This window comes from Neophocaena asiaeorientalis, unplaced genomic scaffold (genome assembly GCF_003031525.2).
Source record: "Neophocaena asiaeorientalis asiaeorientalis breed wild unplaced genomic scaffold, Neophocaena_asiaeorientalis_V1.1 scaffold64, whole genome shotgun sequence".
Taxonomy (NCBI): Eukaryota; Metazoa; Chordata; class Mammalia; order Artiodactyla; family Phocoenidae; genus Neophocaena; species Neophocaena asiaeorientalis.
The window spans coordinates 2,068,339-2,212,517 of NW_020185334.1; the positions used below are offsets into that span (position 1 = coordinate 2,068,339).

Genomic DNA, 144,179 nt, shown 5'->3' on the forward strand with positions numbered 1-144,179 from the left:
CGATGTCAGGTTAGTTAATTGTGTTTTCACATAATTGCAGCTTGCATCTCTGGAGGTACCATAAAAATAAGAATTTCCAGCAACTCTGAACAGAATTCAGAGAGCAACTCCTACCTATTTCAAGCCTACCACTTATCTCTTACCGGAGAAGAAAGAAACTAGATATGGTTCCTTCCCCACAGCCTGCTCTGTCCATCAGCTGCCTTCATTCCCCGTTGAAAGGAACTTCCTGGCCTGGCAGCTCATTGGCCCAAGAGTAAAGAAATTGTTGCTTAGCAACCAAGTCCTGACCCCTACAGACCTAAAAAGAGGAAGCTTGTGGACCAGCCACCTAGTTCTGCCTGTGTTACAGTAAGAAGGAGCTGCTTAGGAGAAAATGAAGCCCTTGTCCCTGCTAATAGAAATATTGATAATTCTTGGGGTCACAATTAAAAGTAAGTTTTTCTGTCCTTATGGTTCTCTATGAGCGGTTTTAGCACTAAGGGTGGAAGCTGATTAGAAAATCATATGTAACTTCACTATATTCCTAATTAACACTACTTTTGGATAACTACTTTAAAATATTCAATTAGGATAAATAGTAACGATACTCTCATTTAGGACAATACGTGGGAAGGATTGTGTGTGTGTGTGTGTGTGTGTGTGTGTGTGTGTGTGTGAGAGAGAGAGAGAGAGAGAGAAAGAAGGAGTGCAGTGGGAGAGATTGAGCAAATCTATGAGAAAAGGCTTACAGTAATTTTTATAGAGTAGGGATATTTGAGACAGGTTAAGTTTTGTTAAATCTAGAATATCATGAAGATCTAGTTCTAGAACTTTAAATGAAAAGTATAGAACTCAAAGAGTGGTTAAGTGCTTTAATTTATATTCTTATAGTCTCTTATAATCTTTCCACAATAGCAATTCTACTTTCAAAGTTTCCATGATTCCTAACTAATTACTATCTTAAAATGGAAATTATTTTCCAATCTTGTTTCTCTGGCCGTTTAACAAGTTAATTTTTACCCAATCCTCAGATACTTTGCTCACCATGAATTCAATTTAAGGAATATTTATTTGCATTTAACCCAGGAATGCAAGGTTGGTATAACATCTGAAAGTTAGTTAATGTAACACACCACATCAATAGATCAAATGACAAAGACCACATGGTCATCTCAATTGATGCAGGAAGAGCACTTGAGAAGTCAACTTCCCTTTTGTATAAAAACACTCAACAAACTAGGAATAGAAGGGAACTTGTCAACCTAATAAAGTGCATCCTCAAAAAACTGGCACCTAATATATTTAATGGTGAAAGACTGAATGCTTTCCTGGTATGGTCCGCCTAAGATCAGGAACAAGACAAGGATGTCTACTCTTGCCATTCCTATTCAACATTGTACTGGAGGTTCTAGCCAAGGCAATTAGATAAGAAAAAGAAATAAAGATTGGGAAGGGAGAAGTAAACCTATCTGTATTTACCAAAGACATGATCTTATACACAGAAAATCCTAAGGTATCCACTAAAAAACTATTAGAACTGATAAATGAGTTCAGCAGGGTTGCAGGATAAAAGACTAATAGACAAAAATTGATTCTATTTCTATACCATCACAGTAAACAAACCAAAAATGAAATTAACAATTTCATTTACAATAGCATTGAAATAGATAAAGTGCTTAGAAATAAATTTAACAAAAAAGTGCAGAGCTCATACTCTGAAACTGCAAAAATTGTTAAAAGAAATTAAAGAAAACTTCAATAAATGAAAATACTTCCCATGTTCATGGATTGGAAAATTTAATATTGTTAAGATGGTAGTACTCTCCAATTTGATCTACAGATTCAATATAATCCTATCAAAATCCCAGCTTCCTGGGATCTTTGCAGAAGATTAATTAATTAATTTATTTGCAGAAATTAATAAAACAATCTGAAAATTAATATGGAAATGAATGTTCTTCTTGAAAAAAAAGGATAAAGTTAGAGGACTCACACTTCTCAATTTCAAAACTTACTACAGAACTACAGTAATTAAGACAGTGTGGTACTGGCATAAGGATAGACATATAGATCAATAAAATGTCATTGAAAGTTCAGAAATAAATCCTCACATTTATTGTCAATATATTTTTGGCAAAGATGCCAAAACATTGAGTTAATGGGGAAGGGGAATAATAATTCTTCAACATATGGTGAGGGCATCTGGAAAGCCACCTATCTCATACTAGTTGGACATCTACTGCACACTGTATATAGAAACTAATTCAAAATGTGTCAAAGACCTAAATATAATAGGTAAATCTTTAAAACTCTTAGAAGAAAACATAGACATAAATCTTTGTGACCCTATATTAGGCAATGATTTCTTAGATATGCCACGAAAAGCACAAGCAAAAAAAAAACCAAACTGGATGTCATCAAAATTAAGCACTTTTATGCTTCAAAGGACATCATCAAGAAACTGAAAAGACAACCCACAGAATGGGAGAAAATGTTTGCAAATCATACATTCAATAAAGGTTTAGTATTCAGGATATATTAATAACTCTTAGAACTCATCAAAAAAAATGACAAAAAACCCAATTTTTAAATAGGCAAAGGAATTGCATAGATGCTCTTCCATAGAAGCTATACAAATGGCCATCAAATGCATGAAAACACATTCAACATCATTGGTCATTAAGAAAATGCAAATCAAAACCACAATGATATATTACATCATATCTATTAGGATGCCTATAATAAAAAACAAAAAAGGAAAATAACAAGATTTGACAATGATGCAGAGAAATAAGAACGTTCACACGTTGCTAGTAGGAATGTAAAATGGTACTGCCACTGTGGAAAACAGTTTGGCAGTTCCTCAAAAAGTTAAATTTAGAATTACCATATGACCCATCAATTCCACTACTAGGAACACACCCAAGAGAAATGAAAGCATATGTCCACACTGAAAATTTGTATACAAATGTTTATAAAAACATTATTTATTATATTTAAAAGGTGGAAGCAACCTAAATAATGGATGAGTCGATAAACAAGTTGTGGTGTATACATACTATGGAATTCAACCATGAAAAGGAATGAAGTACTGGAACATACTACAAGTTGGATAAACCTCAAAAACATTATGATATGTAAAAGAAGCCAGATACAAAAGGCCACATATTATATGATTTTTATTATATGAAATATATGTGAAATATCCAGAATAGGCAAATCCATAGAGACAGAAAACAGATTAGTGGTTGCCAGTGGATGGGGGAAGAGATAATGGGGAGTTATTTAATGAATATAGAGTGAATTTCTGGGTTAAAGAAAAAGGGTTTTTTTGTTGTTTTTTATTTATTTTTTTGGCTGCGTTGGGTCTTGATTGCTGCGTGTGGGCTTTCTCTAGTTGTGGTGAGCGAAGGCTACTCTTCGTTGCCATGCACGGGCTTCTCATTGCTATGGCTTCTCTTGTTGCAGAGCACGGGTTCTAGGTTCACATGGGCTTCAGTAGTTGTGGTGCTTGGGCTCAGTAGTTGTGGCTTGCAGTAGTTGCTCCACGGCATGTGGGATCTTCCCGGACCAGGGATCCAACTCATGTTCCCCTGCATTGGCAGGTGGATTCTTAACCACTGCGTCACCAAGGAAGACCCAAGAAAAAATTCTGAAACTAAAAAGAAATGGTGGTTGTGAATGCACTAGCAGTCACTTAATTGTACATTTTTAAATGGTTACTTATATATTATGAACTTCACCTCAATTTTTTAAATGGTACAATGCTTTGGAAAGCAGCCTTGAAGTTCCTCAAAAGATTAAACATAGAGTTACCATATGATCCAGAAATTACACCCTAGGTATGTATCCAAGGGAACTGAAAACATTCCCATGCAAAAACTTGTACACAAATGGCAGCATTATTCATAGTAGCCAAAAAGTGGGAAAAAACTAATGTTCACCAGCTGATGAATAATGAATATACTTTGTTATATCCATGCAATGGAATATTATTCAACAAAAAAGTAAATGAGGTACAATATGGATGATCACTGAAAATATTATGCTAAGCAAAAGAAACTAGACATAAAAGGCCACATATTGTGTGATTTCATAGATGAAATGTCCAGAATAGGCAAGTCCACAGAGACAGAAAGTAGTTTGCTAGTTACCTAGAGCTGGGAGGTGTAGGGGATTTGAGGAGATTATGGCTAAGAGATTACTTTTGGGGTAATGAAAATGTTTTAAAATTAAGGTGATGGTTGCACAAATCTCTGAATATCCTAAAAGCCTTTGACTTATAGGGAGAAAAAAAAATTTAATAAAAGTTACGTGCCAGGAGTATGGGAAGAATATCTAAGACACAGTCCTTGTCCTTAAGTAGCTTAGAGTCTAGAACAAAAAAACAAGTAAACAGGGAATAAATTGTAAAGTGTTGTAGGTATTAAAATAGAGGCATTTATAAGATACTGTAGGGCACAAATCGGGGAGGCCAATTCTACCAGTGTGCAGAGCAGTCAGAGGGCTTCATAAAGGAAAGGACATAAACTGAATCTTGAAAGATTAGTGAGTGTTCACTAAGCAGGCAAAAGAGAACGAGAACATTTCAGACCAGGTAAAGGGAACAAAGACACAGAGGAATAAAAGAGCATGGTCTATAAATATGTCAGTTTGCTATGGTTTGGGATATAAGATGGAACACAGCAATTGTTGGGGGGAGAGGTAGGCAAAGACTGTGTGATAGGCTTTGAAGTTTGGGCTTGATCCTGTGAGCAATGGGGAGTCATTTAAGGGTTTACTCATTGAAGAACATGAATAGACTTATGCTTTTTAAAAATGACTTTGGCAGTTGAGAGGTGGATGGATTCTAGCTGTACAATTCTAGTGACAATGTAAACAGTAGCAGACTATTGAATGGCCCAAACAAGGAACTATGAGGACTTAAACTATAGCGATAGCAGTGGGGACTGAGGAGTAGATGGAAAACAAGACTAAAGAGAATAGTGTCATAAGAGTCCAGAGTGAGAGCGTGCCATGAAGATGGGAACAGCCAATAGTGCCAAATGCCGGAGAGAGTAGGGAAAAGAGGTAAGAGCCAACAAGTGACCATTGGATTTAATAGCTGGAGAATCCACATTGCCAAGACAGTTTTATTAGAGAAGCAGGGACAAAATTTGATTTCAGTTGGTGGGAGTGAACAGGAGGAGAGAAAGTAGAGACAGTAATGATGAGTACAGAGCTCTTCCTGGATTATGACACGGTGCCAGGGTCAGATGCGTTTTCAACAGATCATTTACTGATTGCAGGTGTACAGAGACCCAAGGAAGTAGTTAATGGGGGAGAAGACATTTGCTTTACAAGCTAGTGCTAACACACCTAAGGTTCATACATAAAATCAGCCCTTAACCCCACTCTATTTTTTCTCTTCCTACCTCTCTACCCCTACTTCTCAAGGCAAAACAGGTCTGTCCTTTTTCACTCACATGTACCTTGCAAGCTTGCATGTTGCCTTTTTATGCATTTTTTGCTTGATGCTCAATATACTTTGATTTCACCTCTGTAAAAATATTGAAAGAGGGATGATGCCATAACTATGTGATTTTCCCTGACTCTGTATTCACCTCAGGAAAGTTCTAAAATAGTTACCAACATTTTTCCCTTTTAGTAAATCCTCAGGAAAAAAGTAGTTGATGCTTATGGAAAAAATGAGTAATCTATCCCAAAGTGTAGCTTACAAAATGGAAATAAAACTAATAGTGTGTTTTTTCTGTATCCACCCTATCCATCCAGATGCTGATTTAAGGTAGTATAAGGTATATAACTGAAGCAGGAAAAAGACATTGCCAGAAGTTCCAGCTCTAGATTCTCCAGGATTCAAGGTTTCTCTATCCTGTCTCTCTTTTCAGGAGTAATTTCTCACTGTCATACAAATTCTGCAATTAGAAAAAAATAAAGTAAAATTCAAATACAAGCTAAAATAGAAAGTTCATAACAACTCTGTCCCCTGATAGTCACCCACCCAGCAACCCTCTTCCTCAGTTGAAAAAGGCAAGTAGCTCATCGATCTCACACTAATCGGTGGTCAGAAAACAATTGCCTAGCAATCACATCTATATTCCTGAAGGGTCCAGAGAGAAACCACATAAAGGCCAAGTCCTAGACATGTTGCAGTTGATTCTGGGCCTAAGCAGTACAAGCAGGCAATGTCTTACTGCTTCAGAAATGTACTTCCATTACCAGTTCTATTTTGAATAACTTTTGAAATCCAAGAATTTTAAATTACCTTTGCTTCCTTTCAGTTTTGTTTGTTTTTTAATAGAGTAGTTCTTTCTTTTTCAGTTAATTTTATTTATTTATTTTTTGGCTGCATTGGGTCTTCATTGTTGCGTGGGGGCTTTCTCTAGTTGCAGCAAGCAGGGGCTACTCTTCGTTGCGGTGCGCGGGCTTCTCATTGCGGTGGCTTCTCTTGTTGCGGAACACAGGCTCTAACCGCGCAGGCTTCAGTAGTTGTGGCACACGGGCTCTACAGCATAGGCTCAATAGTTGTGGTGCACGGACTTTGTTGCTCCGCAGCATGTGGGATCTTCCCGGACCAGGGATCAAACCCATGTGCCCTGCATTGGCAGGCAGATTCTTAACTACTGCACTACCAGGGAAGTCCCTCAGTTCTTTATATTATGCCTCTAAACAGGGAAAGAATAAATTGTCAGTATCTGGAGCATCTTTCCTTGCAGAGAAGCAGGAGGGAGCAGGTGTGTCATGGTGGGGCCATTGACTACTAGAGAGAAGTTTGATTTCTGTGTTATGTTTAGGGATCAGTAAGGAAGCTCATTTCTCCTTTGTGAATTGTCCCGAAATATGTAAAACTTTTCCTTGTATTCATATCCTAGAGTCACCTGAAAGGTTTCTATATTAACCAATTACTGTTACTCTTTGGAACCATCCAGTAGGACAGCACTCAGTGGGGAGAGGGCAGCCCTCAACCTGGAGATCTCTGGGAGAATAGACGCCCCTGCTGAACCCATGAATGCCCTTGCATCAGCTTTACTTCTGGTTGCTCAGTTAGCTTTGAGGAACTAACCTCTTCTGCCATGTCCTTTTGTCATACCAGAAATCACTCTTCCCAATTCTACTCCATTTTCTCCATGCAGAGACTCATAATCCACTTCTACTCCATTTTCTCCATGCAAAGATTCTCATGTCTCTCTTATCACATAACTACTCCAAGAATTCTCTCTGCCAGTAATAGCCCTCTACTTGCTCCTAACTGATTCTACGATCTACTCCCCATCTATTGAGACTGCTTTCTCAAAGAACACCAATAGCCAATGATTACCAATCCAGTGGCTCCTACGGTTCTTACTACTTAACCTCTCAGCAGCATTTGACACTATATTCTTTCCCCTCTACCTCTGTAGAATCTTCTTAGGCTCTTTCACTGGCTTGTTTTCCTCAACCCTCCCTTTAAATGCTATGCCCAAAGTTCAGTGCTTAGCTCTCTTTCTCTTCATATTCTATGCTTCTGGTGCTCTCTCCCAAGCCCCACAGCTTCATTTACTTGTGTATTTACACCCTAGACCTTCCTCTGAATCTCCAGGCCTATGTGTCAGCTGCATGATGGTCATGAACAATGTATGGTCTGCGAACATCTTAAATTCAACATTTCTTCTCAGAGTTAGTTCTTCTCGGACTTCCCTGGTGGTCCAGTGGTTAAGACTTTGGGCTTCCACTGCAGGGGGCACAGGTTCGATCCCTAGTCAGGGAACTAAGATCCTGCATGCCTCAGAGCGCAGCCAAAAAAAAAAAAATTCCTCTCCTATGTTTCTTCTCTTCTTAATGACATCAACATCCCTCCCAGCTTCCTTGGTTCTCAAGTGTAAAACCTGCAAATTATATGATCATAGAGTTAATAATGCACTAATTATCATCTAATTCAATGTTTTTACAGATGATAGGAGTGGTGCCCAGAGTGGTGAAATTAATTCCCAAGGGTTATTTTGCAAGGCCAGTTCTGGAGCCAAAATCTCCTAATCCTTTATGATTATTCATTCCTTTATTCCTTCACCAAATCCTGTCAGTTCCACAGTGCTTCTCCCATCTATACATTTTCACCATCTCAATTTATAGTCTTTTTTTTTTTTTTTCCTGTACGCGGGCCTCTCACTGTTGTGGCCTCTCCCGTTGCGGAACACAGGCTCCGGACGCGCAGGCTCAGCGGTCATGGCTCATGGGCCCAGCCGCTCCGCGGCATGTCGCGGCATGTGGGATCTTCCTGGACCGGGGCACAAACCCGTGTCCCCTGCATCGGCAGGCGGACTCTCAACCACTGCGCCACCAGGGAAGCCCTATAGTCTTATTTTTGTATTTTTTATTTATATTACTGCACTTCTAACTTTCCCCTCTCTTATTCACAATACAGTACCGCGGGAAATAATATTCCTAAACCCCAGATTTGATCATGATTTTCCCTGTTTCAAGCACCTACTTTATACAGAATAAAGTTCCAACATCTTGTCCAGCAGTCAAAATCCTATGCAGTTAGATCTGAACTTCCTTTATTTCAACCAATTCAAACTATGAGCTACTCAGTATACCTAACTCTCTCACTTCCACATCTTTCTCAGTCTGTTCTACAGACTCTTCTTCCCCATCACCACCATAGATCCACAGCATAACATCCTACTAATCTTTTAAAGTCCATTTCAAGTTCTACTCCTCCAAAAAAAGCTTTCCCAAGCCCTTCCTCATAGCACATTGTGCCTTTACTTTCTTATGCATCACAGTTTCACAACTGAGTTAGTTTTTAACCCTTCTCACTATATTATCAAGTACCTGAATGCAGAGATTGTGTTTTACTTACCTTTAGTATTTCCTATAGCACATTGCAGAACTTGGCATATAATAGATGCTCAGTTAGCACTTGTAAAATAGAATAACTAACATCTGTGTAATACTTTGAAATTTGTAAAATACATTCCCAAAACCTGTGGAGTAAGTCATGTAAGTATTTTTATTATTCTAAATTTACACATTTTCAAAACTCTGAAATATAGAGTTTAGTAAAACCTGAATCCTCTAATAGGAACCAAGCTTTGTTTTTTGTTTTTTACTCCCTATCACCTGTTTGTTATGCTAAGTCTGTATTCTTCAAAGTAGACTTCTGAGAGTATTTGCCTTATTATCATATTTACTTGCCTCAGGCTATTTCTACATACTACCAAACAGCCAGATGAAAAATAAACATGCAATCAATCTTCCAAATATTTTAAAATGTAGTATACATATGTTTGTTTCTGTATAGAACAAACAGCTAGGTGATTGATTCGCATTATTCACTTTTCAACCAGTTGTTTCGGCAGTGTGCTGATTATATAAACTCCAACAGTGGCATTTTCTCAGTTTTTTGTTGATTTTGTAATTTTAATGTCATCTGCAATTTTTTTACAGTAGCCATCTAATTTTATTTATATAGTTTATTGCCAATGAGATATGGTAGGCAAGAAAAACTGGTTTCTTTTTTTTTTTTTTTAAACTGGTTTCTTTTAAGTCTTCTTTAAGCCTGCCCCACAGACTTGGAGCCAAGGTTACATGGGATTGAAGAAATATTCCCAAATTGGAAAAAGTACTGTAATGTACACCCTGCAGCTTCCCTCATAGAAGAGTTAAAAACAAAAAAACCCCAACTCATCAGCTCTGAAAAACAAGTGCCTTTGATGAAAACGGAATTAGGAATACCTAAAAGACAAGAGATAGAAATGGATTGAAAGAAGAAACTTTTGCCCAAAAATGTACAAAAGAGAATATGGCTAGAAAAAAATGTACAAGTGGGTTCAGGAAAAAGGGAAGGAGCCCCAGGGCAAAAAGAAAGGGCTGTTGGTTGAAAACAACATTAGGAGCAGCCTAGCAGTTCTGATCCCTACTCCCCTCATCACTACATGGCACTACCACCAGATACAAAGGAAAAGTCAGCACTTTGATTTCTGGTAACAAAAGGCTAGGTGACTAGGTTATTTGGACCAACCCTCCCACTGAAAACATATGACACAAAAATATACGAAAGTCTTAAATTTATCAGAGAGTTGAGAAGTTAGTAAAGGACTACCAACAAAAAAATCTACGGAATTGCTGGAATGCAGAGAAGTAAACACAGAGCACCTGAGCAGGGCCTGGACTTGCCTTACCCTGGTCCCAGCCCTGTACCTGAATATCAAAACAGCTTTTGCCCTGAACAAGATAAACTTCGGCTTTGGTTTTAGTGGCCTCGCAAAGCAAGAAGGCTGGAACTGTAGTCCTCAAGACCTGTTAAAGGTGAGGCATCTAATAAGAAACTTTTTCATCATTAACCAAAGTCCATAAAGTGCTATACTCATAGGATAAAGGCAGACCAGAAGTAAATACACCCCTTCCAAAGTCCAGGGATCTGCAGACAGCTTGACACTTAGCAGAGCGGGGAGAAAAGGAAAAGGATAAATTACATTTCTGAGAAGTTATGGTCTCAGGCCAGCCCTCCTGGAGATTTACAGCCTTGGTAATCCCAGGTATCCTGAGCCTAGAACTAGATCTAAGATGGTCCTGTACCGTAGTGCCCGAGGCACTTGGCAAAAGCAAACTCATGTTCTCCCCACAGGAAGGCAACTTCATTGTAGGTCTCAAAGAACCCACTCAGATAAGGTTTTCAGTACATAATAAAAATAACTAAGCACACAAGGAGACAAAGCACCATGAAGCAGGGGCATTTTTGGGGTGGGTATTTGGGCCAGAGATGTAGGATACAGCTGCAAGTGGCTAGTGATACTCAAGCAGCCTGTATTCCAGAAGACTAGCTCCTGTCACATCCTGATAGCATATCCTACAACACTCCGTTACTAGTGGCAAGCTGAGGTAATTGTTATAGCATTCACAGACAGGTTAGGAGGGAAAATCCAAGTCCAACATGAATACAATCAAGAATCACCAAACATTTGAGAAAAACTAACACCATGAGAGAAAAGCATCAGCCTACACACACGCACGCACACACACACACACACACACACACACACATACAGTATCTGACACCCTGATAACACCTGAGGAAATAGAACAAATGGTTGAAAACTAAAACATAAAATGATTGTCATAAGATGTATTTAGAGAGGTTGCTATATCCTTGAAACAAGAGCAGGTCTAAAAGATGAGCTATTTTGGAAATGAAATAAATAATGGTTAAAAAAAAAAAAGCCTCAAGGGTAAATAGCAAAATTGAAGAGCAACCTGGAGGCTCAAAGATCAAACTGAGAAATTCTCTTAGATCACACTGCAAATGGACAGAGAGATGACAGGTATAAAATAAAGGTTAAAGGCCTTGGAGGAGCCACCCAAAAGTTACAAATCCACATAATGGGATTTCCAGAAAGAGAAAATCAAAGCACTCAGAAAAAGAAATAAAGAAATCAGATAAAATTCCCCAGATCTGAAAAACAACTCAGATTTTTAGATTAAGTGCCACTGAGTGCCAAGCAAGAAGACTGAGAAAAGACCCACTCCTAGAAAATAATGGCAAAATCTTAATATTTCATGGCTAATCAGAAAATCCTAAAGGCTTCTAAAGAGAAAAAATACATTATTTATAAGGAAGAAAAGCACCATGTTGACTTCAAATTCATTAGCAACATTGGGTACAAAAAGATACTAGAGAAATATTTTCTTAGTATTGAGATAAAATGATTTTGAATCTAGAATTTTATAATCTGACAAACTATCAGACAAGTGTAATGGCCAAATAAGATATTTACAGACAAGAGAGGATTCAGAAAATTTACCATCCACAAATTTTTAGCTGAAATATTGACTTGAAGATATGCTTCAGCAAAATAAAACACAAATTCAGGAGGAACACCAAAAATCAATGGTAAGCAAAGAAATCTTTAAGACTTATGATTACTCTAAATAAATGTTCATTTTAATTTTAAAAAATATAACAATCACAAATTCATTAAAAAAATTCCTTTCACAATAGTGACAGAAATTATAAAATAGGTAGGAATCAATTTAATTAAAGTGAAACAAGACATACATGAGTAATAAAAATGAAATTTTTCTGAAGACCATTAAAGAGAACAATTGAAATAAATTAAGGCTATAAACCTGAATGGATCTCAATATTGTAAATATGGCAGGTCTTTGTAAATTAACACGTAAATCCAATGCAATTCCAGTGAAAAGATCAACACATTTTTAAATGAATCTGACACAAACTTATTCTAGAATTTATCTAGAAAAGAAATTATGCTAGAATCCCCAAGATAAGTTTTTAAAAGAGGAACGATGAGGGTGTGTTTTGTGTGTGTGTGTGTGTGTGTATCTGCACAGAGAGGTTCTTGCCCAACCAGATTGTAAAATACGCAATTATAAATCTGCATTAATTGTAGTATTGGCAGAAGAATAGATCAAGAAAACAGAACAGAGAGGTTTCAAACAGGATTTGAAAAATAGTTTTGAATGTGAAGTTAAACCTGATTATGGAGGAAACTGGAAGTCAAAATAGGAAGTTAGTCTTTGTACAATAAGACTTGTGGGTTTCTAAGCAGATGTATGCCTTGCTGGAAACAGTACTTGGGGAAAATTATTCTGAGGGTAGATGTAAGTTAGATTAAAATTAGAATAATCATGATTAAATCCATTAGGAAGCTGTTATAAGAATGCAGGCACGAAATGATGAGGGTCTGATTTATGCTGTGCTTTCCACAGGGAACCAAATACTCACCCCCACAAAAATCCCTTTGGCAGAATTTTCTCTGGACCTTTGTAGGTACCAGCCCTCACTCTTCTAACTCCTACATTTCCAGAGTTGTTTACTCATTTCTCGCTCATCTACACTTCTATTCCCACCCTGGCCTGCTCCCATGATTTTAGTCCCAGGTTTTGGAACTGTCCTTGTTGTCAGGTTGTCTCTCATCACTTGTCTCACCTCTGCCAGCCTGGATTCCTTCTCTGGATTCTCCTGTTACCTGTGTTTTTCTGCTTTCCAGCCATCATGGTTTGATTCCCAGGGTTTTACTTCTTAAGTGGCCGCCTGTCCCAGAATCAGTACCTTATTGTTTCCTAGCTCCTGAACGCCTGCACTCACCATCTGTCCACTTCAAAGTCTTTTCTGACCCCACTCAGCTCTTAGATCATGCCAGAGAGAAAAGGTGAGGATTGAGCATTAAGAAATACACAGTCATTAGTGGATATAAAACCAAAGAGGAACTCTAGAATAGGGGTTTGAAAGGAAGAACGATATCCAGGATAGTGTAAAGTTACAGAAACCAGTATACTACACAGAATCTAAAAGAAAGTTTGGAAAGGAACCAATGGTTAATATTTTTATACCAAATGAATCAGGTGAAGATCTAAGTGAGGCATAAAGCACCATTTTAGAGAACTAGGACAGGAGAATCAATAAAATACTTCTGTTTAGTTTCATTTGTCAGTGTTGTGTGAACAAAGAGTCAGATTTTATTTGGCTTTAGCCCCCAGGCAGATCCCCCATAAAATACAGAAGTGTTTTTTCATAACTTCAGTCAGTAAAAGAACAGTCACATTAACCGGTGTCCCAATGTTCATTTAAAGGAAGATAAACCGTGTCCTGGAAAGAAAGGAGGTGAGCAATGTTGGGGGAATTCATGGTAAAGCCAGGAGTTAATGTATATCAAGCCTTTCATGAGAAAGTGGATCTGAAAAGAACTGTGATCAAGGCAATATTGGGGGATATTATTTTTTTCTAATCCTTTTCTCAATGCTATGAATATATACGATTTATTTTGGCATCATTTATTGGTCTAATGTGGCTTCTGAGAAATGAGAATTCTATCCAAGGAGTCCTCGTAGGCTGAAGAAACAGGCTTATTTCAGTTATCAATTGCTGCATAACAAACATCCCAAACTTAGAGGTTTGAAACAATGATTTATTATTTGTCATAATTCTCTTTCGGGTCGACTAGGTGATTTTTCTGCTGGTCTCACCTGGGATCACTCATGCAGCTTCACTCAGCTGGTGGTCAGTGGAGACAGCTGGGTCTCTCTCTCCATATGACCTATTACTCCTGGCATGATAATCTCAAGGCATTTTTCCAAGAGGGTAAAAGAGGCTTAAAGGTCCAAGCACTACCCTTGGAAGTTAAACAGTGTCATCTGCCACATTTCTTTTGGCCAAAGCAAGTCACAAGGACAACCCATTCAAAGAGTAGGGAAAATAATCTCCATCTCTTGATGGGAGGATTGGGCAAAGTCACATTGTAAAGGGGTATCAACGTGGGTAACAGTGATTCACTGGGGACTGTTGTTGTGACAATCTACAACAGTCTAACCTTAGACCTCAATGATTCACATCTCTCTCATGTGATTCTCCCCCTTCCAAAATTGTCCAAATCTTATCCAATTATAGCATCAGGCTCAAAATCCATGATTTCATAATCTGCATCAGGTCAAGATGTCAATGAGGCTCCTTGGTGCAGTTTTTAGATTCAGACACCTATGAACTAAAAAGGCAAGTTACCTTCCCATTACCTCAGGTATCCAACGTACACTGGAGAGATAGAAAAACCACACTACCATAGACACTGATGTTCAAAAAAGGGGAAGGGGAAAATGTACAACAGCCACTGGTCCATGACAATTTGGAAATCCAGCCAGGTGCATGTTGTCAGGTTTCTATACTCCAGGAGTAGACAGTGTTGCTTGATTGGAGTATATTCCTAATCTTTTGTTCTCCTGGGTTCTGGGCAACAACCTCTCAGCTCCTGGCTCTGTCCTCTTGGTTGTCCTTCCTTCTCCATAAGAAATGACCTGTGTTTGTAGGTGAGAAGCTTTCTCATCCTTCTTCCTACTCATTGAAAGATAGAGGCCCAGAAACCTCTTTTTATTTTGAACTATCTCAATCTCTTTTACTCTAAGCTAGTAATGTTTTTTCAACACAACTCTTTTAAAAATTTTGTGGTTTTTGTATAAAGCTGTTGGGGTTCACTCCATGCCCCCAAAAGGCATATGGATAATTCTTTTGGAGGCAATGAGCTGTAGTGCTAGTTTCTTCTTTACTATTTCAAAATTCTTCTTTCTCAACGGGGGATAATAAATTAAAGCTCTTGTGTACATAAAATGGTGTGTTTCACGTTATGCAAATAGACATACCCTGTAAAATTTTGTGCATAAATCAATTTTTTATAAAGACAATGGACTGCATGTCATTGTAGAAGCTTGCCATTCAGTCTATTGTGAATCCTTTGGTAAAGTTGGGAGAGACAGTGGAGTAGAAAGAGGGGTAGCTCTGGAGTCAGACCTGCATTTGAATCCCACTCTGCCATGTGACCTTGGACAAGTTACTTATGCTCATTTGATGTCAGTTTCCTCATGAGTAAAATAGAAATACAAATATTCTGTGCTTACTCCTTAACATCCCAGCTTCTGTGCTGGGTTGTTAAGGAGACCAGAGCTAAATTATGCAAAGCAACTGGCATATAATAAATTATAGCTAAATTACAGATGTAGAAAATAAACTTATGGTTACCAGGGGATAAGGGTGGGGAAGTATAAATTGGGAGATTGGGATTGACATATACACACTACTATATGTAAAATAGATAACTAATAAGGACCTACTGTATAGCACAGGGAACTCTACTCAGTACTCTGTAATGGCCTATATGGGAAAAGAATCTAAAAAAGAGCGGATACATGTATATGTATAACAGATTCACTTTGCTCTACACCTGAAACTAATACAACATTGTAAATCAACTATACCCCAATAAAAATTTTTTTAATTAATTAATTAAAGCTAGAGCTACAATTCTAGAGCTGAATAAAACTTTAGTCCCCTTCCAAAGCTGACTCCATATCAGAACTTTTTGATGGTATATTCTGTTGTATGTATATTTATTTATTTATTTGGATGATATACTACTGATCTAGTATATTATAAAAGACACCACAAAAGCAGAAATTATAAAGGAGATTTTTTAAATCACACATAAGTAGGTCTAATATATTCTTCCTGCACACAGTGGATTGTGTTTTTCTCAGGGAGTGCTGAAATTTGTGGCAATATCAATATTCACATAGAGGGAAGCGATGAAACAGTGGGACAGGTCTCCAACAATCACCAGTGTTTCTCAATTGATATAAAAACCTACAAGAAAGCATTGTGCAAGGTACTATTTGAAGCAGAATGGTTTCCCCAGTAGCCAATCAAAAGTTTGTTTTCTCTAGGTGAAAACCTAGAAGCCTGATATTTAGGAAAGAAACACATTTTTAAAACGAGTTTCAAAGGAGGTTTTTTTTATTGTGCAACTTCTGCTGTAAATAATGACCAACTACCTTTATCTTCTTTTTATGTTTTAAGCTATTAAATAGTTTGTTCCTTCAGTTAGATTATTGCACCTCCTCCCATTTCAATAATTCTTTTATCTGCATTTATTCTACCTTTGATAGCTACTTTTAGCCCTGTAATTTTCATGACAGTTTGATTTCCTGGTCCAGTGTATAATACAATTTATTCCATTTAATATCCATAATTTTCCGCTCTTATTCTAATACACGTGACACTTTCTACTTCTTATTCTGTGTCTGTACATTCTGTACATACTAACTCTAATTTTATTCTCTGTACTTTGGAGAATATAATAATGGGAATATACCAAATCACATTGCTTTTTCTAGTTTACTTTTTCTAGTTGTGATAATGGAATTTTTAAATTAGTAGACGTTTGCTGTGACTGTAATATCAGTCACACTGTCTGATTTCCAATACACAAATATAATTAGACTAAGTAATTTGTTTTGAAGAAAATACCTTAATTCAGAAAGAAGTCATATTATAGACAAAGCATTAATAAATTCTAACAGAGTATTAAGTCTTTAATAATGCTTTATTCACCATAGTCCTTTTAAAATACAAATTTACATGTACTATTATCTTGAAGGCATCTTAAGTCCTTTAAAGAAGTAGGCTTCATATAACAATAATAATAATATTATTATTTTTATTATATATGTAGCTAACATTTATTAAACATACTGAACATGTATTAAGTACTGTGCTAAATACGTTACATGGATTATTTCATTTGATTAGCATAATAAATTAATGAAGTAGGTATAAAATTAGGACTTGATCACAGTCCTGTGTGACTCAAAGTCTACATGGTGGGCCATGATGCTATGTTGCCTCTGATAATGAGTATACATGGCCCCAAAATGAGCACTTTGCAAACTTGGGACAAAGAAAGTTTCATTTGTAGTAAACATTTTTATTCTGGTAAAATTTATTTTACATCCTGAAGCTAAAGAGCAATCCTAATGTACATAATTGTATGAAATATGTATAACCTTTAAATTTTTCATGTGCTTTATATTAATGCATTTGTCACCATGTAATTATTGGATTTTTATTTAGAATTTGCCAACTGTTTCTCTAATTTGACAGAAGACTAAATATCAAACAACCTGGGACCAGTTTCTTTAAGGACTGGCTTATGAAGTAAACAGAATTGTGAGGCCAAGTGCTAAAGTTCATTAGTGAGAGAAAGAATAAAACATATCAAGTTAATAAATAAAATGTCAGAGATAACATTAGAAAATTCATAACCTGCTCTTAAAGTACAAGCTCATGACTATTGGAAATATAAAATTTTGACTACCCTATATTTGTCTTGAGTCAAGTTCTTCAGTCTGTAAAATGTGAATGTATCACATACATGCATTTTTTTACTTCAGGAAATATGCGGGGTCATTTTTGCTGTGCATCAAATAATTTTTCAGTAATTGAAACTGAGGAATACTAATAAAGTAGTTGACGTGTCATGAGTTATCAACCCTTTATATCAGGTTTTCACATTCTTATTTTTCTAAATATGTAAGTTAATAAATATCAAGTACTGTGCAAAAATGAAATATATCAATAACTACATATGTATTCTATATGGTATATATAGTCTATTCTTCATAAAAAGATTCATTAAAAATTGCTTTTGAAAATTATTTGCTTAAATTTCAAAGCCTGATATAATTATACTACTCTACATTTCTCAGATATTTATATCATTCAACTATATTCATTTTTAGTATCTCTCTGCCATATGGATGAGTCTGTAAAAATTTAAAAGACTGTATTCTCTCTTCTATGTTTTAATATTCTCTATTAATAGATGGCTTTTATTTACCTAGATACTTTTTAATTAAATTCTAGCTCAGAAAGTTTTCAACTGTTGTAATTAACTCCATTATTTGTAGAACTCTTTCATGTTATCTCAATTTCATGATGCTTGATTAAAGTATTTAGATTATGTCTGGTGTCAAGTTACATCTTTAAAAATTATCAGTAAAGGAATTACTTTGTAACACACTATTAGTAACTTTAAACTGTATATTATTTTAAATTATTATTTTTAGAATTCTAAGTAATCCCAAAAGTTTTTTAACAAGAAACTGTAGTGAAATTTTAAAAAGAAAATGTTTTCATATTTTATAAAAATGTTTGTATATTGCAGCTATCGAAGCAGAAAAACATAATAAAAAGCAAAAAGAAAGAAATGTCACCACACAGGTAAATATTTTGCTAAATCATTATATTTTTCCAATACAAAATTAAGCTATAGGCACTATTACTAGTGTTTACTCAGCATGCTCAGATTTTCTTAAACAACTAATTATTGACTATTGTTTCTGTTCCTTTTTTTTCATTCTCAATCAATATTTTTTGTTCATTCATTCAACAAATATTTGTTCATTCCACTGTGAGAAGATAAGAATGTCATCAGGCCTGAGCCTTTCTATACACCATGGCCTGTCTGAGGTCCTAAATACTAAGACAAAAAGGGCACAGACCAGTCTGGCTTATAGAGTCACAGATGCTTATTAACCTTTATTAACCTCAGGATGTCTTCTGACATCTTCAAAGAATTTAACATTTTCAGTCTATTCTCAACCCAGCAATCAGCATAATCCTGTAAATGTTAAGTCATTTCCTTGCAACCATCTCACACCGATGTCTTGCCTAACAGACTCTGTGGTCTGGCCCCACTGCTTTTTCTCTGACATCACCTCCCTTACACACACCATTCTAGACACACTGAGCTCTGTGCTGTTCCTCAGAAACCCCAGGTGCGTGCCCACCTTTCTGTTCTTTCTGCCTGTAACATCCTTGAGCCCAGATATCCACATGGCTCCCTTCCCTCTCCTCCTTCAGGTCTTCGCTCAAATGTCATCTTTTTTGGAGGGTTCTTCCCTAGACATTCTATAAAGTTGCAATCACTCTAAAATCACTATCATAACACCTTCTATCTCCCTTCCTTGCTGCATTTTTCCTCTCAGAATTACCATTATGTTAAATAACATATTTTGTTATGTTTGTTGTCACTCTCCCTCCACTAGAATATAAACTCCCTGAGAGCAGGGGTTTTTGTCTCTGTTGTTCACTGCTATTACCCCAATAACTAGAACAGTGCCTGGCACATAGCAGACCCTCAGTAAATGTTAATTGAATTAATGAATAAATCTTAAATCCAGATTAAAGAAGTAAACTTTGAAAAAATGTTTATATAAATTAAAAACTCTCTACATTGCAGCATTTTCTAAACCCTTGCAAATTTAGCTTTTTCCCCATAACTACCACATCCCATAATTAGCAGTGGGATTGTTATCTGCAGAAATAGAAGTGACCTTGGCATAAAGTTCAGTTTGTCCTTGAGCAGGTAGAGATTTAAGGACATCTGCTTCATCAGGTCATCTTGCTTTCCGTTATCTTATGATTTGTAGTGCCTGCCCAATAACATATAAAAGCCCCCTTTGGATTCGAGGACCTCCTTACTGCTTGGGACCAAGGATGCTGCTCAGGCCCATAAGCGTCCTCCCCAGTGAGATTAATAGATGAGGCCTATACAGTAAATATGGGAGAGGACCCCATCTCTACCCATGTACAGCCAAGCAAAATAGAAAACTATAAACTATACTAGAGATCTTAGAATATTGGAAAACAAAAGCACTATCTTCCTGTCAAAGATGGAAAACATGCCAGGGTGGCCTGTTTGTAAACTATATATCTCACTCAATTCCCCCAGAGTTTCTTCTTTTTTTACCTTCCTTAGCACCAACCTCATAGAGCACAGACTGAGGAAGTGAAAAGACCAAAGACTGCAAATGATTCTAATGCAAAGTCCCTTACATCCATTCTATACTACAGCCAGGATCAAGTAACCTTAATTCACTCAACTTGCCATATTGTTTCATGACTCCTTTGTAATAAATAGGATATTATCTGGCTGAAAACATTCTCTGCCTAGCTCTACCCCTACTATAGACATGGTAAATTCTAGTTATCTTTCATAATAATTACTATTTGCACTATAATTTTTTTAAACACTCACCTACGTATAGCTACTCTTTCCCTAGGTTTTCTCTTTCTGGCTTTATAACTCTAAAATCCACAAGAGTGTCATCTACTCCTCTATCCCCCAACACACACTTTCTAAAAACACACATTCACACTTAAAATAATGTTTAAAGACACTTTGTTTTGTGTTAAGGATCTAATACTTTCAGGAGTTCTGTGTATTACTTCCTTCAGTATTAAAGAATGATCATGATCACAGAGCGGGGGTAGACTCTCAGGTATCTAATGTCCTACCACAGAGTAACTGAGGCCGCACAATGTAGCAATTCAAGTGTATGCCTGAGGGACCATTATGACAACCACCACTACCAAGAGCAACAGTGTAAACTCTGAAAACAAGGAAAAAGTAGCCCAGCTCGCAGGATTGCACAGTTTCACTGGAGTTCCCAGAGTCCTCAGTTCCTTTCTCTGCTTCACCTAAGCAGACACATTCTGCTTGTTTTTGAGATTATTGTTATTGTTCTAATAGATTTTTTTTTTACACATTTTGGTACCTTGATTTATGTCTTACAGTTATGTAATACTTTAAATTTTGTAAAATCCCTTCACATATACTATTCATTTCTCCTAACATTTCTGTGAAGGAAGTTAATTAGTTATTTAAATGGTTACTTATTAACCCCATTTTATGGATCAGAATAACCAAGCATGTTCAAATTTAAAAGATCTTTGTATTACAAATTTCATTCATTCAACACAATGCCTACCATTTACCAAATACAGTCACTGGAATCTGGAATTTCCAAAAGATTCTAATTTTTTTTTAGCTTTGTGAAACCTCCATTTGATATTGCTTAAACTTGATTGTGAGCTTCTAAAGGGTAAGAAGGTATCTTGTCAAACTTTTTTGCATATGGTAGATACTGTAAAGATTTACAGATTTAATTAAATATGGTGCTACCATCTAAGACTTTCATTATAAAATGGGTGGATTCTCCATCCCGTGGACTCTTATTTTTTTTCTAATCACCTATCTTGGTGTCATACTTCTCCAAATGCTGCCTTTACCTTCATTTTAACTGAAATCTGGTTGTCTCCTGAGAACTTCTTTCCCTGTAGCCCTCTTGGGAATTTTCTCCCATTGCAAAATAGTATTGGTCCTACTTGGGGTGGTCAGTATCCATCTTCCTCCTTATTGCTACATTCTCATTGGGAGAATAATAGGAGATGGGGACAGAGAAGTAGCCCATGGTCTTTGTCTCCAACTCTGCTCCTGTCATTGTTCTTAGAGACTTTAGTATCCATGAATCCTAGCCTCTCTGTTCTGTTATTTAGACCTGTTAGCTCCAAGAATTGCACACTCCTCTCTACTCCCATGGTCATAATCTGGACTATGTCTTTTTCAAATTAAAATTTCAAGTTTCCAAGTCTCTAATGACCCCTGATGCTTTCCAGTTTACTCTGTCAATACTTCAGTTCCACCAGGACCTCAAGTCTATTTGTCCCTTTTACTGCTCATCATTCCCCTCACATTCTCACTTCCCTTCTTACTTGACTTAGAGTTGGTGGCTCATCACTACAGGACCACAGTTTCTTTTTTAAAACCCTTGGGAACAAGTATGTTACAGAATTCAAGGTTTTTTTTAAAAAATTGTGGTAAAATATACATAACATAAAGTTTACCCTCAAAACCATTTTTAAGTGTACAATTCATTAGTATTAGGTACATTCATTCACACTGTTGTGAAACCAAATTCCAGAACTCTTTTCATCTTTTAAAACTGAAACTTTATACCCATGAAATAATAACTGTCCACTCCTCCCCTACTCCCAACCCCTGGCAACCACCGTTATAGTTTCTGTCTCTATGAATTTGATACTCTAGGTACCTCATATAAGTAGACACATACAGTATTTGTATTTTTGTGACTGACATTTCACTTAGCAGAAAGTCCCAAAGGTTTATCCATGTTGTAGCATATCAGAATTTTCTTCCTTTTTAAGGAACAAAACAGAAACTCTAGTGAAAGTTATGAGGAAAAAGGTACTGGAATTAATGACAAAAACCAGGTTTCCAGGGTTACCTTTTGATTTTAATTACCTGTTTATCCCTTGTACCATGAATACTTAATACGGCTATATGTTTAACTATAATTTTTTCTGCTTCTTGCATGTAAAAATGCAGAATACAAATACTCTAATATGTATTGGTTCTTAATGTTCTCTTAAATTCAGAAAGCTACCCTTATAATGCATCTGCCAATTAATAGAAATGTTATATTAGCACTGTATTATTAGTATCACTGATGCTATTTTATTTTTCCCCTATTACTTTCTACTTCACCATTTTCCCACATTTCAGAAGTTATCTTTGGATAGCTGTCTACTGTTGTTATTTGGTGACTTTTGAAGGTAGATGTACAAATACACAATAAAATAATTAGCGTTGCCTTTGCCAAGAGAAAGAAATATTTTTACTGATGAATGAGTTATTTCTTCTATGTAAGAGGTAGCTATTCTTTTAATTTACAAGCGGCTATTGCCATATTTGCTTTATTTTAAAACAAACTTAAGCATGTTAGGAAAACGTTTTCAATATTATTTTATATCCTTAGCTGAATATAGTCTAGGAAAAATGAAAAATAATAAGATCATTACCAAAAATACATTTGCTTCCATTTAAGCATCTCATAAGTAAAATCTTACTTTAAAGGAGAAAAATTACTAAATCAGTGAGCTTTTCTAATTTAAAAGTGCCAGTCATTTTTCCCCCAAATATATATATACACATTTATTTAAGACCTAGAAAGCTCGAGTAATCTGTTACAACTTAAATTCCTTGTTAAAAACCATAATCCAGACAATCAGCTTCAATGTGTCTTTGTTATGTGTGTAAATATCTTCACTGTCTGATGAGTGATAGAAATTTTATAATATTTTATTTGTGTACTTTAATTCCATTTTAATTTGCTGTCTACCTTCTTCAACACGACCTAGGACAGGGGTTCCCAAACTTTCACATGCATCAGAATCAGCTGGAGGACTTGTAAAAACACAGATTGCTGGGCTTCACCCCCAGAGTTTTTGATTCTGTAGACCTTAAGCGGAGCTGAGAGAATTTGCTTTGTTTTCCTTCCACGGGAAAAGCCATGCCAACTTCCATAAGGCTACAGGCTGGACCAAGTCCTCCTACCTCAAGACCTTATGTGGCTGGGCTGCTAGCGCTTATTTTGCTCTCTGTCACAGCTCTGTAGCACCTCACTCATCCCCCCAACAGGGGCCACTAATGAGGAAGTGCTGAGCTAGTCTGGGTTTGCCACTGCTCTCGTCCTCACTGATGATTTCAATAAGTTCTTACTTTTCATGTACTCTTTTCCCAAAGAGGTTTTTCAGCAGAATTTAGGACCTTACACAGTGCCAAGGAACAGTGACTGTTTGGGGGCATGTGAGATGGGGGGAAAAGGGGACACAGATAGTTAAGGAAAGCAAGATACACCCTTGATTATTGAGCCCTAGGGAAAGTAAGTCTGACAGGCAAAGAATCCTTGCCTTCCAGTTCTTCTTTAACTTCTCAGCTATCTCCCATTTGCAGGGAATGACGCTCACTTCCCATTCCATAGCAAACATGATTCACACTTACCCCCACTTAGACAAAAAACCAAAAATTTTTGTTTTCCATGTATATAGTCACACAATTTGGATACATTACCACATGTATGTGTGTGGCGGTGTGAGAATAATTCCTTCCTCCAAAATTCCTCCCTGCTCCTCATTCTTCTTCATCCCTGTAACTGGAATCTCCATCAACTCAGCTGGTCCAGCCAAAAAGCAAGAAGTTATCTTCAGCTTTGTCCTTGGGGATAAGCCTATATACAGTCCCTATCTGCACTACTTCCAAAACATATCCTAAATCTGCCCATGTAATTTATCTCTATTGCTTCTACACTCATCTGAGTCCCATCATCCCGCACCTGGTTGACTACAATAGTCTCTGAACTGTACTTTTTGTTCCCACCCTTAATCCTGTGCAATCCGCTCTTCACATGTCAGCCAGAATGTTCCTTCTTTCTAAAATTTAAATGAGAGCCTGTCACTTAAAACTCTCCAGTGTCTTCCTCTTGTCTTTATTCTTGTTGAATAAAATGTCAACTCCTTACTGTGTCCCTACATGATATGATCCCTACTTCTCTCCGTCTTTCTCTTTTGTAATTCTCCCCTTAGCTCACACTCCTTCAGTCACTGGGGCCTTATTTGCGTTCCTAGAACATACACGTTTGTCTCCGCTTTAGAGCACTGGTACTTGCTATTCCCTCTGCCTGGAATGCTCTGCCCCATATCTAGGCAGGACTACTTTCCTGTCATTAAATGCTTGGCTACAAAGTCACCTCTTCAATGAGCCAATCCCTCTTTACCCTGCATATCACTCTTTTTGACATCTCCTTGTTTTAGTCTCTTCATAGCATGTATTGATACATGATACTAACTTGTTTACTGGTTATTGTCTGTCTTCTCACAGATGAATGAAAACTCCATAAGATCAGAAAATTCTTCTGTCTTATTTGCCACTATGTGTTCAATTCCTAGCAGGTCTACTCAAATACTATCAGAGAACTTGTCCCTTACCATCCGTATCAAATAACAGAAACTTCAATCAGTTCCATCCCGTTACTCTTGTCTTTTTAAACCTCCTTTTATCAGTTGACTCTTATCTTCCCCACCAGAACATCAGCTTCATGAGGACAAGGAATATTTTTGTTCGTGTCTATCTCCCCAGCTCTTAGAACAGGGTCTGAGGTAGACACTCAATAAATACTTGTTATTGAGTTATATAATCTTCAGATGCTTTTAAGAGTTAGAGGAAGGCTCTCTGTCTGCCAGGGCTCCCTGATACTAGCTCCAGCTGGCTATTGTTCTGCCCACTCCTACTAGGCGAGAAAGGAATCTAAATCAGGAAACAGCCTCTGTAGAAGGAGGATATAGAAACACCAGATAAGCAGAGGCATTTGCCAAGCTTTACTGCCTCCTCAACTTAGCTGTTGGCTGTTTTTGAATTGAAAAATTCAATTTCTTTTAATAGCAATAATATATGATAATCCCATTGTACCAAAGAATGCTGGAGGCCCATCGAAGTCCATGTTCTCTTCTTCATGATACCCAGATAGATTATATTTCCCAACTCCCCTTGCAGTTGGGTGGGGCCATGTGGCAGCTTCAGCCAATGGAAAGTGACTGAAAGCACTGTATACCACTTCTAGTTCTGGCCTATAAAAGAAAATTGAGCAAAGCAAACCAAATGAAACAAAGCAAAAAACAAAACAAAACAAACAAACAGAAAACGCTTTCTGCACAAGATCTTCTGTGCTCTTTCCCTTTCTGTCTGCTAGATATCAATACTCTGGGAAACCTTGGAATTCACATGTTGAAGCTGGCACAGCCTTTATCTGCCCAGGTCCCTGAATGAAAGCACAGAGCAGAGCTGCCACTGACTTGAACACCTGGTTATTGCAGAGCAGCCACTGAGCCATCATACACTATGGGTCCATTTGTTAACATACAATCTTTGTCACATACTTATACTTTTTAAAAATTCATGCTTATGTGAAATTCAGATTTAACTGGGCACCCTGTATTTTCTGTTGCTGAATCTGGCAACCCTACAATAAGAAGAATCACGTTTAAAGTCCTCATTTATCCATACAGAAACTTGTATATGAATGTTTATAGCAACATTATTCATCTAGCCAAAAGGTAAAAACAGTCCAAATGTCCATCAGCAGGCAAATGGATAAGCAAAATGTAGTATACCCATATAAAGAATAATATTTGGCCATATAAATGAATGAAGTGCTGATACATACTACCACCACATGGATCAAACTTGAAAACATTATGCTAAGTGAAAGAAGTCAGTCACGAAAATTCATACACTATGTGATTTCATTCATATGCAAATCCAGAATAGGGGAATGTGTAGAGATGTAGAACATAGATTAGTGATTGCACGGGGCTGGGAGTAGAGGGAATGAGAGAAGAGGGAGGGTAATAGCTAAAGGACTCATGGTTTCTTCTTGAAGTGATAAAAATGTTCTAAAATTGTGGTAATGATTGCACATATCTGTGACTATTCTACAAGTCGTTGAATTGTACACTTTAAATGTACAATTATACATTTATAATTATAGCATATGAATTATATCTCACTAAAGCTGGTTTTTAAAGAGTCACTTGTTTCATTTTAAAAAGCTACAAATGAAAAAAATGAGCAAAAATCTTTTTTTTGTAGGTATCAGTGAGTGAAATCAAACAATATTTATCAAATATATTGGAACAAAAAAAATCAATTAATGTGATCAATAAAAAAGAAAATCTCTTAGAAAAAAAGAAGAATCAGCATAAATTAAGAATAAAAGGAATTCGAAATAAACGTCTGTGGAAAAGAAGTAAAAATCATTGTAAGTAGAATGCCCTCTCACAGGTAAATTAAAAATGACTTCATGTGCTCTAAAATCAAATTTTGTAGCTACATTCCAAAGTCTTAGGATATAGTCATAAAGAGTTATACACACAAAAGCCTTAAATTTTGTCAGTTTTTGTCCACTGACTTAATTTAGAATTTGTACTGATGATAATAAGCAAGGTTGATAATTAAGACTCATGAATAAAAAAGCCTCCATAATTATGTAAATAAAACATTTCAGATATTCTGCTAATAGAAACCCTCATACTTTAAAGAAAATCGAAGTTAATATAGTGCTCTTTTTTTTTCTGGTCTAGCAATCTAAAACTGTCTCTAGTAAAGACATAACTGATTAGTTGATTTCTCTGGATGCAGGAAGAGTCTAGAAAATATAAACAGTGGAAGTACATGCTAACCTTCCCGAGGCACACTTTCCCCTTTGCAAGTAGAGCCTGGGTACAGAATGTCACCATCCTTTGCCTGATTTCATCAAACAAGCCTTCTAACAGGTCTCCCATGTAGCTTTCTCCTGGCTTCAGGGCATCTTCTCCAGTATGACCCAGCCGTGTGGCTGACAGGGTCATGGTGCTCGGCCAGGTGTCAGGCCTGAGCCTCTGAGGTGGCAGAGCTTAGTTCGGGACATTGGTCCACCAGAGACCTCCCGGCTGCCAGAAATATCAATCGGTGAGAGCTCTCCCAGAGATCTCCATCTCAATGCTAAGACCCAGCTCCACTCAACGACCAGCAAGCTCCACTGCTGGACACCCCATGCCAAACAACTAACAAGACAGGAACACAACCCCACCCATTAGCAGAGAGGCTGCCTAAACTCATAATAAGTTCACAGATACCCCAAAACACACCACCAGATATGATCCTACCCACCAGAAGACAAGATCCAGCCTCATCCATCAGAACACAGGCACCAGTCACCTCTACCAGGAAGCCTGCATACCACACTGAACCAACCTTACCCACTGGGGGCAGACACCAAAAACAACAGAAACTACAAACCTGCAGCTTGTAAAAAGGAGACCCCAAACACAGTAAGTTAAGCAAAATGAGAAGACAGAGAAATACACAGCAAATGAAGGAGCAAGGCAAAAACCCATCAGACCAAACAAATAAAGAGGAAATAGGCAGTCTACCCTGAAAAACAATTCAGAGTAATGGTACTAAAGATGATCCAGAATCTTGGAAATAGAATGGAGAAAATACAAGAAATGTTTAACAAGGACATAGAAGAACTAAAGAGCAAACAAACAATGATGACCAACACAATACATGAAATTACAAATTCTTTAGAAGGAATCAATAGCAGAATAACTGAGGCAGAAGAACAAATAAGTGACCTGGAAGATAAAATAGTGGAAATAACTACCACAGAGCAAAATAAAGAAAAAAGAATGAAGAGAATTGAAGACAGTCTCAGAGACCTCTGGGACAACATTAAACTCACCAACATTCGAATTATAGGGGTCCCAGAAGAAGAGAAAAAGAAAGGGACTGAGAAAATATTTGAAGAGATTATAGTTGAAAACTTCCCTAATCTGGGAAAGGAAATAGTCAATCAAGTCCAGGAAGCACAGAGAGTCCCATACAGGATAAATCCAAGGAGAAACATGCCAAGACACATGTGAATCAAACTATCAAAAATTAAATACAAAGCAAAAATATTAAAAGCAGCAAGGGAAAAGCAATAAATAACATAGAAGGGAATCCCCATAAGGTTAACAGCTGATCTTTCAGCAGAAACTCTGCAAGCCAGAAGGGAGTGGCAAGACATATTTAAAGTGATGAAAGGGAAAAACCTACACCAAGATTACTCTACCCAGCAAGGATCTCATTCAGATTTGACAGAGAAATTAAAACCTTTACAGACAAGCAAAAGCTGAGAGAGTTCAGCACCACCAAACCAGCCTTTACAACAAATGCTAAAGGAACTCCTCTAGGCAAGAAATACAAGATAAGGAAAAGACCTACAATAACAAACCCCAAACAATTAAGAAAATGGTAATAGGAACATACATATCGATAATTACCTTAAATGTAAATGGATTAAATGCTCCAACCAAAAGTCATAGACTGGCTGACTGGATACAAAAACCAGACCTGTAAATATGCTGCCTACAAGAGACCTACTTCAGACCTAGGAACACATACAGACTGAAAGTGAAGGGATGGAAAAAGATATTCCATGCAAATGGAAATCAAATGGAAGCTGGAGTAGCAATTCTCATATCAGACAAAAAAGACTTTAACATAAAGACTATTGCAAGGGACAAAGAAGGACACTACATAATGATCAAGGGATCAATCCAAGAAGAAGATATAACAATTGTAAATATTTATGCACCCATCGTAGGAGCACCTCAATACATAAGGCAAATGCTAACAGCCATAAAAGGGGAAATCAACAGTAACACAATCATAGTACGGGCCTTTAAACCCCACTTTCGACAATGGACAGATCATCCAAAATGAAAATAAATAAGGAAACACAAGCTTTAGCTGATACATTAAACAAGATGGACTTAGATGGTATTTATAGGACATTCCATCCAAAAACAACAGAATACACTTTCTTCTCAAGTGCTCATGGAACATTCTCCAGGACCGATTATATCTTGGGTCACAAATCAAGCCTTGGTAACTATAAGAAAATTGAAATCGTACCAAAGATCTTTTCCAACCACAACACTATAAGACTAGATAACAGGGCTTCCCTGGTGGCGCAGTGGTTGAGAGTCCGCCTGCCGATGCAGGGCACACGGGTTCGTGCCCTGGTCTGGGAAGGTCCCACATGCTGCGGAGCGGCTAGGCCCGTGAGCCATGGCCACTGAGCCTGCGCGTCCGGAGCCTGTGCTCCGCAACGGGAGAGGCCACAACAGTGAGAGGCCCGCGTACCGCCAAAAAAAGACTAGATAACAATTACAGGAAAAAACTGTAAAACATACAAACACATGGAGGCTAAACAATACACTACTAAATAACCAAGAGATCACTGAATGAATCAAAGAGTAATTTTTAAAAATACCTAGAAACAAATGACAATGAAAACACAACAACCCAAAACCTATGCGATGCAGCGGAAGCAGTTCTAAGAAGAAAACTGAAATCCTATCGAGTATCTTTTCTGACCACAACACTATAAGACTAGATATCAGTTGCAGGAAAAAACACAAAACACATGAAGGTTAAACAATACACTACTAAATAACCTAGAGATCACTGAAGAAATCAAAGAGGAAATCAAAAAATACCTAGACACAAAAGACAATGAAAACACGACCACCCAGAACGTATGGGATGCAGCAGAAGCATTTCTAAGAGGGAAGTTTGTAGCAATACAATCCTACCTCAAGAAACAAGAAAAATCTCAAATAAACCACCTAACCTTCCACCTGAAGCGATTAGAGAAAGAACAACAAAAACCCCAAAGTTAGCAGAAGAAAAGAAATATGAAGATCAGATCAGAAAAATATGAAAAAGAAACGAAGGAAATGATAGCAAAGATCATTAAAATTAAAAGCTGGGTTTGGAGAAGATAAACAAAATTGATAAACCGTTAGCCAGACTCATGAAGAAAAAAAGGGAAAAGACTCAGATCAATAGAATTATAAATGAAAAGGGAGAAGTAACAGCTGACACTGCAGAAATACACATGACCATGAGAGATTAATACAAGCAACTATATGCCAACAAAATGGACAACCTGGAAGAAATGGACAAATTCTTAGAAAAGCACAACCTTCTGAGACTGAACCAGTAAAAAATAGAAAATATAAACAGACCAATCACAAGCACTGAAATTGAAACTGTGACTAAAAATCTTCCAACAAAAAAAGCCCAGGACCAGGTGGCTTCACAGGCAAATTGTATCAGACATTCAGAGAAGAGCTAACACCTATACTTCTCAAACTCTTCCAAAATATAGCAGAGGCAGGAACACTCCCAAACTGATTCTATGAGGCCACCATCACCCTGATACCAAAACCAGACAAAGAAGTCACCAAAAGAGAAAACTACAAGCCAATATCACTGATGAACATAGATGCAAAATCCTTAAAAAAAATTAGCAAACAGAATCCAGCAGCACATTACAAGGATCATACACCATGATCAAGTGGGGTTTATCCCAGGAATGCAAGATTTCTTCAATATATGCAAATCAATCAAAGTGATAAACCATATTAACATATTGAAGGAGAAAAACCATATGATCATCTCAATAGATGCAGAAAAAGCTTTTGAAAAAATTCAACACCCATTTATGATAAAAAACCCTCCAGAAAGTAGGCATAGAGGGAACTTACCTCAACATAATGAAGGCCATATATGGCAAACCCACAACCAACATTGTTCTCAGTGGTGAAAAACTGAAACCATTTCCACTTAGATCAGGAAATAAGGCTGTCCACTCTCACCACTATTATTCAACATAGTTTTGGAAGTTTTAGCCATGGCAATCAGAGAAGAAAAAGAAATAAAAGGAATCCAAATCGGAAAAGGAGAAGTAAAGCTGTCACTGTTTGCAGATGACATGATACTATACATAAAGAATCCTAAAGATGCTACCAGAGAAGTACTAGAGCTAATCAATGAATTTGGTAAAGTAGCACAATACAAAATTAATGCACAGAAATCTCTTGCATTCCTATACACTAATGATGGAAAATCAGAGAGAAAAATTAAGGAAACACTCCCATTTACCATTGCAACAAAAAGAATAAAACATCTAGGAATAAACCTACCTAAGGAGACAAAAGGCCTGTATGCAGAAAACTGTAAGACACTGATGAAAGAAATTAAAGATGATACGAACAGATGGAGAAATAGACCATGTTCTTGGATTGGAAGATTCAACATTGTGAAAATGACTCTACTACCCAAAGCAATCTACAGATTCAATGCAATCCCTATCAAACTACCATGGTATTTTTCACAGAAATAGAATAAAAAAGTTCACAATTTGTATGGAAACACAAAAGACCCTGAATAGCCAAAGCAATCTTGAGAAAGAAAAACGGAGCTGGAGGAATCAGGCTCCCAGACTTCAGACTATACTACAAAGCTCCAGTAATCAAGACAGTATGGTACTGTCACAAAAACAGAAATATAGATCAATGGAACAGGATAGAAAGCCCAGAGATAAACCAATACACATATGGTCACCTTATGTTTCATAAAGGAGGCAAGAATATACAATGGAGGAAAGACAGCCTCTTCAATAAGTGGTGCTGGGAAACCTGGACAGCTACATGTGAAAGAATGAAATTAGAACACTCCCTAACACCATACACAAAAATAAGCTCAAAGTGGATTAAAGACCTAAATGTAAGGCCAGACACTATAAAACTCTTAGGGGAAAATATAGGCAGAACACTCTGTGACACAAATCACAGCAAGATCATTTTTGACTCACCTCGTAGAGAAAGGGAAATAAAAACAAAAATAAACAAATGGGACCTAATGAAACTTAAAAGCTTTTGCACAGCAAAGGAAACCATAAACAAGACCAAAAGACAATCATCAGAATGGGAGAAAATATTTGTAAATGAAGCAACAGACAAAGGATTAATCTCCAAAATATACAAGCAGCTCATGCAGCTCAATATCAAAACAACAAACAATCCAATCCAAAAATGGGCAGAAGACCTAAGTAAACATTTCTCCAAAGAAGATATACAGATTGCCAACAAACACATGAAAGGATGCTCAACATCACTAATAATTAGAGAAATGCAAATCAAACCTACAGTGAGGTATCACCTCACACCTGTCGGAACGGCCATCATCAAAAAGTCTACAAATAATAAATGCTGGAGGGGCTGTAGAGAAAAGGGAACCCTCTTGCACTGTTGGTGGGAATGTAAACTGATGCAGCCACTATGGAGAACAGTAGAGGTTCCTTAAAGAACTAAAAATATAACTCCCATATGACCCAGCAATTCCACCACTGAGCATATACCCTGAGAAAACCATAATTCAAAAAGGGTCATGTACCACAATGTTCACTGCAGCACTGTTTACAATAGTCAGGACATGGAAGCAACCTAAGTGTCCATTGACAGATGAATGGATAAAGAAGATGTGGCACATGTATACAATGGAATATTACTCAGCCATAAAAAGAAACGAAATTGAGTTATTTGTAGTGAGGTGGATGGACCTAGAGTCGGTGATACAAAGTGAAGAGAAATATCTGGAAAGGGATAACAAATACCGTAGAAAGAGAAAAACAAATACTGTATGCTAACACATATATATGGAATGTAAAAAAAAAAAAAAAAAGGTTCTGTGGAACCTAGGAGCAGAACAGGAATGAAGATGCAGTAGAGAATGAACCTGAGGATGTGGGGAGGGAGAAGGGTAAGCTGGGAGAAAGTGAGAGAGTGGCATGGACATATATATGCTACCAAATGTAAAATAGATAGCTAGTGGGAAGCAGCTGCATAGCACAGGGAGATCAGCTCGCTGCTTTGTGTCCACCTAGAGGGGTGGGTTATGGAGGGTGAGAGGGAGATGCCAGAGGGAGGGGATATGAGGATATATGTACACATATAGCTACTTCAGAAGAAACTAACACACGATTCTAAAGCAATTATACTCCAATAAAGATGTATTTAAAAAAAAGAAAATATATACAATGTCTCCATAGATTCTGTGTGCAGGAGTTAACGTGCTCAATTATAAAATTTAAGACTCATTTTCAACATTTAAGTCTGATACATGAAAATTTTCTCTTTTCTAACAGATATGTATGAGTTTCTATAATTTAACATCTTATTTAGGAGAGGGAATCTTCCTTGGCAGAGATAAATTAAGAATATCAGTTTTTAATGGCATTATAAAAAAATGTACATATCTTAAAGTTCTTTTAAATCTAAATCATATACATTGAAACGTACATTTGACAATTTTCTGGCATAGAAACATGAGCTGTCTTCTTTTATTTAGCATTGGTCTACTGATTGGCATTTCTAGTATAAACCACACTCAAACTGTATCATCTATGATTTCCCATCTCAGTTTTTTAATGAAAAAAGGAGCTAAAAACATTTATGGAACAAGTATGCACAAAATCCTTCCAGATATTTGCAGACTTTTCCCCCAGTCATTTATAAATGCTTTGCCTACAATTAAATTTGATAACTTTTAGTGGCTCTCCTTATCATTTTTTTTCATAATATTTCAATCACTTTACATAGAAACAACATTTTCTTTTTGTACTTATTTTAGTAAGTTTACATATTGTTTGGTTAAATTCTGTAATTATAATAACAGCACAATTGATACAAATAGATTTGGGATCAAGCACTCCTGATCTTTGGTAAGTATGCAAAAGGTGGGAACAGAAGTAACACCTGTACTAAAGAGAATCCCACTGGCCACAAACTAGTTCAATATGCTGTGGACATTGGTCAGTAAGTTGGATAGAAGACATGAAAATCATTGATTAATTTGGCGAATAAGGTAGGTAGACGTTGTTTAAGAGAGCTTCTGCTGTTTAAAAGAGTAACTAATGTCACCCTTCAAATGAGATCCCTTTCCCTTATATGGAACTAGTTATATTATACCTAATAATAATAGATAATAAGCTAACTCTAATTGAACATCCCCCATATTTTTAAATGTTCACTTAAGATAGGTTATATCATTTCCACTTTGTAAGGTGTGAAACTTGCAACACAGAGAAATAATTTGCTTAGCATTATAAAACCAATATTTAGTAGGGAAACTAGGATTTGAACTTAGATGGTGTGGTCTTAGATGGTCTGGTGTCAAAGTCCTCTAGCTCTTAGCCACTATACCATATGCATCTCACAAAAGTAAGCTGACAATATTAAGAAATTTTAATCCCTTGCTTCTCAAAATGGCTTAGGGCAAATATTGAACTGTATGGTAAAGATGCTCAGTTTCCTGAGCACCAAATGAAGATTTTAAGGGAAATAAATAATGGTAGGGACTACCCTCGTGGCTCAGTGGTTAGGAATCCACCTGCCAATGCAGGGGACACGGGTTTGAGCCCTGGTCCAGGAAGATCCCACATGCTACGGAGCAACTAAGCATATGCACCACAACTACTGAGCCTACACTCTAGAGCCTGCGATCCACAACTACTGAAGCCCGCGCACCTAGAGCCCGCACACCACAACAAAGAGTAGTCCCTGCTTGCCACAATTAGAGAAAGCCCGTGCCCAGCAACAAGAATCCAACACAGCCATAAATAAAAAAATTTATGGGGAAAAAAATAATGGTAAATAATTGAAAACATTTTCATTTTAGAACTAACAGTATAATGTATGCTGTAGATTTCAAAACTCACACTTTGAATTATCAAACCTAAGACTTTAAAGAAATGTATTCCTGTCCTCCACATCTCTAGGGAGCGTACATGCATTCATTGATGCCTACCTAAATGTTTCAAGGACATTTGAGAACTCCTGTCTTATAATAGTCATAACATCCATTCATCAAGATTTACACAAATTAGAAAATGTTTCCTTCTGCCAGAAGTAAACATAGAAAAGTGATCACTACTAATAAGAGCAATAGAAAAAAATTGAGAACCAAGGGATTCCAGAGGAGAGAGAAGTTAGTTTTGGAGCTGGAAGGACTCTTACTGACCTAGTCTGTCCTTGGTCTTTATGAGAGTCTTGCTTCGACAAAGATTTTAAAATTTTTTTAATCTTAATATTTTAAGAGTATTTTTCCCACATTTACTCCAAAAGACTGGTTGACTGCTCATTTGAAGAGTTGGCTCTATATAGGACATAAAAATGTTGACATGCGTGTTACTTGAAGTACCAGGTAGGATTTTTGACAGGAAACAAATGACACATTTAATTTGAGTCATATGGGGACTTCCCTGGTGGCACAGTGGTTAAGACTCCTCTCTCCCAATGCAGGGGGCCTGGGTTCGATCCCTGGTCCGGGAACTAAATCCCACATACATGCTGCAACTAAGAGTTCACATGCCACAACTAAGGAGCTGGTGAGCTGCAACTAAGGAGCCTGCCTGCCACAACTAAGACCGGACACAACCAAATAAATAAATTTACTTTTGAGAAGTGATATATTTATTTATTTATTTTTATAGCTCTTTATTGGAGTATAATTGCTTCTCAGTACTGTGTTAGTTTCTGTTGCACAACAAAGTGAATCAGCCATATGCATACACATGTCCCCATATCCCCTCCCTCTTGAGCCTCCCTCCCATCCTCCCTATCCCACCCCTCTAGGTCATCGCAAAGCACCGAGCCAATCTCCCTGTACTATGCTGCTGCTTCCCACCAGCCAACTATTTTACATTCTGTAGTGTATATATGTCAATGCTACTCTCACTTCACCCCAGCTTGGCCCTCCTACCCCATGTCCTCAAGTCCATTTTCTATGTCTACCTCTTTATGGAAAACAGTATGGAGGTTCCTTAAAAAACTAAAAATAGAACTACCATATGACCCAGCAATCCCACTACTGGGCATATACCCTGAGAAAACCATAATTCAAAAAGAGACATGTACTGCAATGTTCATTGCAGCACTCTTTACAATAGCCAGGACATGGAACCAACCTAAATGTCCATTGACAGATGAATGGATAAAGAAGATGTGGCACATATATACAATAAATATTTTTTAAAAAATTAAATTTATATGAGTAAAATTTAGTCAAGGGCATATTTCTAAAAGTGCAGACAGGGTGTGGAGAAACCTAGGATAGTAACCACAGTGGCATTACCACCCCTAGGTCTGCAGGGTCTCGGGGCAGTAGTGGCTACTGGGATGCTGAGAAAGAAAGCAAGAGGTATGTGAAGAGGACCCTCTGACAGAACTATGATGTGAGGTCAAGGGACTAAGCCAGCCTGCAGCAACCCAGACTTGGGGAGCTGGAGAATAAATACTCCTACCTCGTTCTCTTCCTACCCTTCGTATTTCCAGCTGGTGCCTCTCAGCCAAATCTAACCAGAAGCTGGAGGGCAAGGGAGTCCTTTGAAGAAGCCCATATGGGCACAGAGCAGGATGGAATGGCTCTAGAAAAGCAATCAGAAGGCAATGAACACACCCGGTTTTCCAGACAAGGGAAATTAAATGGCATGAACTAAAAGGATGAGGACATTTAGTGGCATGCATTAGAAGCATAGTTATTAAAAGTAAAATTACAGAACCTTAGAATTAGGGAACACTAGAGGTCATCTAGTCTAGTATCTTTCATCAGATATTCCTGGCAGACAACACCAGCTCCTACTTAAATACCTGTGACTAAGCTCACTATATCATACAGGGCAGCCTGTGACATTATTTAATATATCTCTTTCTTATAAAGTTAGCTTCCATTACACCACTTCCCCACAGTGATCTTAGGCAGCTGGAGGTGGACAGAATAATCCCGCTATGGGTATGGACTCCAGCAATGGAGCTGTGGCTCCCCTTCACTGGATACTCGTGCATATTGTTTCTAAGATCCTGTGAGTTGTTTCTGGCCCCCACTCGTAGCGATTAACGCATAACAAACTTAGAAGAAACTGAAATCTTTTCACACCTAAAGGTACTAAGCCAGTGTATCAATCAGGGTTCAACCAGAAAAAAAGGACCAGTAGGAGATATATATTAAAGGATTTATATTAAGGTATTGGCTTATGCGATTATAGAAGCTGGCTGGGCAAGTCCGGAACCCACAGGGTAGTTTATCAACGAGGCAGACTGGAAGTCTCGGGCAGGAGCTGAAACTGCTGTTTACAGGTGGACTTTTTTCTTCTTCAGGGAAACCTCAGTTCCATTCTTAAGGCCTCTCAACTGTTTGAATCAGCCCAACCCAGATTATTTAAGATAATCTCACTTACTTAAAGGTGCCTGCTAAATACCCTCACAGCAAAAACTAGTTTCATGTAGGACTTAATAACTGGAGACTGTACTCACCAAATAGATACATAAAGTTGACCATCACAGCCAGGTATCTCCTAATCCTTATGTGTTCACTAAATTTTTGAATCTAAGTGAAATCTTTTACATTTATGTCTATTTGTTTCATTGTGTTCATTTGGGACTATTTCAACCTATCAATTATATCAATCAAACTCTCCTAGTTTTCTGTCATTCAAATTTTTTGACAAGCATGCCCTCCAATCTTTTACCCAAATTCTTGTTACAGACGTTAACCAGACAGGACCAAGTTTAGAGCCTAGAGCCCACAATAATCCACCATAAATCTCTAATATTATATTTACCCACTGATAACAGATAAAAATCTACATGTGATGAGGTTGAAAAAATAAAATTTTAGTTATCAGAATACCTTGTACAGAGTGCACTGCCCTTGTTTGGGAAGATGCCTTAATAGGCATTGGTAGATAGAAGGTAGGCAGACACGCCTTCCTGATCCCCCACCTTCAACCCCACACAGAAGCCTAGTGTCAGGAACAGTACTTATGGAATCAGTAGTTAAGAAAGTAGAGGAAGCCATGGAGAAGTAACCTTCCTTGGAAGATTTACAAGCTATGAAATGAACCAGAAATATGGGTTATACATGGTTATAGAGCTGGCTAAAAACCTTGCTAAATCCCATTCTCATTCAGTTCCCATTTCAACATTTTGTGTACAGGATATCATAAAAAATGGGATATAGGTGTTTTATATAAATGCTACTCCCCAGACTTGTTAGTCCTTCAGAAGAGAAAAATTAGATTGAACCTAACATTCTCAAAAAACTTCCTGATTCTTAGTGATAATATCTCCTTAACTCAAGGCTCACAAACTGTGTATAAAAATTTGTTCAAAAAATGAAAGAGAAATTAAGGAGATTGGCATCAAGCTGGTTCTAGAATATGAATATATTTTTCTACATCTTGAAAATAGGAGAACTATCTACCAATTTTCAGATCCCTATCACTTTTTCCTTCACCTAGAGATTGTCAAATATAACCAATAGCATTTGTTTTCCCTTTAATTCAAGGCAAGATCTGTGCCTGGCATTGTGTCTGTCACATACTTAATATGAATAAATATTTGCTGAGTTAAATTGAGTTGAATTCTTCCTATATAGAGCTAGGATGTAAACTCAGATCTTCTGACTCCAAGTTCAGCATTATCTACAATATAGGTGCTACATAAAAATAATAAAACCTTACAGTTTTAGAGTAAGTTTGAATGGTGTTTTATAGTTGAACACAATGCTTTCATATCCCATTACATGTTTTTAACAGCATGCTCATTTTCTCTCAGGGTATCTTATCACTAGAACTTCAATAACTAATTCTTTCTGAGTCAGAATTGAGTCTAATAGAGTAATTATCTTTATTAAATTGTTAACAAGACAAATCAATAATTAATCATGCATTGGGAACAGTGGAGCCTATTCCTGCAGGCAACTGGAACACTAGTTTCTTTGTCCTTCCTGACCAGATCCTTCCTGGCATTTCTTGGAATTAATCATCATTAATTTTGGTGATCAGACCATACAGCTCCTGTGTTCTTGGTTGGAGGGGAGTGTCTTAGAATCCTGCTTTAAGCCAGGGTTGGCATTCTTTTTTCTCACTTCTAGGGTCTGTGACCAGCTAGGCTAAGTTTATCTTTTGTATTCCACTTTATTGACTGTGGAATGTATGTGGAGGACACTGGGAAGTGCCATTCAGATCCTCTCTTCAATGAGGGACTTGTTGCCCAGTTGCTGGAAGTGAAGTTCACAGACAGCCTTCAGCAGTCAGTCCCTTTAGAGACTGTCTCAGGTGCAGACAACTGCATAGCCCAAAGTTATGCCTCCTTCCTGGGAAAGGCAACTTCCAATGACTAATCAATTCAGGAACATAAAGGCCTGACCATGTCAGTCTAACTTGAGATGAGTTAGAAGAGACATGTTAGCTCCAGAGTACCCTCTGGGGTCAGGAAAGGGTTTCACTGGACTTGTTACCGAGTCCAAGCTTGTACTGCTTGCCACATGACAGGCCAATAAACCAAGAGACAAGTTAGTTGTTGGGGCAAGGAATAGAGACTTTATTCAGGAAAACAGCAGGCTGACAAGATGGTGGACTACTGTCTCAAAGAACCATCTTACCTGAGTTAGAATTCAGGCTTCTTTTATACTAAGATTGAAGGACTGAGATTGAGGTATGGCTCATTCTTGCAAACTTTTTGGTGCAGGAATCCTTTGTTCCTGCAGCTGTCCAAGTAGGTCTGGTCACAATGTTCCTATATACCACCAAGAAGACAATTATTATTTTCTGTTCTGCAACTTTTTATCTCTATATGTATGGAAAAATGTTATACCTTCAAAGGTCAGAACCTTGAGAATGGGTTATCGTGTATATTTCAGGCTATAAGCAGCATTCTTTTACAAAAGGAGCAGAGCCAGCATGGCTGAGCATAGGCAACAGAACACAAGGGTTAGAATTAAAGGAATAGATCTGATATGGAGTCAGGTTTGTTCTTCTCTGTTACAGGTTGCATAACAGCTTCTCTTTCTGCCTAATCCAACTTCTTCACCAGGTGTGCTTCCCAAGGGCACTTCTTTCTTTTTATTTATTTATTTATTTATTTATTTATGACTGCATTGGGTCTTCGTTGCTGCACGTGGGCTTTCTCTAGTTGCAGTGAGCAGGGGCTACTCTGCTGTGTGGGGGGTTCTCGTTGCGGTGGTTGTCTTTGTTGCACAGCACAGGCTCTAGGCACACGGGCTTCACTAGTTTTGTCATGCAGGCTCAGTAGTTGTGGCTTGCATGCTCTAGAGCAGAGGCTCAGTAGTTGTGGCACATGAGCTTAGCTGCTCCACAGCATGTGGGATCTTCCCAGACTAGGGCTCAAACCCATGTGCCCTACATTGGCAGGCGAATTCTTAACCACTGCACCACCAGGGAAGTCCCAAGGACACTTCTTAATAAATACTCCAAACTCTTAAAGTCTGCTTATCAGGGAACCCAATCTGTGTACCATTTAATATCTTTCCTATTACTTAAAGTTTTTCTTTAAATCAACACAAGTTTTTTTGTGAATGAATTTATTTTAAAAGAAAATCACTAAAGATCTCCTATTCTGGCAAAATGGTGGTTTAATCCAATATGAAAATCCTACTGCTTACAAATACCTAAAAATGACACCTAATATATGCCAAAACACTTTTTTTAAATGAAGGCCTGGGCTTACAAGAAACTGAAATCCCCAGGTGCTAGAAATAATGAAAAATAAGCATGTGAGTTGATGTTTTGGCAAGCTGTGATCAGAGCTGGTACTGGATGAGCCTTGGATTTTAAATCCCAGGCTGGGAAAATAAAAAAGACATAAAGATCTTTGACAAAGGAATTGAGATTAAAGAGTTATGAATAAAACTAACAGTCTCATAGAGCTGTGCATACAGTGAGAGGGGAGATTAGGAAATAACAACAAACCACCCACCATTATATGTAAATATCAAGAAAGCTTTTCCTCCACTTCAACTCTCGCAGAGAAAAATATGTTCCTGGAAAATAACCTACACAATATCCCTGCACCTTATACAGATTTGAATTTGAATTTATGCCACCCGATTTTTGTGTGTGTGTGTGTGTGAACACTTTCAAGCCAATATGTTCACATACACAAATTTCTTTCCACCAATAAGATGATAAATCTGGAAACCTGAAAGAAGCAATACAAAATAACTTTGTGGAAACAATTCCACAATTCCTACATTAAAAGCCTTGTTGGGGGGGTGGAGTCAAGATGGCAGCGTGGGAAGACGTGCAGTTAGTGTCTCCCCACAACTAGGGTGCCTGATGGCCGCTGGTAGGATGCCCAAGGAGACGGGAGGAACCCCCAAGTGAACCCCCAAGTGAACCAGCTTGGTTCACAAGCCAGGGGTCATGCAGAAGCTCCGGCGGTGGGTGCTCTCAGTCTGAACCACTGGACTAACAGAGAACCTTAGACTCCAGGGGAATATTTATCGGAGTGAGGTCTCACAGAGGTCCTCATCTCAGCACCAAAACACAGCTCCACCCAACAGCCTAGAAACTCCAGCGTTGGAGGCCTCAGGCCAAACAACCAGCAAGACAGGAACAAAATCCCACTCATAAAAAAAAAGGAAAAAAAAAAATGAGACGGCAAAAAAATATGTCACAGATGAAGGAGCAATGTAAAAACCTACGTAACCAAATAAATGAAGAGGAAATAGACAATCTCTCTGAAAAAGAATTCAGAGTAATGATAGTAAAGATGATCCAGAATCTTGGAAATAGAATGGAGGCATGGATTGAGAAAATACAAGAAATGTTTAACAAAGATCTAGAAGAACTAAAGAAAAAACAAACAGAGATGAACAACACAATAATTGAAATGAAAAATACACTAGAAGGAGTCAGTAACAGAATAACTGAGGCAGAAGAATGAATTAAGTGAGCTGGAAGACAAAATGGTGGAAATAACTGCCAAGGAGCAGAATAAAGAAAAAAGAATAAATAGAATTGAAGACAATCTCAGAGACCTCTGGGACAGCCCTAAACACAGTAACATTCAAATTATAGGGGTCCCAGAAGAAGAAGAGAAAAAGAAAGGGTCTGAGAAAATATTTGAAGAGATTATAGTGGAAAACTTCCCTAACATGGGAAAGGAAATAATCACCCAAGTTCAGGAAGCGCAGAGAATCCCATACAGGGTAAATCCTAGGAGAAACACACCAAGACACATATTCATCAAACTAACAAAAATTAAATTCAAAGAAAAAATATTAAAAGCAGCAAGGGAAAAACAAAAAATAACATACAAAGGAATCCCCCTAAGGTTATCAGCTGATTTTTCAGCAGAAACTCTGCAGGCCAGAAAGGAGTGGCAGGATATACTTACAGTGATGAAAGAGAAAAGCCTACAACCAAGATTACCCAGAAGATCTCATTCATATTCAATGGAGAAATCAAAAGCTTTTCAGACAAGCAAAACCTAAGAGAATTCAGCAGCACCAAACCAGCTTTACATCAAATCCTAAAGGAACTTCTCTAGGCTGGAAACACAAGAGAAGAAACACAACCACAAAAACAAACCCAAAACAATTAAGAAAATGGTAATAGGAACATACATATTGATAATAACCTTGAATGTAAATAGATTAAATGCCCCAACCAAAAGACACAGACTGGCTGAATGGATACAAAAACAAGACCCTTATATGCTGTCTACAAGAGGCCAACTTCAGACCTATGGACACATACACACTGAAAGTGAAGGGATGGAAAAAGATATTCCATGCAAACGGAAATCAAAAGAAAGCTGGAGTAGTAATACTCGTATCAGATAAAATAGATTTTAAAATAAAGACTGTTACAAAAGATAAGGAGGGACACTATATTGTGATCAAAGGATCAATCTAAGAAGAAGCTATAACAATTATAAATGTTTATGCACCCAACATAGAAGCACCTCAATACATAAGGCAAATGCTAACAACCATGAAAGGAGAAATCGACAGTAGCACAATAATAGCAGGGGACTTTAACACCCCACTTACACCAATGGAGAGATCATCCAAACAGAAAATAAATAAGGAAACACAAGCTTTAAATGATACAATAGACCAGATATATTTAATTGATATTTATAGAATATTCCACCCAGAAGTGGCAGAATGCACTTTCTTCTCAAGTGCACATGGAACATTCTCCAGGATTGATCACGTCTTGGGTCACAAATCAAGCCTCAGAAAACTTAAGAAAATTGAAATCGTATCAAGCATTTTTTCTGACCACAACGCTATGAGATTGAAAATCAATTACAGGAAAAAACTGTAAAAAAACACAAATACATGGAGGGTAAACAGCGCCATACTAAATAACCAAGAGACCACTGAAGAAATCAAAGAAGAAATTTAAAAATGCATAGAAACAAATGACAGTGAAAACACAATGACCCAAAACCTATGGGATGCAGCAAAAGCAGTTCTAAGAGGGAAGTTTATAGCAATTAAGTCTCACCTCAAGAAACAAGAAAAATCTCAAATAAACAATCTAATCCTACAATTAAAACAACTAGAGAAAGAAGAACAAAGAAAACCCAAAGTCAGTAGAAGGAAAGAAATCATAAAGATCAGAGCAGAAATAAATGAAATAAAAATGGAAACAATAGCAAAGATCAATAAAACTAAAACTGGTTCTTTGAGAATATAAACAAAACTGATAAACCCTTAGCCAGACTCATCAAGAAAAAAAGGCAGAGGATGCAAATCAATAAAATTAGAAATGAAAAAGGATAAATCACAACAGACCCTGCAGAAATACAAAGGATTATAAGAGACTACTACAAGCAACTCTGTGCCAATAAAATGGACAACCTGGAAGAAATGGAGAAATTCTTAGAAAGGTATAACCTTCCAAGACTTAACCAGGAAGAAATAGAAAATATGAACAGACCAATCACAAGTAATGAAATTGAAACTGTGATTAAAAATCTTCCAACAGGGCTTCCCTGGTGGGTGGCACAATGGTTGAGAGTCCGCCTGCCGATGCAGGGGACACGGGTTTGTGCCCTGGTCCAGGAGGATCCCCCATGCCACGGAGTGGCTGGGCCCATGAGCCATGGCCACCGAGCCTGCACATCTGGAGCCTGTGCTCCGCAACGGGAGAGGCCACAACAGTGAGAGGCCCGTGTACCGCAAAAACAAAAAGTGAAAAACCTAGTTGCAAAAGTATATACAGTATGATGCTATTTATATTAAGTATAGAAATAATATTGGGTACATATATGTAGTAAAATAGCTACATAGCAACTTCAGGACAATAATCCCTCTGAAGAGGGAACAAGGAGAAAGGATGCTGGGAGGAGGCTTGGGTGTTTCTGTATATTCTGTTTCCTTAGAGTTGATACCTAAAACAAGGCAAAATGTCACCATCTGTTAAACTGGGTGTGTGAGGGGGGAGGGTTATAGTGTGTTTCACTTTCTGGATTTTTTTTATATGTTTGAAATACTTCATGGTTAATTTTTTAAGGAAAACAAAATGGAAATTAGCATCACTTGACACAAATAGAATTTAGAGGTGAATATACATTAAATATATTAACTATCAAAGTATTGAAGTTTGTGTGTGTACCACTTAAAGTTATCTTATGTACCCTTTGGGAAACAGTGATCTAAGGTGTTACAAATTAGCAAGTGCAGCTAAGTGTCAACCCAGCCACTTTCAGCAGGCACTCTTGCCCACCCCAGAGGACATGGGTACAGCATGTCACCATCTTTCTCTTGCCCCTGCTCCCACTCATTACTGAAAGTCTTCCTATTATCCAAGGCCTCCCACAAGCACTGTCTTCTTACATAATCTTGTCCAAACCAACCAGACTGGGCATTGCCAGGTATGCCTAATGATGCTCTGAATCATCAAGACCAGGTTACACCGTGCTCATTATCTTCTGTTGGGGAAGGTGGAGGAATATACTGTATCCTTTTCAGACAGATTTCCATCAGAAAACAGTCAAAATAAAATGGGATATGACTCATCTAATGGGGAAAATGATTTATATGAAACATATTTTTCAGCAATGTCAGATAAATGAAGTATTACTATAAATAAACAACTTTAAAATATTTATAACAAATTACAATAAATTTATTTTTAAAATATATTTAAATTTTTTTTATTTTTTCAAATTTTTCATCATTTGATAGTAACTTTGCATTTAACACATGAGTCTGCATATTGTGTAGCTCTAAGAGGTAGTATGAGCACAGACTCTGGAGTCAGACTGCCTAGACTTGAATCCTTGTCTACTGGGTACCAGCTATATGACCTTGGGTAGGTTACTTAACCTCTCTGTGCCTACATCACCTCATCTGTAAAATGGGAATGATATGGCACCTTCCTTTTACAGTCAGTGAGAAAATTGCCTTGGGACCCAAGTGCTTTATAAATATTAGCTCCTATTTATAACTATAACTATAGATATATATTATTTTTGATTCTTCACTTGTTTTATAACCCATATTTCTTTCTGCTAAATTAAGTGTTTTAGATTGTGATTTGTATCTGTCAGAATCCGTCTTATTTCAAGTTTTGCTTAATACACACTTAAAGAGAAAAAAATTTTTTTTCTACTGATAATTTGTCTACCATTTCTAAGAAATACCACTGGAGGTATTGATATCTGAGGACAATAATCTGGGGACAGAATGAATAAACTTGACTGTTGTGAATATCTGTGCTCTATTCAAGTGTATTTGAGTTGATCACATCTTTATCTGACTAAACTCTGCTGAGTCATTCTTTCTTGGATGGAATGTTATTTTTAGAAATGGATCATTATTCTCCCTCCTTATCTTAGATTGTATCTTTCTAGCAGACATTAAGGGCAAATGTGAAGAGCTCTTCTGATGCATTATTCAGAAAGTCAGAAACTGAAGTTGGTTTATATTAAAGACAACTAAAATTAGATAGATACAGTGTCTGTGGAGGCAAGATTTTCTGCAGGGCAAAGATTTTCCCATTTTATCTTTTTGTATCATTTTAATGGTGAAAGCACCTGATTTTTAGTCAGACTAAAAGATATTCATCTCCTTTAACTCTCAGTGACAAGACATTCTTTTAACTCTCAGTGATCCTTTGTGTGGTTCACAATGTAACTATAATTTGAGATTCAAAATAATGAATTTATTATTCTTTTTCCTTTTATTTTTCTAGATAATTTAGATGGTATTTATATACTTAAATTTAAGTGCTAAAGTTCTAGATTTTCTGGTGAAACATACAAGAAAGTGAGGAATGCAGGCTAGGGCAAGGGAAGGAGCTGAGAAAAGATAAGCGTTTCAGAAGTTTAGGGCTTTGAAGAGCGAATTGCCCTGGAGGATTGCCCCCTTTGCATAGGCAAGGGGGCTGGGCTTTTTTACTCCCACATCAATCAGCCAATGGCTATAGGCCACCAGCACCTTATATGTTGAAAGACCTTGCCTTACTTGCTGAACCTCCTTGACTCCAATCAACTTCATCTCTATTCAAACTCCAAAACAATTGTCTCTGATCAGAGCCATCTTCCTGCCACTTCTATTCTCTCACTCTTTCTCCTACCAAACCTGCCTTCACCTTCACAATGACCTCAGTTCCCTCCTCCCTCTCCTTCTTCACCCCTCTGTCCTCTCTCCTCAGTATCACTTACTTCTGTAGCCAGCTTTGGCTGCATGACCAGCCGTGACATTCAAGCTCTCATTCTTCAAGATACACTGCCCCCCAGTTCATTTGCATAGACTGTTTCCTCCAAATGGAACACCAGTTTCATCTTCTTGGCCTGAAAAATTCCTACCTACGTTTTAAGAACTATCTAAAGTGCCATTTCATCTGTGAAGATTTCTTTATTTCACAAAGCCAGAGTAAGGGGCATGAAGTGGGTGGGCATTTGCTGTTTGTGGGCTTCCCATCATCCATTTTACCCTTCTCACCATCCCAATTTCCTCTGAGGAATTAGGTCTTCCCCAATGGATACATTTTTATAGGAAGATAATGAGAAGCCTTGTTTTCCCTGCTGACCCATCAGATTCATCATGGAGTCTTCCTCAACAGAGAGAGGAAGGTCCTAAAAGGATTGGATTCTAGTCCATCCCAGTAGCAATGTCTGGCTCTGCTTCCAGAGATACTTTGATTCCTGATCAACCCCACTGAGTCTATGAACCTCCTAATAAGTTTCTTTGGCTTAAGTCAAACATATTGGGTTTCTGTTGCTTACAAATAAAGAAGCCTCCTTTACTCCCACTGTGCATTCTTATATAGTGCCTACCACATGGCCTTGTAATTTTTGGTAAACATGTTTTTCTCCACCAGGCTAAGACACAATATCTAGCATTGTGTCTAACACATGGTGAGTATCAGTTCATACCTATTAAACGAACGAGTAAACATATGAATGACAGAGAACAAGTTGTCTCCAGCTTTCCTTCTTCTCATTAATATCTGAAACAAGCACGTGGGCCATTTTTGTTCTAAAGATTTGCTTCTAGTCATTATGAACAAGAGGATTCTGCACGAATTCCACAATGGCAAGTGACAGGAATTAAGAAATAGACTTGATTAGAGAATTTTACAACTGAAGTATGAGCAGGAGAAGGCATAGATTCCCATTTCTCCCACCATCTCACAGAAAGGTAATCTGGGTCCAAGTATTTCTGGACACATGCAAGGGCAAGGTCTACCTACTACACTGTACTTTGAGTACAATCATGAGAAAGTGACCTTGTCAGAGGTGAGCTACTTGGGCATCCAGCTGCCTAGGAAAGTCAGATGTCCAGCACCTGGAAACCTTGGGGGGCCATGGGAAATTTCAGTCCCTCTTGCTTTTAGAAGGTAGCCACTGATCTGATCAGAAACTGAGTTTGGGTGCATCCTTTCTCACAGGGAGAAGGGACAGCTTGTTTTCCTTGTGATCTGGAGTTGGCATCAGTATTAGTTTGCTATGGCTGCCATAACAAAATACCATAGGCAAGGTGGCTTACACAGCAGACATTTATTTTCTCACAGTTCTGGAGGCTGGAAGTCCACGATCAAGGTGTTTGCAGGGTTAGTTTCATTCTAAGGCTTCTTTCCTTGGCTTACAAAGGGTCACCTTCTCAATGTGTCCTTACGTGATCTTTTTTCTGTGCCCACATGCTCCTGGTGTTTCTTCTGCTTATAAGGACACCTGTCATATTGGATTAGGGCCCCAACCTAATGGCCTCATTTAATCACTTCTTTAAAGACCTCATCTCCAAATAAGGTTACATTCTGAGGTACTGGGGGTTGGGACTTCAATATATGAATTTTGAAGGACACAATTCAGCCCATAACAGTCCTTAAGTTAGATAGGGAGTAATGATAATAAGGCTGCAGAAGTAATAAAGTATCTAGAACTCTCTACAAATTATATCTCTGACAAACACTGAAATACAAACTCATCTAGTTGGAGCACTTTCCACAATTACTGCTGCCTTAAATACTTCTCTGGCACACCTATTCGCCCTTTTATTCCTGATGCTCATCCCCACCACTTCTCAGTCACCTTAGAGCCCCTACCAGTACAAAACAGTTGGCCATTCAAAGGACTTCAGAGTTGTGAAGGTCTTTTACATCAACTTCAGAATGGTCTCCTCAAATCCACAAATCATTTCCTGACTGTAATTTTCCCCAAATTTTGAAATCATTAAACCATAAAAAGAAAATCAAAGTGTTGTCAAGATAACTTTTTCTGATAATTGAGCCCTCTTGTGTTAAAGAAAACTTGTATTTTAATACATTTGGAAAACCAAAAAGAAAATTACACATAAAGGTAAAAGCCATGGCTAGAAATCTGTAGTGGTAAATCATTTCTCATATGTATATGGATGCAGAGTCAACCTTTCAAAATTTATTCTCACTCTTTGAAAGCATGTTAATAGGAGCAATTGCTATTCCAAACACAGATGAGTAGATTTTTCCCATTATTTTTCCTCTTTAATCATAAGTATAGGTAATATACAACCCAAAGCAGAAGTTAGACACAAAACTTGTCTGGTGTTACTAAATTGATTGGATAACTTGAAGCATTCAAAATAGTTGTAAACTGGCTTTTACGTTTGTTGTGTTTGGGTTTGTTTTTCAATTTACAAAAGAAAGTGCACAACTCTGATATCTTGTCAGGAAGAAGAAAAACAAGAACCACTTTAAAAGTTCTTTGTTGTCTTGTTAATGAGGCATCAAATCCCAGAATGCCTCTCTTTAAAATGACTTCAGCAATCTTCAGAAAGAAAAACGGAGCTGGAGGAATCAGGCTCCTGGACTTCAGACTATACTACAAAGCTACAGTGCCAGACAGTATGGTACTGGCACAAAAATAGAAATATAGATCAATGGAACAGGATAGAAAGCCCAGAGATAAACCCATGCACGTATGGTCACCTTATTTTTGATAAAAGAGGCAAGAATATACAATGGAGACAAGGCAGCCTCTCAATAAGTGGTGCTGGGAAAACTGGAGAGCTACCTGTAAAAGAATGAAATTAGAACACTCCTTAACACCATACACAAAAATAAACTCCAAATGGATTAAAGACCTAAATGTAAGGCCAGACACTATAAAAATCTTAGAGGAAAACATAGGAAGAACACTCTATGACATACATCACAGCAAGATCCTTTTTGACCCACCTCCTAGAAAAAAGGAAATAAAAACAAAAATAAACAAATGGGACCTAATGCAACTTCAAAGCTTTTGCACAGCGAAGGAAACCATAAACAAGACCAAAAGACAACCCTCAGAATGGGAGAAAATATTTGCAAATGAAGCAACTGACAAAGGACTAACCTCCAAAATTTACAAGCAGCTCATGCAACTCAATATCAGAAAAAAAAAATAACCCCAGTCCAAAAATGGGCAGAAGAGCTAAATAGATATTTCTCCAAAGAAGATATACAGATTGCCAACAAACACATGAAAGAATGCTCAACATCACTAATCATTAGAGAAATGCAAATCAAAACTACAATGAGGTATCACCTCACACCAGTCAGAATGGCCATCATCAAAAAATCTACAAACGATAAATGCTGGAGAGGGTGTGGAGAAAAGGGAACCCTTTTACACTATTGGTGGGAATGTAAATTGATAGAGCCACTATGGAGAACAGTATGGAGGTTCCTTAAAAAACTAAAAACAGAACTACCATATGACCCAGCAATCCCACTACTGGGCATATACCCTGAGAAAACCATAATTCAAAAAGAGTCATGTACCACAATGTTCATTGCAGCTCTATTTACAATAACCAGGACATGGAAGCAACCTAAGTGTCCATCAACAGATGAATGGATAAAGAAGATGTGGCACATATATACAATGGGATATTGCACAGCCATAAAAAGAAATGAAATTGAGTTATTTATAGTGAGGTGGATGGACCCAGAGTCTGTCGTACAGAGTGAAGTAAGTCAGAAAGAGAAAATCAAATATTGTATGCTAACACATATATATGGAATCCAAAAATAAAAAAAGGTTCTGAAGAACCTAGGGGCAGGACAGGAATAAAGACACAGACGTAGAGAATGGACTTGAGGACACAGGGAGGGGGAAGGGTAAGCTGGGATGATAGTGAGAGAGTGGCATGGACTTATATATACTACCAAATGTAAAATAGATAGCTAGTGGGAAGCAGCCACATAGCACAGGGAGATCAGCTCGGTGCTTTGTGACCACATAGAGGGGTGGGATAGGGAGGTTGGGAGGGAGACACAAGAGGGAGTAGATATGGAGACATATGTATATATATAGCTGATTCACTTTGTTATAAAGCAGAAACTAACAAACCATTGTAAAGCAATTATACTCCAGTAAAGATGTTAAAAAATAATAATAAAATAAAATGACTTCAGATGTGGTTCACCTAATCAGAGTTTTCAGTGAGTGTCATAATGGACTTCAAGAGGCACTGTGATACTATGGAGGGGTGTGTGTGTGTGTGTGTGTGTGTGTGTGTGTGCGTGTGTGTGTGTGTGTGTGTTGGGATGGGGGCTCTAAAGCAGACTCTCCTTCTAACCAGCTTTCCCCATCTGTAAACTGGTGATATGTTTTGAAAATTTGAATTGTTATATAAATGTTTTAAAATATTATTATTGTAGCGGGTAACTTCCTGTTTCCTTATTTTCCTTAAATGCTATAAAATTTACCCTGAGTCTCCATCCCTCAAGGCAAATTATTATTGATACTCTCTCTGTGTGTCTTCTCCAAGGTCCAAAGTGTGTCTTGGCACACGTACTCTTATTCCTGATGCTCATCCCCAACAGTTCTCAGGCTAGAAAGGTCTGAGAAAGGTTCTGGGGAGGAGGGGGGAGCCTTGGGCAGAGTAAAATTTTCAGGGAGATTCTCTCTTCCAATCCTAGGTACACAATGGTCATCTTGGAGATGCCCATTGCTCATGAAATCTTAAGGTTCAGACAAGGGATCTGAGAGCTGAGAGCCTGGTGTCTAAGATCCAGCCTGTAGAATACACCAGGCAACCCCTTCCCTTAGAGGCCTTGCTTCCTGTCTTCTGCTTACAGGACTTTGTACCCTCTTCCCACACTGGGAACACCTCTCTCCCTCCTACCATCAGAAACATCTGTCTGTCTCCTCTACCCTCCAAGACCTTTCACAAAAGAGAGGAAGAGAGTACTTTTGTAGGCAGCTTCTACCATCTGACCAAAGGTGAGGTGATCTTGAAATGCAGAAGTTAGAAAATGAGAGAGAACCCCAACTAATATTCCAGCACATTATTTTTAAAATATAAAACAAAAATAATGTTATTTGTCCTTGTTGGTCCATATACAGTAAAAAAGCAAACAAAGAAAATTTTCACAGATGAAGGAGACCAGCTTTTTAAGATGGGCATCAAGATCCTCCAGCAGTCTAAAAGCCGAAAACAAAAAGCAGAGTAAGTCCATCCAGCTACTTAAGCCAAGTTCAATTTCCAGGTTGAGAAAAAGGAACAATCCAAAATCTAATTTGTCATTAAAAGCTTACTGGTATAACAAGTAAGCTTATTTGCCTGTAAGCTTTTATTTTTAAAAGGATCAAATGGTGTTTAAAGAATCTTACAAATTATCCAGCCTACAAATGGAAGGACTATGTGTGAAATTGTGGTCCCTACACATTAAATGAAAGGCAGAATGAAGGCACTGATCTGAGCATTCAGGCAAAAATATTCTGTTTTGGCTTTAATTGATTCAAATGAAATAAAACATGTATTATTTGAATTAGAGAAGTTATTGTTTTAGAATGCTTTATTCTGCCTAACAGCATTTGTACATCACTTTATGGTTTTCAGAGCACTTTCGTACATGTGACGCCATTTTATCCGCAGAACAGACTTATGAGTTAAGAAGAGTTTCATTTTTCCCCCTTTAAAAAGTTGAGAACAGAGATTCAAGGATGTTAAAGTGAGGTGATCACAAATGCACAACTGGGAGGTGACCAAGCCGTGGCCACATGGTCTCACATCACGTTCATTGTTTCTCTTTTCACTTGTCTATTTTGTCTAAATGGGAGGCAGAAATATCTTCTCCCCCCAGGAGAGGGGCACAACTTGAGGTCCTATCAACTCTCTAGTTAAAACCTTGGGATCACACTCTGGCTCTGTCATTACTGGTGTGATCCTGAGCAAGTTACTTAACTGCTTCATGCCCTGGATGATGCAATCAAGCTCTTAGAACAATGTCCTTAGTAATAAGGAGATAAGTGTTTGCTATTTTTATCTCTAGTCCTCTAAATGGTAAGTGGAAGGTGTGGAAGAGAAGAAGGTAAGTGTGTCTTGAACCGTAATAGAAAGAATGGACTCTGAGCCCCCGACAAGGAGACTTCTTTTATTTTCACACAAATTAGGCATACCAGCCCCACGAAGCATCCCAGAGCTGTGGTAACCAGCCCGAGGCGGGTAGCCGCAGAGGCCATGAATTCTTTCTGAAAACTCAAAGCCTTTGAGAAGAGCGTAAGAGTGTAGAGGATGAGGGTGGGGGTGGGGCACTCAACTGTGAACCTGGTTATAAAAACATCGCAACGTCCATTTTTCAAGGTCCTTCTTTGTGTTAATGTTGTAGGCATTTATGTGTGGGATATTACTCATTGCTCACAATGATACTGTAAGACATAAATTATTATCCCCAAATTATGGAGGAGGAAATGGAAGGTCAAAAAGATTCTGATTTTTCCAAAGTGACAAGAAGAAGGAAGTAAGGGATTTGGTCCTCTCTCTAGGGAAAATTAAATTAGAAGCTCTTTATAAGAGCAAAGGAAACCATTCTCAGCAAAACCCAAGGCTCATGCTGAGCATTCCTGGGGGCTCTCATGATGAGGATGGAGTTAAATCAGACCCCAAACTACAATCCAGCCTGGGAAGTCAGCTCACTCAGGTGCCAATGAGTAGATGAGTAAGGATAGGATTTCTCAAGCTGGCCGGGCTAGATGAGAGAACAATGGGAAGGGCTGTTCCCTGAGATTTCAGACTAGCTCTGCCTATAGCCTGTGAACCCAAGATGAGGGGCTCCATCAAGTCCAAGGAAGGCCTAGATTCAGCCTGATGGGACAAAACCACTCTTAGAAGGTTCTGCTTAACCTTGATGTGTGCCTTCCTTTCTGGCTTCAAGGATGGGGAGAAAACCCAGCCCTTCAGTGCAGGACCATCCAGCAGTGCAGGAACCTTCATGCCTACCTGGTGTCATTCAATCTCAGGTTATTCTTTCCCAGTCTATCCTGCTCCAGTCCTTGCCCGAGAATCCGAGAAGAACAGCTTATTTCTGTAGCAGCATAGATACGTGAGAGGGTGCATAAATCTGAGTCTCCTGACCCTTCAGCATGTGTAGCAGTGGAGACCTGAAACCAAATGTGTTCATAACAAAAGACCCTAGGAGTTTGTGGGCAAGATGGGTGAAATTCCTTCAGTTTTCAGGATGGTCTGCTCTCCACTTAAGCCAGTTACATCTAATACAGCCATTTTAAGATTCTGGTCAGACCAAAGAGGAATCATATCCCTCCTATTCATCTTCTACCCTACCGCCTCCTTGCTTCACCACTTCTCAGATGAGGGTAGCATAAGTTAGAGGGGCTAGTAGAATCTTTGGCTCATCCACACCCACATCTTGGTCTAATTCATTTATTCAGTCTCTTCATATATAGGAAAGGAAAATTGTTGAACAAGTCAGTGCTGTTGGAAGTACAGATGTTAAGCAAGCATATGTCAGGGAAACACAAACTTGTCTGAAGGAGTCAAGAAACCTCTATGACATCCCAGGTTAACTGTCATTAAGAATTACTCCCCATCAGTGAAGAAGCTGTGAAGATAAGCTGCTGCCCCACACCAAGTTTCTGATGTGTCCTAGAGATGCATTTAGCCTCCTCCTTCCCCAGCACCCAACCGAGCATCCAATGCCAGATCCTTTACAGACAATCCGGATACCTAACTGAACTTTCTTTTGGAGATCTGCCCCTGCAGCCCAGTTTCTCCTACTTTTTCACTCTTGGGGATTGCAGTCCACATCTTAATCCCACAAACTTTACCAACACCTTTCTCCTGCCCTTGGTCCTGCTTCTGGTATTCCATATATCACCTTGGACTTTCCTGACAGGGGACCTAAGTACCCACCCCTCCCTCAGAATCAAAGACACCTAGAGGGGTTGGATTTGCAAACTTTTGCTGCCCCCTGGGACCAGCGACTGGATATATTGCTGGCCCCTGTAGCCCATCTCAGGTTTCTCTGCCCTGGACCATGTCGGTGCCCTTCTAGTCCCAGCAGACTATGTGGTTGCAGCAGCAAGCCATGCAACAGAAGAGCTCCCAGGAGTCTGTATCCTGTTGCCATGCCCATCCCCTGATGCCAGACATTTGAATTCATTGACCTTTGAGACCTTCTATTTTATTATTTGCTTTCTGGTCCCCAGAACCTCCGCTTGCTTTGACCATGGCTAATTTCTTGCTTGACCTCCTGGCTTCTTTTTGTCCCACTGGGATCTACTCTCTGTTTGCCATCCAGGACCCTAATGCGTACCTGGATGTCACTCATCCTGGCCTTTTTGGCCCATTCTGTTCTGCTCCAGCTTTTGACCAAGAGCAGCTTATTCTAGCAACAGCATGGGTAGGGGTATATAAAGCTGAGTCTCCTGATCCTTCTGAATTGGTAGCTGTGGTAGATTTGTGTGTTTGTTCCGGTATTTGAGTCAAGGTCACAGGCTTGACTGACCTTACTGCTACCAAAAAGGAAGTTAAAAGAGTAAAAATAAATTCCCAAAGCACTCTCTATCTCCAACACAAGTTTTGACCTTGCAAGTCTCTCCATCATTACTTGCTACACAGATCAGGTCCAGGTGACTTCTGACTAGGACTCATAAAATGCACTGTGAGGCAATCCTCTGGCATCTATATTGGTAATCACTAAACTTTACGTGATTTACCCACTAATTATAGGAGAAAAAGTACCATGCTATAAAACTTCAGAATCTATGCAATAGTCCTAGTAATAATAATAGCTAAATTTATTGAGTGCTTACTCTGTATCAGGCAGTATGCCAGGCACTTCACATGGATTATCTCATTGAATCTTCCCAGAAACCCTATGAAGTAAGTGCTCTTATTATCCCCATTCCATAGATCAAAGAGGCACAGAGAAGTTAAGTAACTTGCCCAAAGCTCTCAAACTAAATTAGTGGTAGAGCCAGGATTTGAACCCAGGCATTCAGACTCTACAGCCCTAAAAACCATTAAGGTTTTGTTTGGTTATTGTTTTCGCACACAGTCTGTCTTTGCTGTGCTGAATAATATGTTCTGTTTTAGAAATTTATTTTGGAATATAAAGGAACTGTTCTCATGATAGTAACTTCCAAGATGACATTCCAGTTTTGATTATTTTTAATTATATTGTTATGTATTTCAGAGTTCATTTTATAAATCAAATACTCATAATTATTGGGAGTTGCCGTGGGAGAGTTCACTATTTTAAGACAAGTGCCCCAATTTTTCACTTTTCTTGGTCTATAAGCTTGAAGCATGATATAGCCTCAATATTTCTACTTTTCAGCAGCTTCATTATTTGTCAGATATATTTGAAATTATAATCTTAGACTGACCTAGGGCTGAAAAAAATCTACTGGTCTAGAAATGTAATGGACTTTAGCCAAACTGTTTTGTTAGTAGCAACATCAACCAGGTCCTACTTGTTAGAGAGAAGCAGTATGAAGGAGGGAGCAGCAATTTTCATTTTTGATAATCACACTTCTAACTTTGTATTCTTCAAACAGAGCCTACAAACTCTTTGCTAAAGCCTCTGACATGGGAAACTTGAAAGCTATGGAGAAAATGGCTGATGCTTTGCTATTTGGAAATTTTGGCATGCAAAACATAACAGCAGCTATCCAATTATACGAGTCGTTGGCTAAAGAAGGATCATATAAAGCCCAAAACGTGAGTTTTGAAAGAAAATTAAACTTTAAATAGCTACATCCTGAAATAATTATAGGCAAATAACATGTGAGAGGAGTTGAGCCTCTACTGCATGAGCCCAGGCCTAGGAAAGTTACTGTAATGCAGAGTGTAATGTTCTCGTCAGGGCAGGAACGAGCAGGAGCCCGGGGCAAATTCTTCTAGCTCTTGAGTGACTTTCAGGAATGGAGCAGAGCTGCTCTCTAATCCACCTTCCCACCATCCATGTCCATGTGTGTGTTTCGAAATAATGTGAGAACTCTGAACCCCTAACATAGTTAAATTTTATAATAAAATATATTCACCTATGCAAAGAAATATGGAACTAAATCTCCTACCTTAGGATGCCTGGGTTTTACACTTCAAATATTTTATAAGCTATATATATTTCCTTTTCTATTTTAGTATGTGTATTTCATTTTATTCCAAGAATAACATAAGCATTTCATAGAAAATCTGGAAAACAGGAAAAAAAAAAAAAAAGCCCTTCACAAGCCAACCATCCTGACTCGACTACTGTTAGGACTGCTTTGTATTTCTGTTTGGCTTCTTCCTCTGTGCATCTTTCTTTTAAAAATATCATCATAATCACATGTATTATGATTGTGATGTATCATTTTGTTTCTGGCTGCTTTCACTTAATGCTATAGCAAAAGTATGTTTTCATGTTGCTGGTTGCGCTTTTTTTTTTTAGATGTTGGGGGTAGGAGTTTTAGTAATTTATTTATTTATTTTTGCTGTGTTGGGTCTTCGTTTCAGTGCAAGGGCTTTCTCTAGTTGTGGCAAGCGGGGGCCACTCTTCATCGCAGTGCGCAGGCCTCTCACTATCGTGGCCTCTCTTGTTGCGGAGCACAAGCTCCAGACGCGCAGGCTCAGTAGTTGTGGCTCACAGGCCTAGTTGCTCCGCAGCATGTGGGATCTTCCCAGACCAGGGCTCCAACCCGTGTCCCCTGCATCAGCAGGCAGATTCTCAACCACTGTGCCACCAGGGAAGCCCTTTGCTGGTCTTCTTAATGAAAACATTTCTTTCTGATCACAAAAGAAATTTATGCTGATTACAAGAAAAACTGGCGAATTCAGAAATTATGAGGAAGACACTAAAAGTTGTCTAAAATCTTTTCCCATAGGTCATTTTTGTTTCCATCCAGTAAAGTGTAGAAGCTAAGCTTTGGAGTCAGGCAGATCTAAGTTCAAATGCACTCTACCACTTGCTTATTGGATAACTACTTAACAAGACCCTTTCCCCTTCTTCTGCATGAGAATTTGACCTTTGGTTCACTCTCTACTTCTGTTTCCCTGGTAATATGATAGGAGTGAAATGTTAACTATGTTTCTAGATAGTATTGCTTATTGTTGAAATGACCTCTACTTGGTAAACTACCTTTGGACTGGGAGAAACTGTCATGAACTATAAATACCTGATGGTGGTGATGATTCTTACCGGGATCCTGGACACTATGCCTATGGAGTTGTTATAGGGGGAATATGAGGCTTTTATGTCAGGTTGCCTGTTGCACCACCCAATGTGCAACAGGGGATCTCATCCCCTTGTGTCTGAGTCAGCTGAGGGACCAAAGATGAGGGCTGCTGGAGGACTGACTATGTGACCTGCTGCAAGGACTCCCACAGAAAGGAGGCCTGCTGGCAAACTGTGATTCCTGTGCTACATCTACCTGAAGAAACTGGTGGCATGTGTAGCCTGTGGGAGTCTTGTGAGTCTGCATATTTATTTGAACCAGAAGTTGGACGAGAGGAACTCTAATGGGTGGGATAACCTCTCTAACTTTCACCTGTAGAGTTAGGATAATGATAAAACACCAGGTTCTATGTCTATCTGGTTCACTGCTATATCTCTAAAAATTTAGTGCAGTGCCTGGGACAAAAAATATTAGTTGAATGCTGAATTAATTCATGGTGAATGAATTAATGGAGTTGTGAGGATTAAAATAATGTGTGAAGGCACTTAATTCCATACCTGGAACTTTATAATCATTCATCATAAAAGATATAAATGCAATTACTACTCTTACTATTATTCTTCCAGAATTTTTCCTATAAGTATGTAGAAAATTTTTTACAAAAATGAGACATACTTTAATTGCTGTTTCTTAATCTGCTCTTTACTCACTTAATAATATATCACAGATATCTTTCCCTGTGAATATATCCCATATTTGGTTAATCAAAAATATAAAGTTCCAAAACAGACCAAATGTTACCATCATGACCACCACAACAAATAATGTCACCTAATTCCTTTCTAAACTAGTGAATATGTGCTTTTTCTGTTAGTGGGTATATTAATTAATTAATTAAGTCAACAGTTGTTTCTTGGACACTTACTATGTACCACACATAATCCTGTTGATGGGGAGAAAAAGATCAGTAGGCCAAAGTCCTTATGGGCCAATCTGAAATATAAACAAATATATAAATATATTTATATAAATAATATATTATATATTTATAATATATATATTATATATTTATATATTATAAACAAAAATATAAACAAATAATTTCAGCATAATTTAGGTGGACTAGAATTAAGGTGTGTATAAAGTGCACAGAAAAGGGTCTGACTGGTTTTGCCTGAGGCAGGTAGGGAAGGCTTCAAGGAAGAAGCGACATTTGCTCCCAGTCTAGAATATTGGATACAGGCAACATGAAGGATTTGTCTATATTTGAATAAAGTATTTGATGCAAGGGTCAAAGTACTACTTTCAGAAAAAAAAATTCCAAATTAACATAATTGATACATAAAACATATGGATTTTAAAGTTGAAGTCAGAGTTTCACTCCACATACTCTAGTTAGAATTGTTCTATTGCATGGCCCCAGACCTCCTGTCTATTTATGTGTGTTTGGTCTCAAGAGGACAAGAAGACAAAATGTGGGTGAGGACAGACTTATCACCTGAAAGGCTGACATTGACCTGATATGCAAAATTCAGCCACACTGTTTATTGAAATGCTACAACAGTGGTTGGAAAAAGTCTCTGCCCCAAGCTCCTCTTATGATCTTCCTGACAACCTGAACACCCGTATTCTTCACTTGGACTTCTCCCTCCTCCCTTCAGCTCCCCATGATCTTGCAGCCAAAGTGTTATCTGGATGGGCAGGGAGCTTACAGGACCGTGTTCCAGTGCTACAGCTGGATTCTATTCTGAAATTAACTATCATCCCTGTCATCACTATAGGAAAATCTGTTTCTGATAGCAAGTCCTCTTGCAGTTGATTTATCTCCTTATACAAAGAACAATTAAAGATATTCCATGGTACAAACAATGCTTTGTTTGATGGCTGGTTGCTGCAACAAGGCTGGCCACGTGCCATATTGATCACAGCTCTTTAACAGGACTGGCCAGGTGACCACCTTTCTTCTCAGGCTGTTTGTGCCAGCCTGATACAGGAATCCAGCCGCACTGGTAGGAAATATTGCTGGGAACTGTGAGGACAACGTAGCAACAGAAATGTGGCTGAAGAAGCTGAAATGTATACTGAGAATGATAATGAAAGAGAGTGAGAGAGATAGACATAAAGATAGAAAGAAAATGAGAATGAAGACACCTATCTCTGGGGGAAAAGGGTAAGAACAATCGGAAATACTGAAATGTTATAGATGGGAGAAGCCTGGAGTGCCAGAGGGCTAGTAGAGACCTGATTTAACAAAGAAAACAAAAAAGATATGAACTCAGATTCATGCAGGCATTGAGGGGGTGGGGGAAGAAATGCAGTTTCAGGCTATGTATAAAAGGAAAGCTGGATGGAGGAAAAGAGGCATTCTTATTTCTTTTCATGCACCTTGAATGGTTCATCTCACAAAAAATCCAAATAAACTAAAAGAAATCCTGATAAGGGCAATAAAAACAAATAAGATTGTGAACAGACTCCATTGAATTGATTTGCAAAGAATCTGTACCTTCCAAATAATGAAAACTATTCATTAATGGTGTAGTCTTCATGAAAATGGTGAAAATTGAGGAAAGAACAAACAAAAATAAGCCATATTTTAGAGGATGTCATAAGATATTGTAGTATACCAGCTGGAGGTAGATAAATTATGTATTTTTTATTTCTCTGATCCTCATTTAAGGAAGCAGAGATTCAGGATTAGAAAGACTCATTCTTTTCTTGATACTGATGAATTTTTTCAATAGAAAATTTGTCTGTTAATTTGCCAAACAAGAAGGTAGGGTTTAAACCTCATTTGCTTTGAGAATCAAGAAATGGATCATAAATAGATAACTAATAAGAACCTGCTGTATAAAAGAATAAATAAAATAAAATTAAAAAATAAAAAAGAAGAAATGGATCATTCACATTGTATCACCTTAAAATTAACTTAATCACTGTAATGATGCTACTACTGAAAAAAAATCATTTTTAGTATCAAATACTCGCTTTGATAATTCTAGGATTACCTGTGTAGAGCATTTCTTTTTGACGTTAATCATCTTTTTGTATTAAGGGTGCAAAAAGGATCTGAGTTTTCCATCAGGGTTGATTCACACTTCTGTTTGGCATGCGATTTGAGCTAAAAGTAATGACCACAGATGCTTTCAAGCCCCGTACAACAATTACAATAATTAAATGCTTAACCTTTTTTCTCTTTTAATAATTCCTTATATAAAGAGAAAAAGGAGGAACATTTAATTTTTAAGTTGTTATTATGGAACCTGAGTAATTTGCTTTGAAATATACTAAAATATCCTCTACACTTAACTCTTTCCACTCAAATACCAGTGACTATAACACAGCACAATGGTTGAGTTCAGGGTCTTATAAACAAATTTAATTTGCAGAGCTTGACATTTTAAAACCACTGAAAGTATCATTGATGTCATCACTATAGTGTAGCTTCTTTTCAAATCACAGCATTTTTTTTCTGGATTAAGATTTAATCATTCTAGGGCTTCCCTGGTGGCACAGTGGTTAAGAATCCGCCTGCCAATGCAGGGGACACGGGTTCGAGCCCTGGTCCGGGAAGATCCCACATGCTGCGGAGCAACTAAGCCTATGCGTCACAACTACTGAGCCTGCACTCTAGAGCCTGCAAGCCACAACTACTGAGCCCGCGTGCCACAACTACTGAAGCCCACGCACCTAGAGCCCGTGCTCTGCAGCAAGAGAAGCCACCACAATGAGAAGCACACGCACTGCAACAAAGAGTAGCCCCCGCTCGCCGCAACTAGAGAAAAGCCCGCGTGCAGCAACAAAGACCCAACACAGCCAAAAATAAAACTAATTTAAAAAAAGATTTAATCATTCTATAATCCATTTCATTTCACCTCAGCCTTATCTCAGAAAAAACCAAAGACCAAAAACTGACTACTGTAAAGTTGTTAGGTAACAATGCCTAAGTGTAAAGAAACAGGACAGCCCTGACTATAATTGGCATCTTTACTACATGAGAACCCATAACATCTTTTGTCTTCCTGCCTGCCATGCTTTAATCAGTGGGGGGAAAAAAAAAAAGTTAAGCCCTCCAGAGAATTAATTCAAGATCATCCATTGTTATTTTTCTGCTAAAGAGAGAGGAAGCATTCTCTTTGAGTTGATTTATTTGAGGCTGGGAAAATCATGGTTTTAGCCCTTTATAGAATGAGTTTTATACAGAGAAAGCTCTTCATCCCAATCACAGGATGGAAATTAACTCCCACACAATCCACTACACAACTTCATGACCTCACAATTTTCTCCAAGAGGATCAGGCCAAAAAGTGTGGTAGGCTCTGCACAAAATGATACACTGTTGGTGAAAGCATCTTATAATACAAGCTCAACTGAATAGAACATATCTTCATTTTCTTATATAAAGGTCAGTATATTTGTATACTATCAAAGTTTCTACATAAACAAGATTCTAAATGGAGCAGAATCAAAAATTGCTAAGAGTTGCAAGAAAAATAAATTATTTAGCCAATAATATTGGCTAAAGATATTTTTACAAGGAACCAATTTAGCCATTTAAAATATAACTACAAGGGTTAGAGGAGTACCAGGATTCCACTTTCCATTTGTAATAACAGCCTTCATGATCAACTTTCCTGAAAAGGGAGCCTTTGAGACTAAAGAGGAATTGGCAGAATCTTAGATTTTTTTTTAGTTTATGGATTAAGTAGATTACAAATTATAAACCACATGTTAGAGCTATTATGCTTTTAAGAACTGAACTCTGCAGTCAATTCCCTAGTTTAAAAAGTAAGATTGTTCTTTATCCTTGAAGTTTTAATAAAAAGTTTAAGAAATTATTCATTTTCTGTTTTGATGGAATTATCAGACCTCGTTGTATCTTGATTTTAGGGAGACATTTAACAAAGTCTTGCATCATGTTCTCATGAGCTAGATGAAAAAGTAGAAACGTGGGCTTTGATAATGGTAAATAAAAAGTATAGACTAATAGGTTGATGCCAAGGTGAAAGCAAGTCTGGTAATCTGCCTCAGGACGCTGCCTATGACCCTGTGCTCTTCAAATATTCCATCAGCTATTAAGCTGAATGGCTAATACAAAATTGTTTTTAATTTGAAACATAGAAAGAAAGGCATATTACCCATGATTTGCATAAGAGTGTAGAATGAACTTGTAAAAATGGTGATAGGAATAATAAAGCTACAAATGAGTAGCAACTTGAAAATATTAGGAACATCAAAACAGACTATTACAATTATGTTCTGACAAAAAATAGTGTTATGACTCTATTGAGAAGAGGAGGAAGGAGAAAAAATAAAGTGATGTAGATGACCTAAATCATCATCTATCATCTAGCAAATCTATAGCTAATGTGCAAAATACATAAATTAACAGCAAGTAGTAGCAACTTATCAGGAGTCCTAATGGTGGTAATTATTAGAAGAAAACAGCTAAAATAATTAAAAGTGAGGAGACAAATAGGGAGTAGCCTAGAAGGAGCAGGGCATTGATATTTGTATTTTAAGCCCTCAGAAGTATTGGAATTTTACTACATATACCTCTCTTAATTTGATAACAAATATATAAAAAGTTAAATTTAGATGTTAACTCTCCCCCCCAAAAGGAATTATGCTTAACAACAGAAGTCCTCTCCCACTGAAAAGAAAGCAGAATCTTTGGAAAATGTCAAATTCTGGGTATGGGGCAAGAAATATACAAGATGATGTTGAAACATCTTATCCTACTTGATGGCAAGGACACTGTAAGAAAATACTAGGATTGAGAATTCCCTGGTGGTCCAGTGATTAAGACTTGGCGCTTTCACTGCGGTGGCCTGGGTTCAATCCCTGGTCCGGCAGCTCAAACAAGCACGAATTACTAAAGATGGAACAATTGAGCACAAAGATGAATAATGACCACAATGGACTGAAATTACCTCAAATGTACTTAAATCCATTAGTTCATAATGATACTTAGAAACAACACTCTTTTTTTTTAATTTATTTTTTTTTTATATTTATTTTTGGCTGTGTTGGGTCTTCGTTTCTGTGCGAGGGCTTTCTCCACTTGCGGCAAGCGGGGGCCACTCTTCATCATGGTGCGCGGGCCTCTCACTACCGCGGCCTCTCTTGTTGCGGAGCACAGGCTCCAGATGCGCAGGCTCAGTAGTTGTGGCTCACGGGCCTAGTTGCTCCACGGCATGTGGGATCCTCCTGGACCAGGGCTCGAACCCGTGTCCCCTGCATTAGCAGGCAGATTCTCAACCACTGCGCCACCAGGGAAGCCCGGAACAACACTCTTTAATCACTTTGGAGGATGTTAGAGAACCAACTCTCATTATTTTGAAAACTGATAAACAGACAGGTTCAAACATTTATTGACTATTCTTCACAAACTATATCTCAGAATATAGGAGACCAAGGAAAGTTTTTCTTTATAAAATTATTCCAGCTAATAAATAAGGAAGGAAAGACAGAATTAGAATGGTATCTTTTTGTCACCCCTAATAAGTCAATGGACCTACGCAGTGGCCATTACTGGCTGCTAACATCACAAAGTAGAGACAAGAAACTATATACCTCCTGATGGAAATACATAACACTTCCTATGAGACAGTCTTGCCAAACACATTACACCTAAGTTTGATCAAGCCTCTAAATCTGACTGCCAGCCTGTAGAAAATACAGTACTGTGATCAACAAAATCCAGGCTAAGTATAACTCTATAGGAGGAGTGACTGGTTTTTTCAACAACAACGAAAAATGACAAGGAGAAAAGGGATGGATAAGAAACTTAGATATTAAAAAAGACTTGAGACTTCCCACTCAGTTGCAATGTATTGGCCATATCTGGATCCCAATTCAAACAAACTGTTAAAAAAAGAAAAGAAAAAGTTAAAAGAAAAATAAAGAACATTTATAAGGCAGTTGGGTAGATACAGACACTGACTAATGATATTAACAAATTTATATTAATGTTTTCAGTGAATAATGATATATGATTTTGTTTTTTAAAGGTTCTTTCTTTTAGAGGCACATACTGAAATATTTACAGATGAAATATATATTGTCCAAGATTTACTTCAAAATAAACTGGATGGCCAGAGAAAATCAGTGTGGATATCAGTGAAGCCAGATTGGGCAAATTGACAATGGATAATGATTGGGTGATGGATCATGGGTTTTTTATATTATTTTATTTACTTTTTCATATTCAAAGTATTCTGTACTAAAAAGAATACACAGATGGAATAGGTGTTAGACTTGAAGGTTAATAACTAAGAGGAAGTGGAATATCTCTACACCCTTCTGGTTTGTGTTGAGCAGTATGGCATTTTCCCCCCAAAATGGCCACAGTAATATTTCCAGTCCACATGCTATTTCAGACCCCTAATCAACATCATCAAAAAGCAGAGTCTACTTTCCATTTGCTTGTATGCAGGTGGGCTTGTGACTACTTCAAACAGTAGAGTTTGCTGTAAGTATTGCTACATCACTTTGAAGGCTAAGTCATAAAAAGGATATAGCTCTGCCTGGCTCCCTCTCTCTCAGGATGCTCACTCCTGGAACCCAGCTACCATGCTGTGAGGAAGCTCATACAATAGGAGAGGCCACATGTTGCTGTTCTGGCCATTAGTCTCTGCTAAGGTCTCAACAAACAGCTAGAATCAACTGCCAGACGTGTGAGTGAACCAACATTCAGATTATTGCATCCCTAGACTTTGAGTCTTCCAACTAAGGCCCCCATATCATGGATCAGAGAAAAGCCATCCCCACTCTACCTTGACCAAATTCCTGACCCACTGAACCCTTAGCCTAAAAAATGGTCATTTTATGCCACCAAGTTTCTGATTACTTTGTTACACAGCCATAGTAACTGGAACAAAGACACAAACATTCAGAATTTAAAGGGCAGATTGTACTTTTCTCAGAAGCACCTGATGCCTTGGCATCCTTGTTGAAAATCACTTAACCATATATATGACGGTTTATTTCTGGTCTCTCTACACTGTTCCATTGCTCTATATGTCTGTCTTTATGCCAGTACTACAGGGTTTTGATTTACTGTAGCTTTATGCCAGTACCATAGGGTTTTGAATTACTGTAGGCATCTAGCTTTGGGGTTTTTTCCCTCAAGATAGATCAACTATTTTGTGAGCTTCCATATGGGATTTTATATAAATTTTAGGATGTTTGTTTCTATTTGTGCAAAAATGACATTGAGACTTCGATAGAGGTTGCACTGAATCTGTAATCTCTCTGGGTATATTCTAACAATATTAGGTCTTCCAATACATAAGCATAGGATATTTTCCATTTATTTATGTCTTTTTAAATTTTTTTCAGCATTGTTTTATAGTTTTCAGTGTACAAGTCTTTCACCTCCTTGGTTAGTTTATTCCTAAGTATTTATTCTTTTTGATGCTATTGTAAAATGGACAGTTAAATTCCTTTTCTAAATGTTGATTGTTAATGTATAGAAAAGCTATTTGTTTTTTGTGTTGATTTTGTATCCTGCAACTTTGCTGAATTTATTAGTTTTAGCAGATTTTTGTGAAATCATTAGGGTTTTCTACATATAAGATTATGTCATTTGTGAACAAAGTTTATTTTACTTATCCTTCCCAATTTAGAGGTCTTTTTTTGTTTTCCTTGCCTAACTCCTCTAGCTAGAACTTCCAGTACCATGTTGAATAGCAGTGATGAGAGTACATCTCCTTGCCTTGTTCCTAATCTTAAAGGGAAAGCTTTCAGTTTTTCACCATTACATATGATGTTTGCTATGGGCTTTTTATACATGGTATTTATTATGCTGAAGTAATTTTCCTCTATTCCTAATTTGTTTAGTGTTTTTATTATAAAAAGGTGTTGAATTGTGTCAAGTGCTCTTTCTGCATCAATTGAAATGATCATATTTTTCTCTTTTATTTTGTCAATGTGGTACAGTAGGCCCTTGGTATCCATAGGGGATTGGTTCCATGACACCCCTACTGATACCAGAAATCCACATATGGTCACATACATTATATTGGGTGGGACAAAATGTGCCTTCAGTTTTCTAAGTAAAAATAAAACACACATTTTTCATTTTCACCAAGAACTTTACTGAACAACGTATTCACCCTTTTGTTCCACTACCTTCTGTCATTATTCATAATTCCATCTTCCCAAAATATTTTTAACATCTTTTTGAGACCATAATTGCTTTACAATGGTGTCTTAGTTTCTGCTCTATAACAAAGTGAATCAGCTATACATATACATATATCCCCATATCTTCTCCCTCTTGCGTCTGCCTCCCACCCTTCCTATCCCACCCCTCTAGGTGGATACAAAGCACCGAGCTGCTGTCCCTGTGCTAAGTGGCTGCTTCCCACTAGCTATCTATTTTACATCTGGTAGTGTATATATGTCCGTGCCACTCTCTCACTTCATCCCAGCTTACCATTCCCCTTCCCTGTCTCCGCAAGTCATTCTCTATGTCTGCATCTTTATTCCTGTCCTGTCCCTAGGTTCTTCAGAACCATTTTTTTTCTTTTCTAAGATACCATATATATGGTTAGCATATGGTATTTGTTTTTCTCTTTCTGACTTACTTAACTCTGTATGACACCCTCTAGGTCCACCCACCTCCCTACAAAAAAGTCAATTTTGTTTCTTTTTATGGCTGAGTAATATTCCATTGTATATATCTGCCACATCTTCTTTATCCATTCATCTGTTGATGAACACTTAGGTTGCTTCCATGTCATGGCTTTTTTTTTTTTAATTTTTCATGTCCTGGCTTTTTAAAAAATGAACATTGCAGTACATGAATCTTTTTGAGTTATGGTTTTCTCAGGGTATAGGCCCAGTAGTGGGATCGCTGGGTCATATGGGAGTTCTATTTTTAGTTTTTTAAGGAACCTCCATACTGTTCTCCATAGTGGCTCTATCAATTTACATTCCCACCAACAGTGCAAGAGGGTTCCCTTTTCTCCACACCCTCTCCAGCACTTATTGTTTGTAGATTTTTTGATGATGGCCATTCTGACTGGTGTGAGGTGATACCTCATTGTAGTTTTGATTTGCATTTCTCTAACGATTAGTGATGTTGAGCATTCTTTCATGTGTTTGTTGAAATGTGTATATCTTCTTTGGAGAAATGTCTATTTAGGTCTTCTGTCCATTTTTGGATTGGGTTGTTTGTTTTTTTGATATTGAGCTGCATGAGTTGCCTGTATATTTTGGAGGTTAATTCTTTGTCAGTTGCTTCATTTGCAAATATTTTCTCCCATTCTGAGGGTTGTCTTTTGGTCTTGTTTATGGTTTTCTTTCCTGTGCAAAGCTTTTAAGTTTCATTAGGTCTCATTTGTTTATTTTTGTTTTTATTTCCATTTCTCTAGGAGGTGGGTCACAAAGGATCTTGCTGTGATTTATGTCATAGAGTGTTCTGCCTATGTTTTCCTCTAAGAGGTTTATAGTGTCTGGCCTTACATTTAGGTCTTTAATCCATCTGGAGTTTATTTTTGTGTATGGTGTTAGGGAGTGTTCTAATTTCATTCTTTTAAATGTAGCTATCCAGTTTCCCCAGCACGACTTATTGAACAGGCTGTAGTTTCTCCATTGTACATTCTTGCCTCCTTTATCAAAACTAAGCTGACCATATGTGTGTGGGTTTATCTTTGGGCTTTCTATCCTGTTCCATTTATCTATATTTCTGTTTTTGTGACAGTACCATACTGTCTTGATTACTGTAGCTTTGTAGTATAGTCTGAAGTCTGGGAGAGTGATTCCTCCAGCTCCATTTTTCTTTCTCAAGATTGCTTTGGCGGGCTTCCCTGGTGGCGCGGTGGTTGGGGGTCCGCCTGCCGATGCAGGGGACACGGGTTCGTGCCCCGGTCCAGGAACATCCCACATGCCACGGAGCGGCTGGGCCCGTGAGCCATGGCTGCTGAGCCTGCGCGTATGGAGCCTGTGCTCTGCAGCGGGAGAGGTCACGACAGTGAGAGGCCTGCATACCGCAAAAAAAAAAAAAAAATAGATTGCTTTGGCTCTTCGGGGTCTTTTGTGTTTCCATACAAATTGTGAAATTTTTTGTTCTAGTTCTATGAAAAAGGCCATTGGTAGTTTGGTAGGGATTGCATTGAATCTGTAGATTGCTTTGGGATGTATAGTCATTTTCACAATGTTGATTCTTCCAATCCAAGAACATGGTTTATCTCTCTGTCTGTTTGTATCATCTTTAATTTCTCTCATCAGTGTCTTACAGTTTTCTGCATACAGGTCTTTTCTCTCCTTATGTAGGTTTATTCCTAGGTATTTTATTATTTTTGTTGCAGTGGTAAATGGGAGTATTTCTTTAATTTCTCTTTCAGATTTTTCATCATTAGTGTATAGGAATGCAAGAGATTTCTGTGCATTAGTTTTGTATCCTGCTACTTTACATATTCATTGATTAGCTCTAGTAGCTTTCTGGTAGCATCTTTGGGATTCTCTATGTATAGTATCATGTCATCTGCAAACAGTGAGTTTTACTTCTTTTTTTCCGATTTGGATTCCTGTTATTTGTCTTTCTTCTCTGAGTGCTGTGGCTAAAACTTCCAAAACTATGTTGAATAATAGTGGTGAGAGTGGACATCCTTGTCTTGTTCCTGATCTTAGTGGAAATGGTTTCAGTTTTTCACCATTGAGAAAAATGTTGGCTGTGGGTTTGTCATATATGGCTTTTATTATGTTGAGGTAAGTTCCCTCTATGTCTACTTTCTGAAGGGTATTTATCATAAATGGGTGTTGAATGTGTCAACACCTTTTTCTGCATCTATTGAGATGATCAAATGGTTTTTCTCTGTCAATTTGTTAATATGCTTTATCACATTGATTGTTTTGTGTATATTGAAGAATCCTTGCATTCTTGGGATATCCTCACTTGAACATGCTGTATGATCCTTCTAATGTGCTGTTGGATTCTGTTTGCTGGTATTTTGTTGAGGATTTTTGAATCTATGTTCATCAGTGATATTGGTCTGTAGTTTTCTCTTTTGGGACATCTTTGTCTGGTTTTGGTATTAGGGTGATGGTGGCCTCATAGAATGAGTTTGGAAGTGTTCCTCCCCCTGCTATATTTTGGAAGAGTTTGAGAAGGATAGGTGTTACCTCTACCCTAAATGTTTGACAGAATTTGCCTGTGAAGCCCTCTGGTCCTGGGCTTTTGTTTGTTGGAAGATTTTTAATCACAGTTTCAATTTCAGTGCTTGTAATTGGTCTGTTTATATTTTCTATTTCTTCCTGTTTCAGTTTTGGACGGTTATGCTTTTCTAAGAGTTTGTCCATTCCTTCCAGGTTGTCCCTTTTATTGGCATATAGTTGCTTGTAGTAATCTCTCATGATCCTTTGTATTTCTGCAGTGTCAGTTGTTACTTCTCCTTTTTCATTTCTAATTCTGTTGACTTGAGTCTTCTCCCTTTTTTTTCCTTGATGAGTCTGGCTAGTGGTTTATCAATTTTGTTTATCTTCTCAAAGACCCAGCTTTTAGTTTTATTGATCTTAGGTACTGTTTCCTTCATTTCTTTTTCACTTATTTCTGATCTGATCTTTATGATTTCTTTCCTTCTGCTAACTTTGGGGTTTTCTTGTTCTTCTTTCTCTAATTGCTTTAGGTGTAAGGTTAGGTTGTTTATTTGAGATGTTTCTCATTTCTTGAGGTAGGATTGTATTGCCGTAAACTTCCCTCTTAAAACTGCTTTTGCTGCATCCCATATGTTCTGGGTGGTCGTGATTTCATTGTCATTTGTTTCTAGGTATTTTTTGATTTCCTATTTGATTTCTTCAGTGGTCTCTTGGTTATTTAGTAGTGTATTGTTAGGCCTCCATGTGTTTGTATTTTTAACACATATTTTCCTGTAATTGATATCTAGTCTCATAGCGTTGTGGTTGGAAAAGATACTTGATACGATTTCAATTTTCTTAAATTTACCAAGGCTTGATTTGTGACCCAAGATATGGTCTATCCTGGAGAATGTTCCATGAGCACTTGAGAAGAAAGTGTATTCTGTTGTTTTTGGATGGAATGTCCTAAAAATATCAATTAAGTCCATCTTGTTTAATAATATTTTTGCTTTGTATTTAATTTTTGTTAGTTTGATTCATATGTGTCTTGGCATGTTTCTCCTTGGATTTTTCCTGTATGGGACTCTCTGTGCTTCCTGGACTTGATTGTTTCCTTTTCCATATTAGGGAAGTTTTCAACTATATTCCCTTCAAATATTTTCTCAGTTCCTTTCTTTTTCTCTTCTTCTTCTGGGACCCCTATAATTCGAATGTTATTGCATTTAATGTTATCCCAGAGGTCTCTGAGACTGTCCTCAATTGTTTTCATTCTTTTTGCTTTATTCTGCTCTGCAGTAGTTATTTCCAGTTTTTTATCTTACAGATCACTTATCCGTTCTTCTGCATCAGTTATTCTGCTATTGATTCCTTCTAGAGAATTTCTTGTTTCATTTACTGTGTTGTTCATCATTGTTTGTTTGCTGTTTAGTTCTTCTATGTCCTTGTTAAATGTTTCTTGTATTTTCTCCATTCTATTTCCAAGATTTTTGATTATCTTTAGATCATTACTGTGAATTATTTTTCAGTTAGACTGCCTATTTCCTCTTCATTTGTTTGGTCTGGTGGGTTTTTACCTTGCTCCTTCATCTGCTGTGTATTTCTCTGTCTTCTCATTTTGCTTAACTTACTGTGTTTGGGGTCTCCTTTCTTCAGGCTGCAGGCTCATAGTTCCCGTTTTTTTTGGTGTCTGTCCCCAGTGGGTAATGTTAGTTCAGTGGGTTGTGTAGCCTTCCTGGTGAAGGGGACTGGTGCCTGTGTTCTAGTGGATGAGGATGGATCTTGTCTTTCTGGTGGGCAGGACTGCATCCGGTGGTGTGTTTTGTGGTGTCTGTGAAATTCTTATGATTTTAGGCAGCCTCTCTGCTAATGGGTAAGGTTGTGTTCCTGTCTTGCTAGTTGTTTGGCACAGGCTGTCCAGCACTGTAGCTTTCTGGTCACTGATTGGAGCTGGGTCTTAGTATTGAGTTGGAGATCTCTGAGAGAGCTTTCACGGTTTGATATTACTTGGGGCTGGGAGGTCTCTGGTGGAACTCGGCTCTCCCACCTCAGAGGCTCAGGCCTGACACCCGGCTGGAGCACCAAGACTATGATTGTGGAGGCTTGGTGAATACAAAATCTGATATAGTAGGCCAGTAAGATGGAGACTCTGGGAAGAGTTGCAGCCCAAAAGAAGGCTGCTGACAGAATCCTATCCTCTGGTCATTGGCAGGAGGCTTCATTTCCTTACCATGTGGAGCTCTTATTAGGGATGCTTATAACAAAGCTTCTTCCATAGAATGGAAGAGAGGAAAAGGGGGAGAGAAGGACAGAGAGGGAAAGGGAGAAAGTCAGGGGCTGGGAGAGTGGGCCCCAAAACTTTTTATCTTTTTGAGCAAAGAACTGTTCCAGGTGCCTTTTACAGTCTTCTAGGGAATTGAAGTTTTTTCCATTAAGAGAATTTTGTAAAGACCAAAATAAATGGAGATCCGAAGGTGCAGTGTTTGGTGAATACTGCAGATGAATCAGAACTTCCCAGCCAAGCTGTAACAGTTTTTGCCTGGTCATCAAAGAAACAGGCAGTCTTGCATTATCCTGATGGAAGATTATGTGTTTTCTGTTGAATAATTCTGGATGCTTTTCATTGAGTGCTGTTTTCCGTTGGTCTCATTGGGAGCAGTACTTGTTGGAATTAATTGTTTGGTTTTCTGAAAGGAGCTCATAATAGAAGACTCCCTTCCAATCCCACCATATACACAACATCACCTTCTTTGGATGAAGATCGACCTTTGGTGTGGCTGGTGGTGGTTCATTTCGCTGTCCCACGATCTCTTCCTTTCCACATTATTGTACAGTATCCACTTTTCATCGCCCATCACAATTTGTTTTAAAAATGGAACGTTTTCATTATGTTTCAGTGGAGAATCACATGCAGAACTATGGTCAAGAATGTTTTTTTCGCTTAAATTATGTGGAACTCAAACATTAAAGCAATGAACATAACCAAGCTGGTGCAAATGATTTTCAGCACTTGATTTGTATATTTTGAGTATGTCAGCTCTCTCCTGCGTGGTGTAACATTGATTGTTCTCAGTTATTGCTTTGATTTGATTGCTATCCTCTTCAACTGGCCTACCCAACAATGGAGCCTCATTCAGTGAGAAATCTCCAGCACGAAACTTCGCAAACCACTTTTGACATATTCGATCAGTCACAGCACTTTCTCTATACAGTGCACAAATCTTTTTGTGCATTTCAGTTGCATTTTTACCTTTCTTGAGATAATATAGCGTAAAATGCTGAAAATGTTGCTTTATTTCTTTCATCTTCAATATTAAAATGGCTATACAAAAATTCACCAGTTTTGTTGTCTTTTTTTATTTTTTATTTATTTATTTATTTTTATTTATTTATTTATTGCGGTACGTGGGCCTCTCACTGTTGTGGCCTCTCCCGTTGTGGAACACAGGCTCCGGACACGCAGGCTCAGCAGCCATGGCTCACGGGCCTAGCCGCTCTGCGGCATGTGGGATCTTCCCGGACCAGGCCACGAACCCATGTCCCCTGCATTGGCAGGCGGACTGTCTACCACTGAGCCTCCAGGGAAGCCCTGTTGTCTTTTTTTAAATGCACACTGATATGACAGCTGTCACATACAATCTAACAAAATTGTTTGGAATAAAGTTAAAGACAACTAAGTGCTACTAGAGCCATCTTATGAAAAAACCGAACTAACCTTTGGCTCACCCGATAGAATGATGTAGTATTTGCATATAACCTACACACATCCCCCTGTATACTTAAAATCATCTCTAGATTACTTACCATGTAAATGTTATGTGAATAGTTTGCAGTGCACAGTAAATTTAAGTTTTGCTTTTTGGAATTTTAAAAATATTTTTGTTCTGTGGTTGGTTGAGTCTGTTGATGCAGAACCCCCCAGATACAGTGGGCCAACAGTATATATTTTAATCTATTTTATATGCTAAACTGTCTTTGCATTCTAGGAATAAATCCCATTTGATCATGGTGTACAATCCATTTAATGTGTTGTTGAATTCTGTTTGCTAATACTTTGTTAAGGTTTTCTTTTCATCAATATATATCAGGGATATTGGTCTGTTGTTTTCTTTTCTTGTAGCATACTTGTCTGGCTTTATTATCAGGGTAGTGGTGGCCTTATAAAATGAGTTTGAAAGTATTCTCTACTCTTCGGTTTTTGGGAAGAATTTGAGAAGGATTGGTGTTATTCTTTAAATGCTTGATAAAATTCTCCAGTGAAGCCATCAGATCCTGGGCTGTTCTTTGTAGGAGGTTTTTGATTACTGATTTAACCTCCTTACTAGTTATAGATCTGTTTAACAATCTAACAAAATTGTTTGGAATAAAGTTAAAGACAACTAAGTGCTACTAGAGCCATCTTATGAAAAAACCGAACTAACCTTTGGCTCACCCGATAGAATGATGTAGTATTTGCATATAACCTACACACATCCCCCTGTATACTTAAAATCATCTCTAGATTACTTACCATGTAAATGTTATGTGAATAGTTTGCAGTGCACAGTAAATTTAAGTTTTGCTTTTTGGAATTTTAAAAATATTTTTGTTCTGTGGTTGGTTGAGTCTGTTGATGCAGAACCCCCCAGATACAGTGGGCCAACAGTATATATTTTAATCTATTTTATATGCTAAACTGTCTTTGCATTCTAGGAATAAATCCCATTTGATCATGGTGTACAATCCATTTAATGTGTTGTTGAATTCTGTTTGCTAATACTTTGTTAAGGTTTTCTTTTCATCAATATATATCAGGGATATTGGTCTGTTGTTTTCTTTTCTTGTAGCATACTTGTCTGGCTTTATTATCAGGGTAGTGGTGGCCTTATAAAATGAGTTTGAAAGTATTCTCTACTCTTCGGTTTTTGGGAAGAATTTGAGAAGGATTGGTGTTATTCTTTAAATGCTTGATAAAATTCTCCAGTGAAGCCATCAGATCCTGGGCTGTTCTTTGTAGGAGGTTTTTGATTACTGATTTAACCTCCTTACTAGTTATAGATCTGTTTAGATTTTTATTTCTTCATGATTCAGTCTTCATAAGTTGTGTGTTTCTAGAAATATATCCATTTCTTGTAGATTATCCAATTTTGGGGTGTATATTTGTTCATACTACTCTCTTATTATCTTTTTCATTTCTGTGGCATCAGTTGTAATGTCCCCTCTGTTATTTCTGATTTTTGTGTTTTGGGTCTTTTTTTCTTAGTCTAAGCATTTGTCAATTTTGCTGATCTTTTGAAAAACTAGCTCTTAGTTTCATTGATTTTTCTACTGTTTTTCTATTCTCTTTTTTGTTTATCTTTCCTTTATTCTTTATTATTTCCTTCCTTCTACTAACTTCGGGCTTCATTTGTTCTGTTTTCTTTAGTTGCTTGAGGTATAAAGTTAGGTTGTTAATTTGAGAGCTTTTTAAAGTAGATTTTTATCTCTATAAACTTCCTCTTAGTACTGCTTTTGCTGCATTGCCTAAGTTTGGTATGGTGTTGTTAGTTTTCATTTGTCTCAAGATATTTTCTAATTTTTCCTGTGATTTTTCTTTGACCCATTTGTTATTCAAGAGTGTGTTGCTTAATTTGTGCATATTTGTGAATTTTCCAGTTTTCTTTTTGCTATTGATTTCTAGTTTCATTCCACTGTGGTCAGAAAAGATACTTGGTATGATTTTAATCTTTTTAAATTTGTTAATATTTGTCTTGTGGCCTAACATATGATCTATCCTGGAGAATGTTCTATGTGATCTTCAGAAGAATATGCATTCAGCTGTAGTTGAGTAGAGTGTTTGCTATATGTCCATTAGGTCTAATTAGTCCTTGGTGTTGGTCAACTCCTCTGTTTCCTTATTAATCGTCTGTCTCGTTGTTCTATCCATTATTGAAAGTGGGGAATTAAAATCTCCTACTGTTATTTTATCACTATTTCTCCTCTCAATTCTGTCATTGTTTGCTTCATATATTTGAAGCTCTGCTGTTAGGTGCATATACATTTATAATGGTTATATCTTCCTGGTGAATTGACCCTTTTATCATTATATAATGTCCTTTGCCTCTTGTGACAGTTTTTGACTTAAAGTCTACTTTTTCTAAGTGTGATCATCCCTCTCTTTTGGTTACAGCTTGCATAGAATATCTTTTTCCATTTTTTTCACTTTCACAGCCTATGTTTGTTTTTATATCTAAGGTAAGTCTTCTGTAGACAGCATAAAGTTGGATCTTGTTTTTTATCCATTGAGCCTTCTATGTCTTTTAATTGAGGGAGTTTAATCCATATAAAAATTGAGAGTAATTACTTAAAGAGAAAGACTCACTATTGACATTTTGTTCATTGTTTTCTGTTTGTTTTATAGTTATTTTGTCCTTCTTTTCCTCTCTTGATGACTTCCTTTGTCTTTCATTTATTTTTTTGTAATGGCATGCTTTGATTCCCTTCTCATTTTCTGTGTGCATCTTCTGTAGGTATTTTCCTTGTAGTTACCCTGGAGATTACATAAAACGTCTTATAGTTATGACAATCTATTTTAAATTGATATCAACTTAACTTCAATCACATAGACTCTGCCCTCCTCCCGCTTTATGCTATTAGTGACACAAATCACTTCTTTTTATATTTTGTATCAATTAACATAGTTTTTTAGTTACAGTTATCTTTTATGCTTTTATCTTTTAAATTCTCTACCAGAATTAAAAGTGACTTATCCACCACCATTACGGTATTACATGATTCTTTGTTTGTCTATGTATTTATTATTACCAGAGAGCTTTATATTTTTGTATGCTTTCGTGTTGCGGGCTAACATCCTTTCATTTCAACTTGGATTCCCTTTAGCAATTCTTGTAAAGCAGCTCTAGTGTTGATGAACTCCCTCATCTTTTGCTTATCTGGGAAGTTCTATATTTTGTCTTCATTTTTGAAGGTTAAGTTGTCCAGATACAGTATTCTTGGTTGACAGCTTTTTTCTTTCAACATTTTGAATATATCATTTCACTCCCTTCTGGCCTGTAATGTTTCTGCTGAGATATCTGCTCATAATCTTATGGAAACTTCCTTGTACATGACAAGTCTCCTTTCTCTTGCTGCATCTGGTGCTCTATGTCTTTGTTTTGATTATAATGTGTCTTTGTGTTGGCCTCTTTGAGTGGACTCCCTACTTGGAGTTCTTTGAACTTGAATTTAGATATCTATTTCCTTTCTCAGGTTTGGGAAGTTTTCATCCAAATTTTATTAAAATAAGCTCTCTGCCCTTTTTCTCTCAGTCTTCTGTGGCTCCCATAATGTGTATAATGTTCAGTTTTTTTGTGTTCCTCAAGTCCCTTAGGTTTTCTTCACTTTTTTAAATTCCTTTTTTTTTATGTTCCTCCAACTCAATCATTTCAAATGACTTGTGTTCAAGTTCACTGATTCTTTCTTCTGCTTGATTAAGTCTGTTGTTGAACATCTCTAGTGAAATTTTCAATTCTATTATTGTATTCAGCTCCAGAATTTCTATAAGTTTTTTTAATAGTTTCTATCTCTTTGTTGATTTTCTCATTTTGTTCATGCATCATTTTCCTGATTTCATTTAGTTGTTTATATGTGTTTTCTTGTAGCATTTTGAGCTTAAGATGATTGTTTTGAATTATTTGTCTGGTAATTTGTAAATCTCCATTTCTTTAGGGTAATTTTTAAAGATTCATTTTATTCCTTTGGTTGGGCCATATTTCCCTGTTTCTTTATCTGCCTTGTTATTTTTTGCTGTGATTTATGCATCTGGGGAAACAGCCACCTTTCCCAGTCTTTATGGACTAGATTTATACAGAGGAAGACCTTCACCAATAAACACAGCTAGAGATTCTGCGGGTCTCTCAAATATTTTCTGGGAATGTGTCTTCTCTGGATTTGTGTTTGTAATTTCCCAATTACAGAGATTTCTTTTTCAGGAGGTTGTAATCACTTGCTGTCTCTGGTGGTACTGCCTTCTGTGGTACTGCAGGTTCTCTAGTGTTGCAACAAGCCTCCAAGCTCTCTTTTTTGCTTAGAGGCCCCCAGCATCTAAAGCATTCCATTTCTGTCAGTGCTCCAAATCAGATGAGATGAAAGCCAAATCTTCGATCAGCCCCTCTTCAAAAGTCAGAATTCCCACTCTGTTTTTCTCTTTCCTTCCCAAGGGAGAAGCCATGAGATGGGCTGTTTCTCCTGATTGTGCCGAGTTGTGCTGGCTGCCATCTGCAGTATGCTATAAGTTCTCTGATGCTGCAACAATCCCATGAGCTCTTTTGTTCTCAGAAGCCCCCTGGTTCCCCATTAGCACCCTGTATCAGGCAAGACAGAAATCAGTCCCTCAGGCAATCCCACCAAAAGCTGGAATACTGGACCTAAGTTCCACTCTCCTCTTTCCCTCCCAAGGCAGAAGCTCCAAATTGGACTTTTTCTCCTGATCACACCAAGCTGTGCTGGCCTGGGGGAGGAGTGATTGCAGATTAAATAACATTAAAAACCTGCAATAAGATTGCAGATTAAATAATGGCTTTTCTAACCTATTTTAATTGCCTGTTCTTTGCTGTGAGCTTGACTGGGTAACTACGATTTCTTAACTGGCTTCTGAAGTTCTCATAAAGGCTTTTAGGACTGTGTATTTTGGCTACATTGGAGAAACAAGGCTTGGGGCTTCCTATTCCACCATCTTGCTCTGTGTTCAGACTTTCACTTTTTATTCAATATAATTCTTGTTTGAACTTTTTATATCCATCACATTTTATTTTTAAAATATGTAAAAAAGTATTCAAATTAAAATTTAAAAGTATTGGAGAAAAAAGTCTTTTCATTGCCAAGAAAGGTAAACACATAGAGAGCATTGGTTTATACTATTTTATTACTATAATTATTCTAAAATTCAGTAAGTATTAGCTTATTTTCACATATATTATACAAAACTTCCACTATTGTAACCTTTTCCAAATTTTTCTTGTTGCCTTAGCAAAAGTGTAATAAGGCAATTTGCTATGGTATAAGAAATAAGTTAACAATATAAATAATTATAGAGCAGACATTTAAAATACCCCTTACTAATGTAGGTAAGGATAGCTGTAAAATAAATGGATTTGTTGAGTTTTTCTTTTTCTTTTGGGCTTTAGGCATTAGGATTTTTGTCTTCTTGTGGAATAGGAATGGAATACAATCAAGCTAAGGTAAGGTCATTCTATTTTTTTCTGGAACAAAAATGATTTTTTAAAGGGACACTGAATAGAGAGTCTACTCTTTAAGTGAAGGGCTCACTCTAGTGTGGTGGTTAAGAGCACAGCTCAATAGTTAGAGAAGTTTAGGGTCCTAATGCCATTTGTTTCTTAATGTTCCATATTATCAAGTTTCAGATAATATCTACTCCATAGGGGTTTTGTGATGTTTAAATGAAATATCATGTACAATCCCCTTTTCACAGGCTCCAGAGCTCAATAAGCCCCCAGTGAATGGCAGCCATCTTTACATAGAAAGAGAGTGAAATTTGTAATTTATTTTGGAGTAGCTCAAGGTTAGGAATAAAAAGGCAATGATTGGGTTTGAGTTTCAAATTTAAATGTCGAATAACCTTTTTTTAAACTTTAGGCACTGATATATTACACCTTTGGAAGTGCTGGAGGAAGCATGATATCCCAGATGATTTTGGTTTGTAATTAAATATTCTTGGGCCCAAATAGATGTGTTATAAATATAGCATTGTCAAAATATTAAGAATTTATATGTGTTTTAGGGTTACAGATATTTGTCAGGAATCAGTGTTCTACAGAATTGCGAAGTTGCCCTAAGTCATTACAAGAAAGTGGCAGATTATAGTGAGTAATCCACATAATTTATTTTAAGATAAAGAGATTTGCCAAGCAATTAAAAAAACAAATCAATACGAGTTGAAATATTTATGAAAGTATTTAAAGACTGTGCTTTAGCATCGGTTATAATACAATTCTTTTAATACAATGTAGAGTTTCTGATTTCTTAATAGTTACTTTTCCAAAAGTTTTAAATGATTGTACTCATCTTTTATTTTTGTTAGTTCATGTCTCCAAACAATTCTATTTTACTTGATCTTGTGATCTTCTTTCCTTAAACTGAGAATTTAAATATAACATGAATAAATATTAAGCAGTTTCTGTAATTCTAACATTTAGAATATGGGATGACTTGTTAAAAATTCCTGAAGAAATGGATGTAAGGTACATACCTTGGCAATCTCTATTGTTGCACTTGAGAACAATTCAAGTAACCATTATTCTATTACCCTATCCTTTGTCTACAAAAAACAGAGCACGAAGTTAATATATATTCCTAGAATCATTTTCAAAGTTGCATGTAATATTTCCTCATGCAACATCACTGAACCAGACTACATAATAGACTTTTATATAAAAATCTTCCAAGAAGTGAATAGGGTAAAGTCCATGGTTAATTTCTATGATCAGAATAACATCTGAATTTACATCTTTGACATTATTAGGATCTGAGAAAAGAAAGAAAAAAAAATTACTTTTGGGGCTTCCCTGGTGGCGCAGTGGTTGAGAGTCTGCCTGCTGATGCAGGGGACACGGGTTTGTGCCGCGGTCCGGGAAGATCCCACATGCCGCGGAGCAGCTGGGCCCGTGAGCCATGGCCGCTGAGCCTGCGCGTCCGGAGCCTGTGTTCCGCAACGGGAGAGGCCACAGCAGTGAGAGGCCCGCGTACCGCAAAAAAAAAAAAAAAAAAAAAAAAAAATTACTTTTGAATTAAAGATGTTATATATATCAAGATGTTTTTGTATGCTTAATGAACTGGAATTACCAGATATATTTCAAATTGTGTATTTTGTTAGGTTTACTCAACCATATTTGAAATTTATTTTCAGACTATCCATAGGAAATAATTAAGAAGCAGTTCTTACTCTTGTATTGTAGTTTCAATATACCCAGTAAAAGTCAGTGATAGAAGGAGTTGGTTGCCTTCTTCTGAAATCTGTCTTCTTTCCTGAGCCTGCTTGGCTAGGGTCTTACATATATTGATACAATATTTGTATAGGCTGCAAAAAATAAGTAGTGTCTTGTACTTTTCTGAGAACCAAATAAGCAAAATTCTATCTCCTAAGGATATTTCTTTTCTGTTAGTAGACCAGATCTCTGCACAATTTGAAGAGAATAGGCCTAATAGTTTTTTTCTGTAAGCTGACTGCTGTCTCTTACAGTCTGTGTATTCTGGCTACTCTCTGGCTTGTTTCTATTCACAGTTGCTGACAAATTGGAAAAAAGTGAAGGTGTTCCAGTGGAAAAAGTGAGACTAACTGAAAGACCTGAAAATCTGAGTTCTAACAGTGAGATTTTGGACTGGGACATATACCAATACTATAAATTTTTGGCTGAAAGAGGAGATGTTCAGATACAAGTAATGTATGCAGATGAGCTTGAATTTTTAGAACATGCAAATTACAAAGAGCTTAGATCTCTCTGAGTCCTAGAAGGGTTAACAATGCTCCATCCTGAATGGGAAAGGGAAGAGAACCCCCTCTTTGTTCTACTCCTTTTTTGTCTGTATCTTTCAGTTCCTTATAGCCTATGGGAGAGCCAGTTGCAATAGTAATGGCATTGTTTTTTGCATTTACTCCTAAAAAAATTATTACAAAAAAAAAACTAGATTGTAATTATAGGAAAAAAGTACCATCCAATGTTGGTTTTAATATGAATGAACTCTTACCAGGATCCAGAAATACCCTGTCCTTGGAAATGGGAATGGAAATAGGACAGCATTGGTTCTTGGTTCTCTTAACTCTTGAGAACCAAGAGTTAAGGCCACTAGGTTTGCGTGCCCAGGTGTTGCTGTACATCACCAGGCCAGCTTTCTGGCCTTGAGGAAGCCATATGACCAACATCAACCCAATAAAACACAGAATTGGGAATGGTTTTCTGCTTCTTTTTTAAGACATGCCAATTGTAGCAAACTGGATCAATATACTGCATTAAAATCAAGTAATTTTTTTCTTTTCTTTATTGAAATGAATACTACTACTAAAATAATTGTCAAAACTCATCATTTCTAGGTATCTCTTGGACAGTTACATCTAATTGGGAGGAAGGGTCTACATCAGGATTACTATGTAAGTCAATCTCAAGCTTCAGTCATGTGGGGTGGGAAGGATAATGGTGAGAGAGGTTGGCGGGGCCATGAAAGGTGAGAGGGTGGGTGGAAGAGTTGCTGGGGAAAGCCCACTGCTGCTTCCTTGGTCAGATCTGCTTCCCAGTTTTTGAGGAAGAACAAAGTTCACTAGAGAAAGCACTTTTCCTACCTGCCTCCAAGTACAAAGGGGTAGAGGCCTGTAAAGGAGTAGCTGGGGCTGGGGAGTTTCCATGGTCCCACTGAACCCTCTCTCTTCCCACCCAAACTCACTGTTGAACTGGGGTTAGGTGAGGAGGATACACCCATTCCCAAAGGCCAGGCTGTGGAAAGTCTACCTGGGAGTTAACACCTCAACCCCACTCGGCTAGATTAGAGGACAGACTGCTTTCAATATAATTAGGTATATTATTAATCATCTTTATACATTTGCAAAGCTCCTTTCAATCACTTTGCTTAATCTTACCTGATCCCAGTGAGGTTAGAAGATTAATTAACAATCCACATTTATGGTGGAGAAAAAAGCAAATAAACTTGACCTACACAGGATCCTCCTCAGTAAGATGCCAAAGACGTTGGATGAGATCTTGTCGTAATCCTGATTGTGGTTTCAAGGCCCTAGATCCCCACAGATCTGGGGAACTAACTGGGATTCTTTTAAAAGATGATTTTGCAGCCCTTGTCATTTTATACAAGCCATGTGCTCACTGTCTCAAAGGAACACACACTCTATTTCAACATAGTCCCAATGGCTAAGCAATAGAAATAACTACTTTGTATGGCAGTTACATAAAAGACTGATCTGTTATTACTTTCTGTTTCACTTTATATTTTATTTTATGAATGTACCTTTGGTACTATAGTTTGTGTTTTATATGAGGTACTATACTCATTAGGTAAATGTCAAAGTTAATTTTATAAGATGGGATAAAATAGGTAGCAATTGAAATAAGCATATGCATCCCAAGACAGCTCAACTGAAGGTCTTCAGATTTTTAAAAATCTTCACAATAACTAAGGTTTTAGCTTCTTAGATGAGAAGTTCTGGATTCACATGATTCCAACATCAGATTTCAGCCTGCAATGGGTTTCTCCTGTAAACTATAAGATGCATAACTGAGAATTCCCCATTTTCCATAAAGACAAAATTTGATTGTGAAGGTGCCCAAACCATGCCTATATGGAATGCCCACTAAGCTTTGCAGAGTACATAAGATCCCACAAAGCTAAGCATTGGGCTGGCCAAAAAGTTCATTCGGGTTTTTCTGTATGATGGTGTGGAAAAACCCGAACGAATTTTATGGCCAACCCAATACTTCCAGTCAGCTCTAGCCACCATGAACACCAGATGGGAGCTGTAGCTGCCTCTAGGTGAGAATGAGGTGCAATCCCAAGGCTGGCAATAGAAGAGTCTGGTGCTGTAGTGGCAACAGCTAGGCAGTTGGGTATCACCCAGGAGCCCAGTCAGGCTCTACTGTGGGCTCATTCACATTCATTATCTCTGTTTTACAGATGAGAAGCTGAGGCTGGAGAGATGAAGTAAATTGTTTCAAATCTCACAGCTAGGTAGTAAGATTGTTAAGGAGTAAAATTTGAACTCAGGATTTCCACATTCAAAGCCTGTGCTCTTTTCATTAAACTTTGCTTACTCTTGACCTGGGCAAAAAGAAAACACAAATTAAAAAAATGCAGCCATTGAAATCTAGTTTCCTCATTTGTAAAGCAAGAAGAAGGAATGATATAATCACTCAGGTTTCTCCAAATTCTCTGGTGGTATGTTAGGCCCCAATCTTCCCATCTAGACATCTAAAAAGGCTGGTTTAATTCCAGAACCATCCGAGTAGTTGGGCAAGCACAAGCTGGTCCTTCCTGCTTTCCTCAGTCTAATAAATCTGAGGTTGCATGGAGGACTCCAGTCAAGGTATCAAGACTGATTGGCTTATATATCAGTTAGCTTAGGCTGCCATCATAAACCCCATTCCCAAAATTAGGTGGCTTAAAACAACAACCATTTATTTAATTCATGATTTTGGCAGGGCAGTAGTTGTGGCTGGGCTCAGCTGAGTAATTCTTCCGGTCTGGGCCAGGCTCAGCTAATCTTGGCTGGGCTTACTCACACATGTATAGTTAGCTAGAGTTTTGGCCAGGGCTGGCCCATTTATGATGGCCTCATCTGTGACAGCTGAGATGACTGGGTCTCTCTTCATGCTCTCATCCTCCAGCCAGTTGGCCCAAGCTTTTCACATGGCAGTCAAAGGTTCTACAAATACAATAGCAAAAGTCTCTTGAGGCCTAGGGTTGGAACTGCCGAAATCACTTCTGCCATATTCTTTTGGCCAAAGTAAGTCATGAGGCCTGCCAGCATTGAAGGAGTAGGAAAAAGAATTTCTCCTTTTAATAGGCAGAACTGCAAAGTATTCTGGCCGTGTTTGCAACTTGCCACAGCTTAGCTGCATCAAAATCAACTTGGAAGAGCATGGAGATGCAGAGGGGAGAGAGAAGATTAAAGGATAAAGCCAATTTCTGAAAGGCTGTTGCTGCAGCTCTTCCCATGTCTAGCTTCTCATCCTTCAAGTCTTACTGCATCAGAGAGGGCTTTCTTGATCAACTCTTGCTTTTTTTTTTTGCGGTACGTGGGCCTCTCACTGTTGTGGCCTCTCCCGTTGCGGAGCACAGGCTCTGGACACACAGGCTCAGTGGCCATGGCTCACAGGCCTAGCTGCTCTGCGGCATGTGGGATCTTCCCGGACCGGGGCACGAGCCCATGTCCCCTGCATCGGCAGGTGGACTCTCAACCACTGTGCCACCAGGGAAGCCCAACTCTACTTTTTTATCACTTATCCTATCATGCTGTGTTTATTTTTCTCTAGCCCCTCTCACTCCTTGTACTATACTGATCTTGACTTGTTTGCTGTCTCCCCACGATGGAATGTAAATTCTTATCTATCTTTCTCATTACTGTGTGTCTTGTACTCAGATTAGCACCTTGTACATATTAGGTACTTAGTAAATATTTACTGAATAAATGAGTAAATGAGTGAATGAATGAATGACAGCATCCTAAGAATTAGACATTTTCCCCAGCCTAAGAACCACCACTTGAATCAGTATGCTAATGTTTTAGTCCACCAAAGAAAATTAGTAGTGTAAGGCTCTTTATAAATATAAGTGATGCCCAGTACTGCCCAGCAAATTAAACATCAGAATACCTGGAAATGACTAGCTTGCCTCTTTCCCCCCTCCTCATTGTTTGATTGAATTAATTTCTCTTATGAGTTGTCACCACAGGCAACATTTTCACCTTCCCCTCCCCACTACCAAATTCTTAATTATTGAAAAGTATTGTATATGCAATTCTTGATTACATTGTCTTGAATTTGTACACATATATTTTAATGTCATTTGCATTTCTAAATATATACAGGCTCAGAATTAATTGGATTAGGAAAGCTGGGTGTTTTGGTGCGTATTATTAAAGTGGATAATGCATAATTAAATTAAACCTAGTGGAAGAATAATATCAAGTATGTAAAAGCAACAGCTTTGTCCACCCTGCCACCTATTAAAAAGAACAGAGCTAATACTATCCCCTTTAAGAGTGGCTTATAGAACCTGTGATAAAAGAAGATTCACAAATGTTTTTAGAACAATACATTTTCTTGGCATTTCATTCTAAAGGAAATGTTATAAACTGATTAAACTAGGGACTTTCTTAGAACCAACAAAAAAATCATGTCTATTTTTATTTTAAAAAGAGATGTGCATTCAAATAATGAAACTTCACTTAGCATAATGCCTGAGACATATTATAGTTCATCCTATCTAAGACACCATCAATTATAAGATACATTATGTTCTACTGAGGAAGAGAAAACACTCCCAATATAAATTATATTATGCCATTGATAGTAAGAAATGTCCTGATTAAAATGGGAGAGGAGTTGGGTGCTGTACATCTTAGAATCAGTAAAATATGATGGTGGGTGCTCAGTAAATATTTGAAGAATGGATGGATGGATGGATCGTGTCTTAGTCTGTTTGAGCTGTTATAACAAAAATACCACAGACTGGGTGGCTTATAAACAATGAAAGTTTATTTCTCACTGTTTTGGAGGCTGGAAGTCTGACCTCAGGGTACCAGCATGATTGGGTGAGGGCCCTCTTGCAATGCAGGCTTCTCCTTGTATCCTCACATAACAGAAGGGGCAGGCTAGCTCTCTGGGGCCTCTTTCAAGGGCACTAATCCCATTCATGAGGGCTCTGCCAGTCACCTCTTAAAGACCCCACTTCCTAATACAATTACTTTGGGCATTAGGTTTTCAACATATGAATTTGGGGGGAACACAAATATGCAGACCATAGCAGATGGATAGATGAATGGATGGATGGATGGATACTTGACTCTTTGAGAGCAAGAACTCAGGTTTGCCCATGCATAGCCATCAAAGTAGCTTGCATGGTTTTTTCACATAGTGTTTAATAAATGTTTTTGCGATTGAAACAATAGCATTAAAGGCAGGTTAACGTAAAGATAGAGAAAAGAGAGCTGAGATGCCAAGTAAGCCAGGAAAGAGGAAGGGGAAATGAGAGAGAGCCTCAGTTCCTTTGGTCTTTACAAGATCATTATACTGAAGGATGGGGAAAACTCCAGGATTCTTATTTGCTTCTGGGGAATAGACGATTCTCTTTTAACAGTTCAAATCTAGAGTCCCAGAATGTAACTTTTTCCCCAGAGCTCTCTATTGCCAAATATTTGAGCCCAAATTCTGAAACTGGACTTTGAAAATGATTTCATAGAATCATAATGCTAGAGCTGGAAGAGACCATAAAAATTAAAATCCAGTCCCCTTGTTTTAGAGATTGACAAATTTATCTTTTCATTCAGTCATTTATTCTTTCATTCCAGAAATATTTTCTGAGTGCCTAACATACAGTAGACACTGTGCTAAGATACAGAGAATTCAACATTGGGGGAGACAAAAAATTAAGCAGACAGGTCAATGGATGCATGCCATGATAGGGAAGGACAGGGTTCCCAGAAGCACAGAGGAAGAGAACATGAATGAAGAAACCAAAGCCTGGAGCAAATTTGTACTATGACTTGCACAAATTATAGTTACTGACGGATATATTCGGGTCTTGGTTCAGTAGAGATATTCATAAGAAATACGATTATTTCTTATACGGATGTGTTCTGATAGGTAAATCATACGTTTAGTCATACCTTTGATTTATTTACCAATATGTAATTGGTAAATCATACATTGCTACAATTTTCTCCTATCCAATTGACACCTACGTTATTCCAGACATTTTAGACAGCATTTGTTTCAAGACTACTTCATGCTCATAAATCTCCAATGGCTTCTATTTTTTACCAAATAAAATGAAAGTCCTTAGCCTGGTATTCAAGACTGTTTATAATATGGCCCCATCACATTTTGGCTAGTCCTAGCTTTTGGATGCTCTACTTCATGTGTACCGAAGTAACTACTATTTCCTGGACACACCTTGGACACTCCCATCTCCATTCTTTGTTCATGTTATTCCCTCAGCCTATGATGCCTTCTGCACAGTGAATCCTTTATCTTTTGTACGACCTTTATCATTTAAGCCCTCCTTCTTTAAACCATGAAGGCAGAGTGCCAAGGACATGGGAATTGGATTCAGGCTGCTGGCGGGTTGCCAGTACCAACTGCATGAATCTGAGTGTCACTAAATAGGCGCAGATATTAATAATAGCTTCCTTACAGTGCTGTTGTGAAAACTGAGTAAGAAAAAGCTTGTAAAACACTTAACATAGAGCTGCATACAATTTCTATTATTCTAAACCCATCTAATTCTTTTCAGTGTTCCTTTTATGTCACCTATCACTTATTGTCTTACTGCTATTTACATCTACTCCTTTTTCTCAACAGTATTGTTCGGGAGCAAATGTAGGGACAGGGTTTTTTGCTCATCTATGAATCACCTATAATACCTGCCATACTACCATATGTTTCAACCAAGTTCTTGAAAAGATAAATGAAGAATAGAAAAGGTGGATGGATGAATGGATGCATGATGTGATGAGGTCCAGGATGGTAGCGTTTGTATTTACTTCATGTCCACAAGGCAGACCGACTTTAGTAACAAGTGTGTGGTTCTCACATAAGTTGGCAATATTTCTAGAGCAAATTTATGTATAAAAGAACTACCTGCATTTCTTCCTTGAACATTCTCTTCTCTTTGGGAAGGAGTGGATCCTTGCACATCAATCTAGTCAAGGCTTTTTAAAGAGAGAAGAGTTGTGTCCTAATAAGACACTTTGGCGAGTGTCTTTATTTCTCATTCCTGGGGCTTATTTCTTTTATTTCTCCATGTGGTCTCTGAGGAGAACTGATGGAAGGTCACGATGAGGCCTAAGGAATGAGGCAGCAAGAGACAGGTCAGCTCCCATGCGTTCTAGACTGAGCATTTCATTTAACATTATGACCCAGAGAGAATCAAAGGCTTTGCTGGCCCCCTTCAGTTTGATTTAGAAAGAATTGGTCTGAAGTTCACCTCTGCGGAAAGTCCTGGGCTCAGCAGGCAGCCAGCTGTGTCTAGTCCTACTCCCTCTGCCTCATAAACATTAGGATGCTGTATATCCAATTCTGCCAATTACACAAACTGTCTTATGCAATAAGTACATACTGACAACATACAAGTGTACTTTTTTAAAATAATGGAGTATTTAGTTCTGCAGCTGGGCTTTATCTGTCCTCCACAAAGCCACATGCCTATCATGCCTTTCCAAATGTGAGAAACAAGCCCTAACATTCTAAAATTATATAGATGAAATATATATATTTATCTCCCACTCTTCAGGTTTGTGATTGAAATAGCATTTGGAGTAGTGCTTTAAACAAAGTGGGCATTTCGTAGATAGTTTTTAATGCATGTTGAATGAAATAAAATTTAGTTCAAAAGCTATTTTGTGTGATATGTTCATTACTGTCAATAATGTTGTTCCTTTTCTCTCCAGAAAGCATTATACTACTTCTTAAAGGCAGCAAAAGCTGGGAATGCAAATGCCATGGCATTTATAGGACAGGTACAAGCTTCATCTTGACCAATATTTTTCATTTCTTAAAACCTAATACTACCAGCTAATTGAACCCAGTGTAGGGTGACAGGGCTGCACACCTCCTTCATGGAAGCAGCTAAGCGGGTCATTCGGCTACAAGCTGAGAGTAGCATTCTTGATGTGACAGTTTGGGAAGAAGCCCCATACAATAGTGGTCTTTAGCCAGGGCACCAAAAGCTGTCTTGAAAGTGAATGTGGCCCAGGGATCCTGGCTGAGTGTAGCTCAGAGCCCCTCTGTTGAGCCCTTGGCGGGTAACAGGAGATCTGGGCTAGATTGGGACAGGCCTCGACCCATCGAGGTACCTCCTTCCTCCATCCCTGGAATGAGAACCAGCTCCAGACTGACCGAAACCCAGCTCCTCCCTGACTGATGGGAGGAGCTGTTGTGGAGTGTCCCTCTGGAGAGTCATCTTCTTCTCTCCTTCAAAGACCACTCACACTCCTGTGTGCTGTCCTTGGCTCCCCGCAGCCAGTCTGCATCAGTAACCATGGGGACAAGTGCCCTGCTTCCAGAGGGCTACATACAGTAAATTTAGATGCAAGGAAACATGAAAAAACACAGATAGGATCCTTTTTTTTTGCCCTTGGGCAAGGGCACTCCAGAATGTATGTAATAGATTGTATCCTTAGTTTTTCCAGTTATAAAAATTGAGGTGAAATTCAAATAACATAAAATTAACCATTTAAAAGTGTACACTTCAGTGGCCTTTACTACATTCACAGTGTTGTACAACCATCACCTCTATGTAGTTCTCAAAGATTTTCATCACCCTCAAATTCCTTAGTTTTTACATCTTTTCATTTATTTTATTTTATTTTTTTGTAGATGTATTTAAAAGGGAATGTTGCAGCACCACAAAATAATGCTACCGCTTTCAAATACTTTTCTATGGCAGCTAATAAGGTATGTATTCAGCCCATTTCTGTAAAAAACACTTGCCTTTTATTACATGCAGACTGGTGCTGAAGAGTTAAGTCCAAAGCCCCATGCCAGACTAATGGGCCTGGGAGGCGTTTAGGGTCCCGGGGAAGAAAAATATCGTTGACAATAAAATATGGGGTGGGAGTAGGCAGAGACACGTCTCACCTACTTGGTAAATGGAAAATGGCAGTGCCTTGTGCTGTCCTAGCTGGAAGCCAGACAGAAGCTCAGCTCTCCCCTCCACCATGCGGTAGATGAGGCCATCTAGCTCAGGAAACAGGAAACAAAAATGAGGACCGAGGAAGGGAAAACTCAGTCAGTAACTGCAGTAAGTTGAGTACAAAGACAACCAAGAAATGCCCAGTTTTTTCTCCCTTGATCTTACCCAAAGGCTCTGGCTCAGGCAGAAGGTTGTCGGGCAGCCAGGACAATATGATTGAGAGCATGGCGCTGGAGACAGAATCCCTGGTTTGAATGCCAACTTACTAGCTGTGTGACCATGGACAAGTTACTTAACCTCTCTGTGCCTCAATTTTCCTATCTATAAAGTGAGAACATAGGAAAATTTGCCTCATATTATTGTTGTCAGGATTTAATGGATTAATAGTTATATGCCTCATATTGTAAAGTACCTAAAGCAGTGCCTGGCAAATAGTAAGTGTTGTGTGTCAGCTATTATCTTTCCAAGTCTGGGGCCAGTAAGGTAGAATGAAGTTCAAAGCATATCCGAGGCAGAATGGATTGGATCTGTGAGGAAATATAGAAATTGTGTAGTGTGGCTCCTGCCGCTGAAGTTCTTGCCTTGGTTCCTAAGATCAGTGAGGCTGGTATCTGTCAGGTGAAATTTAGCAGACTCCCCTAAACCCCTGTAGTGCATAACGTCCTCATGATAACACTCACCAACCTAACGTTGGAGAACAGCCTTGGTAAACTTTCTAATCCTGCACGGTAGGAAGCATTTTGTTGTCTTCCACTGTCTTACAGCAACACAGGCAGTAGAGATGTGCTCAAATGGAGAATATTTTCAACTGTTCTCGGTTTTCAAAAGCCCACACGCTGCTTCAGGAGCCTATTTATAAATGACTAGCACCTCGGAGCTGCTGCTATTGTGGTTTAAATTACTGAGAAGGCTGGTACTCGGCTCCTCTCCTCTCCCTTGTAATTTATATGAAATTGTTGCTCAGCGAGACAGTCATCCAGAGTACCATTAGATTAGGATGACAAGGAGAGCAGACTGAAAAAGAGGTGGTATAATGTAACAGAGGAAGATCTCATGTGACTGGGCAGATAATGCTGATTTGTCAGTGCAAAGGAATAATGCCAGGGAGCTCAGTGTGTAAATTAACCCAGCTCCCCCAAGCTATTCAAGGGCTGTGTAACCAGTAGTGATCTGAGCTACTCGTGTTCCAAACCTGAGCTCCCTTCCTTTATGGTCATTATTATGAATGGCATCAGGTGGACATAGCCATGTAATCCTTTACCATCTCCTGGACAGTTTATTAGACTCCTCACTTGGGGTCACTATCAAAGTAAAGAGTTTCTGCCTCCCACTCTTGCACACCCATACTCTTCTTTTACAACTATTTTTTAAACTGTTGCTTTTTAAATTTGTTTTTAAGTCATATCAGTACCAGGATGCAAAGCTATAGACTCTATGACTTCTTGTGTCTTACTCAGAAACATGAACAGTTATCCTGTGTTGGGCCCAAGTTGGACCATATTCTTCTGGTTTCCTCTCTCACACCTCTGAACACATCAGGCCCATCCCCATCTTCACACTTCTGTCATTCCCCCCTTCCCAGAATCCCCCATTCTGAATACCCATCCCCCAGAGCAGAGCTCGATCCTCTCTCCCACCACAAAGCCACCCCTACTCCCTTAAACACATCTTTTCCCTCTTCTGAACTTGCCCTGTGTTCACTCTGTGTACTGCTAGACACTTTACTGCTTCTACCCTGTGCCTTCTCTCCTACTGTCTGAAGGTCATGTCTCTTCACCTAGAGGAGGCCAACGGTCTTAGTGCCTTGTAGGGGTTCATCAAATATTTGCCAAATGTGACCATCTGGTCCCTAAGTTCACGTCAGTTAACCTGAGCAAGAGCATTGAGCCCTAAGGCAGAAGTTATGTATGGGGTAGGAGTGGTGGTGCCTGCATATATGTTTTGTTTGGCTCAGAAAGAGTTTTAAAAATTAGGAAATTTCATATCAAAATCTGGATGTCCAGCTTTTCTTGGAAAATGAGAAGAGCTGTCCACGTGAGGCGGCCTTTCCACATGATGACAGCTGGCTGCAGCAGAGAGCCGGGGAGGTGCTGCTGCCTTTGGACAGGGCAGGTGCTCTCTGGTTTGCCTCAGTCTCCACCACTCCCCCATCACCGGGCTTAATGTACTTCTTACATTACTTGCATGGCTCTGGAGGTATCTGAGTTGGCCTCTCCTGAGTTGAACATTCTAAACAGGTACTCTGGGCCTTAAACAGTTGGTGAGTCATCCAATGAGACCCCGGTTTCCCAAGGATTCTCTTAGAGAAAGAAAGAAATGTGTCCCTAGTATTCTAACCTTTCTCCTCCTTCTCCCTTCCTCTTTCCTTCCTCTCATTTCCCTTCCCTCCCATTTTTTTCTCAACATCTAAATGAAGATAGTTAAAAGGAAACAGACTCACTAGACTTTACCACATGGATCACACCAGGCCTTACTATCCCCAGAGCAGACTATCCTAAAACTCCTGGAACCACAGGTAGTAGTCAGGGGAGAAGAGGGAAGAGGATAGTAGACATATACCAGCTGTTTTAAATACAGGTGGACCGTCCTCAAGAATTCTTACAAAAGCTGGCCCTTTGACATGCATAGGCTCCAAGTCTGGAGTCTTGAAATAGTTGTTGAACTATGCCTTCTCTAGTTATGTGCTATTCATGTATCACCGAGGAATATTCTGGTTGCATCAGCAATAATTACATTTCAATTCTTAAATTATTAAAACTAATTACAAATAAATACAAGTGGTAAAGAGAAATTTGGAGAGTTTTCTATCAGAACTTAAGTCCCTGAGGAAATACTATAAACCTTACAAGCAGTAACAGTGCTTTACCATCCATAATAGCTAGATTGAAATTCATAGAGTCTCCAAATGTTATTTGGCCATATATGTCAACCTCCTTTGACCAAAGCAGGTAACAAGTGTCTAGATAGACTTCTCCCTTCTGAAAAACTCCTACACATCCTTTAAGACCCAGCTCAAATGTCAACAACTCCGACAACTCAATCTGCTCAGTCCCTAGTCTCACCCACCATCACCTAGCCTCCCTCTTCTAGGTGCCCACAACACTCTTTATCTGTTTCTACTATAGGACTTACCACATTTGACATGATTAAGAGGTCCTACCTAGTGGCTCAGAGCCCAGGAGTCTATAAGGCAGGGATCACGGTTTATTGATCTTTTGACTTTCATCTCCTACCTCTGCCCAATGCCTGTTACGGAGTCACACACAAAGCAAGCACTAAATAAATGCTGAATGAAAGACTGGAGGAAAGATTTGACTTTCATCTCCCTCTTTCTAGTCAGAGGTGGGTTATGAAAGTGTGAAAGGAGAAACTAGAGAGGGTCAGAATAACACCAACTGCCTGATTCACCTGCCTTAGTTCATCTCCTACCGGCTGCATTTCAAATATTGTGAATGATTTTGCAATACTTTTCCGTATGGTGAATTCTTCTGGGACTTTACTTGGATTTTTAAACCTGTTCCAGGGCAATGCCATTGGTCTTCATGGGCTTGGTCTTCTTTACTTTTATGGGAAAGGAGTTCCTGTGGTAAGTTAAATAATTTTCTTATCTTTTTCAACATTTCTAGCAATTTATTAGGGTGAAATTCATGATCACTGATTAATCTAAAGGAATTAGTCTCTATTACTTGGTTTGCCAAGGTATCATATCTGGTAATAGAGAATAAAATAATTCAGTGAAATATTTGCCAAAGAGACGTAGAACAAGCTTGTGACAAGAATAACAACCCTAATTATATCTTAGAATCACAGATTCTAAGTAACCTTAGAAATCATCTAAGCCGTGAGGATTTTTTTTTCATAGAGAAATTTATCTTCTTACTTTAACTTCTGTCTTTTGAGTGACCTTCCCCCAATATCTAACAAAACCTACTGTCAATGTAGGAAAAGACATAATTTACAATGAAAATAAGATAATTATTTCTTAATAGATCTAATATAATAATGAAATAAAATGTATAATACCTCTGATACTACTTTAATTAGCCTAAATCACATAGGGCACTAACTATGCTCTTAAAAAAAGTGGAAGGCAATTGTTACCATGGAGTTATGCATGTACCTTTGAGTAACAAAGTGTAATTATCTTGCAGAATTATGCAGAAGCACTTAAATACTTTCAGAAAGCTGCAGAAAAGGGATGGCCAAACGCACAGTTTCAGTTAGGCTTCATGTACTACTGTAAGTGCTACACATATGGCTGCTTTACTTAGAATGATAAATGCAAAGTCTGCTCCTTTTTTAAGACAAATCAAAGGATTGGTGTAAGTGGTTTAGACGGAACATTCAGGCAGCAATTTGAGGAGGAATTTGAAGATGACAGGAGGAAAAGGACATTTGGGGGGAGGAGGCAATGAGGTGCAATCAGAAAGCTCACCTTTGAAAATTTTAAGTTTGAAGTGCCTTGTGACACTCAGCGCACAACCCAGAAACAAGTATGAAACTCACAAGAAAGGTAAAACTTGGAGAGAAAGATTTGGGGAGACATCAACATACAGGCATTAGTAAGAGTAACTGAGGTTGCAGAGGGAAAGGAGACAGAGTGTGAGAGGAAGGAGAGTGGGCCATGGTGAGAAATCTGATGATCCTTGGTGCCATATTGAAAAGACGGGCAGAGAAAGAGTGGTCATAAGAAGACTGAAAAAGCATGGCCATTTGATTTGGAATTATAGTATTATCTGGCCCAAGATAGGTGGTGCTCCTTATTTTGGGCCAGATAATACTATAATTCCAAATCAAATAACACAGTCCAATGGCATCAGCTCAATGGTTGCAATATATGCCATTGTTTAATCTATAGTCCTCATTTATCTTTGATCAAGATAAAAAATGATGTAACTATCCTTATTAAATTGATTAATACTTTGCATCACAATTATGGCTAGGACTAATACTGTAGCACTATGCCCAGAAAAATGATTCCATAAAAACATCCGAGTTTCAGATCAAAGTGAAGTGTTAATTCTCAAGTGGTACTAAGTGTTAAGAGTCTTATTCCAAAACAGTGGTTCATATACATTTTGGTTCTTATACATACCTTTGTGAATCTGATGAAATATAAACCTTCCCCTTCAGATATGTGCGTAAGGACACGTGTACACACACACCCCCCAAAAAAATGTTGGATACATTTCAGAAACTTACATTCCCTGAAGCCTATCCATGAATTCCAGGTAAAGAATCCCTTCTTTGAATATTTTCTCAGCTTCAGAAAGATTTGAGAATAATCACAATAGTTTGGTCTTAAAATAACCAAAAGTTGTCCAGGGGCAATGATTCGATGCTCTATTCCTAGTGGGTTTTCTTTTATTTTTGAGAAATTTATTTTCTCCAAATTGGCTCATGTCTACTAGAAGAATATCTAAGATGTATACAGCATTGTTTGATTTTCAGAGCACTGGCATATGGTGCCATATGACTTACCTTGGGGCTTTTGCATAATATACATCAGTTGAATTACATTTTAAACTCATGCGATCTTCTCAACAGTTCTAGAAGGTTTCAACCTCATTAATGGATAGGAACCTCAAATACAGAGATATCCATGATGAGTTGGCTAGTCAGCATGAGATTGAAAAAGAGACTCAGAATGCTTGCTCTGGTACCAGTCCGTTTTCTTTGGGCTATGTTGCCAACCAATATTTTAAATAAATAAATAGCAACAACAATAATAAAATAGTTATTATTTGCTGAGCAGTTCTAAGCATTGAGCTAAAAATAGCTATAAAACCATGAATTTCAAATCAGAATTTTAAATGTGGATTTACGCTGAATGATGATCTTTAACGAACAACATGAACATATTCTTCATCATCTGGTGATTGTCCTAACACTGAGTGTTGCTACTCCATTTTAGTGTTCAAGCTTGCATTAATGCCTGCCATTGTGAAAGCCAAATAATTCCATGGCATCCCACAGCAAGAGAGGTTTCTGGCAGTTCAAATATAAAAACGTAATGAGAGATCTGTGTTCACAGGGCACATAGTGGTTTGAGAAATCTGCTCAATAAATGCTTGTTGTTGATTGAATACTTAGTTTCGAAAATAATATTTAACTTTTCTTCCAGAATACCAATTTAGCAGGAAATGTTATCATAAGTATAAAGAAATCGTTTCCACTCCCAGAAATAAATGGATTAAATTCCCATTTAATGCAGATTTTAATTCCCTAAAAACACTAACCTTAGTGCTAATCTTTAGCAATTAATGAAAATTGGCATGTAAGAATTTCTTGCTGGAAGAATTTTGATAAATTATGAGACTAACTTGAGCTATCAAACAACTCCTTGGAGTTTTAAATTTCATTTTGTACAGCATATTTATGCGAGTAAACCTTTTTTCGCATTAGAAACAGTGAAGCCAAAATGCTGAAAATTATGGAGGCTGACATGAAGCCTCATCATATTAATATTAAATTCAACATCAGTGATTTATTGTCACAAACAACATTATCTGTCATGTTAAACAAATGCTGTTAACTTATACTATGTTGTTTTTATTTGATTTGTGTGTCCATTTTGATTTTTAAATATTTATTGTTGAATAAGGCCTGCAAGTGTGAACAACTTATTTCTAAATTTAGGTTTATATGTTTGAATAATATTATAATAAAATTTTAAATCAAAAAAAAATAAAAAAGCATGGTCAGAGGAATGGGGTGAGGAGGAGGTGACCTTAAGTGGGACAAGGGATAGAACTTTCAAGAAAGAGTAAATGAATGAGTACCCCTTTGAAATTCAGTGAAAGGCCTAGTTCTCACTTTTCAAAAAAAGAAAAAAAAGGAAGAAAGGGCCAAGTATCTGTGGGACTTGTCGATAAGGAGGATTTTGTGAGGTCATTGAACTGGTTGGGATGGAAGCCAGATACAGTGGGCTGAGGTGTAAATGGAAGGTGAGGAAGTAGATGAGTAAAATTATTCTTGGAAGTAGTGTGCCTTTAAATGGAGGAGAGAAGGGCGATAGTAGCATGAGGGGGACCAAGAATCAAGAGGGAGTTGTTTTTAAGATGGTGAGAGACCTGAGTATAATTTTTGGCAGAAAAAAGAGAGCCAGCCAGTGGAGGTGGTTAATGTGTCATGGGAGAGATGAGATAACTGATGAAGAGGTTCTGGGAATATTTAGGTGGCATTTCTGATCTAATCTGACCAGTGGCAAATCTGAAAGTATCTGATCAGGTCCAGGTAGGTGGGGGTCTCATTAGCTTTGATGAAGAGGAGGGATTTCTCACCCTCAAAGACTGGAGAGACGGTGGAATAGATGGTGCAGTTGTAAATCTGGGGAGAGAGGCAAGTGAGGAAAGATAATGTGAGGGTTCCCTCCATGAGCTCAGAGGTACAAAGTCATCTTCTGAGAGCGAAGGTAGAGTGGTTGGGGTAGGTGGTCTCAGAAAGCCGTGAAGGTTTGTAATAATCTTTGTGGGAACTGAGAGAGAGAGAGTGGCCAAGACACGTGTCAGGAGATCTGAGCACACCTGAGTAACCCTGCTGAGTCCTTCCTGTCAGGTGGAGCAAGGGCAGCAGCAGACTGCATCATCAAGAAGACAGGTCTGGTGGCTTCCCTGGTGGTACAGTGGTTGAGAGTCCGCTTGCCGATGCAGGGGACACGGGTTCCTGCCGCGAAGCGTCTGGGCCCGTGAGCCATGGCCGCTGAGCCTGCACATCCGGAGCCTGTGCTCCGCAACGGGAGAGGCCACAACAGTGAGAGGCCCGCGTACCACAAGAAAAAAAAAAAAAAAGACAGGTCTGGCCAAGAGGTCAGCTGGCATTTTCCACAATAGCCCAGGTGGAGGGCCTGTTCTCTACGGTCTTGGGAGGTTGCCTAAGATAGCCTTGTTCTTCTAGTTTATTCCAAATCCCAGGCCCAGGGTCTATCAGATTCCTCAAGCATCTAGAATAAGAGTAATAGTTATGGCTAATGTTTAAGTCTTTACATGTATTTACTCATTTAGTCCTCTCAACACATCTAGGGGGTAGCCCACCATTTCTAGAGGAGCAAACTGAGCCATATCAAAGTCAAACATCTTACACAAGATCACACACTTGGTGGAGCTGGGACTCAAACCCAAGTGACCTGCCTCCAGAGCCTTTGCTCTTAGCAGCAACATGGTACTGCTTCTAAAGGCTAAGAAATGTTAGAGCTGGAAGGCAGTTTCAGAACCACCTAGTGAAAGCCCTTCCTTTTGCAAATGAAGTGCCTATGGGTGCCCAGGTCACAAAAGGAGTAATGGGAGAGCCAGGACAAGAATCCCAGCTGCTGGGAGTAGCTGATTCTCCATCCTAGCTCCAAACGCCTCTCCTTGCTCCAAGCAATGAGCTGAGTCTGAGCTGGGCCTCCTGGAGCTGGGATTTACCGGCTCCAAACTCCATAGTTATGGCTGGGAGGAGCTATACTGGTCTCCTGGTGTGGAAGCATGACAGGGATGGTGACACACATCATGGAGGGCCTTCTGGTCCTCAGAGACTACCACTTGGTCTCCTTTTCATTAATTGCAGTTATACCATATTGAGGAGATGTTTTCATGAGACTAAACAGTCCATCTCCTTCAGTTTTCTGAATGGGTCGAGAACATACATTTCCATATTCTTACTTAAAATCTAACTCAACTTTTTTTCCCCCAAATAGTAGATCTAGAGTAGCTTGACTTTTGGTTGGCTTTTCTCATCCTATTTAAAATAGCAGGAATCACTATGAGCATTACATCCATAGATTATAATGTAAAAAATAATGTAAATAAGGGGTGGCTCAAAATAATTTTAATTTTCAGCTGGCTCTGGAGTATGGAAGGATTATAAACTTGCCTTCAAGTATTTTTACTTGGCATCCCAGAGTGGGCAGCCCCTCGCCCTTTATTACCTGGCCAAGATGTACGCCACAGGAACAGGAGTGTTAAGATCATGCAGAACTGCTGTGGAGGTAAATCACGGGCTATTGTTAAAGCAGTTTTCATTTATCACAGAGAGGAGGTGATACTGTCCTTAGATCGTTGGTGTCTTTGATTTTATAGATATTATCTTGTTTCTTCCAGCTGACAATGTGAACACTGACATTTGCCAGGGAGGAAAAGCAGTGATGTAACTCAGACTGGGAAAGGGAGGAAAAGAAATGATCCCTCCTGTCTTGCATCTGGCTTTTCATCAAGTTCAGAGCTCGCCTCCAAATTAAGTTATGGAGCTCTGTTTCAGCGTTCAGTCAAATCTCCAGGGCAATTTGGCACTTCTAGTAGGATTGGGAGTTGTGACTTGGGACATGAAAGGCTTGATTTAGCCTAGAAAATGTAGCTCACTTCTTCCCAGAAAGCCAGGTCCTTAGGTTTTTCTGATGATTTGGATGACAATTGAGAAAGTGAATTCTTTCAGCCTGGGATAGTGATGCAATTTTCAAAAGAATGCTTTTAGGACCTTAATGTCCTTCATTGATTTATGAAACACTTCCCCTGCACCAATATAAATACCTTCATGTTGCAACCTGACCCCTCTGAAATTCGTTTCAAAACCTGCCAGCTAATAATCTATCTTTAGATTTGCTCCTTTGCCAATTCCTAATGAATTATGTATGGTTAACCTCTTTTGGTTACATAAGGGCTATTCAACTAAGTTGCCGGTTGTCCCCACAGAGCTCTGCACACCTCCCTCACGGTTATGTCACCTACACCCTCAGGCACTATCTTCCCTTCATTCTCTCTTCTCCATATCAGCTGCAGCCTTATAACGCATCCTCGCCAGGGCAGCAGCGTCCAGAAAATCCCTTTTATTAAAAAACAGAAGTCGTTACATTCTGTTGTCCTGCCAAATAGCCCCCAAGTCAGAAAAGTTCATTTACACATATTTAAAACAAGCCTCAGGAAGTGTAAGCTCAAGACAAAAAAAAGATACACACCTGTAATCTTCATGCCTGTGAAAGGTATTAACACCTCACCCTAAATAATTTTCAAAAGCCATGCTTTAGACCTAAAATCCTTGCCTGACCAGCCAGCAGGAACTGAAGACTGAGGTTATTTATCGTTTACCTGGAATGAAGTGTATTGGCTAACTAGTCTGCTTGATTTCTCTTTGTATATACAGCTTTATAAAGGTGTCTGTGAACTAGGCCACTGGGCTGAGAAATTCCTGACAGCATACTTTGCCTATAAGAATGGTGATATAGATTCTTCTCTTGTTCAATATGCACTACTTGCAGAAATGGGTTATGAAGTAGCTCAAAGCAATTCAGCATTCATTTTGGAATCTAGTAAGATAAGTTAAAATTCTCTGCAATTCCCCAATCATACATATGCATATATGACTTTACTGTAGGGGTATTTTAAGCCTTCCTAATGGAATGTCTCCTTTTTTTTTTTTTTAGAAAAAGCTAAAATCCTTGAAAAAGAGAAGATGTATCCAATGGCACTTCTCCTATGGAATCGAGCTGCCACTCAAGGTACAGAACTTAGATAAAAATGAGCACTACTTGGCCCCTGTCCACTATTATTCATCTGATTTGCTCTGGCTGAGTTCTTGGGCATATAGGCAGAAAGGTGCAGACTATCTAGCAGGTGGTATTTCAAACTGATGTTAGGGTCAGTCTTTGGTTAGAGGTCATTTCTAGGAACTTCTTTTGTTATTCTCAGGCTCTCCAGTTTAGCACACCATAGGAATTTTTCTATGGCTCTGTCTCCATGACACCAGAACGGTTGTTTGAAACATGGCAGTTTTACTCAAGAAATCAGTTTTCTTGGTCTGGCTTCAGTCACTCATTTGCTGAGTTTTTCTAAACTTATCAGAGATATGACCTATGTTTCAATGAGTTTATATAGGGTAAATTACTTATGGCTCTAAGACTTGTTTGATTTTTCTTTTAGAATATCACATTGAGGATTACCACAAGCTTCAGATCTCTATTATAACAATTAGCATGGTTGCATCAAGGGAAAAAAAGAATTAATTAGCAAGATCCTCCCCCCGGCCGTAGGGAGCGCTGGTGGGAAAGCAGTGGCAGGTGGCATTTGCATCACTATGTCTCATTCCATTCTTTCCCTAAAATTATATTACTAATAGCAGAGAGATTCTGCAAAGCTGTCACTATTGGCATTTGGATATGTGAGGTGCTCTCTTACGGTAAGAGAGCAATTTTACTTCCAATTAAGTTTCTTAAAATTGTCTCAGGCTAAGGCCGAATCATCCCTTTTCTATAAGAATTGGATGGAATAAAACGATTCTCAGCTGATGCTAATATGAGGCAGAAGCAAAAGTCACAGTGGTGCCTTCTCAGGTCCAGCTGAGCTGGTACTGCAGCAGCAAGCCATCTGTGTGATTTTAGTGAGAAATTCCCTAAAAAAAGAAAATTCTCTGTTTTCTAAAATGTTTGGAGTAAGGAAACAACACCAGCAACCCTTCAGCTATGGCAAATCAACTGAATTGTAACAAGTACAGGTTTATTCCAAGCCAGGAAATGCTGTGGAAATTGCACTAAGGAAAAGAGACATTGAAAATGAGAGGACATTAATATTAAACAGAATTCACCAGTATAAAACTGTCAGACCACTAAAAATAATTGTGTGTCACCAGAGAGGTCAGGCATGATTGTCCTCAAAGATGTGGTTGCTGAATGGCTGTCTTGAGCTTAGGAAATCTAGTAATGGAAGTTAGGTTTCCAATCAGTCATTGGCGATGTTTGTTCCAGGAGTGTGAGGAGGGTGCTGAACCATAAGGACTCAGCCACCAGCCTGTGACTGTGAAATTGGAGGGGAAATCCCTCCCACTGTCTAGTGACCCCCTAGGAGCCTGTCAGGATTGCCACATGCCCCCCACCCCCATCAGTCCCCTAATTAGGGTGGAGCTGAATCCTCTGGAGAATCTGCTTGTTCACAACATTTCATTCTTAGAGACCTCAGGGGTCCTGCTTACTGCTTGCAAAGCTTGAAAATGCAGAGTCCTGTTCTTTTGTGGCTATGGTGCAGAAGGAATCTTCGGGTCAAAGGAAGATAGCTTTGGGCAAAATTAGAAATGGAGTGGGTTTCTCTTTAGAGCTCGAGGGGTCTCTTGCTTCTGCAGGCCCCTCTGAGCCCCTCTCCTGGACGTCATTTCTATGAGGTCTTACCCCGAGCTACCTGTACATTTTGAAGCACCTGAGAAGCAAACCCTGACAACTAATATCTTTTGCAGCTTAAGAAGTTTACGACGTTACTTCTACTCCAAGAAAACTAAAGACGCTCATGGTATTACATTTTAGTATAGGGTTCCAGAAGACTAAAAGAACTTCAGAACCCAAAGGAATCAATTCCAAAAAATGTTAGGCTTTGCGTTAGGCCAAATGGGAAGAAAAACTTGGAAGGAGTCCTATAGCTCTTAATGATACACATCAGACCATACCACACAGGGTACTCTCCCCTTTTCCAAGTAAGCCTGGACTGTGCCAGCTGGTTAGCCACAGCTGAAGTGGATGTCCTACATGAGCATTCCCTCATCTTTTCAATCAATATAGCCCTAGTGAGTGGAAACATGGGCCCCAAAGAGACGCTTAGAGGTCATCCCTAAGTGGCCTTCAAAAGACTGAAGTCTCATATCTTAAAAAGTCACGTGAATTTTTTTCTACTCCTGAATACTTTCATATTTGTTGGAAACTAAGATTGTAAAATACTTAACATCTGGGGGAAGCATTTTCTAAAAAGTTTCCTACCCTGTCTATCCATTCATTCCATAAATATTCATCAATATTCATTCAAGTACCATTCTCATCCGGGTACTATATCAGTGATCAAGAACTTCAAAATTCTCTCTCATGAAAAAGAGAGAGAAAATAAACTAGTAAACAAATAAGATAAGAGAGAAACATGCTGTGAGGACATAAAACATGGAGATGGGATGGATAACTACTGGGATGTAGTCTGATAAGGTAGTCAGAGAAGGCTCTAGAAGGGAAGCGAAGTTTGCAGTGAGACCAGAATGATGAGTCAGAGGAACTGCAAACATGCCAGGCAGAGGGGCTTGAAGAATCTTACTGCAGGGATGCCGAGGCAAGAATGAGCCCGGTGTGTTGAAGGAATATTAAGAAGGCTAGAGCATCCCGAGAAAGTGACATGTGGTAAGCCCAGCCAGGGAGGCAGAAGACAGATAAGGCACAACTTGTGGGTCAGGTAAGGAATCTGGATGTTATTCCAAGTGCAAAGTGAAGCGCTTGGGGGTTTTAATACAGGGAATAACGTGATTTGATTTTACATTTGAAAAAGATCATCTTGGCTGTTGTGTGGAGAACAGATCGAAAAGTGTAGCTAAAAGCACATTTTGGAGGCTGCTGTAGTAATCCAGGCTTAGACTAGATGGTGGAGGAGCTGGAGAGAAACAGGTGTGTTTTAAAGGTAGAACCAACAGGATTTGCTGATGGATTTGATAACAAAAGTGAGGGGAAAGAACTGGGAATAATTCCCCTAGATTTATGGCCTGAAAAATGGTGGTGCTGGCACTGATAGAGGAAAGGAACTGATGACTTTGTTTGGGGGAAGGGGTAGCAGGGAGTTAAGAATCTCTAGTGGATGTTTTAAGTCTGAGATCTAGGCAGAGTAGTCAAGAAGGCAGTTGTAAGAATCTGGGGCTTAGAGACAGATGGAATATAGATACAAGTTCAGAAATAGGAAACATAGAGCCATGGAACTAGGTGAGATCACCTGGAAAGAGAGTTGAGATAGAGCAGAGTGGAGGAGAGAGGAGGGGAAGGGAGGACAGGAGAGAAAAGAAGGGAGAGGAGCTGGGGAAAAAGGAGCAGTAACGAGCCCTTGATATTCCAACATTTAGAAGCTGGGTAGAGGAGGAGTCAGGCAGGAGTTTGAAAAGGACAGGCCTCTGAGGCAGGAGGGAAGTCAAGAGAAGAAAGGGCGTGGGCAGACAGCACCAGTGATTCCAGTGCTGCTTAGTGGTCCAGTGAGATGAGGACAAGAAGTGACCAGGGGATCTGGCTGCGTGGAGGTTATCGACCACCTTAAAAATAGCAGTTTCTTGGAGGAGGGAGCAGAAGCCAGAGTGGGGTGGGTTGATGAGTATGTGGGAGGAGAAGCTTTGGAGACAGTGAGTGTAGAACACACTTTTGAAAAGGCTGAGTGTGAAGTGAACAGAGAAATGGGGAGTAGTTACAAGGAGATGCCATGGGATAAAGGTTTGGTTTTGTTCATAGAAGATACCAAAGTGTGTTTGGATGACTCATGGGACTAGAACAGGGGCAGAAACTGGTGATGCAGGAGAGCAGAGCTTCAGGAGTGAAGGCTAAGAAAAGGAAGGGTGGGATCCAGTTTCCCAAGAGTTGACCTACCTTCAAAAAATGAATCTAAAAGGTAAAATTGATAATTTTTTATTCTTTAAGAACATTTGTACTATACTGTGGGAGCTATCCTACAATAAAGACAGCTAGCATTGTGTGTCATATCCATAAATCATATCTAATTCTGATTCTGGGATTCCGAGTGTTTTTTTCTTTTTTTATATAGCTTATCATTAGGCTGATACTAATGATTTACTAGGAACTACACATGAATCATTTGAGTTATTATTCTCCTTCTCTTTCTAATATTTCTATCAGGCAATGCATTCGCTAGAGTGAAAATTGGAGATTACCATTACTATGGCTACGGGACTAAGAAAGACTATCAAACAGCAGCCATGCATTACAGCATCGCAGCCAACAAATACCACAGCGCACAAGCCATGTTCAACCTGGCCTATATGTATGAACATGGTTTAGGTATCGCAAAGGTAATTGTGCTGGTAATAATCCAACCTAGTAACGGCAGCTGTACAGGAAGGAAAATTTATAATGTTTTACATTTCACTGATGTCATCAATGTAGAGAAGAAGACTTAATATTTGCTGAGTCCCTCCCACATGCCAACACATATTATGTATCCTGATATAACCCTATGAGGTAGAATTTATTTTCTCCATGACGCCCAAGGATGGAACTAACGAGGAGAATAAATCTAGTCTTGGCCAATTTGAGTCATAGTAAATTCACGCTTTTTCCAGCAACACTAGTAGGCCCTGCCCCCACTGCCTTCCACCCACAGGCCTTTTTCCATTAAAATTTCCATTGACTCACAAGCTCTCAGTAATAAGGAGAAAGTGAGAATGAGATCAGAGCTGGATACAGAGGTGGCATTAATCCAGAAACGTCTTTTGAAACACCCACTGTGTACATGACATAATGCCGAGCGCTCTAGAGAAGCCCAAGAAAACAGATCTCCATCCTTCAAAGACTACACCCGACTTGAGGAGATGAGGCGTATTCATTAAGAGGGCTAACACTACAAGGTGATAGCGGGTAGATCCTTCAGACAGTCAGTGTAATTAAGGCAGAAGATGGCATTAGGGTCTGACAGGGTGAGAAAGGTGATTACGATAGCCAGGTGTTGGCGTGTTATGTATACCATGTCATTTAAGTCACATAACCACTCAATGAGACGCATCCTATCATTGTCCTTGTTGTTTGCATCAGGAAATCACAGTGCAGGTTAAGTCATAGGGCCGAGTTTGCAGGGCTCATCGGTGGTGGAGCCATCATTCGAACCCAGATCTGGCTGACCCCACATTGCTGGTGGAAAGAGTTGGGCCCGGCACTACTGAATTTTCTATGCTTTCTTTTTCCTTCCAGTTATGATAGTAACTGGGAATTATTGGTGGGGAATTTCCTAGCTGACAACTGCAAGAGCTTCTCATTCAGGTGCCAACAGTCCAACGGTAGAGACCTGTGCCTGCCTGTGCCTCTCCTGTGCCTGCCTCTTGACTGATCACTTTTCATCATCCCCAGAGCCCTAAGCAGTAGAATGAATGTCAAATCCAAATGCAGTCTGTTTTCCCCATTCCTAGCAGGTGCAAGCTTCCTGTTTTATAACATTGGGGCGGGCAGGACTGGATCGAATAGCCAGATTGGATGATCCTTTGGATGTTATTAAGCCACACTCCCTTTCCCTCCAACTGTCATCCACATCTGTAAAACAGAACAGTGATACAAGCCCTGCCCCAGGCTTTGAGGATAAAACGAATAAGCCTTTGTGAAAGGGCTTTGTAGTGAAACAGTGTGTGGAATGACTTTTTTAGATCAGAAGAGAATGTGAGCGATTGCTAAGTAAGGCTTCAAGAGGATTAAAGCTTTTGTTCATCATTCCCCATGTAAAACATAACAATATTGGTGAGAGGAGCACTGTGTGTATAGGATAAAAGTGACCCCACCCCATGGGTTAAATTCAGAATAGCTCTCCTGCCCCCATATGAATCGAGAAGGACTTAACAGCCCCATTGTCCTCACAGTGAGGTCATTTAGCAGTGACTCCCTGGGGCGGAGAGAGCCGTCCTCTCAGGACACGAGGCCGACTACACAGCCCACTGTGTCGGGGGTTCAGTTTTCCTCCTTCAAGTCACTGCTGGCTCTCTCCTAGGCACTTTCTTCACAATGTCCAAAAGCAGTTGTCGAGACATATATTTCATACATCTAGAAAAACTTTGAAGTTTCTCTCTGGCCACATTTCTTTTCTTTTCGGTCAGGGTTCTTGTTAAATCGTGGGTAGTTCATTTTGATCAGTCTCTCTGTCACAGATAAATTTTTTCCTACAGAAAGTCTCTACATATAGAAAAAAAAAGAGGCTGCGCTTAACCTCAGACCTGGACACGGGAATTTTAGATTTAGTTAATGAGGGGCCATTGCTCTTTGCCTTTATTCATTTCTTTTGTTTAGCAATTAGTAAAATAATTACCAAGTACCCAGGGGCCAAGTTTATTAATCTTGCTATCTCGTAGTCAAATTAATGAGGAGATATCACCTCTTCTAATTTTTAAAATGAATATGCTGATAATTAAAAGTCTAAAGCTTGTTCCATTTATGGTTAATGAAAGCAAAGCAGTTAGGAGAACAGGCTTTCATAGCACCCAAGACATCGAGTAATTATGCATGTCTTCAGCAAGGCTCTTCACAATCCTCTTTATTAGTTAAACCTCATGCAAACCAGTGGGACAGATGAGTCTAACATCATTACCAGGATTTCTCTGAGAATCAAAAAAAGTTTTGGTAAACTCTGAATGTAAGCCCCCTGGAAAAAGGAAGTAAGGTATAAATCGACTCTTGGTAAATCAGTGTAAAAATATGGGTCATTATTTTTCTCATCCGTCTTTAGGAAAGGATTTGGGACTGAGGTGATGTAGGTCAATTATCCTAATAGCTTCACTGAGAAACATCTCATTCCCCAATTTCCACCCTTGAGTTAAGCTCACTTGACTTAACTGTGGACCAGGACTGACTGTACCATTGTTTTGGGAACACAAAATAATACCTAGGGAGAAACTGAGAGATGACCTGAACTAATTTAGAAATATAAGCACTTGGCTCACAATTTGTTATGAAACTCCTTTTCAATTTATACTTGATTCAGAAGTCCTTCAAAAATTTAATAACCATGAAAAAAACCTGTTGCCCATCCTCTCCTGCCCATTCCTTCTGGCCTTATCCCGGTTCAGGCCAGAATTTCTACTTGTTGTAAAGGATTCTCAGGGGTCTCCCATTCTAGTGTTCTTCCTTGAACTGTGTGGCCAGAGAAAGCTCTGTCCTCCAAAGATTTACCACCAACCAGAAACATCCACACTCGACTGTTGAATGTGCTAAACCATTGAAATTTGGGGGTTTATTGGTTGCAGATGTTAGCATTACTTTAGTTAACACATAATACAGCCAACAAAGCCCCACTGGGTTATTCTTGATAAAGTATAACTCTAGTACTGCTACCCCTCCCCCACACTCCTCCCAAAAGATGCACACACACATGCACACAAATACAAGCCAACAAACACAAAAATAAAAGAATCTTACTGACTTTCTATTGCTTAATGAAGTCCAGACTTCTTACCCTGGCATTCAAACCCTCCCTGACCTAATCCACCTTGACAATAATGGCTTGATATGCCACTATTTCCCTATATATCTTCTAGATTGCTTTTCCTTTCCCCGCAAGACCTTGAACTGCACCCTCCCGACCTTAGGTCACATCGCCCCATTTGCTGGAATGATCTTCTCCCACATTTTTGCCCATTGAAGACCAATCCATTTTTCAAAGAATAGCTCCAGTATCATCACCTCTATGAACCCTTCAATGAAGCCCTAGATTTAAAAGACATCTGCTTCTAAACTACCATGGTAACGTGCCTTGCTTTTCTTCATTCATTTATTTACTCAAATATTTATCAAGTCCTTGTTTTGTGTCAAGAAGCATTGTGTCAAGAAGGATCCGAGAACAAGACACCCTTCAAAGCGTTCATAGTCTACTGTGGAAGAGACACGTCCGTAACTAAAGTGAAAGCCCAAAATGATGTGCATGCATGCACACACAAGTGAAATACTATAAACTTGTTAAAGAGGAAACCATTCAGATAGAGGAATCAGTACTGTCAGATTCTGTTCTAAAATGTTTTTGTAACATAGAGTATAAGACACACATGACGCTCTTTTTATTTTTTCATTTTTCTCCTTTGTTTTGTTTTTAAAATGGAAGAAAGCAGGCATGTTTTAAGATACTGACTAGAAAATCTATCTAAATTAAGAAAAAAGGTGAGAGGAAATTATCCTTGGAAATGAGTTTCAATATATATAATTAGACCTACTAAATAACACATTTTTTGGATCCTGCAGGGAAAACAAACCCACATCTACTGAATAAATTATAAATAGATCTGTCAAAAATAAAAGTAATTATGGCACGAAGCATTTTTATTTTTTTCATTTGTCTGGTCTGACCTCCTATGGAGTGTTAGAGCTGAAGCTTTAAACACCAGAATAGAATTATTTTCTGGAAAGGCCAAACTAAAGTTTGACATTAAAATGGCCCCCTCGGAAATATGACAGGACAAAATATACATCTCTTAGAAATGGTCATAACCTTTCTTGAAATACATGTCTATTATCTAATGAAATAATCAGAAATGTGCAAAAAAATTTGTGTGTGAATACCTTTATTTATTAGAAATAAACCCTTCAAACAACCAAAATACTCCAAAATAGAGAACATGTTATATCAACTATTGTGTGGTGGTATACTGCTCCATTATATATTTTATGGCCTAGTGACTAAGTGAGCAGGCTAGAAGTAGACTCTCTAGATTTGAATCTCAGCTCTGCCATTTATAAGTCATATGGATTTAGATAAGTGACTTAACCTCTCAGCGCCTCAGTTTCTTCATCTTTAAAATGAAGTTAATAATATCATCTGCCCTACAGAATTGTAACAGGGTTTAAATAAACGACAGTGGTGAATGTCACACAGTAAATATTTAATGAGTACTAGCCATTATTATGAAATACTGTACAACCATTAAAAATAAAAATATTATAGACTAAAGGAATATCTTAGGACACGGTATATTTTTTGAAATATATCGTTAACTTAAGAAAACAGAAGACAAAGTATCATACAGAATGAAAAATTCCTAAATTAAAAGTATGTATGTATGAATATATACAAAACACTGGAATGCTGGAAGGATGTGTATGAAATATCAGTAGTTACCTCTGTACAGTGAGATTGTGGGTGTTTTTTCCTTATTTGTTCACCTCTGTATTTTCAAAGTTTCCTCTAATTAACATATTTATAATAAGAAAACAAGAATGAATTATTCAAAAAACTACCTCTGTCCCAGTATAAGACATTTTTGATGACACCCAAAGATTCGGGGCTGGAAAACTCCTGAGTCATGTAACTGAACAATTTTCATAAACCAGATCCTTCATTGCTGGAGAATTCTATATCTTTGAGTTATAAGCAGCTTTTGAACATGTGAGCATAGGGCGGTACTTTGGCACACCTGACATCAGAGTTAGAAACGCTTAAGAAGTCTGTAGATCTGTTTATATAATCTCCTAAATCACTGAATTTAAAGCAAAATAAACTCAAACATACCACAGAGAAGTTAAATGTAAGTGGACTGGATGTGCAACGGACTTAAATAATGAACCCTAACCATCATCAAAGCACAATTTATCACGGGGAATTTTCTTTGTGTGAATGGTTTGGATTTTTTTTACTAAATAGGATCAAAGAACAAGCAGTCTTTTCTAGAGTCTAGTAATAAAATTTCTTTTATATGGGTTGCCCTAATTAGGCAGAAGGGTTTAGGATTTTCTTTCTCTGCGAATTTTAAAGAAAGACTTTCCTATCGCACCCCACCCCCATTGCGAATCATGAGGCCACCTCGGCTGGGAGCCAGTTCATCCCACTTTAAATGGTACTTCTCTGCTATTTTTTATTATAAGCTAAGCAACTGAATTGTGATGTTTGTGCCTCAAGAAATAAATTAATAACTCTTGCCTGCCTCAACTAAGAAGGAAGGAATGAGATATTGACAAAGGTTGCCTCTCCTTGAACGTCCCATCCAAGTTAACATGCCTGTCATGTGTGGAGGTAACACTGCTGTTGTGATCTGTAGGGTGCTTTCAAGTGAACACCCTCTGAATTTGTTGGAATCAGAGACACAATTTAGAGTTTTTATAACATCCATTTTCTCTGTTGCCAGGAAGATTTGTTTGGAACAGTCTCCTGAATTTTAATTATTTTAAGCAAGCATTATTCCTCTTTCTCAAACAAATACATTTACCAGTCCACGAAGCTTTGGAAAAATTTAAGAAATGACAAGCAAAACATAGCTGAGAGGACACCACCCAAGAAATGGGTTTAGCAGAGGCCTCAAGGATTCACAACTCTTGAACCCTGTGTAACGGGGGTCTGGGAGATGGAGAGGAGAAACGGAGAGATACTGGATGAGCACAATTTGTGAAAAATCCCTCTTCTTCCCCTTCTTTTGAAAATAATCCACAGGCACCCAAGCAAAGTATAATTCTGGCACTGGCCTAGGGTGCTTCAACCTTTAAAAGCAATTCTACTTAGCCTTTTCATTACTCGGCTTGGGAAAACAAAGCAAATATAAAGCAAACAAAAACAAGCCGTAAGTAGGTGAAAATGAAAGATTTTTGATCTACCATGGCATAATTTAATGGGGAAAAACAAGTTCCTAAATATATAGTACGTCATTTATGGAATCAAATTCCGGCCTGAGAACCAAAATAGTTTATTTGCTCATTCCTTGTTTATTCACTCATTTGATAAGTATTATCAAAGACTTGCTATGTGCTTGGCACTTCATTAAGCACTGGGAATTCAGGGGTGAACAGGCAGTGCAAGCCCTTGTCTTCAGGGACCTGGAGACAGACAATGAATAAACAAATCCCATAACTTCAGGTATGATAAGTCCTAGGAAGTCACTATCTGTATTGCCATTTGTTTGGGGAGATGTACTCTTAGTGTCTGTTCTCCTGCCCCTTTAATTGGAATTATACTTAAGGTCTGGTCCAGAGATATCCGAGAAAGCTCTTTGGAGTCTGTGTTGGTTTTCTATGGCTGCTCTAACAAATGACCACAAATTCAGTGCCTTAAAACCACACACATGTATCTCACAGTTTCTGTAGGTGAGAAAGCTAGGTGAGCTTGACCGGGTCCTCTCTGTAGGGTCTCACAGGCTGAAATAAAGGCTGTGTTCCTTACTGAGGGCTCTGGGGAAAAACCTGCTTCCAAGCTTATTCAGGTTGTTGGCCAAATTCAGTTTCTTGCGCTTATAGGACTGAGGGCCCCATTTTCTTGCTGGCTGTCCACATTCCTTCTCCTGTCTGCGTGGCCCCTCCACAAGGGCAAGTTGAGTCCTTCCCATCGCTAGAATCTCTGACTTCTCCTCTGCCGCATCTCTCTGCCTTTCTCTTCTGCTCTCTGAGAAAACTCAGTGTTTAAGGGCTCATGTGATTACACTGAGTCCACCAGGTCATCCAGGACAATCTTCCTATCTTAAGGTCGGTAACCTTAATCACATTTGCAAAATTTGCTTTGCTATTGTAACATAACATATTAACAGGTTCCAAGGATTAGGGCATGAGCATCTTGTGGGGGCCGTGGGGGAAGAACGTTCAGCCTACCAAAGATAAGTTACTGTATTTCAAACTATGGATTCCATTTAATTTCTCCCAAAGAATCTGTCTAATGAGTATGGGCTGTTCTTCTCTTTCCAGGACGTTCTCTTGGCCAGGAGATTATATGATATGGCTGCTCAAACAAGTCCGGACGCTCACATACCTGTGTTCTTGGCCCTCACAAAACTGGAAACTGTGCATTTGTTTCGAGATATCCTGTTTTTTAATGTAAGTTTGTCTCAAATAGGTCCCAAAATCTCTGAAAACTCCAGTGAGCAACTCTTGGGGGATGGGATGGAGGCAGATGATGGTTCTGAATGAAGTGGGAGGCTTCGATTTACTTTTGACAGAATGTCTCTTACCAGCAGTTTACCATGAGATGGAAATGGATGAAATTGGACAATACCCTTGGACCATACTGGGATTTATTTGTGATTGGCCTAATTGTTGCTGTGCTGATCTTCTTGCTTAGAAATCGCTACCTGTAGGATCTGGACCACAGAAAAAACCTGCTCACGGGGACCAGTTCACTTCAAGTCATCTTCACTAAATAAAAAATTTCCCCGTCAGACTCAGGAATCTGCTGCTGATTTCCCATATAGGCCTGTGATGGAAAATGGACAAAGGTTGGGACCCATCCTCTGAGAAACCATTCCAGATCTCCTGCTTAGTTGAGGTGACCACTTGGTGAAGAGGGGATTGCTGGAGACTGATCACCTAAGATTTCCTTACAAACTTCTCATCCTGGGGATCTAGTCCTGAGTTAGGTATAAAGACCACCCATTTTCACGTGGTTGTGACAGCCTGTCCCCTTTCGAGAGGACAAATGGGTTTCTTGGCTCCTACAGACATACTGAAGTCGGGAGAAGGGGAGTTTTGGGAGGGCAACAATACAGATCCCTCAGAATGTGATAAAGGCAAAAATTACAACAGATGCTTTGTCTTACGGGAGTGATCTGGTGAACCACATTCTATCTCCAATGAGCCGAAATTCCTCATGGCATTGCTGTGCCAGGGGGACTGACAGCCTCCTCAGCGGGGGCCTTTCCATCAAAGCTCCCTTAGCAGCTGTGCAGTGAACGGCACCATTTGGGGTCTCTCCAGCTTGTACCCCTCTCTTCCATTTCTCACTGGACCCCTGTGGAATCCCTTCTGGAGTATCCATAAAGGGAGAAATTACCAGCCTCCTAGGACAGAGGCTAAAGGGCCCAGTTCTTTGTCTCCTCTGACAGGTGAAGCAGAGCTGCGGCCCAGTGCTGGGGACAGTGCAGGGAGAGAAGAGTGCAGGAGGCCCATGACTTATGTGAAGGGCCAGTCTTGGATCTCACCCTCACTGAGCCTCAGTTTCCTGATCTGCAAAGTGGGAAGATCTTCGAGATCTTAGAGAGCTGGTATGAGAATGAATGGGATAACATATGTAAAGGAATTATCACAGGGTCCGGCATCTGGAATAAACTCCATAAATGGTAACTTGTAATATTCTCTAGAAGCTCATGGCAAGTTGCTTGGAATATGCGGACAGCTGAGTTGATAGCACTCAATGTGGTTTCAGTGCCCTGCAGTTGGTTCTCCAGCCAAAATGCTGGGTGTTTATGTAGGAAAAGATTGTGCTGGCCTACTTGAAAACCCAAACTAGGGACAGGAAAAGAGTTAATTAATAATGTCAATCATGGGAAATTACCTGGCAGTCCAGTTGTTAGGACTCTGAGCTCTCACTGCTGAGGGTCCGGGTTCCATCCCTGGTCGGGGGAACTAAAATCCTATAAGCCTCGCAGCACAGCCAAAAAAAAAGAAAAAATGTCAACCATGATCAGAAAGGGGAGGGAAATGGATTTGGAACCAAGCCTGGGTTAGAGATCCAGCTCTGTCCCTTAGTAGCTCTACGACTTTGGGCATAATTTATCCAAACCTGTTTTTCCTCCATAACATAGGATTAATTCCTACCTGACTGGAGATTTTTGCAATTTCAATTAGCCTGACTTCACAAGTGCTCTGTAAACATTGTAGCCACAGTCATTTACCTGGCTGTTGACTACCCAGGCTTGTCTGAGGTCCGAGCGTTTACAATTTCCTGACACAATCCCTAACTTACTAGAGAGTTCCAGTTCCAAAGGAATGATAAAAGCCCCATTCACAAATGTGAAAGGAAGGAGCAGGCATCCAAACCTCAGGTCAGAGCCTAACGGACAGGAGGCCCGTGCAGTTATCGCTCTCATGTGTCTGGAATGTGAGCACATCAGAGACGGGATAAGTGCAAAGAGGGGAGCGTGGAAGGTGAGCCCCGGTTCCAAGACTGGGTGAAAGATGAGCTCCTAGGAGGTAAAGCTTGTGAAAATAGCTGCAGGCGGGGTGGAAAGAGAGACTCTGCGGCTTGCTATGTAGAGTAGAACACTGCCTGAAATACAGGAGCAAGGGCAGCGTGAGCTCATCAATTTCCTGTTTCAGCTCGTTGTTCCAAGTAAACGTGAGCCACAGGCTTTGAAAGAGCAAGTGGTTGGTTTAGGGTGTTTGAATCATTCAAACGTCTGTTTCTGGGCCTCTGCTCCAGAGCCTCCACTGTAGCAGCTCCCACCACCGCGGCGCATGGACTGTGCACCTGCCCGCACCTGGGCGGCTTTGCGGTGACGGACCACTGGTCACCGTGCACTATTTTGCACAGAGCCTTCACATAAGTGTCTCAATCAGAGTACTTTTGGTTGCAAGAAAATACATCGTGTCAGCTTCCTCGTGGTGTCCAGCCAGCCCAGCTGCGAGCCCTGTGAGAGTGGTGGCTAGGCCTTCTCATCTCTAGGTATCCAGGGCCCCAGATATAGTAGGTGCTCAATTAGCACTGGATGACCAACTTGCCCACACCCACCTTCCTCACATCCAACCTGGTCCAACCCACCCTCTTCTCAACACAAGCTCGTCACGAAGTGCACAATGACTCATGTTTTTATAACTAGCACAGCAGCTGGTCCTTCAGAGTTCCCAACTACAATGCAAGGGAGGTTAAAATGGAGTTTATCTGTGATTCATACAGTTTTCTCTCCTCAGGAAAACGGATGCTCTGGAGCAGGCTCTATACCTTTTAAAACTCCCAATGCCAAATTAAACCAGAATCTCTGGGGGTGGGAGCCAGGCAACAGAGCCCAGGTCGAGGTCTACTGTAACCCGCAACACTGAAATGTGCTCTAAACAAATTTGGTGTAAGGGGGTGACTCTGGGTTTTGCAAAAGACTCAGTACCGAAGACCCTTGGATGGAGAGCTGTGCCAGGGACGTTCACAAATGTACCTCCTGCAGGGTGGGTGCAGTGGCTGGGCCTCAGCTCTGCTGGGGTTACATGAGTGACATCAGGCCTGCCGCAGGGTGCTGGACAAGACTCTGGAACATCTATGTTCCAGGCCTGTCCTCCAGAACCAGCTAATGACCTCAGGCATGTCAGTCTCTCTGTGGGACTCAGATTCCTCAACTGCAAACTAAGAAAGATTTCTCTGATGTCTTACACCTCAAAAGTTTTATAATTCCAATCCAGCCTCTCAGGTATAACATTAAGATCTGTAACAGAAAAACGCCTTAAAATCTTTCCATGTGTGGCAAGAATAGAATTACTTTTTAGGCTGTGAGATTATTTCAATTCTTAGCTTTTGTTCCTTTTTTCCCCGCCACCTAATTAATTTCATCCAGCATTGGTACCTGTGTTTTGATATGGAAACATTTTTTGTGGTGTGTGCTTGTGTGAAATGAGTTATCCTAATTTGTGTTTTATTGATCAGAAAATAATTTCTAGGTAAAGATAAAGTGCCTCTGGAAAAAAAGAATATTCAATCTTCATGTAATAGAATATTAGAGCAAACCTCTTATATTTTGAGATTTGGATTTTGCCATAGAGGCAAAACAGCTGTCTGAGGTCCTATGACTTATTCTTTTTTAAAATGGAATAGTGACTCTAAGTGGCATCTGTTTATTTATCAATCTTCTTGTGTGAGCAAGAGAGATTTTATGTAGGACAAATGGTAAGCTAGCATCACAACAGCAGTCAATAATCTGTTCCTGAAAGCTTCTCTAAAACTCATTCTATCTAGGAAAATAATAGCTAACATATCATGCTTATAATGTGCCAGGCACTGTTCTAACCGAATGTATTATTAACTCATTGGAGCTTTACAACTACCTTCCCAGGAGGATACTGTATCATCTTCCCTCTTTTCCAGAAGAGGAAGCTGGGGTCAAGTAACTTGTCCAAGGCCACACAGCCAGGAGGACCAGGTCCAGAGTCCGTACTTTTAACCACTGCACTGGATTGCCTTGAGAAAGTTCATAAACAACTTTTGCAAGATAACTGAATGTTAAGTTTTCCTGCAACCATTCAAATTATTTAACAAGCCTTCACGATGCCAGGCATTGTGCTAGGCTAATGTTTCCCCAAACATGTTCAAAGTCTTGCAGGGTGCTCCTTGATAAAAGGGTTATTGGGTCATTAAGTCTGGAAGATGCCATAAAATATAGACTCCTCTGGGAGAGTCACAACATGAGCACATTAAAGATTCTGAGAAGTCTTATAGGATATATCCATTTAATTTTGTTTGACCCAGCTTTTCCAGCCATATTTAGCTCCGGAAACTCTTCCTCTCCCCCTGCTCTAACCGCTACCTTCTTTTGTAGCACCTATTAACAGCACTCTGTAATCTGAGGGCTACTGCACTGGACACGTAAGTCATCTTATGAGCTTGGCTTTCCAAGCCTTCGGAAAGGGCATTTACGCTCTGCTGGGCAATGTACTAATGTGTCTAGGAATGGCGCATGTCAGCAGTTGAGTGACTTACAGAAGGTAAGCTGGTTAGTGGTAGAAAGGGGATTCAACAGGCAGGTCTGATTTCATAAGTCATGCTGATCACGCTACCGGGCCACCCTGGTATCTAATGACAGCCGAACATCTTGCCTGGCCTGGAGACCTATCAGCCCACAATATAAGGCCCAGTCATCTCTGATGTAGGCCTTGATGTGACCTCACATCACGGTTCTAATCTTATTCTCCAGGACGAAGCCCTTCCCTGTTTCCTTCCCTGTTTCCAGTCCACCTGCCCCTTGCTATCTGTGTCCATGTGCTGTGCATGGTACCCAGATTCCACCGGGATAAGGGCTTAGCCTGGAATCCCAGCCAAGTGGCTGATCCCTGGAATTTGAAGCTGAATGTGTCCGGTGCCCACTGCCTGTCTTTCCAGCATCCCGCTGCTTGATGGGCTCACGGGGATCCCCGTTGTCTGCCTGGCAGCGAGTCCGTCTGGGCCATCTCTGCGGCTGACAGAACCCTGGTTATAGCAGTAGCACTGCTCAAGGGGTTGAACACTTAGCTGAAAGGCAGAACTTATGGACAGAAAACATCGTATAAAGTGCTAACGGAGATGGAACTCACAAAAGTTCAGGATGGCCTGGGACGAGAAGGCAAGATTAAGTTGAGCTGGATAACCGACTGAGCTGAGAGTGGAAGGGACCTGGAAGAGTTTGGAGGGCAGGTGGCTCCACAGGGACAGATCCCAGCACAGGGCTGAGCATGTGTTAGAGGATGGGGTCACCGGCCTGGTTCCCATATGTTGGCTGGGATGTATGTTTATGGGGGGGAGTGGAGACATGGAGAAAAGAGTGGTCTCTCACACAGAAGGCTCTGGCCTCCAAAACAAGGCAGCGTGATAAAATTAAGTGCTTTGTCCCATACAAGACTGAAGTCACATATTGGCTCTGCCATGTATGTGACCTCGGAGAAGTCACAACCTCTGTGAACTTGTTTCTTCACCTGCAAGATGGGGACAGTGTAGAACGAGTATCTACTCGATAGGGAGCTGTGCTGATGAAATGAGAATTGAGAATGCTTATCAGAGGCACAGCACACTGCCTGGCAGGAGCATAATACACATTGTTTTAAAAGGAGCGCTTGGCCAACCCGCGGCACCTTGGTACAGGGTGAGTGAAGCTGCTTTTGCTGAGAAGCTTAGCTGGCTTCAGATGAAATCTAAAGTGAACACTGAAGGGAAAAGAAATCCCCAGATGTCAACATGGAGACTGAGAAACTGCAAGGATGGGAGGGCAATCCTGGCTACTTCTGTCTTGGGACCCACATCCTCGGGTCGAGCTGAATGCTTCTGAAATCGTCCTGCTCGATGGCTCACAGACGTTTCCCACCGTAACGTAGAGGAGGGATGTCTCATGCTCCCCTCAGTGACAGGGGCTCCAGGTGGCCTTGACTCTCAACCAATGGGTGGAGGGTGGAAAAACATTTCGTTTGAAAAAGGCCCTCAGGAACTTTCTTGGAAGGCAGGCCTGTGGCCTCTTTTGAGATTGAGTACCAAACCTGCAATTTTACAGATGAAAATCCTGAGGTCAGAGAGATGGTGATGGCCCACGTGTCAGGAACCAGTAGGGCCAGGACTAAACCCAGACCCCCCCAACCCCCAGTCCCTGCCCTTCCCTCTACTTCTGGGTTTTTGGCAAGGGCTGCCAAGTCCTCCTTTGGGATTCTCCTCCCCGCCGTCTCCTACTCCCAGTCTCAGCCCAGGCTCCTACCACTGTGGCCTGGAGCTGCCCCGGAGGGTTCTTCTGCAGGGCTGGCTCTGACACAACGAGTGCTGGCTGTCCTGAGCACACGCACGAGACTCCTGTACAAGGAGTCCAGGAACCGGCCGGATTACACCCGGACTTGAAAGTGTAGGCAGTTTATCTTTGCCGGGTTTTGGCAATGGCCTGCAGGACCAAGACAGATAGACTCTGGCTTTTAAAAACCCTTAACCATTTCCACAGCGCTGTGCTCACCTGAGAGCCTGGAACAAGCTCGCAGCATCAACAGTCCATCCTGATAACAAGCTGTCAGCAACTCAACAGCTCAGGCAGGAGGGACTGACTGAGAAAACCACAGCCGCTGTTACCTCACTGAACTCTCAAGGTCAGTGCCTTCCTTCTCACGTTCCCGGGTTTCATTATGGACTCGCCCCATCAGGTTCCTAGAAAACTGATCCTCGTATGTATTCCTAGGAAATGAAATTTGAAGCCTACTAAATGTACCTTGGGAGGTTAGTTCTACTTCGAGATACCATGGACTCAAACCTCAAGGTAGGCGTATCTCGGGCCCAGTTTTCCCCGAGAAACAAAGGTAATATGGTAGTTTATGCTGACTTTATACAATTTCAAGTAAGCAGAATATGTTCTATACTTCAAGGAACAACTTGGCATACCCTGGGCACCTAACTTTTCCCAAAGTGAGCATATTAGTTATCTAGGGCTGTGTTAACAAATTACTCCAAACACAGTGGCTTAAACAACAGACATTTATTACCTCAGCTTCTGTGGGTCAGGAACGTGGAGTGGCTTAGCTAGGTGGCTCTGGCTCATGGTCTGTCATGAGACTGCCATTCAAGGTGTCACCTGAAAGTCACACTGGGGTTGGAGGATCTCCCCCGGGTTGGCTCCCTCGCTGGCAGGTCTGCGCCGTCCTCTCCCGAGCACTGCTTGATGCCCTCCACGAACGGCGCTGGCTCTCCCCGAGGTTGTGATCTCAGACACAGTGAGGAGGAAGCGGGCCTCTTACTACCTCCTCAGAAGGGACACACCATCACTTCCATATTCTATTTGTTGGAAGCGAATCACTGAATTCAGCCCAGACTCACAGGGAGGGGAATGAAGCTCCACCTCTTGGAGAAAAGAGTATCAAAGAATCTGTGGATAGATTTTAAAACCACCACAGACGCCAAAGCATTATTTCCCTATTTGTTAACAACAGTACCTTCCGCTTTCTTCAAATTTATTTTTTTAAACCAGCGAGATAAATACCTGTCAAGTATCCAGGCAGAGAGTTAAAGTACCCCAATTTCTGGAAGGGCAGGTCCGCTTATTAGTTTCCTGAAGATAAACTTCACATTATTAACAGCAGCGATAACAACCGCCCCACCTCGAGCCCCCCTCTAAAAAGAACCCTCAAAACTTTCTTCTTAGGCAAGAGATTCTAAAATAATAATTTACAAAGGAATAAAATAATCACTATGCCAAGTATTCTTCTTTTCCCCAAATGTCTTTTAATGTTTCTTTCCTACACAGATGCCAATCCATGGTTAAATACTTTTTTTTCATCCTTACTTAAGGGATATACACTGAGTTATAAAAACTATATCTTCAATATAGGCCATACTGTAATTGTTTCCACCTAGTGGATAAAAATGGTACTAAAAGGGTTTGGAAAACAAAACTTGCTTCATAGCTACTTCAGGAAGTACACCTTTCTGTAGCTGTAACTTTTCACATTCATATCACAAACTTGGTGTCTATGGGTAGCTTCCATCTCAACAAATCCTGAAGAAATTCTTTGTTTTAAAAATGTAAGTTTTCATGAATACTGCCACCTCTGTAATTCTCTAGGCCAACAACCTGGAATACTGCTAACCAGGAAATAATCCAAAATGTATCCCAGCAGCCAGCAGATGTCCCAGGTCCACCACCTGAAGCCATGTTAGACTGACGACTAAGAGCGCAGAGAAAAGTCGGGAGCCCGGCACATGGGTCTCGATGGGGATTTGTTAAGGGAACCAATAAAGCCCATGCATTTTACTCCAAGAGTCCTTCTCGCAGAACCTCCTCCCTCTTTCCTACCTTAAACCCCGTCCTAGAAACCTTCCAATCTGAGTTCTAATCTTACACATCACAAAGGGCAAGAAGAACTGACTCAAGAAAGTTCGTTTCTGTAAGGCCATTGAGATTGACAGCAAGTAAGAAAAATGCAGGAAAAGAGACAAACCACCTCATTCTCGGGGCCAATCAGTGTAGGAACAAGCAATGCAGTACAAGTTGTGATAGTAACTGTCAAGTTATAAAGTTATAAAGCTATAAAGAAAAACAGTTGTGATAATAACTGCTGAGTTATAAAGAAATGGTTATGTTCTATACACTGTTTAAAATGTAACACATTTTGGAAATATTTTTAAAAATTTTGTGGCTTAAAAGGATGAGTCCCTAATCATTTGGAAAACACAGCTATTCAGAAAAATAAATTTCCTGAAGGTTCCAAACAATTAAAGCTTAATAGGTACTTCAAGCAGATATTAACTAAAAGAAATAATTTTACTACTGTCACTCACATTAAAATAAATAATTTTACTACTGTCACTCAGGTTAAACAATAAGTGTTCTCAATTCATTGGGTTAATTCCTCTTTATTTTTTTAAACCAATGGACCTTGTTTTTGAGATCGCTCAAGGTAGATTCCTCCCCAGCTCCACCCCACCACCCACATATTCTCTGTTGGCATGAAATAAATGAAAGTTAATATCCTTGGTAAGAAACTTCAAATTCTACAGAAAGATTAAAAAGTCAAAGTACAAGCCTCCCTCCTAGCTTCTGCCCATCTCCTGCACCCCCGACAGACATTCAGACACTGGGACAGGTGCAGAGACATCTGGTTCCTCAGTCCCTGTCCTCAGCAATAACCAGTTAACAATTCTGCATGCATTCTTCAAAAACAAATATCAATACCTATAAACACCGGTCATTTAGGAAACACAGACACCGTGGAATGTCCTTTCCTTAGGCATCAGTTCACACTTTAATATGCAGGAGTTTTTTGTTTTCCTTTCCTTTCAAGTCTGAAAATTAAGCTAAAAAAACCTTCCCCAAATTCTGCTGCCCAGGTATTCTTTTCCTTTGTATTAAAAACAAAAAACAAAAAAGCCACAAAGAGTATCCCAATTTCTGATATCAATGAATGTCCTAACTGAAGAGAGCAAGAACAGTAATTTCTTTTTCCCCTACAAAATTCTGGTTTTTAACTGTAACTTAGCCTATGAAAGGGTACATTTTCCACATAAGTTAATTTGATTCAAAATGGAGCTGAATATCTACCACGTAAGGCATAGCCCTGGACTCAGGGAAAGCTTGGTGCTCGTGTGGCAGAGGGAGGGAAGGCAGGTGGGAGAGACACAGAGAGAAGCAAATCCTACAGTAACTCCCCTAGGGCTGAGGAGGAGGCAGGGCCACGCGCATTAAATGAAAAGGACAGCAAATGGCTCGGCACTGACTGGTGAACACACTCGTCCTCACTCTTGGGTGCTTCCCAGCTTCCTCCTGGCTGCCTTATCACCACCTTCTTCCATCTATTCTACACTGTCTGAGCTTGACTGCTTCCAATTCATTTTGATCATGACGACGGGACAGTGGACCTGGATTAGAATAATATTGCCAAAGACCTCAAACAACAAAGGAAAATCAAGCAAACAGCACTCTTCATCGCTGTGCAGATACTTTACATGTAATTTTGCCTCTGTAATTCTTTAAAATGTTCTCCTCTTAACTAAGGTAGTATATAAAATGATAGGGGTCTCACCTAGATCATGGTGGTGAGAAAGAAATAAGATTATAATTCTGATGGTTTAAAAAAAAAAAAAAGGTGAGGAAGGATTCAGTAAAGGTAAACACTCTTCCAAAGTACAAAACTACTTAAGAGCTCTAGAGAGGTTCATAATCCTCTGTTCCTCTTCACAGAGGAACAGAGCAAAGAAGACAGTATCACAAATAATTCTGGCTTAAGTATCTTAGAATAGTTGTTATAAAAGGCTACATTTTTATTCTAAATGAGCCAGAACACGAAAGAATCTACCAACTTGTCACTCTCCTCATCTCCACAGCTAATGTCCTCTCACAGAAATAACACAAGATCAGAAGGAGAAAAAGGTACAAAATGTCAGCATGGGTAATGTTTTTCCAACAAGTTAGGGATTTATGTATGTTAATATATTTGTGGATTTTTCATAGAAATATCTTCTTGCTTTTGGGCTGACTTTGTAAATAAGGCACTCAAATTACTGGATAACAGTATCCATATGAAAACAGAAAACATGTGAAACTGAAATTGTTACTAAATATAGAAGAGTATTAGGCTATTCTAATTATTAGAAAAGTCTGACAGTAAATAGCTTATATATTGCTTCTTGTTTCAAAGTGCAGTAATTTTAGACGTGAAAGACCCATCACTGATGAAAAGTCTGGACTATGTTAACATTGAATAAAATATTTATTGTGATTTTTTCCCCTGGGACATAAGATCATTTATTTTTCCTAGCTCTCCAAATGACACAGTTGCCGAACCTCTTTTAGCTGGTCTCGCCTGAAAATAATGATAAAGATTAAAGAAATTAGAAACTGATAAATATCATAGCCCTAATTAACCCTCTTAATGCTGTCTTATATTTAAAAAAAAACAAACCACCCTAAATAAACAAACAATAATTAGTAAATGGAAACATGAACCCACTAAGAAAAAAATTGATCTGTCTTAGTAATATTACCTGTGAATCATGATATTTCCATCCTATCATGTAATAGATCTGATAGGTGGCAGGTACAGAACCGTCCTCATTTCCGTACATTTCTATAAAGACAAATCATGGTTAGAGTCTGAAAAAAATGCAAGTAGGAAAAATAAATCTGCTCAATGAAAGTCATGTCTTCCAAAGAGAAATGAATATTAGAATACTCATGGGATTCTGAGAATGCCTCTTGTGAAAAATCCTCCACACCGAGAAGCTGACAGTAAGGAAATAGTAAGGGCTGCTGGGAAAAAGGATACGTAGCCACAGGATCTGCATTTTGAAAGGAAGGACAAGAAATCTGATGGTGCCCTAACAGGAAAGGAAAACGTAATTTTAGGGGATAAAGATGACAGGGCACAAGTTGGTCAGTGGGGCCTGGCTGGGAAGAACGGTCAGCTCCCTTACCTCTGTACACTGCTGCAGCCGCCAGCATTGTGTCTCGGTGCAGGAGGGCTTTTCTATTCCAAGCACAGTTACTCTCACCCATCCCTAAAATACAGGCAGTTTGAGATAATACAGCAAATACCCTGAGCAGCTCAACATCACAGATTTTATCTTATCTCACCCAATGGTATACCCATTGTCCCCCTTCTCTAACAGTCACATAAGATAACCTAAATAATCTCATTTTGCTCTCAGATCATAGCTAGTTACTCTAAAGCAAAACTACTTGAAGCTTCTGGGTATTAAGTCAAATTTCAGGAGGCAAACCCTATAAGTAGGCTTTCCTTGGCAGCAATGGGCTGTGGTAGGCCAGTTGGGCAAAAGCAAGGCGACTGGCCCTCCAGGTGAGTCATCAGGCGTTGGCAAGGGCCTTTCTAATGATGCCACATTTTTATGCCCCTTTTAGCTGCTCTTTGAGGAGGAAAGGACATTGGTACAACATCTCACTCCTTCTAAGTAAGCCGTAAATGTAAGTATGAATGTGAAGCTTGGAAGAGGGCTTGAAGACTCATTAGGTAGTACCAAAACTACAATGTGTTTTCAGATTTTATAACATTTTACTGATCCCAGATTAGGAAACAATTTTGTACATTCTCTTCAGGGGCACTTTTCTTAATGTTTTAACATTTATTTTTAGATTTCTTTCCTTCAAATTGACAGCTAAAAGCTAGGATTAATGTCAGTCTATTGTTCACTAAAAATTAATGTTATATATTTAATATTTTTTAATGCATAGTCAAACAAAATTACTTTGAAAGACCACATTTTAAACTAGTTTGCAAAATTAAAAGAATTTCAAAAGTAAAAATCCTTTACATTTATTCTCTATATGCTACATGATCAAAAATCGGTTTCTTAGTTGTTTTTCAATAAAGATACCAATAAACTTCCCAATGTTGGTATCCTTTAGTAGTTTAAAAATAATAACCTCCCAATTTTTCAATGGGCTTATTAAAACAATCAGCAAATTAGCTGGAATAAGTTAATCTTCTCTCCAATCCCAAAAGGTTCCTATTATTCCCTAAAATAATGAAGCTCTGAAACTAAAAGCAATGTCCCATATCATGTGAGTATAAGAGCCCTAATTCATGAAGAACAAAAGACATACAAACTAGTAGATGAATCACCATGAAGAAGAGGGTGGATCTTATTCTTGTGGTCATGAAGTAGCTACATGACCTTAGTTCCATCTCTCTGGGTCCTCAAGTTGGCCAGGCTAGATGATCTCTACAGGCTTCCAGTGCTAACATTTTAGACCCATTACATAATCCAATTTAAAAACATTCTCCCACATCATGAGTATCAACTGAATCAAGAGACTGAAGGTCAACTGGAACTTGTACTGGAAGGGTTTATTGCTGATAATGGCTGTGGCGCTTTCATTCCTGCTTAACTCCCCATTGGCATGACTTACACATTAGACAGAGTCAACACCAGTGGAAAACAGGCCTAATTTTTTTAATGGAAATAGTTAATGCACTAGAAATTCTAAAATGCCTTCTAAATAACTGGTATTAGGATATACTAATTAAGACTATTAGGCACAATGCTCTTTCTGATACAGAAACTCCAGAGCACTACTGTATAGCACAGTAACTCTGCTGCTAGGGAAGCCCACCCTTCCCTCACATGAGAACCTCCCTTCTCCTTGGGGAAGCAGTGTGATGTAGCACACAGAGGCTAGACTTTGGGATCATAATCCAAGTTCTGGCCTTTACATAACCTGGGGCAAAGTCACTTAACCTCTATTAGACTCAGTTTTATCATCTTCAGAATGGAATGATAAAACTTCATAATGCATCATGGAGGACCTTTACTGGAGATCACCTGGGAAACACATCTGGGACTTCGGACCAGCTCTGGGCTTTGGGATAAACAGAAAAATCTGGGAAGCAGGTAGCTGTTAAAGACTCTCACAGTATTTTTAAGGTTAAGTTCAACTGCTTATTTAAAAAAGTCTAATTTATTATGGTTTACTAGGAACAATACTGAGTACTGTCTAAAAAAATAACAACTGAACTTACCTTAAAACTACTGTGAAAGCCTCCAAAACTTTTCATGCATTCATCGGCTGATACACAACTTGTTCTGTAAAATTAGGTCAACATTCTGGACTTTTTTCTGTGAATTAATAATAATAGCAGCTTAAATGAGAAACACCACAACCATCAAGAAAAAAGTGTAACACAATGTAAAATGCCAAAAACCAACTGGAAGGTAACACCAACTTCCAGTCTGCAGAGAAGCACCCCTGGAAGTCTGCCAAGCTCCTCCCCTCCTGCATTCACCCCTCGACCACTCTTCTTCCTACGTCAGCTGCCTCTCACCTTTTCAGTGGAGACTGGCTAACATTTCAGGATCTGAGTCAGGCTGCTACACTGGGCTTAAATCCTGGCTCTACCACTTACTAAACACATCGCCTTGGGCAAGTTATTTCGGTCTGTGCCCAGTCTCCTCATGCAAAACAAGAGAGGTTAACCATGCTAGCTAGTTTTACCTTCCTCATGAACATGCCTCACAAACGATGCTGGAGGGTGAGCTGCCTCACACATCAATCTGATTGTCCCTCCTCTGCACAATATTCTCCCAACAGACTGCAAGGCTGACCTGATAAAGTCTAGATAAGCCTCTAATGGACTATCCTGCATCATTTCCCGTCATTTTCCCATTCTACATATTCAAGCAATACTGAATTACTGTATAGTTTCTCAATTAGGAAAGTGAAGGCTGAGCGTAACCTCTTGAGTCTCCATGATTCTATATAGGCCTTTTCCTTGGCCTGGAATGCAAGGCCCCAACCCCCCAAAGGTGCACCCACCCCTTCATTCTTCTAGCAAACTCATTTTAGCTTAGGTGCTGCTTCTTCTGCAAAAGCATCCTTGATTCCTTAAGCAGATTTAGGGATTTTTCTCTGTGTTTCTCCCTGCACTTATAAAAAGAATTATCTCACTTTACAGTTAAAAGCATATGTCTGCGTATCTCTGTGTGTCTCTTTCTCTACTGGAGCATGAGTTCCCTAAGATCAGGAACTGTTATTTCCAACACTGGCTCAGTGGTTGGCACATGGTACATGCTCAATAGATGGTAAGTGGATGAATATAAAATCAACCAGTTAACATTTATATCAACTTTGTTAAATATCACTTTTACAAGTTATCTTTAGATAAATTCATCCTAATCCTCTTCAGAGTAAGAGACATTGAGACTCTGGGAGGGCTCATGCCAAGGAGTACTTTCCAGAACTTCTGCTGTCAGTGTCCTTATCCCTGCGGTGAGCCACAGCCACCCCCCACCTCTGCAGGAGACCCTCCAATACTAGCAGCCATGTGGCTGACAGGGTCTTGGTGCTACGGCCGGGTGTCAGGCCTGTGCCTCTGAGGTGGGAGAGACGAGTTCAGGACATTGGTCCACCAGAGACCTCCTGGCTCCACATAATATCAAATGGCAAAAGCTCTCCCAGAGATCTCAGTCTCAATGCTAAGACCCAGCTCCACTCAATGACCAGCAAGCTACAGGGTGGACACCCTATGCCAAACAACTAGCAAGACAGGAACACAACCTCACCCATCAGCAGAGAGGCTGCCTAAAATCATAAAAAGGTCACAGGCACCCCAAAACACACCACTGGACACAGTCCTGCCCACCAGAAAGACAAGATCCAGCCTCATCCACCAGAACACAGGCACCAGTCCCCTCCACCAGGAAGCCTACACAACCCACTGAACCAACCTCAGACACTTGGGGCAGACACAAAAACAATGGGAATTACGAACCTGCAGCCTGTGAAAAGTAGACCCCAAACACAGTAAGTTAAGCAAAATGAGAAGACAGAGAAATACACATCAGACGAAAGAGGAAGGTAAAAACCCATCAGACCAAACAAATGAAGAGGAAATAGGCAGTCTACCTGAAAAAGAATTCAAAGCAATGACAGTAAAGATGATTCAAAATCTTGGAAAAAGAATGGAAAAAATACAAGAAACGTTTAACAAGGAACTAGAAGAACTAAAGAGCAAGCAAACAATGATGAACAACACAATAAATGAAATTTAAAATTCTCTAGAAGGAATCAATAGCAGAATAACTGAGGCACAAGAACAGATAAGTGACCTGGAAGATAAAAAAATGGAAATAACTACTGCAGAGCAGAATAAAGCAAAAAGAATGAAAAGAATTGAGGACAGTCTCAGAGACCAACTAGGGAAATATACAGATTGAAAGTGAGGGGATGGAAAAAGATATTCCATGCAAATGGAAATCAAAAGAAAGCTGGAGTAGCAGTTCTCATATCAGACAAAATAGATTTCAAAATAAAGACTACTACAACAGACAAAGAAGGACACTACATAATAATCAAGGGATCAATCCAAGAAGAAGATATAACAAGTGTAAGTATTTATGCACCCAACACAGGAGCACCTCAATAATTAAGGCCAATACTAACAGCAATAAAAGGGGAAACAGACAGTAACACAATCATAGTAGGGCACTTTAACACCCCACTTTCACCAATGGACAGATCATCCAAAATGAAAATAAATAAGGAAACACAAGCTTTAGCTGATACATTAAACAAGATGGACTTAATTGATATTAATAGGACATTCCATCCAAAAACAACAGAATGCACTTTCTTCTCAAGTGCTCATGGAACATTCTCCAGGACAGATCATATCTTGGGTTACAAATCAAGCCTTGGTAAATTTAAGAAAATTGAAATCATATCAAGTAACTTTTCCAACCACAACGCTATGAGACTAGATATCAATTACAGGAAAAAATATGTTAAAAATACAGACACATGGAGGCTAAACAATACACAACTAAATAACCAAGAGATCACTGAAGAAATCAGAGGAAATCAAAAAATAGCTAGAAACAAATGACAATGAAAACACGATGACCCAAAACCTATCGGATGCAGCAAAAGCAGTTCTAAGTGGTAAGTTTATAGCTATACAAGCCTATCTTAAGAAACATCTCAAATAAACAACCTAACCTTACACCTAAAGCAATTAGAGAAAGAAGAACAAAAAAACCCCAAAGTTAGCAGAAAGAAAGAAATCATATAGATCAGATCAGAAATCATATAGATCAGATCAGAAATAAATGAAAAAGAAATGAAGGAAACGATAGCAAAGATCAATAAAAGTAAAAGCTGGTTCTTTGAGAAGATAAACAAAATTGATAAACCATTAGCCAAACATCAAGAAAAAAAGGGAGAAGACTCAAATCAATAGAATTAGAAATGAAAAAGGAGAAGTAACAACTGACACTGCAGAAATACAAAGGATCATGAGAGATTACTACAAGCAACTATATGCCAATAACATGGACAACCTGGAAGAAATAGGCAAATTCTTAGAAATGCACAACCTTCCCAGACTGAACCAGGAAGAAATAAAAAATATGAACAGACTGCTCACAAGCACTGAAATTGAAACTGTGATTAAAAATCTTCCAACAAACAAGAGCCCAGGACCAACTGTCACCACTCTTATTCAACAGTTTTGGAAGTTTTAGCCACAGCAGTCAGAGAAGAAAAAGAAATAAAAGGAACGCAAATTGGAAAAGAAGAAGTAAAGCTGTTACTCTCTGCAGATGACATGATACTCTACATAGAGAATCCCAAAGATGCTACCAGAAAACTACTAGAGCTAATCAATGAATTTGGTAAAGTAGAAAGATACAAAATTAATGCACAGAAATCTCTAGATTCACTTTGTTATAAAGCAGAAACTAACACACCAGTGTAAAGCAACTATACTCAAAGTTGTTAAAAAAGAATAAGAGACATTAAAGACTAAAGCACATGGTTTGTGTAAAAGGCTTTACAGTAAAAATAAGAGAAGCACTGGCAAAGCCCCTTAAAGGTAAATATTAGACAACAGTTCCTTAAAACACATGAGCGATTAAAACCCTTAAGGGAAGGGGAGTTATCAACTGGAAAGGGGCATGAAGCAACCTTCTAGGGCTGGAAATGTTCTAGTCTGTGGTTTATACAGTACTTAAAAATACGAGCAGCTGTACAGTTAAGGTTAGTGCATTTCACTCAACATCTATGTTAATTTCAGTGGAAAAAAATGCACAGAGATCAAGTATGCAGTATAGGAGTTAATCACTTAATTCCAGATTAAGTGTGACCATGGACAAGACACTCAACTTCTCAATGTTTCAATTTGCTCATCTGTAAAATCAGGATATTAGAAAACCTCACAGAATTGCACTTAGAACAGAATAAATTCTGTATTTTTAAATCAATGGGTGGTAACTTTTTCCAGCTGATAGGTCTAATTTCTAGTCTCTTTCTCTTTTCCTTCTTGAAATGAATCATGAACACAGCATTTATCACATAGCAGAACAAAACTAAATGCTGTATTTGAAAAATATTTTTGTCAGTAGAGTCTGAATGATCAATCATCAGCCTATCACCACCTCTCAAGCCTTCGGATGGAGGGTCTCTGTGATTACAGTAGGAGGAGCCAAGTACACCTCAGGAGGGGCTGTGTGATTTATTATTGGTCCCCCGTCACCGTGGGCATGCATGTTAAGGCTGCCAATCCCTGATTAAACTAGAATGAGTGAAGAGTGACTTAAAATCTTTTGCACAGTGAAGGAAACCATAAACAAAACGAAAAGACAGCCCTCAGAATGGGAGAAAATATTTGGAAACGAAGCAGCTGACAACGGGTTAATCTAAAAAATATATAAACAGTTCATGCAGCTCAATATCTGAAAAAACAAACGACACAATCAAAAAATGGGCCGAAGGGCTTCCCTGCTGGTGCAGTGGTTGAGAACCTGCCCGCCTGTGCAGGGGACACGTGTTCGAGCCCTCGTCCAGGAAGATCCCACATGCCACGGAGCAACTAAGTCTGGGCGCCACAACTACTGAGCCTGTGTTCCACAACTACTGAAGCCCATGCGCCTAAAGCCCGTGCTCCACAACAAGAGAAGCCACTGCAATGAGAAGCCCGTGCAATGCAACGAAGAGTAGCCCCCGCTCACCACAACTAGAGAAAGCCCACACACTGCAACAAAGACCCAATGCAACCAAAAATAAATAAACTAATTTTAAAATAAATGGGCAAAAGATCTAAATAGATATTTCCCCGAAGAAGACATACAGATGGTTAAATACTGTATGCTAACACATATATATGGAATCTAAAAAAAAAAAAAAAAATATACGTATAACTGATTCACTTTGTTATAAAGCAGAAACTAACACACAATTGCAAAGCAATTATACTCCAATAAAAATGTTAAAAAAAACCCAATGCAGCCAAAATAAATAAATATATTTATTTTTTAAAAAGGCACATGAAAATGTTTAACATCACTAATTATTAGAGAAATGCAAACAAAAACTACAATGAGGTATCATCTCACACGGGTCAGAATGGCCATGATCAAAAAATCTACAAACAATAAATGCTGGAGAGGGTGTGGAGAAAAGGGAACCCTACTACACTGTTGGTGGGAATGTAAGTTGGTACAACCACTATGGAGAGCAGTATGGAGGTTCCTTAAAAAACTAAAAATAGAGCTACCATATGATCCAGCAATCCCACTCCTGGGCATGTATCTGGAGAAAACCATAATTCGAAAAGATACATGCACCCCAGTGTTCACTGCTGCACTATTTCCAATAGTCAGGACACGGAAGCAACCTAAATGTGCATCAACAGAGGAATGGATAAAGATGATGTGATATATATATATATATATATATATATACACAATGGAATACTACTCAGTCATAAAAAAGAATGAAATAATGCCATTTGCAGCAACATGGATGGCCCTAGAGATTGTTATACTGAGTGAAGTAAGACAGAGAAAGACAAATATAATATAATATGGCTTATATGTGGAATCTAAAAAAAGGGTACAAATGAACTTATCTACAAAACAGAAATAGAGTTACAGATGTAGAAAACAAACTTATGGTTACCACGGGGTAAGGGTGGGGGAAGGATAAATTGGGAGATTGTGGTTGACATATACACACTACAATATATAAAATAATAAGGACCTACTGTATACCACAGGGAACTCTACTCAATACTCTGTAATGGCCTATTTGTGAAAAGAATCTAAAAAAAGAGTGGATATATGTATATGTATAACTGATTCATTTTGCTGTATACCTGAAACTAACACAACATTGTAAACCAACTATACTCCAATTTAAAAAAAAAGTGTGACTACAAGAGTAAGTTTTTGACTACACATCTTTCCCCTTATAAAGTTGACAGAAGCGCCGTACTCAGAGGAGGCTGAATGATAGGTAAATGGACTTTGTTACAAATGGGCAGCTACAAGAAGCAGGAGAGTCAGGCAAGAGAGTGTCAGAACAGGGGTCAAGAAGGCAAGAGTTTAGCACCCAGTTCTACCACTAATAGGCAAGTGTTCTCTTTGGGCATAATATTTCTGACTTGTAGGACAGGGGTAAAGTAGTTACCAGAGGGTTATTACAGAAGCAAGTGCAACAGTGCTTATGAAAAACTATTAAATCTGTAAACAAACATGAGGTATGTATTTTTATAATTCATTTGCTTTAAATCATCTTACGATTTTTCAGGATCCAGATTAAGACTCCCCCAGGTAAGCAGAGTTTGGGTTTCAGAGAACACACTTCTGATGCCTTCAGCTTCCCCCATTCATCAAAACTGTCTATGCCATTTGTGTGATAAAAAATCAGACCTCATAAATTCTCACTGACGTAAGTTGAGGCTCTCCCTTGAGCAAACCAATTCTCCAGCCTCCTCCTCAGTCGGCAGCCTCGCCTCTTTCGGGGTTGGGAGGTTGGGTTTGTGTCCTTGCTGCTCCTCAAAGCTTCTCCCAGGCCATGACCTCTCTAGTGCTTCCAACACCACCTATTCACAAATGACTCACAATGTTTACCTGGGCCAGTAGCCTCCTCTGAGCTACACAGCCACACACTCAACTGCCTACCTGACATCTTGTTTCAGCTATTTCAAAAGCGTTTCCAATCCAACATGCCCAAGTGTGAACTCAAGAGCTGTCCCTGACCATACTTGGTTATCTTCTACTGTTTCTCTATCAATGAAGGGCACCATCTATCTGGCTAGGAGAGCCAGAAACTCAGTGCTATGTTTGAAATGTCTCTCTCCTTCATCGGCCCATATGTAATCCATCAGCAAGAACTGTCACAATTATCTCGTAAACATCTCCAGAATCCATTCACTTCTCTCCATCTCCACTGTCACCACCTTAGTCCAAACCACCACCATTTCTTAGTAAGCTTTCCAGCTGTTAAGTCTCCTACTAGTTTATCTGCCAATCCATTAAAAAAAAAAAAAACAAATCTGACATCACGACCCCTCCCCCCATTAAAATACCTCAAGGGGCCTTTTAGGATAAAGACAAACAATCTTAACAAAGGTTACAAGGCTCCCATTTACCTACCAATTTAATCAGTCAACTTTTCTTTTTATTCCCTGTATTCTGACCAAAATGCCCTTCTTTCAGTTCTTGCCACATTCTTTCTTGCAACAGGGCCTTTGCACATGCTGTTCTCCGTGGCTGGGACTCAATTCCTCCCTGCTTTGCCTAGTGACCCGTTTCATTTTTTAGGGCACAACCATCACTTCCTCAGACAGGACTTTGTTGACTCTCCCACACCAGGACCTATCCCACCTAACCCCCTGGCAACCCCCAATCCTACACTAACCCAACTACCTGCTTTCTTTCTACCTGTGCCTGGATCTGAGCTGCCAAGTGTTGCTGGAGAAAGTCACTGAGGTGTTCTACCACCCTCATATGCTCCTTCAAGAAAGTCCTGCCAGGACAGGAATAAAGACGCAGACGTAGAGTGGGCTTGAGGACACAGGAAGGGGGAGGGGTGGGCTGGGACGAGATGAGAGAGTGTCATGGACATATATATACACTACCAATTGTAGAATGGATGGCTGGTGGGAAGCAGCTGCATAGCACAGGGAGATGAGCTCGGTGCTTTGTGACCACCTAGAGGGATGGGAAAGGGAGGGTGGGAGGGAGACGCAAGAGGGAGGAGATATGGGGATATATGTATATGTATAGCTGATTCACTTTGTTATACAGCAGAAACTAACACAACACTGTAAAGCAATTATACTCCAATAAAGATGTTAAAAAAAAAAAAAGAAAGTCCTGCCAGCCTTTCACAGGCAGTCACAGCTCTAAGTTCCTCTACTTCACAGCACTTACCACAATTCTAGTTTAACGTTTATCTTTGTGGCAGCTGCCTCATGTCAGCCTCACCCATTTTACAGTATAAACTCCATGAAGACAGTCCGCTTTCTCCTCACCCAGTGTATCTCTAGTGCTTGGCCCCAGTGCTTGCCATAGCCAGCCCTCAAAATACGACTCTCATATGGCGTCTAAAAATTCTTTAAAGTGTCTTACCTTGTAAATCTTCCATCAATTCAAACATTCCAGGATAGTTAACTTGAATTTCATCAGTGTCCTATTCAAAAAGAAAGACAAATCCTTTGGCATTCATTACCAAAAATCCAGATTAGAAAAGAGGTTGTAGAGATTGCCCAGACCAATCTCTCATGGTAAGCAGGAATCTTCTTTACAGTATTCTTCACAGACGTCATCTGGCTTACACTTGATTTACAAAGATTTCAAATTGCAGAATAAATGCTTGCCATTCTAACAGTAATCTTTCTATAACTCCATCAGCTGGTTCTAATTCTCTCCTTGGGATTAACACAGAATAAAGTCTATTCTGTACTCTGCAAACAATCACCCTTTTCTTCAAGTCTTTGAAAACTCTTCCAGGACACTGTAATTTTTTTAGGGGGAGGGGTTAGGCTTCTAGACAAGATTTATAGATCCTTACATGTGCTGACTTCATTTTTCTCTACATAGTCAATATCAATCTCACTCTCTCTCAAAATGTGACACGCAGAATAAAGCCAAAAAGGGTCATCTCCCAAGATGCTTTCATTCTACTCCCAGTGATGCAGCAATACTACACAGACTAGTTTAGGAAAGGGCACATGGCTGGCACATACAGTTTATTTCTCAAGTGAACTGCTGAGCAATGATACCCCACTCTTTTTGAAGTTTGATACAGGAGTTCACTGTTGGTACAGCGGCAGAGACCACTGATGCTCCCCAAACATCCAGGTACTCCTTGACACTTCACAACCCCAGACATTTCTCCTGGCAAAAGAAAAGTGAGGTGGAGGCAAGGTAATAAAGAGCTAGTGAGCCTTTTCCAGGCCGTCTCTGCTGCAGTGACCTTAAAGGATACAAGGCCGAGATGGCACAACTACAGGATGGAGAGGAGCTGTCCAACCAGCATGGCTGTGATGTGAAAAACTCCTGTGTTAACCACTCAGATGTAGGAGTTTGCCTACACTGGAAACTAGTGCTGAATATAGGACACTTTTTTTTCAAGTTTGCTATCAAAATGCTGCACGTATCTCAAACTTCATCCTATTGGCACTAACCACTTTTGAAGTATCTAGATCTTTTTGTATTCTGTAGCTTTATCTAATGTGTTAACTATACCTCCCAATTTTGGACTTTAATGTTGCACAGAATCAAATACAAAACCCTAAGGAACACTTAACAAAAACATCCATTCTAATTCCTAACGAAATGCAAAACAAAATGACCAAGTACTATTTTAACATTAGAGATACAAAACAAAAGTATAAGCGGTGGATTAACATACACTGTTGATAAGGCATGTCAATTAATGCTACCTTATGGACAGTAATTTTACTGTCAAAATTTGAAATGCATATTCTTTGACTAGGCAATACCATTGCTAGAAATTGATCTGACCGATTATGTAAAAGAAAATTCACTGCAGCATTTTTTGAACGAGTATAAAGAAAACAAACAACAAACCGGAAACAATTTAAATGTCCATTTACAGACAGCAGGTTAAATAAAGTATATCTATTCAATGAAATACTATATAGCTGTCAAAAAAGAATGTGGTAGATGTATGTTTGTAGGGGAGGATCTCCAAGATATGTTATTGTCTGGGGGGAAAAAAAGAGTACATATAGAAAAAAGCAAAAGAGTATATATTGTTGCATATGTACATTTAAGTGACATAACTGTACTCCAGTCTGTGAGGAAAAAGTGTTCTGAAAGGATATATAAGACAGTTAACCAAAGTCATCCTTGTGGAAAGGAATGGGGTGTCAGAAGGCAGGAGGAGACTTCTGTTCATTTTGGACCCACTCTCTTACTCTCTCTATACATGGTTTGTTTGTGTTTTTTTTCATTTTTTTAAAAAACATATGCATGGATCAGGTTGTATGTGCACTTTTTAGTAAGATCATCTCTGGATAGTCCCTTCTATATATTTTTCTACATGGGGAAATTATTTTTAAAAAGAGATTCTAAGATTAAAAATAAAATTCCTTCCAGCTAATGCCTAACCATTAAACAATATCCTTTGAAAACAATTCAACGAAAGCAACTAAAAGCACCATCTCCTTCTCAATCAAGAGTACCACGATAGCCTTGTCAAAGGTCTTATTCAAATTAAGATGGGGGACCATATTTGCAGTTTTCTTCTAATATACTAGCCTGGAAACTATTCTAAAAGGAAATGAGCTTCATTAAGAATGCCAACTAACTCTAAAAATAATTCACTAAGAGGGTCATATAAATGTAAATATAATTACATGATATTAATTTAACTTGATTTCACTTTAAAAATAAAAATCCATTGCAGTATAAAAGTAACATATCTAATGTATGAAACATAAACCTGTATAATTGATTATATAAAAGCTTTCTTGCATGGGAGTTTTAGAAAATGAATTAGGATGCAATGTTAATACAGCACATTAGAGACAATGTATATGTCTCAAGGAACAAATTTCTATAGATTTTATATATTAAATTAGCAACTAATTTTCTAAACTATAGAGAAGATTATACAGCAATATTTTTGCATTATATTAATGTTTGATTCATTCTGCTCAATTTTGGAGAAGTATATGGAAGGTATTCTGAATTATTTGAATTCCCAATTAACAGAAATGTAGGCTTTGAAATGTTATAATGTCAGGTTAAACATTTTTAGTAGAAATCTTTCTAGAACACACAACTCACTTTACAACCATAGAAAACTGCAAGTGGTTAACATAATTTAACTTTCTTTCGATGACTCAGTAGAAGTCTCATCTTTTTCCTAATGGGCAATGACTTTTGAGTCCCTTAATACTGCTGACTAACCTGTTTGACTGGGCACGAGTTCTCCAACATCACTCCATGAGGGTTGTCGTCAGTTCCCAGTCTCTGTCTCTTCCCTTCCCTGGAAGGGAAACCCCTTCCCAACATCAGAGGCCCTGCTGGTCTACGCTCCTTGCTTTCTATCAAAGCACGGAAGGATATGACAAGCCATTTTCAGTAGGTTGATTTTATGAAACACACTCACACTACATCTGCTTAAAAAGTTTCTTTAAGTTTATAGTCTCTAATTATGCAATGAGAAGTTTTCTTCATTAAAAAAATTCCTATTTCTTCTAATCAGGTTTAGAGATGTTTTTAGGCCTGAGGGGTTTGGAAAATCATGGCAAGTCCATTCTCTGGAAGGCAGTAATGACATCTTTTACAATGACTTTGTTGCTGAAGGAGGTTTGAAGGGGGAATCCCTGTTCGGATGCGTCCCTGCGGGAAGCCTTGGCCTGGAAAGTGTTAGGAGTAGAGGGAGGAGGAGAGAGGAAGGCAGGAACTAGGACTTATTGAGCATTTATTGTGAAGGTCCAGGTACTTTACACCCTTTAAATTATTTAATCCTAATGGCCACCTGTGGTGAGTAACATTTGCATTTTTTTAAAAAAATGAATGTTCAGAGAGGTGAAGTAAACCCCCCAAATTCCCCTAGCTAGTAAAGGGGCAAGGTAAGGATCCAAATTATACTGTCAGACACCAGCACCCTGCACCATCACTGCACCATGGTGACTCCTTGTTTCTTCATCGCTGATGGTCTTGGGTCCTCTTCCCAGATCTCTCCAGTCCTGATGGTGTACAGCCCCCTGTCCTCCCTTCTCTACCTGGATCTAACCCAAGGCCTCGTGAATGCACGCTCTCCCATTTCTGCCTCACACGGCACCACTTCACTTGAGGGCTGGTGGTAGAGGCAACGCTGTGAATGCTCCCGTACACCCGCTTCCATCCTCCTCTGGGATGCTCTAACTCTCATGTTACACCTAACTCTGGATTTGAAGACTGTGATGGAGTAGCATGTCTTAGAAAATAGCCTCCTTGTTAACTGAGGTACATTCTTTGTTTGAGTTACTTATTCAGGTAATGGATAATAAAAGTTTTACATGCCTACCTTGTGTCAATCAAGATAAAAAGAGAGAGTGATTATTTCTGAACTGTGTAATTAATGGGTTACTCAATTCTCTTGATAGTTACCACAGTCAGCGTATTAAAGCCGGCTCTCCCGAGCAGATGTCCTAGGTCATTGACAGCAGTGAAAGGAGAGACGTGTGGAGAAAATCCTCCTTCCCTTTCTGTTTCCGCTAACTGTAATGAACACCGGAGTTCATAGAGAGTGTCACCTCCAAACAATGCACCAATAAACACTCCATCTGGTTTTAAAACACAATGAATCTGAAATAAATATAAACAACAAAACTATTCAAAATTTTACATATAAAAATGTTAAAAGGATATATGGTGTCTAGATCAATATTTTATGATTACCATTCTTATTTTGTCAAATTAATAACCAGATAATTTATTAAATAACACTTAGACAACCAACTATCAGAAAGGCATTGCAGTATAATATTGTTGTGAAGATAGACATTTACTGATAGTGTTAATATCTATAAAATATTTCATATGTTTTCAATTTTTTATAATAGACAAAACTGACTCTTATAATCAGTAAAATATTGAAAGAAAAAAATTTTAAAGTGTGATAGAGTACAAAAATCACCATCCTCCCTGTATCTGTGCCCTCTGAAACGCTGCTCAACAACAACTCCCATTAAGGGATGGAGCCTACTTCCCCCTCCTGGAATCTGGGCTAGCCTTGTGGCTTGCACTGACCAAAAGAATGCAGAGCAAGTTGACAGTGTGTCAGTGTCAAGCCGAGGTCTCAATGGCCTTGCTGCTTCCACCTGCTCTCTAGGAGCCCCGTCTGGCCACCACGTTGTGAACAAGCCTGAGCTGGCCTGGTGAAGGATGAGAGATCAGCAGGCGTCCCAGCTGAAGCCATCCGACAGCTCCAAGACAATCCATTGGCATATCAGACACACGGGTGAGCCAAGCCAGACCCAGAAGAATTTCCTAAGTCCAGCTCAAATCCTTAATTCACAAAATTGTGAGCTAATTATTTTTAAAACAAAAAGCTGAGGTGGCTTACTATGCAGAAAAAATTGATTTACAGAGAAACCATTATGATTCACAACATTAATCTAGTAACATTTTAGTTAAAATATTAACATATTAATCCAGTAACATACAGAATTAAGAAGTAACCAACTTATTTTTCAGCTTTAAAACAAAAATCAGTTTAAATTGATAACTTGAGCAAAATAGTAGCCAGAATGAATTCCAGATCATAAATGTTTCCTCAATGACTCTTAGAACTACAATCTTTAACTAGTTTTGACTCTGACTATTCTCAACAATGAGGAACATTACAGGGCAGGGTGGATTCTGAAGTACATCAGAACCCAAATCACAGTAGGCTCTTCTAATTCAAGTATGCATCTTGGATTTACATTTAATACATTATGAAGCAATTACAAAACAGTATATAAGCAAACCGACTGTAAAATCTTTTGGTTTTTTTCTTCTGCCCCTTTAGTGTTACTTCTTTCTCTTGCCACCAAACTCTAATATAACGTACCTAGAATTTAGTCCTCAGCTCTCTTCAGCTTCTCTCTACCACAGAGGGCTTATCAGTTCCCATGGATTTCACAAGGATCACTTTCCAATCTCTACCTTGAGCTCCCCAGAACTCTAAATTTGTCTTTAGCTGCCTGTGTGCCATGAATATCTGTGTCTTGATGAACTTACTCCCTCCCCTTCCCCAGTATATCCAACACACACACAACACTTTTTCTCAAATCAACTCCCTTTTCCAAATGCCATATTTCTGTTAATTACCATTTTCTATTCCCTTTATCTGATCACTACCATTCTTTCCTCTACTTTTACTAATTATTCTCCAGTCATCCAGACTCAAAACTTTAAGGCAAGATTTGACTCCTGACTCTTTTTGATCTTCAGCTCTAACCAGCCACCAAACTGTTGATTCTTACTTTGCAGAGTCCTAAATACCTTTCTCTTCTTTTTAACTCCTACCATTGCCACATAGGTTTAGTGTATCTCATGCCTGGGCCACTGAAACAGTCTCTCTTCCATGTAACCAAATTCCAGCATCAGTTTTCTAATCAGCAAAATGAAGCTATCCTGCAGAGTTATTTAACACATATGTAAAACAGAGCACAGTGATTGGCAAACGGTATATGCTTAAGATATGGTAGTTATTATCCTGCCTACCAGCTTTTTAATCATGTTACTTTCCTCTTCAAAATTCTCCAGTGGCTCTGAATTGCCTTAAGAAAAAACTCCTAATTCCTTAATCTGTCACCTGAGTCTGCCTAAATCTGGTCCCAAAATTCCTCATCTACACCTGGCACTATACTAATTCTCTAACAGGCTTCCTCTTTGTCCTTTCAGGCTCCTGAGTCTCTTACACCTCCCATCTATCCCGGGATTCTGACTTCCTGGAGTGTATTCCGCCTTCCTGGAGTGTATTCCCACTCCAAATCTGACCTACCCTTTGAGGCCCTGTTCAAGAAATTCCTTCCTCTTAAAGGTTTCCTAGGCCACTCCAAGCCACAGTGATCTCCTTCCCTCCTCGGAACACGATGCTTTTTACCCACCCTTCATCTGTTTGTTGATCAATATCAACCGAGAAGCATTTACTAGCATTGCCTAAGTATAAGGTATGGGGGAGATACAAACACTGTAGGAACAAATAGGTTCTCACCCACAAAAAATTTATAGGCAGTGCAGGAAGAAAGAAAGCCACACAGAAAATGTCTTATGATATCAGTACTATTTTGTACAAGTCTTAAATATTTATGAAAACTTTCGTAACATCTCCATAATTAGATTTCTTAATTCTCAGGGAACAGGGAGTCACTAATGTAATTCTTAATATGCCAAAGGGCACCAAGTGTATCTGACCGACAGAAGATAATCAATTTTTTATTTGCTTCCGTTTCCAATTGTCAAAAATATAAAATGGAAAACATCTATAAGTTTCTGTATAAAAACAGAAACATCTATAAGTTGCTAATAATAAACAAAATAACACAGGCTATTAGAATCAACACTAAGATTTTTACCTGTTCAAGTGCTCTAGGAAGGTCATTCACCCAGTGCAAACTAAAATATAAAACACACATTTGTTTTAGCTTAATGTGTATAATTAATTAGTACGAGCAGCACTAGTATAAGGATAAGCCACAAAAAAGGTGTAAATTTTGATGTTTGAAATTGCATATCAAAATTCACTGATTGCTTTCATACAAGTTTTAAAATAAAAAATATTCCTAGGGAATTACCTTCCTTCTGTTGCAGGAGAAAATGTGACAGTATATCACTTTCCTGATATGATTATCTCTCCAAATAGTCTTCAATGAATAAAGTAAAAGTCAGCTTTTCTAAAGCATACATACAAATGGCCAACAGGTATATGAAAAGATGCTCAACAACACTAATAATTAGGGAAATGCAAATCAAAACCACAATGAGATGTTACCTTATACCTATCAGGATGTCCATTAACAAAAAGAGATGACAAAGGCTGGTGAGGATGTGGAGAAAAGAGAGCCTTTGTGAATTGTTGGTGGGAACATAAACTGGAACAGCTGCTGTGGAAAACAGTATGAAGGTTCCTCAAAACATTAAAAATTGGACTACCATATGATCCAGCAATCCCACATCTAGATATTTATCTGAAGGAAGTAAAGTCATTATTTTGAAGAGATACCTGTATTCCCATGTTCATAGCAGTATTATTCACAGTAGCCAAGGTATGGAAACAATCCAAGTGTCCATTAAGAGATGAATGGATAAAAAAGATGTGGTGTGTACACAGACACACACACACAGACACACACACAGAGAGAGGAATATCATTCACCCATAAAAAAGAAGGAAATCCTGCCTTTTGGGTCAACATGGATGGACCTTGAGGGCATTATGCTAAGTGAAATAAGCAAGACGAAGGAAGAAAAATACTGTTATGTTCTCACTTATATGCAGAATCTAAAAAAGCCAAACACATAGAAACAGAGTAGAATGGTGGCTGCCAGGGGCAGAGGGAAACAGGGAGATGTTCAAAGGATACAAACTCCCAGCTTTAAGATAAACAAGATTTGGGGATCTAATACACAGCATGGTGACTATAATTAACAACACTGTATTATATAATTGAAGGTTTTTAAGAGAGTAGATCTTAAATGTTATCACTACATACATACACAAAAAATTGCAATTATGTGAAGGGATGAAAATTGTTAACTAACCTTATTGTGGCAATCATTTTGCAATATATATATGTATTTGATCATCATATGGTACACCTTAAACTTACATATGTTATATATAAATAATATCTCAATAAAGCTAGGGAAAAAAATAAAGTAAAAACCATCCCTATCTGGCATCTCATTTAAACAGTGCTATTCTGAGAAATTATTTGAAATAGTAAAAATAAGGACCTGATGACATATTCAAGGAAGTTCACCAATTAAATCAAACAATTAAGCTAGATATATATAGAATTCTAAGTCCTACTTTTGCGGGGTGAGGTGGGGAAGCCACTTCATCAGACCTATAATTTTCCCAAGGCAAACAGTATTACTCATCAAAAATAACTCAATGAGTTTTCTGATAAATAATATCCCATATTTTTTAAGACTATAAAAAAGAATAAATAAACTCAAAGTTCTATATACTTAAAACTTAATTTTAGAAATGTCTTGCATTGTCTTTGGACTCTATTTGACCCTCTCCCAGAGTGTGGTGTTGTATAACCACAAGATTCAGTCTCTGTAGAGTATGGTCACACTTTCCTGGTAGAGCTGGCATCCTCTTAGCTGAATTCCAGGAGAGCACCAAAGACCCATTTCAAACCATACTATGTTAAGCTCACATTCATCTTTCATAATGCTTTCTAACAATTATTTGATACTTTAAAAATTGAGGTCATATTATAAACTCTATCATACTTATGGGGAAACTGAAAGTGACAGAATTACAGTAGTTACTTGCAAATAGCAAGCACATGAGCTAAAGTTAAAACTCAGGTTCTGACTCTCTGCCCAGGGCTCTTTCCCTTAGACCAAGGCTCTGTAATGTTTTCCATTTCACAATAGAATCTGAATACTTTTCTAAGTTTGTTCAGCACACCTCAAAAAGCAGAGAAAAAATTACAAACTCACTAAAGAAAACAGCAAGGGTGACCAACTCTCCCAGTTTGCCTGGAACTGAGGGGTTTCCTGAGACACAGGCCTTTCAGTGCTAACACTGGTAAAGTCTTGGGCAAACCATAATGACAGGTCACCCTAAAAACAGCCATTAAAAGGGCTGAACTGAGCATGTTGAATCTTTGAAAAAAAAATCTGACTATACTAATAAGGAGAAATAAGGCACCACACAGAATACTTTATTTTCTCTATCAGATGTTGAGGTCTTTGAGGACAGGATTCCTGTCTGAATTCATTTTTCAATTCCCCAAAGCATCGAGCTCAGTGCCTTGTACATTATAATCTATTCAACAAACATTTATAATGTATGTTTTTGTAATAAATGTGGAGGGACATGGTAGGAAGCACAAAGGGA

The 144,179-nt window shown here is 38.9% G+C and overlaps 2 protein-coding genes across 4 annotated transcripts in view; one reads left to right on the top strand and one right to left on the bottom strand.

Moving 5' to 3' along the window:
* The first annotated feature begins 52,052 nt into the window (after window positions 1–52,052).
* On the top strand, window positions 52,053–113,108 carry SEL1L2 (SEL1L2 adaptor subunit of SYVN1 ubiquitin ligase). The gene is made up of 16 exons (XM_024735446.1): window positions 52,053–52,115; window positions 56,468–56,630; window positions 79,287–79,340; window positions 79,756–79,815; window positions 79,901–79,982; window positions 81,401–81,555; window positions 82,208–82,264; window positions 89,288–89,356; window positions 90,216–90,293; window positions 94,055–94,117; window positions 99,413–99,499; window positions 100,648–100,813; window positions 100,928–101,002; window positions 105,131–105,303; window positions 112,637–112,765; window positions 112,903–113,108. The coding sequence occupies exons 1-16, from the start codon at window positions 52,066–52,068 to the stop codon at window positions 113,023–113,025; spliced, it is 1,584 nt and encodes a 527-aa protein (XP_024591214.1). The 5' UTR covers window positions 52,053–52,065; the 3' UTR covers window positions 113,026–113,108.
* A 10,438-nt stretch (window positions 113,109–123,546) lies between these two features.
* NDUFAF5 (NADH:ubiquinone oxidoreductase complex assembly factor 5) overlaps window positions 123,547–144,179 on the bottom strand; it is a 29,299-nt gene continuing 8,666 nt past the window's right edge. The window contains exons 6-11 of one of the 3 annotated variants that reach the window (XM_024735436.1): window positions 141,677–141,716; window positions 138,720–138,917; window positions 134,721–134,781; window positions 124,269–124,352; window positions 123,840–123,922; window positions 123,547–123,658 (exon numbers count right to left, since the gene is read on the bottom strand). In XM_024735436.1, the coding sequence (XP_024591204.1) occupies window positions 123,566–123,658; window positions 123,840–123,922; window positions 124,269–124,352; window positions 134,721–134,781; window positions 138,720–138,917; window positions 141,677–141,716 (559 nt within the window). In that variant the 3' untranslated portion in view covers window positions 123,547–123,565. Of the gene's footprint in view, window positions 123,659–123,839; window positions 124,353–126,331; window positions 126,429–134,720; window positions 134,782–138,719; window positions 138,918–141,676; window positions 141,717–144,179 lie in introns of those variants that run through there. The other 2 variants (XR_003001875.1, XR_003001876.1) reach the window with 2 other exon arrangements.

Excerpts from the sequence above, each read along its gene's own strand:
- SEL1L2 (XM_024735446.1), top strand. The coding sequence starts at position 52,066 with ATGGGCATCAAGATCCTCCAGCAGTCTAAAAGCCGAAAACAAAAAGCA. Across the intron at positions 52,116-56,467 it reads AGCCGAAAACAAAAAGCAGA|AGCCTACAAACTCTTTGCTA; the intron begins GTAAGTCCATCC and ends TTCTTCAAACAG. Across the intron at positions 105,304-112,636 it reads ATGGTTTAGGTATCGCAAAG|GACGTTCTCTTGGCCAGGAG; the intron begins GTAATTGTGCTG and ends TTCTCTTTCCAG.